We start from the raw sequence: 144,179 nt of genomic DNA on the forward strand, positions 1-144,179 counted from the left end.
CGTATTGTTGATTGTAATCTTCTTTACTCTCCTAACAACAACAATACTTAGTTATCTCATGTGGACATGTCCAAACCACCTTAATTTTCAATCCCCCCCCCTAATTGTGTCGATAATTGGCGCCACACCAAATAAATTCAAATTGCCATGTTTGTTATCATGTCTAACGTCTTACCACATATCCACAACATTCTCATTTATACAACCTATATTTTCCTCTCATGTTCCTTCTTAATAAACCAACATTCAAATTCATATAACAAAGTTGGTCTCTTATTGTTCCTTTTAGTTTTAATGGCACCTTCTATCACATAGAACTCATGTTGCTAACCTCTATGTTAGTCATTCAACTTTTATGTAGTGTGTAACGTCTTCCTTAACACCCTCATCATTATGGATGATAGACCCAGTTACTTGAAGGTATTTGGACTATCATGTGAGAGATAAAATGACAAAACACCAACAATTATTAAAGTGTAAAAAGAAGATATTGTTCAATTCGGTGTCAATGATTTTGCCCATGTGTACTGTCATATCGAATGTTACTGTCCGATGCACCAAACCGTCATTCAGAAAATAAAAGATATTTATAGAAAAAATAAATAGGTAAAATAAAAATTCAGTACAAGTCATCTATAAATTGCTATCTACTAAATTCATATTTTCTCCACACGTAACTGCAGCCAAAGAGTAAAATAGATTGGGAAGAAAGCGTCTGCAGTTGGGTTGGACGACATACATCTTGGTTGGTCCCACCACCACTAGGGATGTTAAGAGATTTATCTAAAAGAGTTACAATATAACTAGGAAGACGTTTCAAATATCACACATGTATTACCGGATATGCGAGTTTGATATTAACTAAATTAACTAATTATGTGATAAAATAATTTTTTTATTTATCTTCCTTGATAAAAACCCTAAAAAATGTATATTCTTCTTTTATGGGTCGGATTTATCTTGATAAGTAGTGATATTGCAAGAAAGTGGTTGCATAGTTTATTGAATTAAAGATTACATCTATCCATCGTTAATCGGTTGTACTTTGGTAGATTTATAGTTTGGCATTTAAACACTTGGGACCAAAATGTTGGTTGAAAGATAATCCGGAAATTAACTTTTAATTTGTTTTTTTTTTTTTATCTAAAATGATTGCAAAAAAGGTCATACGTTAACCCACAATTAATACGTCAAGTCGTTGCACTCCTAGTTTTATAAGAAGACCTCTAAAGATTTGGCATATGCTATTAAATTGTGGCCGGTTAGATACTATTACTTTAAATAGTAATGGTGTTTTTAGTTCATTAAGTTCATTAAGACCATTATTTTCAATTATTAGCTACAATCTCATTTTTCTCTATCTACGATAATGTAGTATAAAGAAGTTTGTAAGCTCATCATACAAAAACCAATAAAATGATGTTTAGAAATTTTTTGATTTTATTTACAAATAGTATGATAAACATTCAAATGAGTATAATTAGTTAAAGATGATATTTACATATATATAAAATGTTTGTTAAAATTATAAATTTCCACCAAATTGCTCACATGAACAATGTTAGTTTTAAGTATTGATCCTATAGAGAACACTGACAATTATTTCCATCTTGAAATGAAATAAACATGTATTCATACACCTTATTTACTATATATACATCTTCATATACGAGTGGATGAATGTCATTGTGTTTGATTTTTATATTTTTTGTAATGACAAATCTAATTTAATCCCAAAGTACTCCTATGTTTGATTTTTATGTGAGTGTAAATATGTATGAATAGTAGAACCATTAATGTTTTGTTTTTAACCGATTAAATAGAGATAAAGTAAGGGACTAAGTTGTTAAAGTTATTTAAATTTAGAGCCAAGATGTACATACAAAAAGTTGGAAGTACAAAAGAAAAAGAAGGGGCAATGTTGTTATTTAGCATCTTAGTTTGGGGTGTAAAAGTCAAGAGACAAAAATCAGAGGTGCATTAAAATCCATGAGCTGCCTTTTCCGCAATTTGTGGTACAATTCTTTCGATACTCATTCCTCACACGCCTCGCACGTGACTCCCGACCCCTTTTTTTTGTTTGCTCTAAAATACCATAAACATCTCTTTTTTCCATTATATAAATAAGGGTAAATTACACCAATCATCCCTCGTGCACATGTTAGAAAACGTGTTTAGTCCTTATTTTCAAAAATTAACTCCGACCGTCCCTCGTTTGCTTAAAACTTGCTAACTTCGTCCCTTATATGTGTTTTTGTTGCGAATTTAGTCCACTCCACATTTGAAATGACCATTATGCCCTTGGATATTTATTGTTAGTTAATTTTAATGATATTTATTATTAATAATTAAAAAAACAACTCTCTAATATTTATCTCTCTCATACGCATGAAAATACCACCACCACCTTCGATGTAGTCTCTCTCTCTCTCTCTCTCTCTCTCTCTCTCCATTCTTCTTTAATACAAAACACACACACACAAGAAGCCATCACATTGACTTGAAGAACCTCGATTCACCTTCACGTTGACTTGAAGAAGCCATCAGACAACAAATTGAATCCTCGATGAAGCTATAACCTACATCACAAGGTAAATTAGCCCCCGCCGACTTACACCGTCTATGAGGAAGATGAAGTGGTGGTGGACGGAATCCTCCTTGATCTGGTGACGGTGGACATCACGTTTCTCGATCTGATTCCGTCAACCGAAATCCTTTTTCTTCTCCTGCAACTCGTTAGTTCCAATTTGCAGGTTTAGGGTTTAGTTAGGGTTGATTTGCAGATTTAGGGTTTGATCTTTGAGGTTTGATTTTTCCAATTTGTAGCTTTGGGGTCTCGTCGGATCTGTGTGGAGGAAAGGGTGGGATGGTTCTAGAAATTGAAGTCGAAATCTAAGTCATACATTGGTGGCCTTCGTTGTTCTTGAGCAATCGACGAGTTCAGACCATGGATGGCGACTGGAGAGTCCAGATCGGGCGATTTATGTGACATTTATAAAATCACATATTGCAGGGGTAGAAATGGCTCTTGGGATTCACCGGTGGCAATTTTTTGTTAGTTTGAGATACGAATGATCACCGATGATGTATTAATTTTTTGAGAGATTATTTTGGTTGTGGATGTATCGATTTCTTGGTGTAAGGTCTTGAAGAGGATTTGGAGTCGTGGAGTAATGGATTTGATTTCTTGAGAGATTATTTTGTTTTTTTTTAATTTAAAACTGATAAATAAATAAAATAAATAAAAAAAGAAATTATTAAGGGTAAAATGGTCATTTCATGTCAAGTAAGAAAAAAACAAATCAGGGACGGTCGGAGTTAAGTTTTGAAAATAGGGACTAAACACACTTTTTGACATGTACACGAGGGACGATTGGTGTAATTTACCCTATAAATAAATTACATAATATAAAAAAAGTTATATTACTAATTAAATACTAGGTTGTCAAGATCTTAATCGATATGAATTATAAAACCCTATCAAAATCATTTTAAAATATAAACAAATAATTAATCATTCAGTTAATAATAAATAATTTAAACATAAAAAATACATATCAAATACATCATTTAATAATAAACAAGTCAAAATTTGTATTCCACATAGAAATTCCAATAAATAAAAGTATCAGTTTTGTAAATAGCAACGATCCTATTATGATCTTATTGAAAAAAGATCTAACTAAAATCAGAATCAATTTACTTAAGTGAGATCGTATGACCTAACAAACATGATCGTAATTTTAACAACTTTGTTTCAAATATTTTATAATATTTTGAAACTAAAAGACACTTATCAAACATAAGTAATCTCTTATCTCATTAACATTTTGTGATAGTTGTTAATCGACATACATTTTAACATATTAAAAATTTAATGAATTTTTTTAGATAATTCTAAATGAAAATTGTTTCATTTTTTTCAACGGGGAACATTTCTTTTAGGAAGAAAAATGAAGTGTACTCTAGATGATGTGTGATTTACTGATAGATTGATGAGGGTTTTAAACTTGTGTGTATGACGAGATGAACTGTTTCTGTAACATACCGATCTTCTTTTATATCTTATGATCGATAGGGTTGTAAACTAATAAACAATTGAGACAAAAGATTGTTATGATTTCATTATTAATTGAGTAAAAATATGAATATAAAGAAGTGAAAATATAATTATAAATAAGAATCTATTGTTGGATTAGATATCTAAACTCATAACTATAATTGGTATGTACTTGACCCAATACTAGCATAGTCCTTTTGTGCTGTCTTCACCATAGCAACTTGACTGGAAGAATAATGGAGAAAGAGGTTAATTGTGATTTATTAATATATTATAAGAATAATATATTAATTGAGAAATCATATTATTTAATTAGTATTGATCAGAAATTAATTTGGTGATTAAAAGAGACTAACTGAATTAAGGGGACTTGTATTGCAATTATCTGATAGTTGTAAAGTTGGGTTTATGGATCTCTAAGAAGGGATGGACGAAATCTATGTGTAGCCCACGTAGAATTCGTCCATAAGAGGCCTTCTGGAAGGATCTATTGGGTTTCTTAAGCCCTAAACAGAGAATTAGGGTTTCAGTCAAATACCTAATTGCTCAGTTTTATAAGGAACCCCTAGGGCTCCCAAAATCGGCAACTTGTTTCCAAGAGAATACCCTAGCCGAATTTTGAGCCTCCAACCTCTCTCATATTCTTCCAACTTGTTATTTGGTGTTTATGACTAACTAGAGGTGCAACATTTGAGGCACTAGGCTCTTGAAGGTCAAAATCTACAAACCACAAGCTAAAAGGTATTCTTCTAACCTTTATTTATGTTATGATTTCCGAAAATTGCACGCTAGTTAGGGTTCATGCTTTGGAGAATTTGATTTGCATGTATAACTTGAGAAAAACATAGATCTGAAGCATTAGGGTTGCATGTACATCATAAGAATGTTGTAGTGCTCAAAACCCATCAGTGGTATTAGAGCTTAGGTTGTTTTTCTGTTGTATTTGATGCCACAGTTGATTATTCAAAGCTGAAAGAAATCGATTTCTGCCCTCTGACAGATGAAGTCAACGAGTCCATATTGGGACTCTACGAGTTGATGCAACTCGACGAGTCCAAAGCGTAACTCGACAAGTTGACTCATCTGACGACAAGATTTTTGGAATTTAAGCCTAAATAAGATTTGGATAATTACCATAAACTATTTTTCTGTCAATATCCAAATTTTCTATTGTGGTAATGGATATCCTAATCTAATTGGAAGATAATTGTCAAAATTTAAGATAATTACTAGATTATATGATAAACTAATTATTTATAAAATTTGAATTGTAATTATCTTGCAAAATAAAATTGCATTAGGTCAAATTTAGATAATGGTAAAATTATATGATTATTTTAATTGTTTTAAATTTGATCTAGTAAGTTTTGAAAAGTTTCATAACTTGCCCTCAAGTTTTGGAATTTAAAATTTGATTAAAAAGTTTTTAATTTTGAAATATTAAATTCTAAACAGTATTTTTTTAAAGTTTAAAATACAACCCTAATACTATTATAATATTAAAAACTTAATTTATATATATATATATATATATATATATATATATATATATATATAAGATGAGTCAGTCTTACCGTTAGTATGTCTCATTCATGAAGTTGGTCTATAAGGGGTGTTTAAGGAAACGACCTATAAAATGTCTGTCATTGGGTATCCACTCTTACCCACCGCACTCTTGACTAGTGGAGGGTCGTTAGCCGAACGGGTAGGATAGGACAACTAATTCCTCATTAATAAGTAAAATGATTATTATGATGTAACTAAATGTTTTCATAAATTCACAATCTTGGTTACTTTAGGCAAAATGTGAAAATGATGTTATTCCATGAAATTGCACTTTTCACCTTGCCAAGTGGTTAGTGGAGCATGCGTGGTTAACCGACAAACTAAATTGGACTAACAAGGGTGGCAAAGGGTAGCTCGATGTTTATCATAGATCAATGGAGCGTGTGTGGTTAACCGACACATTGATTAGGTGATAAATGACATCGAGAGTATTGAGCACATTTGCATGGTTATTCACACCTTATTGCGATCATCGATATCCCAGTCACAAACTTGAAGAGCATAATCGAGATTAAACATATCATTGAAAAGTCCAATGAATATCAAAGAATCTAGGAATTTCAATTCATTTAAAACTTAATGTTCATTTTTGTTTTTCATGGTGAAAATTGGTAAATCGTCCTTTACCTACCTTCAAATATTTTGTAATTGGATTACAACATCCCTCTTCTGAATTGTAGAATATTGTGTTGGGTCCTAGCCTTAATATTTCATTTGGGTGTTATATTAAGGATTCTTATCGAATGTAAACTTTGTCTCTTTTCTTTTTCAGATGTCAGGCTCGAACTCCTCCAACACCAACTCCTCGAACCCACTTTCTCTTTCGGGCATTTGTGGGTGGGTCATATTTGATGGATCCAACTTTAACGATTGGATTCGCAACATCCGCATGGCCCTAAGGTATGAGGACAAGGAAGAGATTCTTGACAAAGAACTCATCGAGATCAACGAAACTACTGCTACTCCTAAATAAATCACCGAGTATATGGCTCGATGCAAAGAGGCGAAAAAGGTGTCGTGCATCATGGTAGCCACTATGACTCCTGAGCTTCAAAAGTTCTACAATGACTATTGGCCTTATGACATGCACCAAGATTTGACGGAAAAGTACCATCAAAGTGCATGCCAAGAGAGGTATGAGATAGTTGCCTCGTCTAAAACAACCAAGATGAAGGATGGAGAGTCCATCACGACCCATTTGCACAGAATGCAAAGATACGTGGATCATTTGCTCAAGTTGAATGTCAACTTCGATGAAGAGCTGGCCATTGATATTATCCTCCACTATTTACCTCCTTGTTATGAACAATTCAAGATGACTTATCATATGAACAAGGATGAGGTGACCTTGAGAAAACTTCAAGGGTTGTTAAGAACTGCTGATACCGACTTGAAAGGCAAAGTTGTCACATCAACTCCTACTGCTGTTGCACTTGTCTTGGCAATTGGACAAGGGAAAGGGAAGAAGAGGAAAGCTCCTTCTAAGAGCCATAAGGGTAAGTCTCATGATGGTTCTTCTTCAAGTGGAACCAAAGGTGGTTATGCTGCTCCTTCGTCTAATCCAAAAGATACAAAGTGCTTCCATTATCATGAAAAGGGGCATTGGAAACGAAGTTGCTCGAAGTATCTACAAGACATCAAGGATGGGAAGATAAAGCCCACCTTCGCAGGTATTTACACTATTCAATCTAATAACTCATCACCTGCTAGTTCTTGGGTCCTTGACACAGGGTGTGGTTTTCACATTTGTTCTGATTTGCAGGGTCTAAGAAGAAGTAGGGATGTGGAGCATGGGAAGATGAACTTGATCACGGGGAATAGGAAAAGTGTCGCTTGTCACCAAGATTGGAGTTTATTCTTTAGTGCTTAGTAGTGGGTTAGGTTTAGAGTTGAATAATTGTTGCTACTCGTCAGAGATGACGAGGAATATTATTTCATTTCATGGTTTGTATAAACATGGTTTTAGATTTTCATTTAATAATGAAATTGGTTCTATTAATGCTTTCTAAAATGGTACTTTCTATTTTGAAGCATTGCCTTGTAATGGTATATATGAAACTGTGATAGTTGTAGACAACTTAGAAAATAATGTGTTGCATATTGATACATCCAATGGTTTGGATAAGGCATGCTTGTGGCATTGTCGTCTTGGACATGTCAACAAGAAGCGCATAGCCCAACTCCAAAAGGATGGAGTATTGGAGTTATTTGACCTAAAGTCGGATGACACGTGCGAATCTTGTCTGTTTGGAAAGATGGCTAAGTCACCCTTCAGTGGTACTTGTGAAAGAGGTGAAGGATTATTAGATCTCATACACACCGATGTGTGTGGGCCCTTTAGATCCACCACAAGGGATGCAAACCGCTTCTATGTGACTTTTACCGACGGTTATAGTAGATATGGGTATATCTACTTAATCAAGCACAAATCAGAAACCTTTGAAAAGTCCAAAGAGTTTAAGCAAGCAGTAGAGAATCAATTGGGCAGGAAGATAAAGATGTTCTGATCTGATCAAGGTGGTGAGTATCTTAGTATCGAGTTCCACGACTATCTTAAGGAATGTGGAACTGTTTCACAATTAATGTCGCCTAGGACACCGCAGTTGAATGGTGTGGCTGAGAGGCGTAATCGAACCTTGTTGGACATGGTTTGCTCCGTGATGAGTCGAGCTTCATTACCTATCTCATTCTGGGGGTATGCCTTAGAGACAACCGCCCATATCCTTAATCTAGTCCCAACTAAGAAGGTTGCCAAAACACCTCACGAGATGTGAACATGGAAGGTTCCCTCGTTGGCACATATCAAGGTTTGGGGTTGCTAGGCTTTCGTAAGATGAGAGACTCACGACAAGCTTGAACCTCGTAGTGAGCGGTTTATTTTCATCGCCTATCCGTAGAAATCCTTTGGATATCTCTTTTACATACCGAGTACCAATGTTGTCTTTGTTGCGAAGACATGGGTTTTCCGAGAAAGAAAGCTCATATGCCAAGAGGACAGTGGGAGGCAAATTTGATGGGTTTTAAGCACTATAACATCCCTATGGTGCAAATTTAACCCTAATGCTTTGGATCTAAGTTTTCTCTAGTTATACATGCAATAAACAATTTTCCAAAGCATGAAGCCTAACTAGCATACAACTTGATATATGAATCATAAAAAACTAGTTAGAAGATTACCTTTTGTTGTAGCTTGTTGTATTTGGCCTGTAAGAACTTAGCACCTCAAGTGTGATGCCTCAAATGGTTTACAAAACACCACCAAAAATTAGAGAACTTGATAGAGAGGTTAGAGGCACTCAAGAATCGACTATAGTATCTCTAAGATGACTAGTGTCCTCATTCTAGCCAAGGGGTTACATATATATATATATATATATATATATATATATATATATATATATATATATATATATATATATAGTGTAGAATTCCAAGGGTTATGTGTAAAACCTAATTATTACATAAGCTTAGCGCATCACTAATCAATCATAGATTATTATCCCAACCTACATATATCATTGATTTACACAGTCAGCCCCTGTAAATTTAATTAGTCTCTTTTGATCACTAAATTAATTCCAAATTAATTATTCATTAATACTAATTAAATAATATGATTCCTCAGTTAATATATTATACTTATAATATATTAATAAATCATAAATAACCTCTTTCTCAAATATCCATCCTATCATATTGTTCTGGTGAATACAACCCAAAATGGACCATGCTACTCTCGGGTCAAGTACATATCAATTATAGTTATGGGCTTAGACATCTGAAAAGAAAGACAAAGTTTAGATTAGATAAGAATCCTTGTATAACACCCAAATGAAATATTAAGGCTAGTACCCAACACAATATTTTAAAATTCGGAAGAGGGATGTCGTAATACAATTGCAAAATATTTGAATGTAGGTAAATGGAGATTTACCAATTTCCACCATGAAAAACGAATTTGAATATTAAGCTTTATTTGGATTGAAATTCCTAGATTCTTTTGAGATTCATTGAACTTTTCAATGGCATGTTTAAATCTCGATTATAACCTTCAAGTTTGTGATTGGGATACCGAGGATCACAAACAATGTGTGAATAACCATGCAAATGTGCTTGGTACACTTGATGTCTTTTATCACCTAATCAATGTGCCGGTTAACCACATACGCTCCATTGATCTATGACAAACATCAAGCCACCCTTTGCCACCCTTGTTAGTCTAAGTTAGTGTGTCAGTTAACCACACACACTCCACGAATGACTTGGCAAGGTGTAAAGTGCAATTTCATGGAATAACATCATTTTCACATTTTTCCTAAAGTAACTAAGATTGGGAATTTAATAAAACATTTAGTTACTTTATAATTATCATTATAACTTTAATGAGAATTAATGTCCTATCCTACCCGTTCGGCTAACGACCCTCCACCAATCAAGGAAGCGGTGGGTGACAGTGGACACCCATTAAAGCACCATTTTATAGACAGTATCCTTATACCCCCTTATAGATTGGCTTCGTGAATGAGGCCTACTAACGATAAGACTGACTTGTCTTATACATACATATATATATATATATATATATATATATATATATATATATATATATAATTATAATTATTAAACGTATAATATTATAAAAGTATAAGGGTTGAATTTTTAAACTTTTAAAATTCTAAGGTTTGGAATTAAATGTTTCATAAGTGAGACTTTACAAAGTCCAAAACTTGAGGGCAAGTTTTGAAACTCTTCAAAACTTTTGGGTTCCATAACTTATGAGTTAATGCATTTTAATGAGTGAGACTCTAGAAGTTCCATAACTTGAAGACAATTTATGGAGTTCTTTAAAAAACATTAGGTCAATTTTAATTAATAAAATTATCATATAATTTATCATTGATCTAATCTAACTCATAAGGCAAGACAATTCAAATCAAATAATACAAATAATCAACTTATTATCTTAAAATTTGATAATTGCCCATTAATTGGATGAGGATAATCACTACCATATCAAAAAATGAATTTTATTATACAAAACATTTTGTGGAAATGATCCTAATCCAGTTCTGGCAAAAAAGCTCAAAAATCTGCTAACATAAGATTCTACTCGTTGAGTGCATGAACTGGACTCGTCGACTTGCCATTTTGTGAGTGAACTCGTCGAGTTAGATCATTGGACTCGTCGAGTTTATTTGTCAGAGGCCAGAAATGTTATTTTTTCAGCTTTGAAAATCAACCAAGCATCAATATAGCATAAAACAATCCTAGGTTCAGATACCACTGATGGGTTTTAAGCACTATAACATCCTTATGGTGCATATACAACCCTAATGCTTTGGATCTAAGTTTTCTCTAGTTATACATGCAATAAAAAAATTTCCAAAGCATGAAGCCTAACTAGCATACAACTTGATATATGAATCATAAAAAAACTAGTTAGAAGATTACCTTTTGTTGTAGCTTGTTGTATTTGGCCTTTAAGACCTTAGCACCTCAAGTGTGATGCCTCAAATGGTTCACAAAACACCACCAACAATTGGAGAAATTGAGAGAGAGGTTAGAGGCACTCAAGAATCGACTATAGTATCTCTAAGATGGCTAGTGTCCTCATTCTAGCCAAGGGGTTACATGTATATAGTGTAGAATTCCAAGGGTTATGTGTAAACCCTAATACTTACACTTGGGCTTGTAATAAACTAACATTATATGGATACTTACATAAGCTTAGTCCATCACTAATCAATCATGGATTATTAGCCCAACCTATATATATCATTAATTTACACAATTAGCCCCTGTAAATTTAATTAGTTTCTTTTGATCAATAAATTAATTCTTGATCAATACTAATCAAATAATATGACTTCTCAATTAATATATTATACTTATAATATATTAATAAATCATAAATAACCTCTTTCTCAATTATCCATCCTATCATATTGTTCTGGTGAATGGAACCCAAAATGGACCACGTTACTCTCGGGTCAAGTACATACCAATTATAGTTATGGGCTTGAAGAGCTTCAAGAATCAAGTGATGAAGGAACCTCAAACACTAGCGCTCAACCCGAGGATGAAACTCTTGTTGAACCAATTGACAAGTCCTTACCTCTTAGACGTTCCAGTAGATTTAGTGTTCCACCCGTGTTATATGGCTTCCATATAACTGCTGAGGGCGATACGTTTATTAGTGATAGTACAATAACAAATATGGATGAACCTAACAACTACAAGGAAGCCATGGCAGGGCCAGAGTCTGCAAAATAGAAAGAGGCAATGGACAGTGAGATTTAGTCCATGTATGCCAATCGAGTTTGGAACTTGGTTGACAATGTACCAGGTCGTAAGACTATCGGGTAACAAGTGGGTCTTCAAGAAGAAGACCGACATGGATGGGAAAGTGCATACGTTCAGGGCATGATTGGTTGCGAAGGGCTTTACTCAAACCCCTGGGGTTGACTATGATGAGACCTTCTCACCAGTGGCCAAGATCAAGTCTATAACGGTTATGCTAGCCATAACTGCGTTTCATAATTATGAAATATGGCAGATGGACATCAAAACTGCTTTCCTTAATGGAAAGTTGGCTGAGGATGTTTACATGAATCAGCTAGAGGGTTTTGTGGATGAAAAGTACCCGAATAGAGTGTGCAAGCTTGAGAAATCCATCTATGGATTGAAACAAGCATCTCGCAGATGAAATCTTTGTTTCGATGAGAAAGTCAAAGAGTTTGGTTTTTCGAGAAGTGAGGATGAGTCCTACTTATATTTCAAAGCTATTAAGAGTATATTTAGCTTCTTGGTAATGTATGTGGATGACATACTACTCATAGGAAACGACGTTCCAACCTTGCAAGAGGTTAAAACCTGTCTTGGGAAGTGTTTCACATGAAGGACCTCGGAGACGGTGCTTATATTCTAGGGATAAGGATATTGAGAAATAGGAGTAAGAGACTAATAGGAATAGTCAAAATACTTACTTGGATAAAGTGTTGAAACGTTTTAGCATGGAGAATTCCAAAAAAAGGGAGTTGCCGATCCAAAGCAATACCAAATTGATTAAGACTCAAAGCCTGAGTACTGATGTTGAGATAACGGAAATGAGTCGAGTGCCATATGCTTTTGCCGTTGGCTCGATCATGTACACTATGACATGTACTTGCCCTGATATGGCTTTTGCTTTAAGCATGGTTAGTCGATATCAAGGGAATCCTGGTAGAGCTCACTGGATAGTAGTAAAGAACATTCTTAAGTATCTACGAAGGACTGGGTCCTTGTACTTGGTGGAAGTGAAGACTTGAGAGTGACAGGGTATAGTGATGCTAGTTTTCAGACCAACAGAGATAACTTCCGCTCTCAGTCAGGCTGGGTATTTACCCTGAATGGAGGATCAGTGACTTGGAAAAGTTCCAAGTAGGAGACTGTAGCTGATTCAACGTACGAATTAGAGTACATAGCAGCGAGCAAAGCATTGAAGGAGGCGATATGGTTGAAGAAGTTCATCGGAGACCTTGGAGTTGTACCAGGCATAAAGGAGCCTACGGAGATTTTCTGTGATAACGAATGAGCGTTTGCCTTGACCAAGGAACCAAGGGATCATGGGAGATCTAGGAACATCAACAGAAAATACCACTTCATCAGACATCGGGTAGAAGAGGGACTCCTCGTAGTAAAGAGGGTATCGTCATAGGAGAACCCAACAGATCCCCTCACAAAGGGTCTGGGCAGGGTTAAACACTTACAACATGCGAGGAGCATTGGTCTGAAGGACAATATTAGTTTTAGTGATTAGATAGTTATTTAGAAACTTGTAATAGATAAAATGTAATTGACATTTGATGATTGAATAAAGGAGTTTTATTTATGAGTAAAGTTACTATCTTGTGTCAATTTTTCACTATTGTTTCATTTTTGCATGTTTTGACTTCCAGAATAATAGGATTATTCAAATCATCCGCAGTCGATCATACTTTTGAAGTAGGCTATGAGGTTAGACTGTCATGAATTGGTTTGTAGATTGTCTAAGCGTTTAGACATAGCAAAAGTTTGTTGCAACATTCATGAGTGCTCTTGAAATATGATTTGAGTATTGGATTAAACCCACACTCATATGAATCACTTCATGGAATTTATCATGAGTGATTGTGAGACGATAATATTGTATAGTCTTTAAACTGAGATATATAAGTTTTTGTTTACAAGTTGGTTGTGCATTGATAGTGCGTAAACACATCAGTAACTTGATGTAATAAAACGTATTGTTGTGTACGATTTGATAAATATATAGTACAAGCATATAAGTCAAAGTTTATCTGTTCCTTTTATCCTAAGAGGATTAAAAGCGATATCTTGGGCCCCTCTATGATTTTGTGTTGACTTATATGTCGGGCCTATTCAAGACTAAATTGATGTGTTCAATTAAGTTCTATGTCAAAAAAATCAGAAATCGGGAAACAAATTGTTGGACAATGAGTATGACTTTATTCCATGTCATTGTCCACACGATATTTCGAGAATGGAGAAATACATGATCCCTTAAAGGACACGTTATTGACTAGGTCAGAGTTCAATAGCGGCTTTTGAGAGCTACGATTGCTAATCGGATTTTGAAGTCATAATTGCAGTTATAGTTATTAGACTTATCCAAGTGGGACACTTTTGGATTATGTGTCTAAGCCCATAACTATAATTGGTATGTACTTGACCCGATAGTAGAATGGTCCTTCTAGGTTGCCTTCACCATAGCAACTTGACTGAATGAATAATGGAGAAAGAGGTTAATTGTGATTTATTAATATATTATAAGAATAATATATAAATTGAGAAATCATATTATTTAATTATTATTGATAAAAAATTAATTTGGAATTAATTTGGTGATTAAAATAGACTAATTGAATTAAGGGGACTGGTATTGCAATTATGTGATAGTTGTAAAGTTGGGCTTGTGGATCCCTAAGAAGGGATGGACGAAATATATGTGTAGCCCACATAGAATTTGTCCATAAGAGGCCTTCTGGAAGGATCTATTGGATTGCTTAAGCCCTAAGCAGAGAATTAGGGTTTTAGTCAAATACCTAATTGCTTAATTATATAAGGAACCCTTAGGGCTCCTAAAACCGGCCACTTGTGTAACACCCGCAGCTTCGGGTTAGTCAATTTAGAGACGATAAACATCAAAAATGAATTTTTAATAGAATATTATGTAGAATAAATAATCTTAACCAAGTTATAGAATATGTCACAAGGGTTCCGTACATATAAAGAACGTCGAAATCCGAGTTATAACGTAGAAGTTATGACTGGTCGAAGTTTTACGGCAAAATAGGCACGACACCGGGAATCGTAAAAAGTGATTTTTTGATAAACTACTTTTTAGCCTTAGAGATCTAAATTAAAGTTGTAGTATACGTTAAACCGAGAACATACAAAAAAATAACGCCCAAATCTGACTTCGTATGAGGAAGTTATGATTTTTCTAAGATTTGGCATAACAGTGCACAACCCAAAATTCGAATTTTAGATCGAGCGGTTTTTGGCCAACACGATCTAAATGAGAATTGAAGATCTCATTAATATAAGCTCAACGATAAGAAGACAGATGAAAACGGAGTCCGTATGTAGAAGTTATGAATTTTACGCGGTCATTTAACATCATAATCTTTTCTTACTGTTAAATTTAAAATTGGTCGAGAATTAGCCGACAGAGTCAAAATGAAAGTTGTAGATCTTGTCTTTACCTACGCGTGGATATAAATAATGTCAAAAACGAAGCTCGTATGCAAGATTTATGATTTTCTAAGTCGGGAATGAGTTGTGCGAAATCGAGTGACATGGCGAAATCCTGGCCGTTGCTTTATTCCCAAGGCTAGCCACCAGATGGTGACATGTGACATTGACTCGACGAGTAGGTCCTCCAACTCGACGAGTTGGACTGTTTTCCAGCCTATAAATAGAGGTGTTGGGTGAAGCTTCAAACTCAAACCTTCAACCTTCACTTTCTCTCTCTCTAAGCTCTCTCTCTCTAACCCCCCCCCCCCCCCAAAAGCCTAGGGTAACTCCCTAGCACAAGGAGGAAGCCCCGGAGCTCCCAACTGCTCCAAAACGAAGATCTTTTGCCTCGAAAATGCTGCTCGAGCGAAGCCCGATTTTTAATAAAAACCCGCTGTAAGTGAGATATGCCTACCATACTTTAAACATAGCTTATATATAAATATAATATCATTATTATGAACCTATAAATAAGATTTATCAGTGATTCTAAGTTGTTATACTGATTGATCTACTTACGTGGATGATGTCTAGGCTGTGATTTAGTGAGGTGTTTAAAGTAGGATTTCCAAATAGTATACTTCGTATACCAAACGGACCCTACCTCCCATATGATCATACCTGGTTGTTCCTTACTTGATAGATCATGAAGTAGACTTTGAGTTAATGATGAATCTAGACTAATAATTAGTCGGAATAAAGATTAGACTAAACTTTAGCAATAATAATGATAGGTTTCGTCGAAGGAAATAGAATCGTTAGAAGCGAAGCGCTACCCGAGTTTGGAATCATCACTTTAACAAGTGAGTGCATAGTTACTTTCATCTTACACAAAGATATGAAGTATTTTATATAAATTACGTGCTATGTGTGCATATTATCTTTATACTTGCTATCTATGTTGGATGAACGATTTTATACATGTTTTAAATTATTTAAACTATATATGTATTTCATATCTACAAAATATGTTGGGTAAAACATGGGTAGATGAAATATGAGTTGGATGATGAGATGAGAGGTGATATAGACCATGAGATAAGGGTGAGAGGCAAAAAATGAGAGAATCCTTTTACCTAAGCGTTGGCCTCGTCATCTAGTAGAGTATGGATGACAACCACAGACTATTCTAGACAGTCCAGTGGAATACTAGCAGACTCACAACCTGTAGGTGTTGTGAATGATGTGTTCACCGGTGTACTCTAAAAACCCATTGACATGTATTACGAGTGGAATCTCGAAAATGATACTGTCAATAAATGAGATAAACCCTGGAGACTATGCAGACTTAGTGCCTAAACCCTGGCAGCTACGCCTAGAGGACAATATCGGCAGCTGCGCCTAAATAGAGAATGTCGTAATTGTGGCAGCTGCGCCTAAATGACAATATTAGTAGTTGTGCTTGACAGCTATGTCATTGACAACGACGGACTTCGTACCTATTCCTTAGGATAATCCTTAGGAATAAATGAACGAGAAATAGTTGATTCTTAGGGTAGATCCTTAAGAGTAAAGAAGATAATGAGGATGGGTAATTGGGTTGATTGTTTGATGTTTAAACATAATAATCATATTATTGTGGGTTGAAAACCCTACGTACTCACCAGGTTTCCCAACCTGACCCACTCAAGCTTATTTGTATCACAGATGTCGATATGAAGCTACTTTACACTGAAAATTTAAAAGAGATGTAGATCACTAGTGTAAATGAATGTAAGTTCTGTTTATGCTTATGTTTCTGTATTGATGATGACATCCCAAATGTTTTAAAATGAATAAAAATACATTTCTTCGAAAATGATTTGATAATATATTTATCATGTTTTTCTGGGAACAAATTCCGCAACATTTTTATTAAAACAGATACTTTGATTTTTATAAAGCATAATCAAAATCGGTTTTTTCGAGCCGTGAAAATGGGGATGTCACAACTTGTTTCCAAGAGAATACCCTTGCCGAATTTTGAGCCTCCAACCTCTCTCATATTCTTCCAACTTGCTATTTGGTGTTTGTGACTCACTAGAGGTGCAACATTTGAGGCACTAAGCTCTTGAAGGTCAAGATCTACAAAACACAAGCTAAAATGTATTCTTCTAACCTTTGTTTATGTTATGATTTCCGAAAATTGCATGCTAGTTAGGATTCATGCTTTGGAGAATTTGATTTGTATGTATAACTTGAGAAAAACATAGATCTGAAGCATTAGGGTTGCATGTACACCATAGGAATGTTGTAGTGCTCAAAACCCATCATCTATCTAGGGTTAACCTAGCTAAATGGATAAGAAAAATCTCAAAACAAAATAAGCCCAATAAGTTTATTAGACTAGCATCCATCTTCATATAAAAACGAGAAACAAACAATACCTTTGTAAACATATCTTCAATGTGCAAGGCTGATGGAAAATGTGGTAGAAAGATAGTCACATGTTGAAGGTGATGACGAGTGAAATGACAATCAATCTCAATATGTTTTTTTCGCTCATGTAAATCAAATTATTAGCAATCAATATTGTGTTGTTGCCATAATTCAAGGGGTAGTCTGAGAAAATTCAACACATATATCTACAAGAAGCCAAAGTAGACACATAATCTCATAAATGGAAACAACCACAACTCGGTATTCAACCTTTGTTAAAGATCATCATACAACAACTTGTTTATTAATCTTCCATGACATCAATAAATCTCTAAGAAATATACAAAACCAGTGATGGATTTGCAAACATTATCCCAATCAGCATCATTATAAGTATGCAACTTAAGAGAGGACGTCGAAGGAAACACAAGGTTTGCGAAACTGAGTAACCTGAAAATATATGAAAATATGAAGAACATCTCCCTAATGAACAATATAAAGAGAGGTGAAAACTATCTAAACACGTCATTTGTGTGTGCTATGTTCAACCGAGTGATACTAAGATAAAAAAAGACTCCCTGCAATGGTTCAACATAGACTCGAATCTGATAAGGTGGCACCATCAGTTGTAAATATCGATCATTAGTCACCAGAAGGTGTCATATCATAAAGAGACATGCAAGTTCAAATAAATCAAAAATATACTTTGTTTGAGACAAAAGATAAGCCTTTGTAGATTGAGAAACTTTAATCCCAAAGAAATAACGTAGTAAGTCCAAGTCTTTCATAGCAAAGCGATAAGCCAAATGATGCTTTAGAGACTATATCATCAGGACCATCACTAGTAATAATCATATCATCAACATGTAAGGAAAGAAGAATCCAACCTACATTCGTACATCTGAAAAGTAATGTTCAATCATAATTACGAGTAAAACCAAGTTATATAAGAATCACAAAAAAAATTCTCAAACCAAGCATTTTTGGGATATGGTTCCCATATTCACAACTATTGGCAATATTGAAATTAATAGTAGGGTCCTTTTGGGTTTCACGCAAGGACAGAAATAAGCAACTAATAACATGAGAAAATTATAAGGACTTGATTTGTTGATTAATTAAGTCTTTAACTACTTAAACGAAATTTCGTAATCTAGAAGGTTCTATATTAATGAAATTAATAGTCAGATACTTACTAAAGATATGGATAATTAACTTGTAACTTGATATTTATCCTTTAAGGGTTTAAATGATTCCCTATAATGAAAGGGTCCTAGGCCAAAATAAAGTGAGAGTTTCTCATAAACCCTAGCCTAAAGTTCTTCGGCCTCCTCTCATTCTTGAAACCCTAAAAATCTTGATTATCGTGGCGTGGTCATCGGAATGGGGCGGTGCATGCTAGGATGAGGCTAGGGATACTTTCAGGAATCACATGATAGATTGGCCTGATATGTGATGCATTATAGCCTAGGGAGCATTGGATGCTATGCTAGATTGGAAATATGTATGGGATTAATAATTTTTAAGTGTATGATTTAAAAATTGTATACGGTTAGGATCATATAGCCTAGAATAATTGATTTGGCCTTATTTCGTATTCCTCGTTTGGTTGTGGTCCTAGGGTAGATTCTTTTATTCGACAATCTATTTTATCTTGTATTGTGTATAATTTGCATGTATAAGACAAACGCAAGTAATAGTGGAAGTTCCTAGAATGACTTGTAGTATGTGAGTTCGAATGTTCTTTGGTTATTCTATGGATTGGAGTGTTACTGCATGGATGTTTCTTGCTTTGTGCTTTCAGTAGTATGATCCCAATACTACCTTCCACAACTATCCATACTTTCCTCAGCAATCCTCCCGAATCCTCCAAGTCACTTCCTCACACTAATGTACCCATGTCTCGCTAAACTTCACTACTAACCCATTGATACATATCCTAGGGTTTCCTAGGTTCCCGAACCCACCCAATCCTCAGCTGCTGAAAGATTCCCAGTAATGTCAACTAGCTACCTTATGAATATATCCACATGCAATAGAGATCAGATAACACTTCGAGTAAAAGACTCATCCCTAGAACGGTTAGAATCAAACGAGAGTTGTGCTATAGGGTCAAGTCCATCATTCTGAGATTATTCGTCTTGTGGCCCATGTGACTTAGCATATTCACTTAGTAGCTAACTCACGTCACTAAGAGTCCCACAAAACACAAAGCAAGAAACATTCATACAATGGAAAATCTAACCAACATACTCCAATCAAACCATTATATCCTCTAATCAGGAATTTGTACTTGCGTAAGATTCTAAAGCTCATACAATCAGGCATAACCTAAATAGGCCATCCTATCATTGAATAATCAGTACTAGCATGCAGGTCTACAAAAACATATAATAGGCATATAAGGCATCCTTCCTAGATCCTTAGCCTAATCTAGCATGTAGTTCACATAGTCTCAATTCATATCATAACATACCATACCATACCATACCATACCATACCATACCATACCATACCATACCATACCATAACATAACATAACATAACATAACATAACATAACATAACATAACATAACATAACATTGATGGTTTTAGCCATATGAACATTCCTATGTGCACATGCAAACCCTAATGCTTGGATCTAGGTTTCTCTAATTGAACATGCATTGAATCCAAGACTTCTAATGGCTAATAGAGTATAATAACAACAAGAAATCAGTATTAGAAGATTACCTTGAATCACTTGTTTGATCTTCTTGTCCTTGGAGCTTTAGAGTCACAATTGTCACTCCTCTAATGGCTTACAAACACCAACTAGCAAGAGGATGATTTGAGAGAGAGGAGATAGGATCAAGAATCGGCCAGGGTTTCTTCTTAGATCATAGGTGCCGATTCCCTTGACCCTTAGGGTCTATTTATACTAGTGAGGCTCCTATGGTTTAACCCTTAAACCCTAATTGGATAACTTAGGCCCTAAGTAATCCAATACCCTAATTGATAAGCCTTTGGACGATTTCAAGGCCTATCCATAGTCCTTAAAACCGTCCCCCTTTATCCATAAGGGATTTATAGCCCAAAGTACAACTATCAAACACTTGACAGTTTATGCCCCTTTATTCAATTAATCTCTTTAAGTCACCAAATTAATTCCTAATTAATTTATGAATTATATTAATCAAATAATAATATTATTATTCCTTATATTTTTCTCATAATATATTAATAATATTTCTTTTCTCACAATAAATCATCCTGTCAAGTTGCTATGGTGAAGGCAACCCAAAAGGACCATGCACAACCGGGTCAAATACTTGCCTAATATAGTTGCAGCCTTAGACACTATTCCAACAGTCTCCCACTTGGATAAGTCTAGTAACTATATACACAAGTATAATCTGATTAGCAATCGTAGCTCTCAAAGATGCTGTTAAACTCTGATCTTATCAATCTGTCCTTTAGATAAGGGACCGTACAGTCCTCTGTTTAGATATCATGCTGACAATTCTATGGAACCAATTTGTCTAGCATTTGGTTTCTCGATCTCAGATTTATTCGACATAGAACTTAATCGAACACATCAACTTAGTTCTAACCGGGCCCGACACATAAGTCAAATCAAATCATCGAGCAGCCGAGATATCGCTTTTACCCTCTTAGGATAAAAGCAACAGATAAACTTCGACTTATATGCATTTACTTATTCATTAATCAACTATACACAATAATGCGTTTTATAACATCAAGTTACTAATGTGGTTTCGCATTATCAATGTACAACCAATTAACAAATAACAAACCATATATCTTGGTTTTAAGACCATATGATATTATCGTCTTGCGATCATCCTTTTTATCATATTCCATAAGATGATTCCAGCAAGCGTGGGTTTGTTCCAATGCTCAAAACCAGTTCATGAGCACTCATGAACGTTGCAGCAAACTTTTGCTATGTCTAATACCATTTAGACAATCTACACACCAATTCATGACAATCTTCATTCATATCTACTTCCAATATATATGAACGATTGTGGAAAATTTGAATAATTCGATTATTCTTAATAAACTCAATTATTCTGGAAGTCAAAACATGCAAAGTGAAACAATAGTTAAACAATTAACATAAGACAGTAACATTACTCATAAATAATACTCTTTTATTTAATCATCAAATGTTAATTACATTTATCTATTACACGTTTCTACTACTATCTAATCTATACTAATATCATCCTTCAGCCCAATACTCTTAGCATGCTACAAGTGCTTGACCCTGCTTAGTCCCTTCGTAAGCGGATCTGCTGGGTTATCTTCTGATGATATCCTCTTCACCACGAGTTGTCCTTCTTCTTCACGATGTCTAATAAAGTGATATTTTCTGTCGATATGTTGAGATCTACCATGATCTCTCGGTTCCTTGGTCAAGGCAACCACTCCTTCATTATCACAGAAAATCTCCAAAGGCTCCTTTATGGTAGGTACAACTCCAAGATCACCGATGAAGTTCTTCAACCATATTGCCTCCTTCGACGCTTCGCTCGCTGCAATGTACTCTGATTCACACATTGAATCAGCTACGGTTTCCTGCTTGGAACTTTTCCAAGTTACTGCTCCTCCATTCAGGGTAAAGACCCAGCCCGACTGCGAATGGTAGTTGTCCCTGTCGGTCTGAAAGTTGGCGTCACTATACCCTCGCACCTTCAAGTCATCACTCCCTCCGAGGATTAAAAACCATTCCTTCGTCCTCTGAAGGTACTTAAGGATATTCTTGACCGCAATCCAATGGGCTCTGCTAGGGTTCCCTTGATATCTACTAACCATGCTCAAAGCAAAGGCTACATCAGGGTGAGTACAAGTCATAGCATACATGATTGAGCCAACTGCGGAAGCGTATGGTACTCAGCTCATTTCTGCTATTTCAGCTTCGGTACTCGGACTTTGAGTCTTACTCAACTTGGCATTACTTTGTATCGGTAATTCTCCCTTCTTCGAGTTTTCCATACTAAAACATTTCAGTACTTTATCTAAGTGTTTTGACTAAGTCCTATTAGTCTCTTACTTCGTTCTATCACTATCCTTATTCCCAAAATATAGGAAGCCTCTCCGAGGTCCTTCATAGCGAAGCACTTCCCGAGCCAGGATTTAACCTCCTGCAGAGTCGGGACGTCGTTTCCTATGAGTAGTATGTCATCGACATACAGAACGAGGAAGCTTACTATACTCCCACTGGCTTTGACATATACACATGACTGATCTTCGCTTCGTACAAATCCAAACTCTTTGACTTTCTCATCGATGCAAAGATTCCATCTGCGAGACGCTTGCTTAAGTCCATAAATGGACTTCTCAAGCTTACACACTTTATTTGGATGCTTTGGATCGACAAAACCCTCTGGTTAAGCCATGTAAACATCCTCAACCAACTTCCCATTAAGGAAAGCGGTCTTGACATCCATTTGCCAAATCTCATAATCATGAAATGTGGTAATCGCTAGCATCACTATAATGGATTTTATCTTCGCAACTGGTGAGAAGGTCTCATCATAGTCAACTCTGGGAGTTTGAGTAAAGCCCTTCGCAACTAATCGCGCCTTATATGTGTGCACGTTTCCATCCACGCCGGTCTTCTTCTTGAAGGTCCACTTGCACCCAACGGTCTTACGTCTGGGCACATTATCAACCAAGTTCCAAACTTGGTTGTCATACATGGACTGGATCTCGCTGTCCATCACCTCTTTCCATTTCGCAGACTCCGCGCCTGCCATGGCTTCCTTATAGCTATTAGGTTCATCTAAATTTATTAGTGTACTATCACTAATATACGTGTCCCCTTCGGTAGTAATATGAAAACCATATAACTGGGGTTGAACTCTAACTCTTTCGGAACGTCTAAGAGGTAATGACACGTCAATCGGTTCAACCGGAGTTTCCTCCTCGGGTTGAGTGCCAGCGGTAGAGGTTCCTTCATCAATCGACTCTTGAATCTCTTCAAGCTCGATTTGCCTCCCACTGTCTTCTTGGCTTATGAGTTCTCGCTCTCGGAAAACTCCTCTCCTCACAACGAAGACAACATTGTCCTTCGGTCTATAGAAGAGATATCCAAAGGATTTCTGTGGGTAGCCGATGAAAATACATCGCTCACTACGAGGTTTGAGCTTGTCGTGAGTATCTCGTCTTACGAAAGCCTCACAACCACAAACCTTGATATGTGCCAACGAGGGAGCTTTCCCTGTCCACATCTCGTGAGGTGTTTTGGCAACCTTCTTAGTAGGGACTCGGTTAAGGATATGGGCGGCAGTCTCTAAGGCATACCCCCAGAATGAGATAGGTAGTGAAGCACGACTCATCATAGAGCAGACCATGTCTAACAAGGTTCGATTACGCCTTTCTGCCAAACCATTCAACTGTGGTGTCCTAGGTGGCGTCAATTGTGAAACTATTCCACACTCCTTGAGATAGTCGTGGAATTCTAGACTTAGGTACTCTCCTCCTCGATCGGATCGAAGCATCTTGATTTTCCTGCCCAATTGATTCTCCACTTCATTTTTGAACTCTTTGAACTTTTCAAATGTTTCTGACTTTTCCTTGATTAAGTAAATATACTCATATCTACTATAGTCATCGGTAAAAGTCACATAGAAGCGGTTCCCATCCTTTGTGGTTGATCTAAACGGTCCACATACATAGGTATGTATGAGGTCCAATAGACCCTCACCCCTTTCACACGTACTAGTGAAGGGTAACTTAGTTATCTTTCCAAGCAAACAAGACTCGCATGTGTCATCTTCCCTAAGGTCGAATGACTCCAACACTCCATCCTTTTGGAGTTGGGCTATGCGTTTCTTGTTGACATGTCCAAGACGACAATGCCACAAGGATGCTCTATCCATACCATTGGAAGAATCCATGCATAAAACATCATTTCCTAAGTTATCTAAAATCATAACAGTTTCATAAATTCCATTACATGGTATTGCTTCAAAATATAAGACACCATTTAGATAAGCACAAATAGAACCATTCTCATTATTAAAAGAAAATCTAAATCCTTGTCTAAACAAACCATGAAATGAAATGATGTTTCTTGCCATTTCTGGCGAATAGCAACAATTGTTCAAATCTAACCACAAACCATTCCTAAGCACTAAAGAATACACTCCAATCTTGGTCACAGGCAACGATCTTCTATTCCCCATGATTAGATTTATTCTTCCATGCTCCACATCCCTATTTCTTCTTAGTCCCTGCAATTCAGAACAAATGTGGTAACCACAACCGGTATCAAGGACCCAAGAAATAGTATGAGATGAATCGTTAGATTTAATTGTATATATACCTGCGAAAGACGGCTTGATCTTTCCTTCCCTTATGGCTTGCAGGTAGTCTGGGCAGCTTCTCTTCCAATGCCCTATTTTATGGCAATGATGGCACTCTGCCTACTTCGGGTTAGGGTTAGGCTTAGCGGGATCAACTTTGGTCCCACTAGAAGAGGAACCATCTCGGGACTTGCCCTTTCGGTGACTCTTAGACGGAGCTTTCCTCTTCTTGCCTCTTCCTTGCCCAATGGCCAACACAGGAGCAGCGGGTGGATTGTGAGTGGGTGCAACAGACTTGTCCTTGAGGTTGCTTTCAGCAACCCTAAGGAGACCTTGGAGCTTACTTAGGGTGACCTCTTCTTTGTTCATGTGGTAGGTCATCCTAAATTGATTGTAACACGGAGGCAAAGAGTGAAGCACCATGTCGATCGCCAAGTCTTCCCCAAAGTCAACATTCAACTTGCGAAGACGATCAACATACCTTTGCATCTTTTGCAGGTGCACGGTTAGAGATTCTCCATGACCCATTTTGGCGGATATCATGTTAGTGAAAATATCGTAACGCTCCTGCCTCGCGTTTTGGTGGTATCTCTCCAACAAGTCTTGGTGCATTTCGTACGAATACATGTCCTCATAGGACTTTTGGAACTCGACGTTCATTGTGGCTATCATGATGCAATGGACCTTCGTTGCATCACGTTCATGATTCTCAAAAGCAGTCATTTCAGCCGGAGTAGCGATTTATGGGTTAATTTTCTCGAGCTTCTCATCGAGGACATACTCCTTGTCCTCGTAGTGAGCAATTATGCGAATGTATCTTATCCATTCGCTAAAGTTCGTCCCATCGAAAGTCACCTTTTAGCAAAGGCTCATCAATGTGAACGAGCTAGCAGCAGCGCTGTTCGCGTTCGACATCTACAAATAGAACGGACAAAGATAGATTAGAATTTGAATCCCTAATTATCACCCAATAAGAAAAATTAGGGCTAGGATCCAACAACAATATTTACATATTAGAAAAGGGATGCCGTAATCTAACATGCAAACAATTTGAAGGTAAGTGAATGACGATTCACTAATTCTCCACCATGAAAACATAACTTTAAGTTCTAAATGTATTGAGAATTCCTAGGTTTGGATGAGATTCATTGAAACTTTTCAATGGCATGTTTAAATCTCGATATGCCCCTATCGTTTGTAACTGGGATACCGAGGATCACAAAGTGGGTGTGAATTACCATGCAAATTCACATGGTGCCTTCGTTGTAACAATCACCTATTCGATGTGCCGGTAAACCACACACGCTCTATCGAACTATGATAAACAATGAATCACCCTTTGTCACCTTTGCTTAGAACCAATTAGTGTGTCGGTAAACCACACACGCTCCACTAACTTCTTAGCAAGGGTGAAAAGTGTAATTTCATGGGATTGCATCAATTCACTTTTCATAAAGTAACTAAGATTGGGAATTTTGAAAAACATGTAGTTACTTTGTATTTCATATTATACTTTTAATGAGAAGATAAGGTTGTCCTATCCTACCCGTTCGGCTAACGACCCTCCACCGATCAAGCAAGCGGTGGGTGTGAGTGTACACCCATTAAGCGCTATTTTATAGGCAACAACCTTATACCTACCTTATAGACCGGCTTCGTGAATGAGGCCTACTAACGGTAAGACTAGCATTTTAATTATATATATATATATATATATATATATATATATATATATATATATATATATATATATATATATATATATATATATATTGGTCTTGTAATATTATATTAGTATAGGGTTGAATTTTAAACTTGTAAAATTCTAGGGTTTGAAATTTAAATTGTCTAAATTAAACTTTTAATCACAAAACATAAATTTAAAAACTTGAGGGCAAGTTTTAAACTTTTCAAAACATAGGGGATCAAATAACAAATAATCTAAATTAACATGTAATCACATAATTATCCATATTTGATTTATTTAATAATTTCTTGCAAAACAATTTACCAATTTAATCAAAATAATTAATCAATTATCACATAAGGAAATAAATATTTTATTAATTGATAAATATCTTCAATTAGATCAAGAATATACTCATGTATATCATAAAATCAGATTTATATTGATCTAATATGATAAAGGCAAGTATCTCAAAGATAAACAACAAGAAATCCCGATATTTGCTCTTTCTAACGCTTGGACTCGCCGAGTACCCCAATGGACTCGCCGAGTCGAGCCTACTCGCCGAGTCCATCAGACAGAAACATAAAATTCGAATTTAGCAAGCATCAAACAAGCAACCAATGCATCAATTCAATAGAAACCAATCTAGGCTCTGATACCACTGATAGGTTTTAGCCATATGAACATTCCTATGTGCACATGCAAACCTTAATGCTTGGATCTAGGTTTCTCTAATTGAACATGCATTGAATCCAAGACTTCTAATGGCTAATAGAGTATAATAATAACAAGAAATCAGTATTAGAAGATTACCTTGAATCACTTGTTTGATCTTCTTGTTCTTGGAGCTTTAAAGTCACAATTGTCACTCCTCTAATGGCTTACAAACACCAACTAGCAAGAGGATGATTTGAGAGAGAGGAGAGAGGATCAAGAATCGACCAGGGTTTCTTCTTAGAGCATAGGTGTCGATTCCCTTGACCCTTAGGGTCTATTTATACTAGTGAGGCTCCTAGGGTTTCACCCTTAAACCCTAATTGGATAACTTAGGCCCTAAGTAATCCAATACCCTAATTGATAAGCCTTTGGACGATTTCTAGGCCTATCCATAGCCCTTAAAACCGTCCCCCTTTATCCATAAGGGATTTATAGCCCAAAGTACAACTATCAAACACTTGACAGTTTATGCCCCTTTATTCAATTAATCTCTTTAAGTCACCAAATTAATTCCTAATTAATTTATGACTTATATTAATCAAATAATAATATTATTATTCCTTATATTATTCTCATAATATATTAATAATATTTCTTCTCTCACAATAAATCATCCTGTCAAGTTGCTATGGTGAAGGCAACCCAAAAGGACCATGCACAACCGGGTCAAATACTTGCCTAATATAGTTGCAGCCTTAGACACTATTCCAACAAACATAACATAACATATATGAGTATTTTGAAGAAAACTTACTTGAGCTCGGCTGATTGCACGCATCACACTCCTTGTTCTTTATCAAAACTCTTCATTTTAAATATTTAGAAAAATTATTTTCTTGTAAAAATCTTTCAAACCCCAGATTTGAGTCCAGACACACGTGAGAGTACGTCTGAAATTCTGAATCCCTCAAACCAGGGCTCTGATACCAACTTGTAACATCCCAAAATTCAAGACCAAAAATTTCATTTTTAATTAAGTTATTATAAAACCAACCGTGGTATAAGGAATACATCCATAATAACATTTCATGTCAATACCAAAGTGTCAATAATCAAAACATGTTATTAGAAAACAATATCATAGTGTAATCCCAAAAATCTCATGTACGGAAAACATAGTGTGATGAGCTGCGATCGAGCTGACTCATTCCTTTAAAAACGAAGTACCTGAAAACAAAACTGAAAACCGTAAGCATGAAGGTTAGTGAGTTCCCCCATCATACCACATACCAAATAATAATATATTATCAGACATACCGCGGTGCACGGCCAACCCCTGTCAGGCATATCTGGGTGCCCGACCTACCTTGCTGAGCATACCGGGGTGCTCAACCTACCCTGTCAGGTATACTTGGGTGCCTAACCTACTCTTGTCAGACATACCAGGGTGTCCAACCTACCCCTGTCAGGCATAGATGTGACAACCTGAAGTTTGCTCCATCGCCGTAACCCGTTTACGTCCATAAAATTCGTCTTTTTCGAATCATTTCCGTTTACATCTTTAAATTAAGTCATTTATTTCGAGACTTCTATTATGACTTAATTGGTATCCAAACCCGTTAGAAACACATGAAAACGCCCCAAATTATTATTTGGAAAAATTTTAGTTTTATTCCGTCGGGTTATAAACAATTAAATCAGGGTACGACCAAAAGCCCCGTTTAACGTCGGTATCGGGTAGAATTCCACCGTGTCTCAAATCCAAACCATATATAAAGTTGATTAAGCATCATTTTAAGCCTTTTCATTCTCTCTCTAACCTCTCTCCTCAAATCCAAGTTCTTGATCCAAAATCACTCATTTCAAGCTCCAAATCATCAAGGTAACTATCCTAGCTCCTAGTATAACATCTTTAGCCTTCAATTTCGTGTTCAAATCATGGAATAGGACTATAAACATGTGTTTACAGCCCTGAAACAGCCTTAGGCCGTGAACACATGCAAATGGGGTTTTTGAGCCTTAAAACCCTTCCAAACCACACTTGGAGCTTAGATATGGCTTAAGGACTTATTTGTATGGACTTGGAACACCTTAAACTCATCATTTAGGGATTAAACATGATTTTACTGCCCAAGAACATGCTTGGGCCGTAAACACCAATTCATGGGGAGTAAACTCATTGTAAAGTGTTAAGATGCCACTTAAACACATTAAAAGCCTTGGAATAAAGTCTAGAAGCAACCACAATCAAGTTAAGGGCCTTAAACATGCTAAAAACGCCTCCCTTAGGAGTCCACGGCCGTAAACCCCCCAAGAATGGGTTCCTGGGCCGTAAACTCCTATAAATGGGTCAAATGGTGCCCTAAATTCACCCCATGGCTTGTAAAATGACTTAGAATCACTTGTGATTAATCTAGGACCACCAAAACACAATAAGAATGGGTACTTAAGAGTTTATGGCCATAAACTCCTAGTTTACTGCCGTAAACTCCTCAAATGGTCCTTAGATTGTCCAAATTACTTTCCAATGCCCCAGAACCAAACCTAGCATCACCCCTCAAATGTTATAAGGCCATTTAGCACCCTAGAACACCCCACCATGAGTTTACGGCCGTAAACTCATGGGGAGTGGGTCATTAGGTCCGTAAAATCTCTTGGGAGTTTACTCTTGAAGAGTAAACTCCATATTCGAGCCATATACGTCCATAGATGTCACCCGGGTCACTCCAAACCCTTGAAATGAAGTGTTTTCGCAACTAGAAGTGTATATCCTCAACTAATTAGTAGTTCAAAGCCTAATTAGATACAGATGTGTATCTTTTCATATTACATAGGAACCTCGCATGTTTTCAAGCCTCGAACCGGCGTTTAGCATCCTAGTCGACACATTCCTCGTCCGGTGAGTTCATAACCCTACCCTTTTTCAATGTTTTTCAATGTTTTCAGGGGGAATACAAGCAAAAGTACAAGAATATCTTGTACTTAAATTCTTTATTTCATTTGAATGGTTTCATAATCCGTATACTTTTAACAATCGAAAACATATTAACAAATTGTTTAACTTGCAAAGTTAGCTTTCAAACCGATTTCAGTTCTTATTACTTAGTGTTATACTTTATTTTTCGCAGTTGATTGTTCACACCGTTACTGTTGAATTCATAGAACATTTGTATTGTCCTTGATAAAACACCCCTAGATACGAGTGTAAAGGACAGGTGTCATTAGAACTTTTATCAGGTCCTTGATAATACTCCCCCTAGATTCGAGAGTAAAGGACTAATAAATTAGAAAGTTTTGTATTAATATTATAATTAATTTCATTAAACCTAAGATTTGAGTTATGTCCTTGATAATAGCCCCTAGATACGAGAGTAAAGGACCAATAACATTAATCTTAGAACTTTTGATTTGTCCTTGGTACGCTCCCCTTAGTTACGAGAGCGAAGGACTAATAGATTAGAATGTTCTATTTTATTATTTTAATTTCATTAATCTTAAGATTGGAGTAACGTCCTTGATAATACTCCCCCTAGATTCGAGAGTGAAGGACTATCCCTGTAACCAAAATCTCCTGGAGGGAGAGCGTGACTTGAGTGTATAGATCTATACGGGACTGACTATAGCGCACCTGGCTGCTAGCTACAGCCGAACCGAAAGTTTCAAGGGTGACAAAAGTCATAAAAAGATACTGGCCCCGTTCCGAGCCTTATCTAGTCTGTAGTATGGTTATGGAACTCGCAATCAGGATTATGAAAACTTTATACTTATTTATTAGTTTTATATACGTGTTAAAACTAATGTACTTTTAAGGGTAACCAGACTTTCAGGAAACTTCACGCACACACTTTAAGTATGGTAGAAACTTGTACATTATTTTCAGATTCGATAACCAATCACAAACTTTTTAAGGAAAATAAGGGTTTTTCCTGGGATAACTGAACTTGTTCTTAACCAGGTTGTGTAATAATCAGATAACTAAATGTTCTTAACCAAACTGTGTAACAAACGGATAACTAAACTTTACTTTTAAGAAAATATGAGATTTTCTTGGATTCATAACTTTTTCATAAAACCGAAAGGAAACTCATTCATTTTCAGAAAAACAAACCGTTTATGAACTCACCAGCTTTATGCTGATTTTCAAACTGCTTGTATTCTCATATCCGCATTATAATGGTACCCCGCGATCTTTTGGAGAAGACGGAACGTATAGAAGACTCGTCTCAACTTTTGTTCATATGTTATATATGTATAACACTTGTAACACTTTAACTTCAAACAATTGTAATAATTCTATGTAATGTAAAGTTTTGTGTTTACTATGCTTACTATGTACATTGGTTGCGAGACTTCATGACGTCCTCCGCCCCGGAACGTTTCCGCCTTCGGTTTCGGGGTGTGACAGATTTGTATCAAAGCCCTTGTTTATAGTGAACTAGTATACCAAACCTTACATGGTATAAGACTATAAACATAAAGGGACCTAAGTGCTCTGAACTAAAAGTATACTTCAAAATATAAGTATTTTAAAAAAGATACAAGTATACCTAACCGTCGAGATCCGTAACTACAAGTAGAACAAAACATAAGTAAATGGGTGTTGTACGCTGCAGTTAAACCTGGGCAGTTATGTAGTCGTGTCTAGGGTCAATATAGCCTTATCAACTATATTCATTCGAGACACGGCCAACATGTGCTTGGGAGTGACTGTGGTGTTCAGCAAGCCTAAAACTTACCCAATACCCAAACAACGAGCCATTGTCATAACAAAGCGTGAAATACTATGGGAGTATTTGTAGATCCAACTTCATTGTAGAAAATCCTCATTCAAGTGTTGCCCCTTGATCATTCTTTTAGCGATAATTTATCCGTCTTGATAATTCATTCCTGCTTTATCGCTTAATAGAATTCTATGTCTGTCATAAAGAGATATCCCTAGTTTCATATCTCTTGATTCAATACAGAGGACTTATCATCCTCTATTTCCTGATCTTTTTAGATCAAGATGTCTCCAAAGAAAGGACCTAGCCCAAGGAACAATAACTCTCCGCCACCATACTCTCCTCCGTTTGACCTCGTCTTATTTCAAACAGCTGTTACTGCTGCTGTGACAGCTGTAATGACGCTTTTGAACCCTAGCAAGTCCAGTGGACCAGGAAGTAGCACCTACCCCCAAAACCATGATGACGATCAGAAACAACCGAATGAGAGTAGTAAGAGTAAGAGAGTTTTCTGGAAAAAGCGAAAGGGTCAGAGTTCACAAGGACCCTCCAAGAAGCATAAAACTATGGCAATCCAAGCTGCTACTAATCCTACCGCTGTTCCTACAACTCGAGCACCTACCAGTAGATATGCTGGTACCCTTCCTCGGTGTGACAGGTGTAAATACCACCATAACCCCGACCAATGCCGTGATTTGTCATGCTCTAACTGTGGTAAAAAGGGGCATACGATTCGATTCTGCAAGGCGCCAGCCCAACCAACCAATCAAGCTTCCGGAGCACGTGTCAATCAGACCTGCTACAGGTGCGGTGAAATCAAGCATTTCAAGCGAAACTGCCCAAAGGCAACAACCACCAACAACGCCAATAACACTGGGATAGCTCTGGCAATAAAGCCGGAAGAGGCAGTTGCCGATCCCACCATCATCGCAGGTACATTTCTTCTCGACAATTCTTATGCTCGCATCCTTTTCGAACCTAGTGTCAAGGAATTTTTATTAGTCATTCATTCAAATATCTTCGTAAACATAGTCCTCGTCTAGTAACCGAAACATCTACCGTCGAGATGGCTAGCGGCGAGAATGAGTGCACTAACGATTTATTCCGAAGCTGTACCCTTACCTTGAGTGAACATTCTTTCCTCATTAACCTAATGTCAGTTTCACTAAAGAGCTTTGATGTTATCCTTGGCATGTATCGATTGAGTCCCGATCGTGTTGATATGCTTTGTTATGAAAAAGCTATTCTTCTCAATCTTCTCTCTGACCAGACTCTCATGACCCATGGCAATAAGCTTAACTCTAATCTTCGTATCATTTCCTGCATCAAAGCTCAAAAGTTTCCCCGAAAGGAATGTCATGTACTCCTAGCCCATGTAATCAGTGAGAAACAAGAAGTTAAAAACCTCGAGTGCATCTCCGAAGTGTGTAATTTTCTTGATGTCTTTCCCGAAGAGCTCCCGAGAATTCCTTTTGAATGTCAAGTCGAGTCTCGTATCAACTTAATCCCTGGAACTACCCCCGTAACCAAATCTCCATATCGCTTTGCTCCAGCAGAAATGCAGGAGTTATCCAGTCGGCTTAAAGAATTGACCGTCAAGACCGATATCCTCTTTCCCGAATAGATGACTCTTCGATAAATTTCAGGGAGCCAGCTACTCCTCGAAGATAAACCTTAGGTCAAGATACCATCAGCTACGAGCTCACAAGGATAATGTTTCCAAGATAGTGTTCAGGACTCGATATGGTCACTATAAGTTCGTAGTGGTACCCTTCGGTCAAACCATTTTCCCCTGGTCATGTAGTAAGCGATGAAGACATACCCGTGGACCTTTACAAAAATCAAGGCGATAGAGAATTAGTCGGCACCGAAGATACCCACAGAAACCCGTCAATTCTTGGGTCCAGCCGGCTATTATCATAGACCCACCCAGAAATTTCTTCCAAAATCATCAAATCCTTAACTACTCTGACACATGAAGATGTACCCTCTTGTTGGAGATTGTGTTCTGTTCAAGGTCTTATCCCAGAAAGGCACGATACACTTTGGAAAAACGCGTAAAACTTAACCGAGGTACATAGGACTTTTCGAAATCCTCGTTAGGATCGGTTCCATAGCCTACAAACTCCGACCACCTTCAAAACTTAGCAGCATCCATTCGGTATTTCACGTCTCCATTCTTAAGTAGTGCCTATCCGATGAAACCCGAGTAATCCCTTTGATGAGACCGAAATCAACGAAAGTCGGAACCTCATGAGAGAACCAATCGAAATCATAGATCGAGGGATCAAACATACGAAACAAAGTCATATCCCAACAGCGAGGGTTCGCTGGAAAGCCACACTAGGACCCGAATTCACTTGAGAGCGCGGAAATCCAACAAAGTAGAAGTATCCGTACTTTTTTCCGAATCCATGAATTGTATCTAAAGTTTGAATTTCGGGATGAAATTCCCTCTAACGGGGGGATAATGTGACAACCCGAAGTTTGCTCCATCGCCATAACCCGTTTACGTCCATAAAATTCGTCTTTTTCGAATCATTTCCATTTACATCTTTAAATTAAGTCATTTATTTTGAGACTTCTATTATGACTTAATTGGTATCCAAACCCGTTAGAAACACATGAAAACGCCCCAAATTATTATTTGGAAAAATTTTAGTTGTATTCCGTCGGGTTATAAACAATTAAATCAGGGTACGACCAAAAGCCCCGTTTAACGTCGGTATCGGGTAGAATTCCACCGTGTCTCAAATCCAAACCATATATAAAGTTGATTAAGCATCATTTTAAGCCTTTTCATTCTCTCTCTAACCTCTCTCCTCAAATCCAAGTTCTTGATCCAAAATCACTCATTTCAAGCTCCAAATCATCAAGGTAACTATCCTAGCTCCTAGTATAACATCTTTAGCCTTCAATTTCGTGTTCAAATCATGGAATAGGACTATAAACATGTGTTTACAGCCCTGAAACAGCCTTAGGCCGTGAACACATGCAAATGGGGTTTTTGAGCCTTAAAACCCTTCCAAACCACACTTGGAGCTTAGATATGGCTTAAGGACTTATTTGTATGGACTTGGAACACCTTAAACTCATCATTTAGGGATTAAACATGATTTTACTGCCCAAGAACATGCTTGGGCCGTAAACACCAATTCATGGGGAGTAAACTCATTGTAAAGTGTTAAGATGCCACTTAAACACATTAAAAGCCTTGGAATAAAGTCTAGAAGCAACCACAATCAAGTTAAGGGCCTTAAACATGCTAAAAACGCCTCCCTTAGGAGTCCACGGCCGTAAACCCCCCAAGAATGGGTTCCTGGGCCGTAAACTCCTATAAATGGGTCAAATGGTGCCCTAAATTCACCCCATGGCTTGTAAAATGACTTAGAATCACTTGTGATTAATCTAGGACCACCAAAACACAATAAGAATGGGCACTTAAGAGTTTACGGACGTAAACTCCTAGTTTACTGCTATAAACTCCTCAAATGGTCCTTATAATGTCCAAATTACTTTCTAATGCCCTAGAACCAAACCTAGCATCACCCCTCAAATGTTATAAGGCCATTTAGCACCCTAGAACACCCCACCATCAGTTTACGGCCGTAAAATCATGGGGAGTGGGTCATTAGGGCCGTAAACTCTCTTGGGAGTTTACTCTTTAAGAGTAAACTCCATATTCAAGCCATATGCGTCCATAGATGTCACCCGGGTCACTCCAAACACTTGAACTGAAGTGTTTTCGCAACTAGAAGTGTATATCCTCAACTAATTAGTAGTTCAAAGCCTAATTAGATACAAATGTGTATCTTTTCATATTACATAGGAACCTCGCACGTTTTCAAGCCTCGAACCGGCGTTTAGCATCCTAGTCGACACATTCCTCGTCCGGTGAGTTCATAACCCTACCCTTTTTCAATGTTTTTCACTGTTTTCAGGGGGAATACAAGCAAAAGTACAAGAATATCTTGTACTTAAATTCTTTATTTCATTTGAATGGTTTCATAATCCGTATACTTTTAACAATCGAAAACGTATTAACAAACTGTTTAACTTGCAAAGTTAGCTTTCAAACCGATTTCAGTTCTTATTACTTAGTGTTATACTTTATTTTTCGCAGTTGATTGTTCACACCGTTACTGTTGAATTCATAGAACATTTGTATTGTCCTTGATAAAACACCCCTAGATACGAGTGTAAAGGACAGGTGTCATTAGAACTTTTATCAGGTCCTTGATAATACTCCCCCTAGATTCGAGAGTAAAGGACTAATAAATTAGAAAGTTTTGTATTAATATTATAATTAATTTCATTAAACCTAAGATTTGAGTTATGTCCTTGATAATACCCCCTAGATACGAGAGTAAAGGACCAATAACATTAATCTTAGAACTTTTGATTTGTCCTTGGTACGCTCCCCCTAGTTACGAGAGCGAAGGACTAATAGATTAGAATGTTCTGTTTTATTATTTTAATTTCATTAATCTTAAGATTGGGGTAACGTCCTTGATAATACTCCCCCTAGATTCGAGAGTTAAGGACTATCCCTGTAACCAAAATCTCCTGGAGGGAGAGCGTGACTTGAGTGTATAGACCTATACGGGACTGACTATACTGCACCTGGCTGCTAGCTACAGCCGAACCGAAAGGTTCAAGGGTGACAAAAGTCATAAAAAGATACTGGCCCCATTCCAAGCCTTATCTAGTCTGTAGTATGGTTATGGAACTCGCAATTAGGATTATGAAAACTTTATACTTATTTATTAGTTTTATATACGTGTTAAAACTAATGTACTTTTAAGGGTAACCAAACTTTCAGGAAACTTCACGCACACACTTTAAGTATGGTAGAAACTTGTACATTATTTTCAGATTCGATAACCAATCACAAAATTTTTAAGGAAAATAAGGGTTTTTCCTGGGATAACTGAACTTGTTCTTAACCAGGTTGTGTAATAATCAGATAACAAACTGTTCTTAAACAAACTGTGTAACAATCGAATAACTAAACTTTACTTTTAAGAAAATATGGGATTTTCTTGGATTCATAACTTTTTCAGAAAACCGAAAGGAAACTCGTTCATTTTCAGAAAAACAAACCGCTTATGAACTCACCAGCTTTATGCTGATTTTCAAATTGCTTGTATTCTCAGGTCCGCATTAGACAGGTACCCCGCGATCTTTTGGATAAGACGGAACGTATAGAAGATTCGTCTCAACTTTTTTTCATATGTTATATATGTATAACACTTGTAACACTTTAACTTCAAACAAATGTAATAATTCTATGTAATGTAAAGTTTTGTGTTTACTATGCTTACTATGTACATTGGTTGCGATACTTCATGACGTCCTCCGCTCCGGAACGTTTCCGCCTTCGGTTTCGGGGTGTGACAATATATGGGTGCCCGACCTCCATCTGGTTTATCTCAACCGGTTCCGAGGACTATTTCACCCCTACTACTACCACATAATAACATATCATGAACATACTGCTAGGCATGCATAGGTACTGTCTACCTCTTCGGTATCTTTCAACCGGTATACGGGGACTATTTCACCCCTACTACTACTAACACATATATCATAGCATCCTATCACATAAAGCATATCAGCTACTGGCAAACCAGACAATTATCAAAAAGACAATCACCTACTGATGGGTCGACATTGGTGCCTTAGACCCACCTCTGCTGGAAGGTAGCTCGCCTTACACTGCTGAAGTCCCGCGGACAAAACTCAAGCTGCTAGATGACAAATTCCCGAACTGTCAACATCAAAATAACACCCAATTAATAATTGGGTTCCAATTCATAACCATCAGTCCATGTTTGGGATAAAATACTACTTTACCCCCAACTTAGCTTGATTCAAGCCCAAGGACCAATCCAAAGGCCCCAAAGTCAAACAATGAACCAAAGCCCAACATGTGGCCCAATCTTCCAAATTGGGCCCAAACCTCTACATGGTCTTACCCTAAGGTCCAACCAGTTATTCCAGTCCAAACATTTGGCATTCCAATGGTCCAACATCTCATAATCATCAAGGCCCAGTTATGGCCCATGTATGGCCTCATTTTCCAAATTGGGCCCAAACCCCTCACATAGGCCTTACCCTAAAGCCCATCCAAATATTCTAGTTCATATGATTGTTCTTGGATGGCCCATCAATAGTGTAATCACCAAAGCCTAATAAAAAGACCCAACTTAAGGCCCAAGCAAAATTAGGGTTTTCATATAAAATGACGATTAGGGTTAAGTGTTTCTTACTTAACCCATTAAGTCCATCATCCAACTAGATAAATCATACAGTGTGTTCGGGTGTCATTCATGATTCAATTCCAATGGCCCAATATGCGGATCCCGATAAGTCCAACCAACAAATCCAAAATTAGGGTTTTCTAAACCCTAATTAGGGTTTCCAACCCAATTGCGTGCCCATTAGTCCAATAATTAGGTTTTTAGGTCAATTAGGGTTAAATAAGTCGGGCACCACCCACTACCACCTCGGGTAGTGGTGGTCAACGACGGCTCATAGCGGCTACCACCACTTCGTGGTGCTGGTTATGATTTTTGCTAAAAAAATGTCCAAGCATCCCTAAATAACAATCACACACACAAAAGCACACAACCACCCAAGGTGCGGCAGAATGGCGGCGTGAGGTGGCAACCACCACCTCACGGCGGTGACGGGTTATTTTTCTTGAATAATCTAGCCATACAATACATTTTACAACACAATATCTAAATAAACAAACACACACAAAATAACACACACATCCACCCTTGTGGTGGCCGGCGGTGGTACAAGGTGACAGCCACCACCTCACGGTGGTGGTGGTGGCTTTTCCTAGTTTTTCGGCCGAATAAAACACACATACACGCCTTTGCTCGGAGGATGAAACCAACCACCCACCTGGTGGCGTGCAACGGTCGGAGGGTGTCAGTCACAACGAAATTGCCGCAAGGCGGCGACGGCGGACAACTATAGTGGCACAAACGGTGGCAATAGTAATGACTTACATCAGTGGCAGCGTACACGCTTAGCGGCACCGGTGGTGTTGCTGATGACGGTAACTGCGTGATTCTGGCGACGTGAATAATGGCAGAACAGAAGAAGGGACGAGGTGCTTCCAGGAATGGCAGCAACACTTGCCACGACGTTGGTCTTTAGCTATCTCGGCTTCACTGGTGGCAACCGTGGTGGCATTGGACCGGTGTTTGATCTCAACAGTAGGAGTAGCGGTGGTGCTAGATGGCGGCTCCTAACGACGCCACTGCTCCTCGGATTCTCCAACCGGTGCAGCTTCACTCTCATTTCTTGTCGGTCTTCGATGTTGCTGGTGACAAGGGTTGCTCGATGGTGCTAAGTGGTCGGAGAACGAACGAGGTGAATGGTGGCGGTGGTCGGAGGGGGTGGGAGGTATAAGGAGGGTGGCGGCTGGAGATAGTTTATGAGGGTTTGGGTTGGACGGGTGGTGACGGGTTATATACCCTAATCCCCTATAAACTTTATCCCATAATAATAGAAATGGTCCATCCTTCCCCCTTTTCTTTCAAAACGAATCCATAATTTACCCTTTTACCCCTCAACATTCTAAATTCATTTCAATTTAGGTCCAATGATCAAACTTCAGCCATGCTAACATTTTAGTACCTCCTCCTCTCATTCTTTTCAACTTAAGTCCCAATAATTACCATGGAGCCCCTGTCTTCATAAATATTTACAAAATGAATCCAAATTTTACCTTTTAACCCCTAACTTCTAAAATGATGACAGTTAACTCCTCGAAACCAACACCTTGCTAAATTATTATTTATTTTAAGGCTACTATTCATTCATTAATTTGTTTGTCTATTTATTTAATAAACGGAGTGTTACATCCTTTAACCTTTTTTCTTTGTATCTCTAAACAGATAGTTGTAAAAGAATTAACTTTAACATGGAAATAAATTAATTGTTGAAGTTTTTGATTGATTATGTTTCTTGATTAAACTGCAGGGGTAGTGGGCAGATAATTAGGAGGAATTGATGGAAAATCAAGCATTTAAAGGGATCTAACCGGTTGTACATGTTTTGTTTTTCTATAATAAATATTGTGCAATATTAGCAATGTATTACATTTACTTACTATTTGAATGATTATTTGTATTCGATATATTAGTGCAATGAATTATCTTTCTTGTTTATTGTATTTTATTTTGTATTATGAGACTTCTAATGTGTTATTTAATTTGAAAATTACTACATCTATAAAAATATATAATTTTTAAAACATTTAAAATCATGACACGTAAAAATGTGTGTCGTCTTTCTTTATGAAGGGGGTTTTAATGATACGCAATGCGAGTCGTAAATGTGCATCGTAAGGTTACGACACGCAAATGTGTGTTGTCTTCTTTACGACAGGGCCTTCGTTGACACACATTGTGTATCGTAAGAGCGCGTCGTAAGCTTACGACAAACAAATATGTGTCGTCTTCCTTTATGACAGGGCCTTCCTTGACACGCAGTTGCGTGTCATCTGTGGCTTTTATGACACGCAATGCGTGTCATTAAAGGGTGTTTTTGTAGTAGTGAGCTATTTAAATTGATGATTTTGTTCATGATTATTTCATATCGTGATCTTTGATTATGAATTATTGTTGAGTAAAAGGAGTTTGATTTGTCCTCTATGAATGAATTTGATGAAATCAATGGTACGATCGATAATTTTGAAAATTTTGAATCGATATATTTGTCACACCCCCAAACCAGAATGACAGAATCGTTCGAGGGCGGATAACTTCATGTAGTATCATAACAGTTGAGTAAATAGTAAAGAAAGTAAACACAACCATCATAAATATAATTTAAAAAGTTACATAGTTGATTGTAATACATGTTTCAAAAGAAATTACATTATGATGATATAATAAGTTTGAAATTTGACGCCTTAGCGTTCCTTCCCCAAAAGCTGCGATTTACCTGTATTACTGAATTCATGAGAAATAAAAGTAGTTTTGAAAAAAGTGTCAATAATTAAGTTGGTGGGTTCATATGCATTTTGTATAAGAATTATATGCCTTTTTGTATAAAGTAACCGGGTTTGTTTCTAGAATATCCAATATTTTCTATAAATGAATGGAAGTTTTAAAAAGTTCCAAAAACCGGAATGCATAAGTATTTTCCATACCTAAAATAGTGCAAGTAGATTTATATATGTATATATAATCACTAAGGCATTTGATAGCCCCGTAAATCAAATGTTTTAATACTTCATGTGACTTTTATAACCGTACTATTGACCCAGACTGCCTGTCACCATGTTCTTCAGGTGTTGGAATGATATGACGTTTGTCACCCCAGACCCGCCGGTCCAACTGTAGCTAACAGTTTAGGTGTGGGATTGTCAATCCCGTATAGATCTATACGCAAGTATCACGCTCTCCCTATAGGAGATTATGGTTTATAACACGGGACTTGAAATGCATACTTGAAAGTACGTGAAGTTAAATGTCTCACAAAAGTTTGTATCAAATAGATATACGTATGAAAAGTCCATTTTTCTTGTAAATGTAAGTATTTTCTCTCTATAGTGTTCATAGAGTGTAAAATATCATGAATATCTCATAACAATATCTATTATAGTTTTTCAAAAGTGTGTTTCATTTGAATGATAAACATTAGTGTGTTACCAACTTTGCATGTAAAGTAAAACATTTGTAATAACGTTATTTTACTTATTTAACTTTTATACATAAAATGTAGATAAAGCATTTGAAACTGTATGTAACGATTTGCATTTTAACATAAGTTTTTCTTGCGTTTCACTTGTATTTTCCCCCTAAAATATAGTAAAAACGTGAAAATATAGGGGTATGAACTCACCAGGTAAATTTGATGATTTGAAGAAAACGAGACTTTTCTCGGGCATCACTTCGACCGGAAAGATGTCGATTTCTCCGAAATCTTGGGGCTTCGAACTTCCGTCAGGGTTTGGATATGAAACCGGGATCTCGGGATAGTCTCGAGAGGGTAGAAGTATGAAATTTGAGGAGAAATGTGGTAAATTAGCAATTAAAATCCGGAGCCTTCACACTCTTTTTATAGTGTTGGACACAGCCTTGAACGCGGGGCATTCCCTCGCACGTCATGGGTTACGAACTTCGGACTTGACAGGCGGATGGGACTAGCTCTGGGCTCCGAACGCGAGGCGTTCCCTTCGGACCAGCCTCGAAGTTTGCGCCCCAATCTTTGAAGTTTCGTAACTTTTGCGTACGAGCTCCGTTTTTGACGTTCTTTATATGCACATGAAGGTGAGAATATACTATACAACTCTTGTTTAGACTTTGTCGGCTAATTTTGAATATATTTTTAATGTTATATTTTTAATAGGCCGGGACTGGAAAAATCCGTTAAAAATCTGTAACTTCTTCATCCGACGTCTGTTTACGTCTGTCTTTTCACCGTTGTACTACTATTGTTAAGATCCTCAATTCTCGTTTAGGTTGCGTCGGCTAAAATTCACTCGATCTTTATTTGGAGTTTTTAGCTGTCTACCGCTATATCCGAAACTTCGAAAAATCATAACTTCCTCATACGAAGTCAGTTTTGGACGTTCTTTTTGTGTATGTTTACGGCTTAATGATATCTACAACTTTCATTTAGATACCTAAGGCTAAAAAGAATTTTATTGGAATTTCGCATTTTATGCTTAACGGTGTTTTCCTGGTTTTGACACGGATCTTTGATTGGTCATAACTTCTTTTTTATAACTCGGATTTGAGTGTTCTTTATATTTTTGAAAACCTTGACACGATAACTATCATTTTATGTATCCCAACTGAGACTTTTGAACATTTCATTTCTGACACTATTTTATATATTTATTAATTCAAAATAGATTACAATACATGACTTAGGTCATTACATGGACTTGAAATATTGGGTTGTCACAATATCAATGGTTGATATTGATGAAATGATTCGTGAATTGGGTTGTGTATTGGAGAATTCTTGACAAATTGGTGTTATTTGATTCTAATTTGTGCGTTATATCAAAATTACTCATTCGTGTGCTTGGTAAGACACATTGGTGAAGAACAATACAATTTTTATTTAGTGAATTTCAATCGGAAATCTTTGGCTATTATTCAATTTGATGTTTATATTTAGTGGTTTCTGGCAAAAATTGTGGTGGTGGAAGCGGTGGCTTCTGACAATGAGTCATTGAAAAAGTCGAAATTGTATATGAATTTGGAATTTACACATTTAAATTGACTTGGTGATTCAATTTAGTGCACTAAAATTAATTTCTAGCATAATAGTGATAAACAGATGAAGAACATAATGATTTTACGTTGATAATCATGTTTGATCACAAAAAATGTTTTTGGAAGTTGAAACTTTGGTGTTTGTGACGGTGGATTAAGTTTTGCATAAGTGGGTTTATAATTTTTATTTTGGGACTTAACATGAAAATTATCGCAAACCATAAGGACCATTCGTGTAATTTACTCTAAAAGGACACATATCCTGCTTTTAGGTTGTGGGGAGTGGTCACAGCCAAACCACCAGCCAACTCAGTGTCACATAGGTGTTTTATCATTCCACAACCAACCCACTAGGTTGTGGAAATGGTATTCACCGGTGAGTTGGTAGTGAAGAGGCAAAAAGGATGAGAGAGGAGAGAAAATGTGAGGGAAATATAAAAGAACCAATCAAAATGTGCGTCTTCTTCCATCTTCTCAAAAACTACATCCCACTCCATAGTCAAACCACTAGTCCATGGGGCGGTGTTCACCGGTGAGTTAGTGTGCCGCATGTATGCCACATAGGAAACTCACGTGTGGGTTGACACCTACTCTGGATAGCCTTATTGGATGTCATCAATTAACCCTAATTATATATTTTTTATTCATCTTTCCTCTTTCTCTCTCTTTCTCTCTCTCTCTCTCTCTCTCATATATATATATATATATATATATATATATATATATATATATATATATTAATAAAAGAACAGTTTTATTCTTCTTTTGACATGTGTCATCCTATTAAATATCCTAATTAATGCATATTTTATTCTCGTTTTACCATTTGTCATCTTATTAAATCTCCTAGTTAATGCATGTCACTTGTCAACCTATTGACTTCGTATTTCAAATTTTAAATTTTAAATTTCTCATCTAATTATATTAAATTAATAACAATAGAATAAAATTTAAAATAAAATTAATACAAATTATAAAATGATTACACGGCATATATATATATATATATATATATATATATATATATATATATATATATATATATATATATATATATATATATATATATATAGGTGTAACGTGTTCCCTGTATATTGTTTTGTACACTTAAATGATGACATGAATATACATGGATGATTCGCAAAGCAGCGTTTTAATATATTCTTCTATATTACTTACTGTAATAATAATTTCTTGAAACTTGTGGGTGATTTGTTATTATTAACCAAATATAAAAATTTTAAAATACCATTTTATTGTGTATAATATATGTATTTTAAGATTTTATATTCTATAACCATTTAGAACTTAATTGCAAAATGTTGACAAAAATGTTGGCTCCTGCCGGTTGGTGTCACCGTGTACGATGTGATGTGACCTTAATTATAAAAAGTAATTGAGATTGACTTATTAAGGTAATTAGCTTTTTGGTTTGTCCATATTTAGTTAACTATTTTTTTTGTATATATCTAGATAATTTTTTTTTTGGAAGTGTTTCTATATGACCATTATGAGTGGCTGTAGCAGATTATATCTGATCATAATGGTCATATGTGAACACTTCCAAAAAATTCGTTACCTAAATGTGTACAAAAAAATAATTATCTAAGATGTGTACAAATCGAAAAGTTAATTAGCTTGATAAGTCAATTTTTTTTCTTTTTTATTTTACCTTCTAATCTTGATTTGGTATAAAATTTAATCTAAACGGTAAATATTTTTAAAACCACACCATTTTGGTAAATATCTTTTTAAAATATGCTATTAAAAAAACTCTAGATTTGACATGGAAAAAAACATATCGTAGGTTTATAGAATTTTATTGTTTAAGATATTAAATTTAAAAATTTAAATTTATTAGAGACTAAAAGTATCAGAAATGGAGACCAATAATATATATATATATATATATATATATATATATATATATATATATATATATATATATATATATTATCGTTTGATGAGTTAAAACTTTGATTGTTGTTAATAGAATTTTCATGTTTTGATTTGCATTTCAAGTTATGGTTCTCTAATTTTTTTTTCTGGTATAAATTTTCTTATCCTGCATGGATTGTGATGCATTGGGTTGTGGTGGTGGAAAATTCGATGAAGAGACATTGGGTTGTGGTATTGGTTTACAAAGTTGAATGACCAAAAAAAGAAAGGATGATGAAGACGTCGATGTCACTAAAGATGGAAAAGAAATTGAAGTTGAGAAAAATGAGAGATGAGATGGTAACCGGTGGGACCTAAATTAAAATTTTCAAATATGGTTTCAGGTTTAGCGTAATGAGATATAGATATGTAAGGTCTATTAAAATTTTTAAATATACAAAAAATAAATACATAAATAAGAAAGTTAATTAAAAAATAAATTAACAAGACCAAACATACAACAAAAATATATAATATGGATCATCCGAGTTAAAAAATAAGTTAGGTACCAAATGCACAAATTACCCCAAACGACAGGGACCATTCGTGTAATTTATTGTTATCTTTTTGGTTTGTTCACATCTAGGTAACTATATTTTTTTTTACACATCTAGGTAACGAACTTTTTAAAAGTGTTCACATATTACCATTATAACCGGATGTAACCTGTTACAGTCGGTCATAATGATCATATGTGAACACCTAGGTAAAAATTCGTTACCTAAATATATACAAAAGAAAAATTATCCAGATATAAAAAACCGAAAAATTAATTACCTTAATAAATTAATTTCCTTAAAAAAACCACCATTGCAAATTATCCAGTAAAAAATTGTTGGCTCAATGGACTAATTTAATAGACTAGTATTACTAGTGTTTTTGTTTGGACTCTCCACTCCACTCTGAGCACTTTAGGCCCAAAGTTGTTACAGATGTTAGACCATATTATAAATGGTCTCTCGGTTTTATAAAACCTCTCACCGTCACACCGTGTACTAAATAATATTTGCACAGTAACAAGTTCAGTTTATTTTTTTTTCCTTTTTTTTGCATATATATATATATATATATATATATATATATATATATATATATATATATATATATATATATATATATATATATATATATATATATATATAACCCGTGGGAATCACTGTTATACAATTAATTAAACTTTTAAAATAAAAACTAAAAATTATTAATAAGTTATTTTAAATAAATTATTAATTAAGAGATTTTTTTAGTTATATAAATTTTAATCTTTGATTTAAATAAATATGTGAAATTATATCACTTTATAATTTGTATTAAGTTTATTTTAATCTTTATTCTAATATTATTAATTTAATGTAATTAGAGTGAAAATTTTAAATTTTGATATTTGAAATGAAGAATAAATAGGTTTACAAATGTCATGTATTAATTAGAAGATATAATATGATGACAAATATCAAAAGGAAAATAAAATATGCATTAATTAGAAGGCTTAATAAGATGACACATGTCAAGAGGAGAATAAAACTATTTTTTTATTAGAGAGGGACATATATATATATATATATATATATATATATATATATATATATATATATATATATATCCCTATTCTAATAAAAGAATAGTTTTAATCTTCTTTTGACATGTGTCATCATATTAGGCCTCCTAATTAATACACATTTTATTCTTTTTTTGCCATGTGTCACCCTATTAAATCTATTATTTAATGCATGCCACTTGTCAACCTATTAATTATCTATTTCAAATTTTAAAATTTTCACTTTAATTACAATAAATTAATAACAATGGAATAAAAATTAAAATAAAGTTACTACAAATTATAAGGTGATATAATTTCACATATTTATTTAAATTAACGATTATAATTGATTAATAATTTTGTGTTCTAACTATTATAGTTTAATTAATTTTGTAGCCGTGATTTCACGGGTTATAAAGTAGTATGTATATATATATATATATATATATATATATATATATATATATATATATATATATATATATATATATATATATATATATATATATTGTGAGGTTCAATAGAGAACCATAATTAACCAAGGAACCAAGGAACCAATCTTTTTTTCAACTTTTATAACTTATTTTTTATCAAAAAAAAAAAAACTAAAAATACAGAAATTCATAACTTTTTATCCTATTTCCAATGATATAAAATTCGATATTTTTTAAGTCAAATTCACAATTAATGTGAATCTTCGAAAATTCACAACGTGAGTCCGGATTCACACTGTGATTCCGAAAAATATTTTTCACATTCATAATGTTAATATATGAATTTAGATATTTTTAGATTTTTTTTTGATAAAGAATAAGCTCTAGAAATTAAAAAAAAGATTTGGTTTTTGAAGAACCCATAATTATGGTTCTCTATTGAACTTTTCCACACACACACACACACACACACACACACACACATATATATATATATATATATATATATATATATATATATATATATATATATATATATACAAAACATGTTTCCTTAAACTATGCTAAGCATTACGTTAATATATAAAAAAAAACATAGTTTTTTTTTTGTTTTTCTTTTTTTGTTTTTTTGTTTTTTTTTTTTTTAACTTTTAAGAAGCTATTTTTATCGAAAAATGATTTTAAATATACCAAAATTCATGATTTTTTATTCTCTACAAATAGACATCCATATTGATATAGTTTTAAGATAAAATAAAAAATTTATTTTCTTTTTATATTGTCAGCTATCGTTATTCATAAGTGAATAAAAATGAATCAGGTTTTACTACAGTAGATTCGTTATTCACTTATGAATAAAAACTATGATTAATTTTTTTTACAATTTAAGTATCATTCATATATGAATATAGCATATACTAAACATAGTATATTTATATTTAAATATTAGAATATTACATAGTATATTCACTTGTGAATGTTAGATGGTATTTTCATATGTGAATATTATCTAGTATTACATGGTATATCACATGAGAATAGTACATAGTATATTCACTTGTGAATATTAGATCGTATATTCACTTATGAATAATAGTTGGTATATTCATATGTGAATATTGCACAATATATTCATATATGAATATTAGAAGGTGTTTTCAGAAATATATATAATTTTTATATGTTATTCACATATGAATATCATACAGACTTGCATATTTGTTTTGTGTTTTAATAATCACATATTGATTCAGGTGAGAAAACATATTCATATATGAATATAACGTGGTAATTTAGTTTATGCATTTCATCAAACAGTTGGAGTGCATACAAGTTAACTTTTTTAAAAATACGATAAATATGATACTTTGACTATTTAAATCTTACAAAATAGTAGATTGGTAGAGAAATATCTGAAAATTTTCAAACAAAAAATGATTTGATCTTTTTCTAACCTTAATTTCGATGTTTTATTTGATGATCGATGTTGAATGAATGATACAAATTGAATTTTTTGTTGATTATCGATGATGTTGATCTAATGATGCTGGAAGTATAATTAATCATAGATGTTGAAGATATGCTCGTATTCAAGGAGAATTGAAGGTTGGATTGAAAGAGCAAAAAACGAATTTTTGTTGTCAACTGTTGAATGATGTTGATAAACGTGTTATAGACGAAGATCGATGATTGATTAACACAGGATGACGTTGATCGATGATTTAATTGAAGAAATCTGGATGATTGTTGAAGGTTGGAGGAGAAATTTGGATGATAACGATCGATTAGAATGAATTTCAACTGTTATCTAATTTTCTACACTTACGTATTTGTGATTGAAGGCTATTATATCATATTTACAAGTTTGCCACCGTGTCTTTTTATGCTTAGATTAAATGAGTGGCTGAGAATGATTCCCCCATTCTTAATCTTTTTTATTTTCTCAATTGAACCCACCTATATATATATATATATATATATATATATATATATATATATATATATATATATATATATATATATATATATAAAAGGTTTCCATATTTTATGAGATTGGTCTGTAAATATGACTGCATACCTTTCTTTAGTTTATTTTATCTGTTTTGTTTAGTTACAATTTAGAATTGTTAGCCGACACTTAGTTATTTTTTAACTTATTGGTGTTGTATTATATTTGTGTGTTAAAGCTCACATGTATAGCTCCTTGTGGGTAGTTTTATAATTCGGCCCATGGCCATGTATGTTGCATTAAATTATTCCTATGTGTAATGCTAATTTGGTTTATAGGAAAATATGATCGACACATGGTATCATAGCACATGCTATAATCCTAGCCCTAACCATCGACCTTTTGACTCCTTCAACACCTTCTGCTTGATACCCTTCCCTTCTTCCTTCCTTCTTCTTCTTCTTCTTCTTCTTCTTCTTCTTCTTCTTCTTCTTCTTTATCCTCTTCCATTCTAACCTCATTCAAAGGCTACTCCAGCTGAAAAGCCATACAACATTAAGAATATCAAATCGGTCGTTCCATTAACTCTTGATCTCAGCTGTATGAACTATGCTGATTGGAGGGAATTGCTTCTCACACATTGCATCAAGTACGGGATATTCGATCATCTTGTTGACTCCAACGATAAACCTAATGATAACGAATGGAATATAACCAATTCAATTATGAAGTCATGGCTTTATGGAACCTTGTCCCCCTGGAATTCAAATTTGGAAGAGTCTTGAAGATATCTTTCTTGACAACCAAAGATGCAAACGTGATTCAGCACGACAACGAGCTCCGAAATCCGTCATAGAATATTTTACTTGAATAAAGTCCATCACTGATCTTCTTGATAACCGGAGGAAGACATAGTGACCTATTTACTCAGCGGTCTCTCTACAAAGTTCGACTACGTTACAATTATGATTTGTCATAAGTGTCATCTTGTAACCTTCGTGGAAACGAGGTCTTTCTTCCTCGAAGTGCAACAGATGGAACACATAAATCGTTGTCTCGATATAAAGCTCTTTTTCCGACGTTGGAGATCCTCCTCAAGACTTCAGTAATGCTGGAGGTTAGGTTTGGTGCCCTTGGCCAATAGCCTCGATATAAGTGAAAGTACTTGTGATTTGTACCCCGTAATCATCCCCACACCTAAAGCCTTTGCATCCATCAGCTCATCCACGTGGCATCATAGACTCGGCCACCTCTGGAAGATATTTTTCAACATTTAATTTGTAGTTCTATTCATTTAATAATAAAAAACATTCCATGTTATGATCATCATTTGCTCTGCCTAAAAGATTGTTTTGTCTCATTTTGAAATTGTTCATTTAGACATTTTGTTCTCACCTTTGTAAAGTTATAGTGGAATAAAATATTATATTATTTTTTTTATTAATTTTTGCATTGTTGTGTGGATGTATCCTCTTAGACAAAAATCTAATTTTTTCCCCCAAATTTCTTCACTTAATTAAATGCGCATATTAAAACTCAATTCCAAACCACCACTAAAACTTTCCAATATGACAATGGGGGCGTATTACAATACCGAAATTCATCATTTTTGTGACTCAAATGATATTCATATGCATATTTCATGTCCTTATACCTCTCAACAAAACGAAAAATTCAAAAGAATTCTTTGTACGATCAATAACACCATTCATAATCTTTTATTTTAAGCCATCTTCCACCAACATATTGGGTAAAAGCCCTTCATATGGTGACACATATTCTAAGCATTCTATCATCCATCACCCTTCAAAACAACACTATGTTTCCCCAAATCTTTAATAGTTACCTATCATACTCTTATTTTTGAGGCTTTAGATGTCTTATCTACCACCACCTTAATAATACTAACAAACCTTCCTTGCGATCAACTCAATGCATCTTTCTTGGTTACCGATCAAACCACATTTTTTTTTTCGCTTCCTTGATCTCCCTACCAAAACGATCATCATTTCTCGTGATGTTACTTTTGACGAATCCATTTTCCCCTTTTGTTCCACGACACGAAACCCATTCCCTAACTATGAATTCCTTGATGTTGATGATCACAATATCTTCAATGATCCTTTTCGATCATTTCCAAACCCATTCGATCACACCCATCTTCCTTTTATTCCTGATATCTTTTATCATTTGTCTTCGGTTCATGAGCCTCCGATCTCCCCATCCACTCCGACAACCCCTACTTTCAAGACGGTTACCACCTGTACGACTTCAAGAACCTCTATGGTTGTTCTTCCTACTTTCGCTCCAATCCGCATTCACCCCATGGATACTTATCTCTAAACACATTCAAAAACTAAATCTTCACACTAACACCACTTCTTTAGTTCGTCGAAAATACTCTCATGACTTTCGAGATCCTAACTGGTTTAAAACTATGCAGGATGAATATAATGCACTTATTTCTAACGGTACTTAGGTTTTTGTACCTTGGCCCCCAAATATTAATATTGTTAAATGTAATTGGTTGTTTAAGAAGAAACTTAATGCATATGGATCCTTAGCTCGATATAACGCTCGTCTTGTTGCTAACGGTCATAACCAACGACTAGTTGTTGATTGTGATGAGACTTTCAATCCAATTATCAAACCAACCACCATACAAATTTCTCTTAGACTTGTCATATCTCATCCTTAGGAGTTTATCAGTTAGATGTAAAGAACGCTTTCCTTCATATTCATCTTTAGGAGACTGTTTACATGCATTAACAAACCAAATTTTGAGACTATCATCACCCATATCACGTATCTTCTTTATAAGTCTCTCTATGGTTTAAAGCAGTCACCTCAAGCATGGTTTCACCAATTTTCTCTGTATGTTACGCATTATGGTTTCTCTCACACTCAACCAAATTCTTTTATGTCCATATATCACCAAGGTACTCATAAAAATTATCTCATTCTCTTTGTTGATGAAATTGTGTTAAGTGCCTCATCTACTATTCTACTTCATCAACTTATGACTATTCTTAGTTAAGAGTTTTCAATGTTTGACTTGGGATCTTTGAATTAATTTCATGGCATAATTTTTACTCATTATTGACATGGCATGTAAAGACCCAAAATTTTGTCATCTAATTATCTAGGGATTTTCAGAGTTTTATAAACAAATGTGAAATTCTATAACTCAAAAACACTTTACATCCCAGGCTATTACGAGTTTACAATAAAGTCATAAACATAATTTAAACAAACAAGGTACACCAAATATAAAAACTACTTCTAGTCCAAATCCTTATGCTCTTAAGTCCTACATCCTCTTGTACAATGACTGTCACCTACACCTGCAACACATGAAATAATCTATAAAATCAGACCACAGGTCTGGTGAGTTATACTTTAATTTGTTTTCATGTATTCATACTCTACTACTCTTGTTATTTCTTTGATTTCTCTTAATATATCTCACATCACGCATTCTCATTTCTTTTGATACTCATCGCAAACTCTATTCGTACTCTATCTCAGCCTCTTCCCGGCTACTCTTATTCCTTCTTCACACCTCATATCTTTCCTCTTGTTTTACTCTATCTATATATCTTCTTATGCCCTTCTCTCTCACATATTACTCTCTTCTCAATCTAGGTCATTCTTTCTCCTCACTCTTCGTCCCATCTAGGGGTGCAAATGAGCCAAGCTACTCGCGAGTTACTCGGGATCGGATCGTTAAAAGCTCGACTCGAAATCGATTTTAAACAAGCCCGAGCCGAGCTCGAGCTTAATATTAAGCTCTTTATTAAACAATCTCGAGCTCAAGCCTATGTCATTAAGCTTGATTAGGCCTGCAAGCCTAAACGAGCCTGTATATAATATAATTTATTATTTTATATATACATTAAAATAAAAATATATTTGGAGAATTATGGATTTAGGGTATTAGTAAACAAGCTTCTTAACGAGCTCGAGCCGAGATTAAGCTTACTTAGGCACGTCAGATAAAAAACAAGTCGAGCCCGAGCTCGAACCAAGCTTGTATAACTCTTTACGAGCTTGAGCTGAGGTCAGTACGACAAAGCTCGAATTGAGCCATGCTCGAGCTCGAGCCTCATATAACTTAAACGAGCCTGACCCGAGCCTAGACAGGCTCGGGCTCGGCTCGGCTCGTTTTCACCCCTAGTCCCATCTCATATTTTCTCCCATCTTGTAACGCCCTGTCACGAATCATTTCCTAATTGGGTGTGGGTGACGTGATATGTTCAGGTTGAAATATACCCCGGGGCAGGGCCCATACTTTCTTTTTGGGTTGGAATGAACCCTAGGGCTAGGCCCATTTGTATGATTATTATGTGGTATTTTGGGGACTCACTAAGCTTTGTGCTTACAGTTTTTAGTTTGTGTTCCAGGTACTTCTATTTCCAAAAGGAAGAGCTCGGGATGATTGTAGAGCACACACCACCCTGTTCTGCATTTTCTTAACTTACTTTGATATGATGTGATGTTTGACACATTTGTTTTATCTGGATTCTTATGATAACGTTTTTGGAATATTGGTTTTATTAATATAAAATGAAATTTTTTGGTCTTATTTTTGGGACATTACACATCTCTTCTTGCCTTCTTCCTATCTATTCTCATTCAGACCCAACTGGTATAATTGTCTATGATAGCTTCATCTATCATATAGGAGAACATCATAAATCTAATCTACTGTAGTACAACCATTCGGACTAAGTTTCATCACTTTGATCCCACACGAATCCTTTTACAACTTCACTCTTATTAAATCCCTTGCAGATTACAATGATCCCTTACAGATCCTCTACACTTAATCCCTCATGGATTATATCAAGTTTCTATAAAGAAACTTCTTACTTTATTCCGCTCACAAAACGTTTCTCAATCTTATCTAACAACACAAATATATGTCCTGCAGGAATCAACTATCTGTATTCCCGAATGAATTGTCATCTCATTCCCGAAGAAATGATCTATTTTTATTCCCGAAGGAATCATCTATCTCATTCTCGAAGGAATCCTAATCTTATTCTTAACATCTTACCATACTTCCATACTGTCACACCCCCAAACCTGAACGGCGGAATCGTTCGGGGGCGGAGGACATCATATTCAGTATCATAACAGTTCATAGAAAGGAAAGTACACACCACCATAATATAAATATGTTTGAAAAGTTTACATGATTGTAGGTTACATGTTTGCAAAAGAAATCAAATATAAAATGGTGATCCAAAATATGTTACTAACGCCAATGCGTTAGTCTTCAGAAGTAGTTGCTACCTGGCTAGCGGTTTCCTGTGAATACAAGTTATTTCAAAGAAAAAGTGTCAACATTTAAGTTGGTGAGTTCATAAGTAGTGTTTTGAGAAGATGTATGCCATTCGAAAGTGTTTGCATGTTTTCCAGAAAAACCCTTATTTTCTTATAAAAGTATGCAATGCATATGAATGTTCGAGATGTAAATTGCAACTAATTGTACCGAGAAAATCCCTTATTTTCCTATTAGTTGTTTGGTTTGTATACAGGAAAAACCCTTATTTCCCTGACATAACTGGCAGTCTCTAAGACCGAAAATCGCAAGCAAGCTACGTGCTCGAAAGGTGTGGCATAGTTTTACATAGTAAAGCTATACGAAGATCGCACTTATTAGATGAAGAATAGTTTTAATGACCTACTCGTTCATAAAAGCATAATACCATAATAATTGTATATCCGATGAGTTTTATAACCATACTAAACATAATATGCCTGTAGCGACGTTCTTCAGGCGTCGTAGCGTTATGACAACTGTCACCCCAAAAGACGGACTGTAGCTAACAGTCAGGGCGCGGGATCATGACTTCCCGTATAGATCTATACACATTTGACACGTTCTCCGAACGGGAGACTCTGGTTATAGACAGGACTTGCAGCATTATTTTCTAATAAAGAAAGTAACGTTTGAAGATATACACGACTCATGGATTCTCAACTAAGTCTGTATTAAAGTAGTAGTTTGTATGCAAAGTTTAACTTCTTTCACAATGTTTGACAAAGCATAAATCATAAATTCTTTGAATGCATAAAATGATTTAGTAAAGAATGTTACCCTTGATATGATGTATTTGTATGTAATAGTATAGATAAAACATATTTCTATATATAAACATATTGTATCCCAAGAGGGTAAAGCTGTGTTGTGAGGTGTTTTGCATCATAATAACTTCATAAGATAGTTAAAACAACAGTATGAAAAGTATAGCAAAAGATCGGTGTTTCACACGATTTTAGTCGTGTGTTTACTTGTATTCCTCCCCAAAAAGAGTATAAAACATTTAAAATGTATTTAAAGAGTGTTCGAAGGGGATATGAACTCACTTGATAGTTTGAAGATTGTGAGGTGGAAAACCGAGCAGAGTTTCGTCTCGGGAAACTGATTTTTCTTGGGATTCTCGGGAATCTCGGGAGTAGAATCGGCCTTCGGGACTTGAGCCAAAAAGACCAGAGCTTCGGGTTTGAACGGACACGGAAAACGAGGAAATGCTGAGAGAGAGAGAAGAGAAATGAACCCTTTCTTTGGAAACCCTCGCATTCTATTTATAGGAAGGCAAGTCTGCCTCGGTACGCGGGGCGTACGCTCGTACGCGCTGCGTACGCGTACGTCATGCATGACCGAAGCCTCGACTGCCTCGGTTCGGATGGGACGGGTTCTTGGGTTATCGGGTCGGATGGGACGGGTTGCTGGGGAGGTGGGTCGGATGGGACGCCGGGTCGGATGGGACGTCGGGTCGGACGGGTCGGACGGGTCGGACGGGTCGGCTTCCTCGGATATGGCGACGTGGACGATCCGAGGCCAATCCTCTCGGTTACGCGGGGCGTACAGGAGTACGCAGCGCGTACTTCGGAGAAGGACGCTGACTCCTCTTCGGATAATATCCGAATTTTGAATTAAATAATTAATTAATTTATTTAATAAACTTCCAAAATCCATATCTTCTTCATACGAACTCCGTTTTCGATGGTCTTTATATCCACGCGTAGGTGAGACTACGATCTACAACTTTCGTTTAGACTCCGATGGCAAATTCCAAAATTATTTTTATTATTTATTTTTATAACTAATCGTTTTTAAGGAATTTCTTTGAAAAATCATAACTTCCTTATGCGAAGTCAGATTTGGACGTTCTTTTTGTGTACGCTCACGGTTTAATGTTACCTATGACTTTCATCTAGATACCTAAGGCTAAATGTTATCGTATTGAAACTTTGCGTTTTTCGTTTGATCGGTGTTGTCGGTTTTGACAGAAATCTTAGAATGGTCATAGCTTCTTCGCCATAACTCAGATTTTAGTGTTCTTTATTTATTTGGAACCTTTAAGACGATATCTACTACATAGCGTACTCCAAATCAGAGCTTTTGAACAATTCATTTATCGATGATATTCCCATTATATTCAAAAAGGGTTACAAGACTCGGTTTATAATGCCCGGGATAACGGGTTGTTACACATACTCTATCTTCATCTAATTTATGATGGTTATCTAACACAATACCATCAATATCTAATCACACATACATACTCTATCTTAACCATACGAACATACTCTATCTTCAACCACACATACATACTCTAAAACAATCATACATGCTTATTTACATGATTATAAACATATAATCATAATTTATGTCCATCTAACATCTTATGGGTAGTCAACATAATACCATTTAAATCTAGTCAATCACATTCTATCTACATTAATATATATTAGGTATATAACACAACACCACTAACATCTACCCATACATACATATTTATTCATATGATTATAACACATATAATCATACTCTATCTTCATTTTTTAGTATATAGGTATTCAATAAGATACCTTTAATATCCAATCATGCATACATAATCACTTACAAGATTACAATTCATGTATCACATTCTTGTTAGAAATGATGTTCAAGGTCATTAACTATTTTGGTAACATTTCTAATAATAGTAGGGTCCTTTTGGATTCGCCTTGTGACCCAAATAGCATAAGGAAATGAAGATTAATAATGTATTAAGTTTTTAAGAAATTAATAAATTAATTAGAAATTATTTGATAAATTAATTAAATGGATTTAGTTAATTAAGGAATTTGAATATTAATTAGTCCAATGCGTTAACTGGAATATTCTAGAACCCCCCGTAAAGAGGGTATTGACGATTTTGGCATATACCTATGATAGGGATATGGCAAGTTTGAAATAAAGAAAGGATTAGGATAGAACCTTAGAGTTTGTATCCTTTTCGAATACTCATTGTCTGCCTATAAATAGACTGTTAGGGTTAATCCCTAGAAGCTAATCAATCCCTCTAGAAATCGTTTCCCCCTTCTCTCACTTCCCTTGGACAAAAATCACACACTCTCCCTTAGCATTTTGGAGATTTCGATTAAACCTTAGATTTCTTTAATTCCTTTTTGCTTTTGGTGTTATGGGTCAGATTCCATTAAAGGGATTCTCCTTTGGATCCTTCATCTTACAACTAATCTAATACATATGGGTTCATAATGAATTCATAAAGAGGTTGGTAAACATCACTCTGTGTCGTTTTTTCAAAGTAGGGTGCTATAATAATAAAACATAGATCCTTAGGTTGCATGTGCACTTTGGTATATCAATTTTAATTTTTTCGCTACCTATGTAATGTTTACTTGATGTCAACCATCCCTATTATTAGTGTTATGAGAGACTAATTGTTTTAGTTATGGTACAAAACTTTGTGAAAAACAAAAAAAATGAAAGAAACCTGTAATCACTGGGGGTGGCACACTTTCTGTAAAGCGCGACGCACCTACCCGAATTTCAGGATTTTTGACTAATTTCGAGAATGTATGGATCACATTCTATTTTAAGACATTATCTTAATTGTTTAAATCTTAATATTCAAATTTGGTAATTAATTTGGAATATTTTTTAATTGTAGTTAATTTGAATATTAAGTAATTAAATTTGAATATTACTTAAACTACAATTAAAATTTGAATGTTTATCTTCAACTTTATTTAATAAGAGAATTAAATTAGAAAATTCAAGAACATAATTTTTTTAAGCTTATATTTATTATATGGTATTATTTATTATATGTAAAACATTAATACCACATGTTTCCTCACATGTTAATAATAAAAGACATTATCTTTGAATCAAGACTAGGCTCATCCACTCTAATACTCGGTTTAAGGAGGTGTTTTTATTCCTAATGACGCCGGGTTTAATTATGCTTCGCGCTTTCCTCCTTCACCGTCTATATTATTTTGAGAGTGGAGTTATTAAAAGGGTTTATATTGGATTTTGTCTTTCAAAAAAGTATTAATCAAGTAATAAAACAAAATATTCCCCTTTTATATAATTAAAAAATGTGACTCGTGTGCTTCCTATGAAAATGCACATTTTGGTTATATTCTAATGATGGGGTGTGTGTGGTTAACCGAAAAATCATTTTTAATAATATAATTTTAAATGATATGTTGATCGTGGAATTATTTTGTTGATGGTGCATGTGTGGCTAACCGACATGTCAATATGAGAATAACTTTGTGTCAAGGTTCAAGTGGTTTTGCATGGTTGATTCACCATTTATTTAATAATCTACGACATCCCCACATTAAATTTGAGATGAATGAAAATCGACATTAACATGTCATTCAATGTCAATGAATCTCAATTGAGCTTGGAGTTTCAAACGTTTGAAACTAGCAAGTTACTTTGCCTACCTAAATAACCTTGTTGTGTGTTTACGACATCCCTTTCCACATTTCAAAGTGAAATATGGGTCCTAGCCTTGTTAATAATTTATTTAGGGATGAAAATTATTTTAAGCATAAACTTGAACTAACTAACTTCACTTCATATTCTAGATGTCGACTGACACCAATCTTCTTCTTTCTCATCCTCCTCCCCCACACCTAACTCAAACTTTTTGTTTATCTCGATCTAACATAAAGAGAAACCCACTCGTCAAAATTATTTGGAACGGATTAATGATCTACAGATTTCCTTGAGGTACGAGGGTAAAGAGTATGTCCTTGATATGGATCTCCCTTTTGTGGATGATAACACTTCACAGGAAGATCTAGCTGCTAACAACAAACATGATGAAGAATCTACTAAATTTGATTGCATCATGTTTGCTTCCATGTCACCAGAGCTTTGAGAACTATAGGGTTTTTGAAATTAGTGAGCATCTCATGGAATGTTCAAATAGAAATATCGATAAGAAAGATTCAAAATCGTCAAATCCTTGATGGCATGAAAATATCAAGATGGGAATTATGTATGTGGACACGTTCAAAACCTGAAGTCGTACATTAACCAACTATGGAACTTGGGTGTCGAATTTCCAAAGGTGTTGGCCATTGACATGGTCTTGAACCCGCTTTCTAGTTCATATCATCAGTTTTTCATGAACTATTAATATGAAAAATCTCAAAAAGACCCTCATGGAGATTCATCGGATTGTAAAAACAATCGAAGCAAGTATTATGAAGAACAAAACTCCAACCCAACTGCTCCTATATTGGCCATTAGGTATAACACTGCGAACAAAAAGAATAACTTTTCTCATGGAAAAGGTAAGGCCAATGTTGGTACTCCCAATCAAGGTACTAAAAGAAAAGCTGATTATGAGATTGCACCTAATACCGACCAAAAGGAGGCCATTTGTTTCTATTTCCAAGAGAAAGGAAATGGAGGTGTAGTTGCCCAAAATACCTTGAGGACGTGAAGAAGAACAAAGCTAAAGGAGCTACCATGTTATGTATTTTTATGATTGAAATTCATAGTATGTCTACTTCTAATTCTTAGATTCTTGATACGAGATATGGTACTCACATTTGCTTGGATTTGTAGGGACTAAAGGAAAGTAGAACAGTAAAGACTGGAGAGTTGAACCTGATCATGGATAACCGAGGGACTACACCTAATGATGAATTGAGCTAGTCCTCCAATAATTTTACGGGGGTTACACTTTTGAGACAACCACTAATATCTTAAATCTCATGCTAAATAAGAAAGTCATTACAACACCTTCCAAAATGTGGAATAGGAAACCTACTAGTCTTTTCACATTTAAAAAATATGGGGTTACAAAGTTTGTGTTCTTCGCGAGGAGATTGATAAACTAGAACCAAGATCAGAAAAGTGTTACTTCGTTTGGTAACCATAAATGTCTTTTCAATATCTTTTCTATAATGCCTCTGAGAAAAAAGATTTCTCATGTCTAACTCTTGATGAAATTCAAGAGTTAAACAAAGAAGGACCAATAGTTGAAACTGGAACTCATCAAGAGGTTGAATCAATCTTTTGAGCAAAATCACATAATTCAAACTCCTCTAATTTGTAGAACTGATAGGGTTTTACTCCCTCTTGAGTTTTATGCTTTGCAAATAGAAAATGAAAGATAGGTTCTGATTATTGATCGTACACTAGTCAACCTAGATGAACTATCTTGCTATAAGGAAGCGATGACATGCATTGATGATGCTAAATAGAAAGAGAGTATAGAAATTGGAATTTAATCCATGTATGATAACCAAGTATGGAATTTTGTTGATCCTACACCTAGTATCAAAACTGTTGGATGCAAGTGAATCTTTAAGAAAAAGACTGACATGGATGAGAATGTGCATAGTTATAAAGCTAGATTAGTTGTAATGGGTTATACTAAAACTCATTGAATTTATTATGAGGAAACCTTCTCACAAGAGACCAAGATTAAATCTATTAGAATATTGCTTGCTATATCTGCTTTCTATGATTATGAAATATGACAAATGGATGTGAAGACTGATATCCTTATTAGGAAATTGGCAGAAGATGTTCACATGGAATAACCTGAGGGCTTCATTGATACGAAATATCATAATAGAGTGTGCTAGCTTGAAAGGTCTATTTATGGACTCAAAGAAGAATCTTATAGACGGAATACTTACTTTCATGAAAGGTCCAAGAATTTGGATTTTCTAGAAGTGAGGATGAGCTCTTTGTATAAGTCAAATTCAGTGGGAGTAAAGTGGTCTTCCTAGTGTTGTATTTTTATGACACACTCCTTATAGGAAACGATGTTCCAACCTTACAAAGTGTTAAAAGTTAGCTTGGAAAATCTATCACTATGAAGGATCTAAGAGAGACACATTATATATTAGGCATTAGAATCTATAGAGATAGAACTAAACGTTTAATTGGTTGAAGCTAAAGCATGTACTTAGATAAGGTTTTGAAAAGGTTCAAAATTCAAGATGCCAAGAAAGAGCATCTACCCATTCAACATGGAAGGAAGTTTTACGCTCCTGAGATTCCCGAGAATATTGAGAAATCAACTTTCACAAGTCGAAGTTCTGCTCGATTTTTGTCTCACGTTCTTCAAACTACCTAGTGAGTTCATACCCCCATTTATACGCTTTTAAATACTTTTTAAATGCTTTTAACACCTTACGGGGGAGAATACAAGTAAACACACGGTTAATCTTGTGTGAAAACATCTATTTTTCGTTATACATTTCAGATTGTTTTTAATAACTATCATATGGATCTGTTAACATGTATAACATCTTACCTTACTTTACCCTCTCGGAATAAAACATGATTATAAATACTATAAGCTTATTTATACATTTGCATCATATTAAGGGTAACTATTTTTCAGTATACCACTTTTATACATACAAGAACATCCACTTTTATTATGCCTTTGTTAACATTGTGAAAAAGGATAATCATTTCAGAAACAACATTATTCATTTTAATACGGGACTTAATTGAGAATCTATGAGACATTCATCTTCATTATACTTAGTAAGGTATTGCTAGATGTCCTGTTTATACGGGACTACTGATCCCGCACCCTGACTGCTAGCTACAGTCCCCGGGGTGACAAATGTCATCTCATTTCGATGCCTGAAGAACGTCGCTACAGGCAAACTATGATAGTACGGTTATAAAAACTCACTGGATAGACAATTATTATTGTATTATGTTTTCACGGGGAAAGTGACTATTACAGTCACTTTTCATTTACAAATACGATTTTCTTATAGTTTTGTTTTATAATAAGATTATACATCATTCTTTTAAGCATGGCATAGTTGCTTACAACTTACAGTCTTGGTCATTTGAGACTACATTTCACTTTTAGGAAAATAAGGGATTTTCCTGTTTCAAATACATACAGTTTATACAACGATCTTTCATACTCATCTCATACATTTAATAGAAAATAAGGGATTTTCTGGAAAACATACACAAACTTTCGAATGGCATTCATTTTTTCAAACCACTACTTATGAGCTCACCAACTTTATTGTTGACACCTTTTCTTTGAAATAACTTGTATTCTCAGGAAATCGCTAAACCAGGTAGCAACTACTTTTGAAGACTGACGCGCTGGCGTTAGTAACATATTTTGGATCACCATATTGTATTTCATATCTTTTTCAAACATGTAACGCATACAATCATGTAAACTTTCCAAATATATTTATTTTATCGTGGTGTGTACTTTCTTTACTATTCATTGTTATGGTACTTGACATGATGTCCTCCGCCCCCGAACATTTCCACCGTTCTGGTTTGGGGGTGTGACATATTCAAAGGAAGTTTAATTATATCCAACGTCGTGTAGAAGATGGTGAAATCATCATGAGGCAGTTATCATCTATGGAGAATCATGTTGATCCATTCACAAAACCATTATCAAGAGAAAAACATGATGGTCATGCTTGGACCATTGGCATGAGACTAGATAGTGCTTTGATGCAATAATTTAGTTGTTAGTTTGAGGTTTTATGAAGCATTTTACATTATGAATTGTAACAATTTTTGATTTATTTTTAAGAGTCTTAATAAAGAGTTTTTAATCAAAATCTTGTTAATTCAAAATATCGTGTTTCAATTTTGCATGTTTGGAATCAACTTCCAGAATACTTAATTATGTTCAAAGTTTCAAGATTTGTATTAGTTTATATGATTAGCTAATTTCTTGAAAATTATTGATGTGAATTATCTTTACTTATGAGTTTGATCTAGATCATATAAAAATTATTTGATTATTCTGTTAGTTGGAATAATTGATCTTAATGGTTTTTATGAGCTCCATAACTTGTCCTCAAGTTATGGAAAATGAAGAGTTTTTAAAAAAAAGATGCATTTAAAGTTCATAGGTTATGAAAAATGAAAGGTCTTGTTTTTAAATGTCATCATAAAATAGTTTTATGTCTTCCATAACTTGTCTTTAAGTTATGGAACTTGAAAAGTCTTCCATAAAACCATATTAAACTCATAAGTTATGGAAACCAAAAGTTTTTGAATTGTTCAAAACTTTCCCTCAAGTTTTGGAATTTGTAAATTTACCCCCATGTATACTTTAATTCCAACCCTTAGAATTTTAAAAGTTAAAATTCAACCCAAATAATGGATAATTGTCAAAGTTTCAAGATTTGTATTAGTTTATATGATTAGTTAATTTCTTGAAAATTGTTGATGTGAATTATCTTCACTTATGAGTTTGATCTAGATCATAGAAAAATTATTTGATTATTGTGTTAATTGGAATAATTGATTTTAATGGTTTTTATGAACTCCATAACTTGTCCTCAAGTTATGGAAAATGAAGAGTTTTTTTTTAAAAAAGATTCATTTAAAGTTCATGGGGTATGAAAAATGAAAGGTCTTGTTTTTAAATGTCATCATAAAATAGTTTTATGTCTTCCATAACTTGTCCTCAAGTTATGGAACTTGGAAAGTGTTCCATAAAACCATATTAAACTCATAAGTTATGGAAACCAAAAGTTTTTTGAATTTTTCAAAACTTTCCCTCAAGTTTTGGAATTTGTAAAGTTACCCCCATATATACTTTAATTTCAACCCTTATAATTTTAAAAGTTAAAATTCAACCCTTATACTATTATAATATTAAAATTTATATATATATATATATATATATATATATATATATATATATATATGTATAAGAACAAAGTCAGTCTTACCATTAGTAGGCCTCATTCACGAAGCCAGTCTGTAAGGGGAAGTATAAGGTTACTGCCTATAAAATGGCTGTTTAATGGGTGTCCACTCTCACCCACCGCTTCCTTGACTGGTGGAGGGTCGTTAGCCGAACGGGTAGGACATGACATTAATTCTCCCTTCAGTAAAAGTATAATGATAAATATAAAGTAACTAAACTTTATTAAAATCCCAATCTTAATTACTTTAGGAAAATGTGAATTTGGTGCTTACCCATGAAATTGAACTTTGCACCTTGTTAATTCGTTAGTGGAGCATGTGTTGTTAACCGACACACTAATCTGGGACTGACAATGTGTGGCAAAGGATAGCTTGATGTTAATCATAGATCAATGGAGCGTGTGTGGTTAACCGACACATTGATTACGTAGTTGTAACATTAAGTGTACCAAGCTAATTTGCGTGGTTATTCACTCCTTATTTGTGATCCTTGACATCCCAGTCACAAACTTGAAGGGAATAATCGAGATTTAAACATGCCATTGAATAGTTCAATGAATCTCAAAGGATCTAGGAATTTCAATTCATTTAAAACCTAAAGTTTATTTTCGTTTTTCATGGTGGAAATTGATAACTCGTCATTTACCTACCTTCAAATATTTTGTAGCTTGGATTACGGCATCCCTCTTCCAAGTTATAAAATATTGTGTTGGGTCCTAGCCTTAATATTTTATATTGGGTGTTATATTAAGGACTTAAATCATCTTTCTTTAATTTCTCCCTCATAAATGTTTAGTTATGACAACTATGGTCTTCCTTATCCTTTTGGATAAATCTTTCCTAATGAAGATGATATCCCACATGGCGATCAAGGTGAATGATTAATCCCTTTACCGTGCATTAATGGGACCGGAAATCATACTTCACTTCCTCCACCTCCTCCAATTATTCTCCCTAACCCACAAGTTCTTGAAAAGTTCAAGGTCACTCAATCCCTATTGGTAAGCAATGTCTATATGTGCTCACATTTTGAAGATGAAGTCACATATTGACAAGATGAGAGAGTTGGGTGTCGAAGTCTCGAGGAAGTTGGTTGTTGACGGGGTTCTTTAGTCACTCCTTGATGGCAGATCATGACATGATCTTTATTGATCTTACTTATTTGCTTGTTGCTATCGAATCAACAATGATTTGAAGCACTGGTAAAGAAAATTTGATTGGAAGATCTACGTCCCAAACTTCCATGGACATTAACAATGGTAAAATTAGAAGTCCAGAAAAGCTTTATCTTCCTAATGGAAAGGAATCGGCCATGGTCAAGTCATTTGACCCAATGGTAAAGAGAAAGGCTAAGTCTGAGATACTCCCGTGTACCATTACCAAAGAGTCCATATGTTTCTATTGCCAAAAGAAGGAGCATTGGTTGCGGAAGCTGCCCTATTTATCTGAAAGTTCACTAGGAAGGTAAAAGTAAAAGAATTTGACTATGCTTCAGGTAAAGTCCACTATCTAACTCTATTAAGTTCCTATTTGGAGATTCTTATTACATGATGTGACTAGGTCGCATTTTGATGTTTTGTAGAATCGAAGAAAAGAAAGGAAGCTTAAAAGAAGAGTAAGTTGATTCTGATCGCGAAGAGATGGATTTCGATCGCATGGTTTGATGAGCAGTTGCTTAAGAGTCATGATAGATTGTTGAGGAATAGATAACAACATGTTTTTCATTTATAATTGCATTGTAAGGAAAAGTTTTCCACAAATTTTTAAACAAAAGAAAAGTTTTTTTTATTTTTAGTTTTCTTACAATGGCGTTTGTGAAAAATTGTTGTTTATATGATTCCATTGATAGCAATATTGGAAAATGGATTTGATTCTTTCGTTTGTGGTAGTGTCATGATTTACAAAATAAGGAAAGATTCTCATCACCCAAGTTTTAGTTTGATAGAAACTTGGAATCATGCAACTTGTATTGTGTGATGAATGATAAATTTCATCTTTGAGAATTAAGACTAATTCCTTGTTCACATGTATGTGTAAATCAAGTGAAGGACTAGGAGATCGGGTACACTTGGTTGTGCACTAATCAGGCCCACCAAAAAGAACGATAAGGCTAGTCGTCATGATTTACTAAAGTTTAGTAAATATGGTTGTGCTTACAACTTTAAGTATAATTCGGAAACATTGGAAAAGTTTCAATGTATGGCAGGACGAATGAGAAGGATCAAATTAGGCAGAAAGATAAAAGTTTCTCCAATCTGAAAAGATAGGAGAGTACTTCAGTATCATGTTTTATGATCATCTTAATGATTATGAAAAACCATATCACAATTGATCCTCTAAGGACATCTTAATCCTTAGTGCATTTGTTTGACTAAGAAGAGGAATCGTGAATTGTTGAAATGGTTAAATCAAAAGATGAATCATATTTCGTTCCAAAATTGAGTCTTAGAGTAACACTCCAAGATCCAGCCTTGAGTGACATAATGTTAAGAAGGTTTAAAACACTTATCAAATGTATAGTAAAATGTTTTCTACTCATGTACATTTGAAATTGGTGGGTTGTGATGTTTTGGATAAAACAAAGACCAACTAAGGCCAATTGTGTGAAGTGTTTGTCTTGATAAGAATCCACACTAACTCTTAAATATTTGCTTTGTCAAGGAATGGTTCTTGACAAGAGAATATTATATAAAGAAGTTAGTGGGAGTCTTAAAGATCTTGAAAAGTTTCAAGAACTAATCAAGGGTATTGTTTATCACTAGCATACGACTTAAGGTTCGTAACCTATTGTGTTGAAATATTCTTGTTTATGTGCCCATTCCAGTTAAAGTTGACTATACATGTGAGTTCTATGAGTTCTCAGTTGTTTGCGTAACTACTTGGAAGAAATGGTAGGCCCTTGTGCTGCTAGGTAGCAAGAAGTTAAGATTGAACAAGTTCAGCCCATATGAGTTTGGATTTGTCACTAGCCTCCTCTTGTGGTTATGTTTTTGACAAATTCACATGGATAGGAACACATACACCATAAAATCTAAGTGTCATGAGGTTTCTCTTCGATTCATGAAAATGATGGTGAGGAAACGCTTTCACTAATTAGATTTTAAGGAGATAGAAATTGTGATATTTTCATTCTCAAATTCAGTTATGATTACGACATCCCTTTTCATAATTCAAATTGTGAGCAAAGGAAAAGGTCTAAAATTTTGAGACTATGATTACGGTATCCCTTTTCATAGTTCTAAAATTGTATAGACACACATGTGAGCTATCTAAGGAAAGGTGTATAAAGTCTTATCGAAGCGTCTCGTATCAGTTTGGTAAGAAAGTCAATAAGTATTGATTTCTAGAAGTTCAACTGATTTCTGGATACATGTCAAAGCTAGTGGGAGCATAAGTCTTATGCTAGTAAAGTAATTATAGAAAACAAAGGTTTCAATTCACCAAGTTTCATGGTTTGAAAAGTTGTTTTTGCTATAATTAAGGGAGAGGAATTCATACTTCATTTTAATTCTAAAATCTTAGATTGAGACTTTAGTCAAATTTAGTCAAGTATATATATGAATGTTATGTTAGAATGGTTCAACATAAGGAAATTCCATATATGGAAATATTATTTACGTTCTAAAATTCGACTATGATTACGGCATACCTTTTCATAGTTAGAATTATGAGAACATGGTAAATAGAAATAGAAATATTATAACTAAAGACTAGTCTAGTATCATATCTTTATGTAAGACATTATGAATTTTGTCCCATATGCTTCGGATTTAGGATCGATTATATGTGCTATAATATTCATCCTTTCTAAATTTCCCAAATGCCTAGGTCATTAAGAGGGAAAAAGGAATAGAGCCGAATAAGACTAAAATGATTAAGCAATTGTCGAGGACAATTTGAGATTTACCAAAGATTGGTTGCTCATGGACAACTGGAAGTATGGTGTAAATTTTTGGTAGGACCATATTGACATATTTTGAAAATAGGCAACTCTTGTTCAGAAGTGATAGTCAAAATGAGAATATGGAAATGTTTCCATAGGTGGAATTTATTAAATCAGTGTAAGATTAGAAAACTTAATGCAAGAAGGATGTTCAAAGGAATGTACTTTGATTGTGAGACTTCATTTCCATGGAATTTCTCTCTATTAGAATACTTTGTAATGTCTGTTGCCAAGTCTTTGTGACTTTTGTGCATAGTCATTACAAGAGGATCACTGCATATAGGTTTAGAATCTAATAGATTTCAGTAAATGACAAAGAATATTGTATTCTTACATATGTGGTAAAGATTTGGAATTGTGAAATGAGTTTCATTGAAATTGTGTTCAATTGATCTATTTCACAAAGAAAGGACCATACAAACATAGTGTGCATGCTTGTAGCATGGGATAAGTATTGTTTTACTTCAAGTATTAAGTTGATTATTTGAAACATTATACAATGAATAATGAGTAATCAATATGACTCAAAAGTTTTGGGGCGATATAGGATTAGTATTATTCTTGTGTTTCACTTTGCATGTTTTGATTTCCCAAATAACTAGGTTATTCAAACCATCCATAGTCAATCATACTTTGGAAGTAGGTATTGAGGCAAGACTGTCATGAATGGGTCTGTAGTGTGTCTAGGTGTTTTAGACATAGCTGCAGTATTCATGAGTGCTCCTGGAATAAGATTTGAGTATTGGACTAAACCCAAGCTCATTTGAATCACTTCATGGATTTTATCACGAGTGATCATCAGACAATAATATCTTATATTCTTGAAACGAAGAGATATGAGTTGCATTCTACGAGTCGGTTGCACATTGATAATGTGAAAACGCACCAGTAACTTGGTGTTATAAAACATATTGTTGTGTGCGATATGATAAGTAAATAGAGCAAGCATATAAGTCAAAGTTTATCCATTACTTTTACCCTTGGAAGGATAAAAGCGATATCTATGGGCCCCTCGATGATTTAGTGATGATAACCCCAAGTGCTCGGACGAGCCTGATTGATTTGATTTGTTCAATTAGTCGGTCGTCATAAATCGGAAATCGGGAAACAACATATGGACAGAGAGAATGATTATAATCCATGTCTCATTCCATATGATATCTAGAATGGAGGAATATATGATACCTTATCTAATGGACATGTCATTGACTAGGTCAGAGTTCGACAATGACTTTAAGAGTTACGATTGCTAGTTGGGTTTTGAAGTCGTACTTGCAATAATAGTTTTAGACTTATCCAAGTGGGAGACTATTGGATTAGATGTCTAAACTCATAACTATTATTGGTTTGTACTCGAACCGAGAGTAGCATGGTCCATTTGGGTTGCATAACACCAGGACAATTTGTTAGGATGGACTCTTGAGAAAAGGTTATATATGATTTATAAATATATTATAAGTTCTAATATATTAATATGAAATCATATGTTTTAATTAGTATTGATCAAGAGTTAATTTGGAATTAATTTAGTGATCAAAAGAGACTAATTAAATCTATGGGGACTAATTATGGTAATTAGTTATATTTATATGTGTTGGGATTATGATCTATGTTGGACCAAGTTTATGTATGGACACATAAAGAGTTGGGCTACATGAACCATGGATCATAGAACCATGGGTATTGATTTGGGTTATATCCATGACCCTTGGAACCCTACATATAAATATGTTCTCCATAGCCTAAAAACGCCACTTGTAACACTTGTAGTTCTTGGAGTTCTTGGAGGTGTTTTTGGTGCATGGAGATTCTCTATCAAGAGCCACCTTTGTCCTAGGTGAGTTGTGAGTCATTTAAGGCATTCATACTTTTGGTGCTAAGCTCTTAAGGCCAAATACAACAAGGATTCAAGCTACATAAAATGTATGTCATCCTAACTAGTATTTCATATTGTTAATGTCATTTGAATGCTAGTTATAGGCTTATTGCTTTGGAAACACCATTACATGTATAATTAGAGAAAACATAGATCCAAGGCATTTAGGGTTGTATGTGTACTATAGGATGTTGTAGTATACAAAACCCAACATAAATATGAGGCTTCCACTCTTGAAGTTCTTGCCTCATTCTCTCTTGATATGGCCGAGAGTTTCTCCTTCCCTCTCCATATCTTCTCTTGTATTGCACTTTGAAGATTTGATGCTTGCATTTTGCTCTCTTTGAACCATACTTGGGTTTGGTTCAAAGCTTAAGAGTTTTGTACAAAGAACTAGCATTCTACATCAAGTTGATTCATTGTTGGTGTCTCAAAAGGTTCCACATTCTTCATCAACTTCCAAGCATCCCAAGAGGACCCAAAGAACTACAAAGGTTGTTATTTCTTCACCTCTTCTTTAGTTGGTGTTTTAATCTTTATAAAACTTGCAAGAAGATCCTTGGTGGGTATAAAAGGTTTATGTTATTTCAAAAATCAAAGTCTTCCGTTGCCATATTTTTCTTGTTTATGAAACTACTTTTTGAACTAAAACCCAACAATGACTTTTAGCCTATTAGTCTTATTGGTGTTTAGTTGTAAGTATTGAGAATTCAAGATTTGTTAAGGAGAGACAGATTCTTGATGGTCCAATGATGCTTAATGAAATTGTGGGATGGTATAAGAAACGAAAAAATAAGTTGATGCTCTTGAAGATTGATTTTATAAAAGGCATATGACGTATTATCTTGGGATTTGTTGGATCAAATGATGGAATTTATGAACGTTGGTGAAAATATTGGTCATGAATCCAAGCATATGTGATCCCAGCTTGGTCTTCTATTCTGGTTAATGGGTCTCCTACACCTAAATTTGAGTTACAAAGAGGTTTAAGGCAGGGATATCCTTTACCGCCTTTTCTCTTTATCATAGTAATGGAAGGGGTCCATGTGGATAAAGAAGATCCTATTGCTGTAAATCTGTAATAGGGGCGGATAACATTTCAGTCTCTTACATATTCTATATAGATGATGCTATAATTTTGTGCCAGTGGATGCAAAATATATTGTTAATATGGTGAGCATCCTACAATGTTGTTAATTGGTGTCAAACCTTAAAATAATCTTCACAAGTATAATGTTTATGGTGTGGGGGTGACGTTTGAGGAGATCAAGGATTATGCTTTTGTTATTGGGTATAAACTTGATAATTTGGCTTCTATTTATTTAGGTTTACCAGTGGGACAAAACATGACAAGGGTTGTAGAATGGAATAACATGATGGATAGAGTTAGATGAAAATTATCTTTTTGGAAGGTTATAACTTTATCTATAAGTGGTAGATCGATGTTACTTAAGTCGGTGCTAGCCTCGCTAGGAATTTATTATATGTCGATTTTTCTTATGCCTGTAGGAGTGGCTAAGAAGCTTGAAGCCACTTGTGCTAATTTTTTTGGGTAGTGATGATTTTAATAGAAAAACTCATTTAGATATAATGGGAGTTTGTTCTAAATTATAGACAAATAGGGGTATTGATATAGGAAGTATGATGGCATTTAAATTTGCTTTTTGCAGAAATGGTGCCGAAAATTTCTTAATGATGAAGGTTTGTTATGCGTGAAGGTCATAAAAGCTTTGTATGGTGAGTATGAAGGGGTTTTTGGAGGTGTTGTGGTAAATAGTGGATCAAGTCCTTGGCATCGGTTTTTGGCTTCGTACAAAAGATTAGAAGACCAATGTGTGATGTCGAAGATGGTTCCTAAAAAACATGTTGGAAATGGGGCTAGAATGAGATTCTAAAAGGATTGTTGGGTGGGTAATCAAGATTTTTTTCTTAGTTTTACTACGCCTTTTGAGTTACAAATCGATATAGATTCTACTATTGCTAATAGACTGCTTGAAGGTATTTGGAATTGGCATTGTAAAGGCCTATATGAGGAGGTGTAGAGCTTACTCAATTAACAACTTTGATTTATGTACTTATAGATGTAAACCTATTAGTTTAGGAGGATAAATGGTCGTGAGATATTGATAATTCATGTTCTTTTACAGTTAGCAAGACTAGAAGATGGATTAATGAGGATGTATTACCTATTTTAGATCATCATATTAGGTGGAATAAAATGGTCCCAAGGAAAGTAGATATCTTGATTTGGAGAATTTTACTTGAAAAAATCCCTACTAGGCTTAATTATGAATATCAGGGGATTAACAATCTGTATATTTTATGTCTGATTTGTACTGTGGCTATAGAACACTTGGATCATTTGTTTATAATGTGTGAGCTGGCAGAAAGAACTCGGAATTTGATCTTTAAATGATTGGAAATTCAACTCCCTTTGTTTGACATAGTTCATGAATTGTTCTATGCGATTAATAATATGATTTGTAGTGCTAGAAAAAGGAAGTGATAGATGTAATCGCTTGCACAACACTATTGTTTCTATTGAGGTTCCAAAAGGATATGTTATTCTCTACTACAAAGAGAAGAAGATATGAAATATTTGACTACATTAGAGAATTGTCGTTTTTGTGGTTTTGTAATCGTAATAGAAAACTCTTTTTTAATCGGGTTTGTTCAATGTAACAACCTCTAAACTTTTTGTAATTGGTTTTTGTTCCTAGCTCTTTGCTAGTGTTCTTTTTAATATGTAGTTTTTTCAAAAAAAAAAAAATAAGACAAAACGACAAATATGTTCCACGTGGTATGCATTTTCTCCCGGATTTGTTCCTAATCATAATTTTTTTGTATTGGTGTTTATTTTGACCATGTTTGTATGTGGAAAAGGTCTCTTCCTTAATTGAAAAAAACTATTATACGCTTTTTTTTTTTTAATATTTAATAAATATTAAAAATAAATGGGTCTCTTTCTCACACACATACTCTCTCTTTCTCTCTCTCTCTCTCTCTCTCTCTCTCTCTCACTCTCACTCACTCACACACACACACACACACCAAAAAAACACGAGACCCATTTGGCCATTTCTCACATTCTCTTCCTCCCTCACCTATAGTCACACCATGAAATACTCCACTTCCCCCAAAATACCACCACCATCTCCGTCGGATACAAACATTAACACAATCACATGTATTTCAGTTAACCAAGCCTTCATGATCAAGACACGAAAAGTTGATTTGAATATTGATGATGAAAACCAATTGAAATCATTGACAAACTAGGTGAAATCAAACATAGTAATTGAAATATCAGAGCCATCTTGGCAAAAATCCATAGCTTCTACAATTTGCTAGAGGCGGTGGTGAGATTGATGCTGACTACAGGGGTCCATTTGCCCGTAAATTACCAGTAGAAAATAGGGAGAAAGCCCTTTGTTATGAACATTTTTGTTGCCTAGAAATAAAAACAAATTGATTTCTCTTTCTTCTTTCTTGAATCCGAATTTCATGTTCCCTTAAAAAATTGATACATATGGTCTGGTAAAGATGATGAATCCATGTTTCTTTCGTACGACATCTTGGGTGCTTATAGGAAGAAGATATATATGTTGGAACTGATTTACATGAGTGATATGCTAATCACAATATCGTCTTCTTTGATGCGCGTTTCTTACTTTTATAGAATTCAAACTTACAATTTTCAAAGTGGTCTTTGGATTTGTAGGAGGGAAGCATGCTTGTGTAGATCTTACTGGGGTCTCCCTCTCGCTAGTTTGAGGAGTGGGGGTTTCACAACAAATCATGTCGCTTTGAAAGTTGTTTTGTGCAAAGTAGCAGAGCATGCATAGAAAATCAACATGTGTTTATACCTTTTGCCTTTGATACCTTTAGTTTTCTCGCACCAGAGGTGGTGGACCTTCTCAACAGAGTCCAATGGGTCATGCATTCTAATTTTATATCTCCTAGAGCCACATATATTGTTTTCAAAAGAATTAGTTTTGCCATTTAGGAAGGGCTAGTGACACATCTTGTTGCCTATTTGCCTTCCGTCGATATGTATTAAATTTTTTTTATCATCTTATAAATTATATTTACTTTTCAAATTCAAATTCCGATATTGTTAAGATTTAAAAATAAAATTTTGACATTTATATTTTGTGTAGATTAACTTGAAAGGGCTAGATGGGATTCAGGGACCGGTTTATGTGGGGAATGGTTGTTATTTCAATCGACGAGCTCTATATGGATACCACCTCGTTTTAACAGAGCCTAATTTAGAAGCAAATATCATTGTGAAAAGATGTTGTGGCTCACAAAAGAAGTCAAGAGACGTTAACAAAATGTAGATGGATAAAAAAGTAGTGATGAAAAGACCGATATCTAACACTTCGATTTTAAACATGGATGATTTGACGAGGGTGTTGAAGGTTTGACTCTGAGTCTTTCACATTCAACTTTTTGACTGCAACTTGTTTGTCTTGTTCCATTGATGTTAACTAAATTCTTTGTTTTTGAAAGGTTATGCTGAAGATAGATCGTTACTAATGTAACAAAAGAACTTAGACAAGTGATTTGGTCAATCACCTGTATTTGTTGTGGCAACGTTCATGGAAATAGGGGAATTCCCTCCACTACCAATCCCACTACCCTTTTGAAGGTACATGTTGTTACCTGTGGATATAAAGATAAAACTGAGTGGGGGTAAAGAGGTAATTTCACCCTTCTAGCTTCTAAAATATTGTTGTACATTGTCACCGGAAAAGCACTAATTTTGTTGTTAGTTATTTGTCTATAAGCAGATTGGATGGATTTACGGGTCTATGACAAAATATATTTTATTTGTATTCAAGATGTCATAGCACGTTTCTTAAAACATCGATGCACATGGCTTGGTTGACTGAAATACATACGATTGTGTCAATGTTTGTCTTCGACCGAGATGGTGGCGATGATTTTGGGTGTGGTGGAGTATCTGATGGCATAATGGTGGGTAAGGGAGGAGGAGAATGTGAGAAATGGCCAAAAAGATCTTGCGTTTTTTAGCTCAGATATATATATATATATATATATATATATATATATATATATATATATATATATATATATATATATATATATATATATATATATATATATATATATATATATATATGGGTCCATTTATTTTTAATATTTAGAGTAAATTACATGCATGGTCCATATAATTTGGAGTAATTTGCATGCTTGGTTCCCGAAACTTTTTTTTAAACTCGAACGGTCCCTAAGTTGTATTTTTGTTCCGCGTTGGGTCCCTGATAGACCTAAAATGATTACCCTTATTTATTTTCTTTTATTTTTCAGATTTATTATTATATAAAAAATCATAAACCTCCTCATCTCTGCCTCCTCCCTCTTTGATTAGAGTTCTCTATCCCATTCGATTATATCCCCTCCTCCCTATCTTCGTCATCATCATCTCCGGCAAGCATCATGGCCACCATTGTGTCCCGTAGCCATCATCGTCTCCGACATCTTCCAACAATGGTGTTTGCTTCTATAATTTTCATAGGATAAAGCTAATGAATATCAAACTAAATCAAAACCCAAACAAACTCAAATCAAAATTAAACTTTTTACCTTGTAATCAAAACTAAACAAAATCAAAATCAAAATCCTGAAAAGCGAAACTTGATGAAAATCCTAAATGCAAGAAACAAGCGAGGGTTCCAGATTCATCATCTTCTTCGCTTGAACCACCATCTGCAATCATCGATGAAATCCACCATGATTAAACCTATAACCTCTTTCTCTTATATGCTTCCCCTTTTGACCCTACCCGATTTGGTTATCTTCTCCGACCACACCATCATATGAATCATGTTTTGATAACTACTGAAACTCAGAAATGGAAAAGTGCCACCACCCTTTCGGAGAAATCAAATTTCTCTTTTGTGGTTCCTATGGAAAATTAAAATTTTGAAAACATCTACTCAGAGATGCAACAAATCAAACCAATATGAAGCAAGCCCATTATTCTGGTTCGACTTTTTCCCGATGAATTGCAACTTCGTGTTTTTCCGGTAAGTAAAGGATGAAGAACTCTAATCGGAGAGGGGGAGAGGCAAAGATGAGGAGGCTTAGTGGGTCGAGTTTTTATAGAATGAAAAGAAAGAATACAGAGAGGGGGCACCGAAAATGGAGTTTCGTTATCTCTAGCAATAGCCCTATGGATTCGATGGCAAGATCGGGGAAAGGGATGGGCATGAAGGAATGAATAAAGGGAAATCAACTTTTCTTTTACTAGGGTGTACGATTAGATTGAAGGTTTAAGATTTTTTAATTTTTGTTTTTATATTTATTTTATATAATAATAAATTAGACAAATAAAAGAAAATATATAAATAATTATAATATAGTCATTTTAAGCTAATTGGGGACCTAACATGCAACAAAATACATATTAGGGATCGTACAAGTTAAAATGTTTTAAGAACCAAGCATACAAATTACCAAACCACAGAGACTATTCGTATAATTTGCTCTAATATGTATTAAGTACAAAGAAAATTATTAAAAAGGGAAGAATGGTATAATAGTCTTTTCAAATTAGGAGGAGACCTTTCTCACATACAAACATGGTCAAAAGGACCAGCAATAAAAAACAATTATGGTTTGGACTAGATCCCGAAAAAAATGCATACCACATGAACCATTTTTACAGTTTTGTCAAAAAGTAATATAAATAAATAAATAAAAGAAAAGAAAAAATATTAAAAATGATAAAATATACTTTTTACATTGATTATATACCACTCGTACAAAAATTTCATGCGATTTAAACTATCGTTATATTTATGAAAAACATTTCGCTATTTTAAACAAACAACTATATTTTATATACCAATCATTCAAAAATTTCATACAATATAAACTATCGTTATATTTCTGCAAAAACATTTCTCTATTTTAAACAAACAATCAAAATATAGGAATATGTATGATATAATTTGGTTCGGCTATTAGTCAAAACCAAACTATAACCAGTATAAATGACTAATACATTTTTGTAGTTATTGAGTATTGATTAATATTGTTTTTCTTCCAACAATTTCATTCGATTAATGATTATTATCAATGGTTAATATCATTTAACCATAAGGGTCCAAAATAACATAAAAAGCAAAAAAAAAAATACTTTGCTATAAAAAGTGTAAAAACATAAAATACATTGCTATGAAAAAAATGAATGATTGAATGTACAACAATATTAATTTGATTCAAGATTAACTATCTCATAAAATTCTAAATAAATTCTCTTTTAGATTTCAATTCATATTATAATTACACATTATATATATATATATATATATATATATATATATATATATACACACACACACACACAGAGGAGAAGGATCAGTTCATGAGAACCCGATAACTAAACAAGGGTTGTTAGATTAAAATAATAGAAGGTCATGATGTTTTGTGGCATTTTTGTAAATACTTTAAAAACATAATATACATGCGTATCTTCCTAAAATTAATCAAAGGGCATTTTAGGTATAATATCCCATATCAAATCTATTGTTCGCGTCAAACTCATTCTGTATTCTCTCTCTCTCTCTCTCTCTCTCTCTCTCTCCCCCCCGCTTCATATATCCTCCTTGACGACGGACGATTCACGATTTGTCTTCCTCCTCCAAACGACCTTCTTCTCTGATCCGAGATTTAATCATCATTCCATATCTCGTCTCGTTACAGCTTCTAAATCCAGATCCTAGTCGATCTAGCTATCATCATCGATGATCATAAATCTATATGAAAAACGAAATTGCCACAACAGCCCAAGTTTCATTGTTGCAGATCATGAACAAAATGAAGGTGCGATGTGGCATTCAAGGTGTCAAAGGCGATCAATTGAGATGGAATGACCCTAGATAGTCGTCACTGACGAAGTCAATTCCACTCTTCGGACCGAATTCTATCAGGTGTGAAATAGTTTATTGTATCTCGTTGTTTATGTGACTATGTGTATCAATTACAAGCAAGATCCGAATCGTAGTCTCTCGTAAGTAATTATAAGTTGAATAGTTTTTTTAGTAATGTTGTAATCAGATTGTTAATACTAAATACAGATCATGGATATTATTCTGTGGAGACTTTGTCACTCTTGGTGGCTTTAAAAGTTTGTTATAGAGACAAACTTACGATTCTTAGAGGAAATCATGAGAGTTGGCAGATCACTCAAGTGTAAGACTAAAAGAATCATTGCATAATCATATTGTTTACTTTATGACTGGTTGATTACTCATATAGTCATATACATCTTTGGTAAAGACTCATATATGGATTCTATAATGAATGTTTGAGAAAGCATGGAAATAGAAATGTATGGAACCATTTACCTTCCACTTATAACACTTATCGAGAGCTAGGTTTGAATAATTACAAATGTTTTTCATCCTTATTCCTTCATCTTATCTCATATCTAACGTATATGTTTTGTTGCAACATATTTGTTTATAGGTGTTCTTCTTGCATGGAGGACTTTCACCATCTCTTGATACTCTAGACAATATCCAAACATTAGAACGGATACAAAAGGTACAATATAATTCACAAATAAACAAAAACGTGTATAATTGGTAATCTTGTTATTGATTTTGGTGAGTTTGGTTGTATCTATAGGTTCCACATGAAGTATCGATGTGTGATCTATTATGGTCCGATCCAGATGATAGATGTGGATGGGGTGTTGGCTTAGGTGTCTAAGCCCATAACTATAATTGATATATACTTAAATTGATAGTAGCACAATTCTTTTGGGTTGCCCTCAAAACTAGCGATTAGACAGATGATTTTGGAGAAAGAGGTTGATTTTTTATTTGATAATAAATTGAAATAAATAATTTGTTAATAGATTATGAGACTAATATATTAATTTGAAATAGTAATATTTAATTAATATTTAATTAGAAATTAATTGGAATTAATTCCAGGATTAAAAGAAATAATTAAAAGTGTGCGGACTGAATTGTAATTGTTCAATAGTTGGGAAAGACGCAATCTAGAACCATCCATAAAGTCGGTACAATTTTGTTGGAGCCTAAGCGTTTCTAGAATAATCCCTGGTGGATAAACAGGAGAGTGGATAATTACCCGGTGTAAGATAATCTTGGATTTGGGTTTATCTAGGGTTTCGTGACTTCACCATAAATAGGGTATAACCCTATGATTTTCGGACAACCCTATTTAGAAGAGATCCGGGTGAAAATTTGATCCTCTCTCCTCCTTCTCAATCATTCTTCATTGCTAGTGTTGGGTGTGAACCATTAGAGGCGTGCAATTTGTGACTCTTGCTCTCAAGGCTTCAACAACACAAGGATTTGGATTGTTATTACAATATAACAATCAAGGTATGAATCTTCTAACCATAATTGTGTATCTTGATTATATACTAGAGTTCTAGGGTTTTTCTATTTAGTTGTTCAAGTTGTATGTTCAATTACAAAACATAGATCAATTTATTTAGGGTTGCATGTACACATAGGATTTATAGGTTTTGTATAATATCCACCAGTGGTATCAGAGCGTAGCTTTAGTTTTCTATTGAATTGATACAATTGGAGAACTTAAACAAGGAGGAGAAAACAGAATCGTCATTATGATCATCAAACAGTATGTGATGTTCTTCTAACACGACATGTTGGCCTGCAAAATCGGCCCAACACGACATGGTGATCGTCTTCCATGGTGTGTGAGCTGTTAGATCCAAAATTTTGTGCCTTATCTGCCTAATTTGTTTTTATATGATAATTAGTTGCTATTCTTATTCTCCAAATCTGATTTTGATGTATCTATGATAATAAATTAAAAGCTTAGAAGTTAGGAGATAAGTATTTGACTTAATTAGAAGTTTTTTTTTATTAATATGATTATTTTTTAAGTGTATAAATAAATCTAGATATTAATTGCGATAAATAATTAACGTTAAATAATATTTGGTATTTTGAAAAGTTTAAAAATACATCCTTATGGATCTTATTATTAATTTAATTAAGTGATTAATTAAAAGATAATTAATAAATCCATAAAATGGTTTAAATTTAATTAAATTAAAAGTTTAATTTATTAAAAGATTAAACCCTTGGAATTTTAAAATGTTTTAAAATACACCTTATACTATATGTAAAATCAAAAGTTTAATATTTACTATATGTATATGACTAAGTCAGTTGAACCGCTAGTATGCCTCATTCATGAAGCCGATCTATAAGGGGACTTTAAGGAAGCGACCTACAAAATGACTGCCATTAGGTATCCACTGTTACCCACCGCTCCCTTAATTGGCGGAGGGTCGTTAGCTGAACGGGTTTGATAGGACATAACCTCATTAAAAGTATAATGATGAAAACTAAATAAAACTAATTTTCTAAAATCTCACTCTTAGTTACTTTAGGAAAAATGTGAATTTGATGCTAATCTATGAAATTGCACATTACAAATTATAAGTCATTAGTGGAGTGTGTGTGGCTAACTGGCACACTAATATCGGACTAATAAAGGGTGGTAATGGGTATCTCGATAATTATTGTTGATTAATGGAGCGCATGTGGTTAACCGACACATTAAAATGAGATGATAAATTACATCAAGAGTACCAAGCTAATTTGCATGGTTATTCACATCTCGTTTGTGATCCTCAGTATCCCAGTCATAAAAGTGAGAGCATAATCAAGATTAAACATGCCATTAATTAGATTAAGTGAATCTCAAAATATCTACGAGCTTCATAATATTGAAATTGGTAAATGCATTACCTTCCTAAAATCAACTTACTTGAATTCTTTTCTATTATAGATGTCAAGTCAAGACAACAATGGTCTTCCTCGTTCTTTGGGAAGTGGTTTTCCTCTTCCTTCTTAAGATGATATTCCACATGTTAATCAAGGTGAAAGAATGTCCCCTTCTTTAAGCAACGGTGGAATTGGAAGTCATGCTTCTTCAACTCTTCCTCCTCCACCTCCCGTGACTCTTCCTAAGTCATGTTGTCTTCAAGCTGAAAAATAAGAAGTTACTCAAGCCCTGTTGGCATGTAAACATCAAGATGGAAAGTCTGTGTGTGCGCATGTTCTGAAAATGAAATTGTACATTGACAGATTGGGTATGTTGGGTGTCGTTTTCCCAAGGGAGCTAGCCATTGACTTGGTTCTACTTTCGATTCTTGAATAATATAGTCAGTTCATTAAAGACTACTATATGAGTGACCACAATGTGACCATAATTGATCTGACACATATGTTGATTGTTGCTGAAGCAGAAATGCTTAAGAGCACAAGTCAAGCAAAAGTGTTTGAAGGACCTGTCTCCCAAATTTCCATGGACATTGATGATGGCAACAATGGTAGTCCAGAAAAGGTTTCTCTTGACAATGGAAAGGGATCGGCCAATGTCAAACCCTTTGAACATATGGTAAAGAGAAATCCTAGTTCTGAGATAGTTCCATGCGCTAATCCAAAAAGCTCCATATGTTTCTATTGCCAATTGGAGGGGAATTGGTTGTGAAGCTTCCCTGACTACCTGAAAGATCCTAGAGATGGTAATGTCAAATTATGTGAGTCCACTACAGGTACATCCATTATCTAACTCCATTATTTTAAATAACTTCCTATTCATTGATTCTTAATACAAGATGCGATGATCACATTTTGATGTTTTGAAGGATCTAAGAGAAAGAATGAATCTTGAGAAGAGTAAGTTTCATCTGATCGTGAAAGATAGATTTATGTCGCATGGTTCGATGATCATATTTGTGAGCTACTGCTTAGGAGTTATGATAGATTTCTCAGGAAATGTCTAGAAAGATTGTTTTTCATTTCTGCCTTGTAAGGACAAGTTCAAAAATTTTCGTTTATTATTAATAAAAGTGAAATTTTGGTTGGTTTACTTTATATTTCCTTGTAATGGCATTTATGAAAGTGTTGGTTACATTTCTATTGTTAGCAATATTAATTGTGGATTTGATTCTTTTAATATCACTTGTGGTATTACCATAATTAACCAAGTGAAAAGGAATTCTCATCGCCCAAGTTTCAATTGGATAGAAACTTGGAGTCATGCAATTTGAATTGTATGATGTATGAGAATCTTGATCTTTGGAAGATTATGAATAGTTCATTGATTGCATGTTTATGTAAGTCACAGTGAAGGATTGATGGATCTAGTACACATTAATGTGAACTATTTAGATCCACCACAAAGGATGATAAATTTATTCGTTATGATTTACCAATATCTTCAGTAAATATGGTTATGTTTATAAGATTCAACACAATTCGGATACTTTGAAATATTCAAAGAGTAGCAAGACGAATATGATGAATCTGTTAGGCATAAAAGATAATAGTTTCTCCAATCTGAAAGGAAATGAGAGTACTTTGGTATCATGTTTTATGATCATCTTAATGATTGTGGAGCTATATAACAATTGATCCTCAAAAAACATTTTAGTGCAATTGTAAGAAGAGGAATCAGATATTGTTAAAATGGTTCAATCGAGAGATGAGTCATACGTCGTTTCCAATCATGTTTTAGAGCTATGCTCTAGTTACTACACATCGTATCATGAAACTTATATCTTACTAAGTAGGTTTATAACACCTCATGAAATGTGAAGTAATAATGTTTTCTTACTCTGGCACATTTGGAATTGGAAGTTATGATGTTTTGGTTAAAACAAAGGATAAACGAAGACCTTGTCGATATTCCACACTAACTTTTGAATATTTGCTTTTGCTCGTCAAAGAATGCTCCTTGAGAGAGAAACATATATGTCAAAAAGTCAGTGGGAGTCTTATTCATCTTGAAAAGTTTTAGGAGTCGATTGAGAATAAACCTTTTAGTTATCCCTAGCACACGACCTGAGGTTGATGACTTATCGTGTTAATTTGACACACTTTTGTTTCTGTGCACCTTCCAGTTGAGTTGGGCAATGCTTATGAGTTCTATGGTTCTCATTTGATTGCAAAAGATAGAGCACGTTGGTCAGTGATAGTACATTGGTCAATGGAGGTGAGTTTCTTAAACAACATGGAAGCGCTAGTAGGCCCTTATGCTACTAGAGGGAAAGAAATTAAGAAAATGTAAAGTTCAGTCCATGAAAGCTAAATTAAAATTTAAATTTTTCATAAATCTTGTAATATGATTGTAGGATGGAAATAATAGATTCACATGGATGGGAACACATACACCATAAAATCTAAGTGGCAAAAGGTTTCACTCTAATTCATGAAAATGATTCTGAGGAAACACTTTCTCTAATAGATTTTAAAGATTTGATAAATATCGTTATAGTTAGTGGTTGTGATAATTGCATTCTCAAATTCACAATATGATTACCACATCCCTCTTCATAGTTCGAATTGTGAGAAATGGCAAGGAAGTGTTTGAACTTTAAGGACATATGCTTATAAGTTCTGAAAGGGTTTAAACTCACACATATGCTATCTAATGAAAAGTGTATAAGCTTGCAAAGTCTGACTAAAGACTTGTAGAAGCATCACATACTAGAAATATGCAATTTAGTAGGAAAGTCAAGAGTATTGATTTCTAGAAGTCCATTTGATTTATAGGTACATGTCAGAGCTAGTGGGAGCATAATTGTTAAGCTAGTGGGAGCATAATTGTTATGCTAAGTGTTGCAAGTTGGCAATACTATTTGTAGGAAACAAATTCTACAAATTTGCAAGTTGCAAAGTTTGGAAATTGTTTCGCTATAAAAGGATTGGAGAGGGCACTCATACTTCTTTTCGAATCTAAAAGCTTTAGATTGCATAGTTTAATAAAACTTATTCATGGACATATATGAATATCGTTTTGATGTAGTTCAACATAGGAAATTCGATATATGAGAATATTATAGCTAGAGACTGAACATATATCAAGTCTTTATGTAAGACATTATGAATAATGTATCATATGCTTCAGATGTAGGATTGATTATATATGCTATAATATTCACTTATTTTGATTTTTCCAAATGCCTACGACATTAAGAGGGAAAAGGACTAGAATTGGGTGAGACTAAAGTTGTTGAACATGTGTCAAGAACATGATGAGGATATACCAAAGGATTGGTTTATTGTGGACAATTGGAAGTATAAAATTGGTTGGAATGACCATAGTGACATGCCTTAGATTGGGATGATTCATTATCAAAAAATTAATGGTAATATGGGAATATGGAAATGTTTCCATAATGGGAGTTGATTATTAATATCTATATGAGTTAGAACCTTAAATACAAGGAAGGTGTTTAAGGAGTGTATCTTGAATATGAGACTTCATTACCATGGAATTGTTTTAAGTAACAAAGTTTAAATGGAGCCTTGAAAAAAGGATATTGCATGTAAGGTTGAACTATAATACATTTAGTAGTAACATGAATTTGAATTTATAAAATGAGCATCATTGGAATAGTGTCTAATCATTCTGTTCACAAAGGAAGGACAATAGAGAGACATAGTATGCATGTTTATAACATGACATGACTGATGTTTAATTCAAGTGTTTAGTTGGTTACTCGAAACATTATATAATGAATAAAGTCTAATTAATATGGTGATTAAATAATAAGAGTTTTATTTATATTCACTAGTTTTGAGACCATAGTTAATTAGGTTATTATTGCGTTTCACTTTGCATGTTTTACTTCCAGAATAAGTTGATTATTTGAAAATCCACAGTGGCTCGTACTTTTGGAAGTAAGTAGCGAATGAAGACTATCATGAATTGAATTGTAGATTGTCTATGGGGATTAGACATAACAATAGTTTGCTGCAATATTCGTGACTACTTGGAAAATGAGGATTTTGAGTATTGGATTAACCAACGTTCAAGAATTACTTCATGGATTTTATCACGAGTAATTTTGAGATGATAATATCTTATATTCTTGAAACATAGATATGTGAGTTTTTGTTTACAAGTCGGTTGTACATTGATAATACATAAACACATCAGTAACTTGATGTTATAAAATGTGTTGTTGTGTGTGATTTGATGAGTGAATAGTACAATCATATAAGTCGAAGTTTATTCATTCCTTTTTCTCTAACGGGAAAAGCGATATCTGTGGACCCCTCGATGATTTGATTTCGACATCTAAAGTGCTTGGTTAAGCTTGGACTAAATTGATGTGTTCAATTAGTAGTCTGATTTCATTCGTCGTAAATCAGAAACCGGGAAAGAAATCTTGGACAATGAGATTGATCATAATCCATGTCTCATGTCTATACAATATATTGTAAAATGGAGGAATATTTGATCACTTATCTTAGCACACGTAACTTACTAGGTTAGAGTTCGACAACAGCTTGGAGAGCTACAATTCTCTAATCAGTGGTTGAAGAATATATTGGAAACTATAGTTATTAGACTTATCCAAGTGGGAGACTATTGGATCAGGTATCTAAGCCCATAACTATAATTGGTATTTGATAGTAGTACAGTCAATCGTTTTGGGTTGCCTTCAAAACTAGCAATTGGATAGATGATTTTGGAGAAAGACATTAATTTATTTTTTCATAATAAATTGAAATAAATAATCTCTTAATATATTAATTTGAAATATTAATATTTAATTAATATTTAATCAGAAATTATTTGGAATTAATTTCAGGATTAAAAGAATTAATTGAAAGTGTAGGGACTGAATTATCATTGTTCAATAGTTGAGCAAGAGGAAAATCTAGAACCATCCATAAAGTGGGGATGATTTCTTGGAGCCTAAGGGTTTCTAGAATAATACTTGGTGGATAAATAGGAAAATGGATAATTACCCGGTTTAAGATAATCTTGGATTTTGGGCTTTTCTAGGGTTTCCTAACTGCACCATAAATAAGGTATAACCTTATGATTTTCGTCTAACCCTCTTTAGCAGATATCTAGCTGGAAATTTGAGCCTCCCTCCTCCTTCTCAATCATTCTTCCTTGCCAGTGTTGGGTATGAACCATTAGAGGCATGACATTTGTGAAGCTTGCTCTCAAGGCTTCAACAATATAAGGATTTGAATTGTTATTACAATATAACAATCAAGGTATGAATCTTCTAACCCTAATTGTGTATTTTGATTATATAATTGAGTTCTAGGGTTTTTCTATTTTGTTGTTCAAGTTGTATGTCAGTTAGAGAAAATGTAGATCAAATTATTTAGGGTTGCATGTACACATAAGATTTATATCTTTTGCATAATACCCATTAGCGGGCTCTTACCATATAGTGTTGGGTATACATTTGGACAAGATATCACGTCTCAGTTTAATCATATGAATGGATTCTCTCTCATTTCAAGATCCCATCAGCTTTTCATGGAGGGTTTTAATTGGTGCCAGGTTCGTAATTCATACAAATCCTCATATTCATAAACAATGATAAAATGAAACAAGTTTGGATTGTTTTGTAATTTTTATATTTAAGAAAAGAATGTGTTAACTGTGTTCAATGCTCCAAATTACTGTTACAGCTGTGGAAATATAACTGCCATTCTTGAAATAGTAGGACATATAGACCAATTGGGAACTCAAAAAGGTGTTATGTTTCCTACGCATCCCAAAATCACATACATCAATATTCAAATAAACAAGACAATTAAAATGTTAAATGTGACGTCACTCATGGTCACGTGAAAAGGACAATAATATCATTCTAAAATTTTCAACTACATACAACAACACCAAATTAAATTGGAATTTTATTTGTTTGTGTATGCTATCATCCTATTTCTATTTCTTTCTATTACAACATTGTTTTTTCAATGTTTCTATTCTGAAAGCGTGTTTGAAAAATCTACCCAATAATACCATTATACTTTCACTTTTTGTAATCACAAGTCACATATTCCTAATCCAATTGGGGTTAGGGTTCACCTTATTTGTAATCCAAAAAAGTGAATTACATATGAATTACATATGAATCACATGTAATTCACATATGAATCACATGTAAATCACATATAAATTGCATGTTATTTACACAATAAATCACAAGTTATCACATATGAATGACATGTGATTCACATGTAAATCACAAGTGAACCATATATGAATTACATGTGTATCATAGGTAAATCACAAGTGAATCATATATGTATTACATGTGATTCATATGTAAATCACAAAGTGAATTATGAATTACGTCTATATGCACACATGCATTTTGTGTGAGTGTTCTTCGTTAATTTTTTTTTAATTTTTATTGTGAATTTTACATTTGAATTTTAAAAGATACAATCGCATGTGAATATCATATTATATTATCACATATGAATATTACATAATATATACATATGCATTTTTGTGAGTGTTTTTGCATTAAACAATTTTTTTTTTTAAATTTTCTTGTAGATTTAAATAAAGAGTTTGTGGAGAATATTAAAGAGGTGGAAATTGATGAATTAAAGAAAATATGGAAGTCTTGACATGAAGATATGAAAACTCTTTATAATGTCGTAGCATTTTTTTGTTTTTTATATTTTATTTTGTATCGAATAAAATACTTGTAATTTTTGGTATATAGATTAGTAAACAAAAAATAATGTTTTTTTAATAATCTAGTTATGGTTATTATAGTATAAGAAATATTCATATGCACTTGAAAAATTATGCGTATATATACCTAAAACGCTGATTTAAAAAAAAATCATTTTTTTTAAATTCATGTTTTCTAAAAAAAATTAAAAAATCTGAATTTTTTAAAAAATAAAAAATTATTATTTTTTATAAAAAAAATACAAAAATTTGATTTAACATGCTAATTTTTAGATATTTTTTATAATATTTCCAATAACACAAAAAATTAAACATTAAATAACATTGGTAAGATGATGATAATGTCCTTAATGAGTTAATACTAATCTAGCGTTCCATCTTAAGTTTTCGGGTTCTCGAAAAACTATGAGTTCTTAACGGATCTCACCTATATATATATATATATATATATATATATATATATATATATATATATATATATATATATATATATATATATATAACATTTATTAATATTATTGTTTCGATTTGATTTATAATGCTTTGGTTTTAGATGAAAAACAATAACCGAATCATATGTCCTTGAACAATCAAAATTAGAAACTACACCACCTCTTTTTATATTGATTCGGTTAAAATGATTTAATTATGTTTGTTAATTTGGTTTAGCTTTGATTTTTCGGTTAATATACGATATTAACCTACCCCTACTAAAACAAATGATACTAACGAACGAAACTACTATTTTGTCCTTGTGATAAAGAGACCATGAGTTTTGCTATTTTGGCGTGTTTAAAATTGCGTTCATAGACAAATTATTAATTTACCGTCACCATTAAAATGAATGTTTGGTGGCTTCAAGATATTTCAACGTACACTAACATACGAAAATGACTATTTTACTCTACAAATTAGATTAATGTATGTGCGTATGTCACCTTGATAGCGAACAATGATCATGGGAAAAATGAGAGGTAGGGGACCTAGTTGAAATCCAGAGTATGTGGTACACTCATATGGTTTAGGCATAAAGGAACCACACACACTTGTGAACTCAATCAAACAATGGTGTCACTTTCTTGAAAAAGGCTACCCTATTCCCACCTACTACTATTCTTTCATCTCTATTTCAATTTAAGAAATTTATCAACAACCCCACGCAAATATTCCATAACAATTAATATTTAAAGAAGAGTATCTTTTTTAGTGAATAAGAAATGTAAAACGGGCTTCTAATTCCAAATCTAGGATTAAGTGACCAAATTAGTAAGATTGATTGTAATCCATGAGATTTGTTTGTTTTAAAGATTTCGTAAGTATAATTTGAAGACGGACGTATGTGTGTTGAAAAACTCTACTCTACTACTATTATGGATAACTCACTGGTTTTAATTAACAATAGTAATTATTTTTTCATTAAGTTCAAAAAAAGTCAGGTAGGATGTAAGATGTACGATTGTTTCCCGTCATTTATGATATTTCTAACACCTTATTATTGTGACTATCGACATTTATAATGAATCATTCTCATTATACATATGCTAAATAAACTAATTTGGGCATTCCGTACCACTAACCATAAATATAATGAGTACCATGTCGCCTCATCACCATATAGAATCACATTAGATTGGTATACTCACTATTAGTATGTTATCATCTATGGTTTAGGCTCAATGTCCTTATGTTTAGGTCTGGCCAACGACCTCTTTCACTACTAGAAAAAAATTGTTCCTACAAAATTCTTCTAGTAATTTTTTTCCTCGGAAGTTCCTATGCATTCTCGAGGGGTTTCATAGAAATCATGTAAAATAGTTTTCCTCGAAAATTACTACACATTTTGTAGGGCATTCCTAGAAAAGTTGAAAATTTGACAGGTCATCGTAAATTTGTCGGAAGTTCCTATGCATTTATGAGGAAAACATATATTTTAGGCATTTCCTCACAAATTCCTAGCAAATGTTAGCTTTGATTAATTTTTTTTTTTTTGTGTTTAATAAAAAAAATTACATCCACCACCATTCAAAATCGGGTTCAACCTGTTATTATTTCTATCCATATAATTATATAGATTAGCTACTTAGACCATCCATTTCAGTCTTTCAAATGGTCTTGCAAATAGGTTATATGTTACCATGTAGGCTTTAGTCTTGCAAGTTTAGAAAGGCTTGCAATGTAGGACCCATTTTTTTTATTATATATTCTCATTATTTATAATATGTATAGAGACAAACATATATTTTAAAATAAATAAAATAGTTTTTTATTTTTTAGTGGGGACCAATTTAAAAAATATATCAATATTATATTAATGTGGATTAAGTTATAAATCTGATGCGTCAAGTTTTGCAAATACCACCGATGTGGATGCTCTTATCCTTAAAAATGCATAAATACATTTTATATAATATATATATATATATATATATATATATATATATATATATATATATATATATATATATATATATATATATATATATATATATATATAACGACTCATTAGTCAAAAACACTATTTTATTAATCTCTATACATAAGTGGATGTGTATGTGTATACAAAAAAACATATAATTATACAATAATAAACATACACATACATATAGATATAATTTGAATGAGAGAAACATATGTTGAGCAATTAGTTTCGATGGTGCATACATTATACATACATGTGTATATAACATATAATAAGTTGGTGAAATTAATGTAATTAATGTATAATTAAATTGTATAAAATATTGACTGAAAAAAGACGATGTTTGAACCTTGAAAAAGAAAAAAAAATTGTTTGTTCAAAATCCCTACGAAATATGTAGGAATTTCTGAGGGATTTCCTAGAGATTTTTTTCTTCGTTTTTCGGGGTTTAAACGTCGGCTTTTTGTTCCATATTATGTTTTACTTTGTTATATATTAAATACTTTTATCTAACTACCTTATACACACATAAACATACACATACACATAGACATATACATATACTTATATTATAATAATGTACCAACCCAAATTTTCCAAACAAAATTTTCATTTTTAATTAATCAAAATATTCCCATAAAATATGAAATCTCAGTGACAATTGTTTTCAGAATCCATAACATCAACATTTTATTTCAAATATTATAGTGTCTCCAAGTGAAATGTCAGAGAGTGCATGCCGCACCATCAAACCTTGCCCTTGCCCTTACGCTCTGAAGTACCTGAAACAAATAAACAAACTGTAAACTAATGCCTAGTGAGTTCCCCAGAGCACACCCGACACAAACCACATAATCACATAATCCATAATAGCTCTATAAGCTACACATAATACATAAGTCATGCATACAAACATATAAGGATGTCATGGAACCTTCCAAGGTCATATACCCAATGCTACTGGAAACCCCACATGGTCTTTACTATCTGCCATGGGAACCAACCCCCCATCCACCCTCATGGTCTTTACTAGCTACCACTAGAACCCTCACGTGGTCTTGGCTACCTGCCGTGGGAACATCCTCATGGTCTTCACTAACCATAGAAATAACATACAAGCTAAACATGTAAACATACTAGGAAGCCGTGGAAACCCTCCAAGGACTTATACCAAATAACATAGGAACCTCCTTATGGTCTTAATCTACTGCCACGAGAACCCCCCGGGGACTTCCATACGAATGTCATACCATCATGTTGCATAATCAACTAACAATACATATATCGTATAATGGGCCGGCCTTGGTTCCTTGGACCAATTGGTATGGTGAAAAGACTCAGCTCACAAGAAATATTGAACTGATAAGATAAGTCCCAACTTGCAGCTCCAACTCAACTGTCTACAACCACCATGTGATTAACTTATCAAAATCACAAAATACTAACAATACCCTCAAAGTCAAACTTGGTCAACCCTTGTCAAAGTTAAAGTCAACAGTCCATGTTGACCCCAACTCATCGAGTGCATCTAGCAACTCGTCAAGTTCCTTCAGAGTCCTTAAAAACGAAAACTCAAGTCAACTCGTCGAGTTACCTGAGTAACTCGTTGAGTTCTTTAGTGTCCAGAAGACCGAAAACTCAAGTCAAGAGACCAAAAACTCGAGCCAGGAGACCGAAATTACTCAGAATCCCACAACGAGTAAACGCTGCCTAACTCGTCAAGTTCCTTCAATCCATGGCTCTAAACTACAGATCCAGTCCCTTAGGACTAAAATACCACGTAAAGTTGCAAATTTTAAGTGCACGCAAGGCCTCAAAAGGCTAAAACACTAAAACTAAGGTTCATACAAGTTTTAGGGAATGGAAAAGGCCTATAATAGATAAAGTGGACAACTTTATGTCCATGGAAGCCTAGAGGTGTCCAGATCTGAAACCATATCCTCATGACAAGTTCAAACTTGAGAATGACATCATTATGTACCAAAAGCGACAATATACTTTCATAAGATGAGATCTAAGCGAATATTTGTCAAGGTAGCAACTTTATACCTCAAGATGGTTGCCAAAATAGAGTAGATGTCGAATCTACTACCTCTCCCTTTACTCCAACCTCTTCATGCTCCAAATTCCTTCACAACCACACCAAAATCACTTTCCAAAGCTCTCTCACACACTCAAGAAGGTATAAGGATCGATCTAGGTTTTCTCTGGGCTGTAAGGACGATGAGGGAGGCTACAAATGAGCCATAAGTTCTTTAAATACTGGTACAAATCCTTGAAAATTTGGGTTTTCCTTTACAGTGTGTACTCGTCGAGTTGGGGCCTTCCAACTCGTCAAATAGAGCATGAGTACCGTGTCCAAAATAATCTCTACTCGACGAGTTGGAGCTCCCCAACTCATCAAGTTCCAATCCAAAACCACAAAATCTTAAAAAATAAATGATACCTGAAACGAGCGTGACAAATCTCCTCCACTTGAACTAGACTTCGTCCTCGAAGTCTGCTGATGCGAAAAAATCCGAGTAGTGGTCTCGCATCTCCTCTTCTGGCTCCCATGTCCACTCGGAGCCTCTTCGGTGCTGCCATTGCACCTTCACTAACTTCACTTCCTTATTACAAAGGACCTTAGTCTTCCTATCTAGAACTGCAATGGGCCTCTGAATGTAGTTCAGCCTCGCATCCACTTGAAGGTTGTCCAGAGAAACAACCACGACCTCGTTTGGGACACACTTCCGAATATGAGACACATGGAAGGTGTTGTGGATCTGGCTGAACTCGTCCGACAGATCCAAGCGGCCGGCTACCTTGCCCACCCGGGCGGTAATCCTGAATGGACCAGTATATCGGGGCCCTAACTTGCCCCTCTTCCAGAACCTAATGACACTCTTCCATGGTGACACTTTCAACAACACGAAATCCCCCACCTAGAACTCAAGATCTAATCGGCGACGGTCCACATAGCTCTTTTGATGGCTCTATGCAACTCGCAGCCTATCGCACACCTGTTGAATCAACTCAATAGTCTTGAGAACCACATCGGTGCTCCCCATGACTCGATGCCCTACCTCACCCCAACAAACAGGGGTCCTATACCTCCAAACATACAACATCTCAAATGGGGGTCGGTCGATACAAGCATGATAACTGTTGTTATATGAAAACTCTGCTAGGGGAAGGTATGTATCCTAACTCCCTCCAAAATCCAATATGCATGCCCACATATCCTCGAGCGTTTGAATCGTCATCTCCCTTTGGTCATCTGTATGGGGGTGGTAAGTCGTGCTGAAATGTAACTGAGTGCCCAGTTCCTTGTGGAACTTCCTCCAAAATCTGGATGTAAATCGGACATCCCAGTTAGAGACTTCTGACATTGGCACCCCCGTGTCTAGTCACCACCTCTCGCACTTAAATATTTGCTAATTTCTCGGTAGAAATTTTCTCGGATATCGGAATAAATTAAGCACTCTTCATCAACCTATCCACAATAACCCATATGACATTCACACCCATCGCCGTCCTCGGTAAATTCATGATGAAGTCCATGGTGATATCTTCCCACTTCCACATAGGAATGGGTAGCGGATGAACCTTGCCATAAGGCCGCTGATGTTCGACCTTGACCTTCCTGTAGGTCAAGCACCGCTCCACAAACCAGGCGATCTCACGCTTCATGTAGGGCCACCAGTAGCTCAGCCTCAGATCTTTATACATCTTTGTAGCTCCCGGATGTATAGAGAACTTGGACTTATGTGCCTCCTCCAATATCTTTCGTCTTAATCCCCCAGTCACCGGTACCCACACTCGGCTACACTGTGTCAAGAGTCCCCGACCATCCCGTACAAATAAGGGAAATTGACCCCGAATCTGCTCTATCTTGCAATTCTCTTTCTTCAAACCCTCCACTTGAGCCCTCTTGATCATATCTAGCAGTGAAGAGACCACTGTCATCCTTAAACAAACGTTCTCAATCTGAGAACCCGCCGTCTTGCGACTCAAAGCATTAGACACCACATTAGCCTTCCCCGGATGGTATGAGATCTAAGTGAATCGTAGTTAAGGTAGCAACTTTATACCTCAATATGGTTGCCAAAATAGAGTAGAATGAAACCATTATGTACCAAAGGTGACAATATACTTTCACAAGATGAGATCTAAGCGAATCGTAGTTAAGGTAGCAAGTTTATACCTCAATATGGTTGCCAAAATAGAGTAGATGTCACATCTACTGCCTTTCTCTTTACTCCAACCTCTTCAATCTCCAAATTACTTCACAACCACACCAAAATCACTCTCCAAAGCTCTCTCACACACTCAAGATGGTATAAGGCTCGATCTAGGGTTTCTCTGGGCTGTAAGGACGATGAGCGAGGCTACAAATGAGCCATAAGTTCTTTAGATAGTGGTACAAATCCGTGAATATTAGGGCTTTCCTTTACAATGTATACTCGTCGAGTTGGGGCCTTTCAACTTGTCGAGTAGACCCTGAGTCCCATGTCCAAATCGATCTCTACTCGATGAGTTAGATTTCCCCAATTCATCGAGTTCCAGTCCAAGACCTTAAAATCTTGAAAAATAAATGATACCTGAAATGAGCGTTAGAAATAATAGGAACATGTTTTTAATAATGAGTTCTAGTATTGCATACACATGTTTGTATGCGTATATATGGTATAAGTTGGTGAAATTAGTGTAATTCTTGTATAATGAAAGTGGATACATTTTACTTGTTATATTATACATGGAAATACACTTTGTGACATCTAATTACATCTGCGTTAATGCAAACCAATGTACAACAAATTCATAAACTATGACTTATATATATATATATATATATATATATATTAAAAATAGAAGATATTATTATCTTAGAATTAGTTATGATAAAATCCATGAGGTAATCTCTAAGCGTGGGTTTAACCAATACTTATAATCCTCATTTTCTAAGTACTCGTGAATATTGCAACAACTTCTATGAAATGTTCCATCCCTATGAACAATCTACAAACAATTCATGACAGTCTTGAATCAGTACCAACTTCCCAGAAGTACAACCGACTTTGGTAATTTGAGTAACTTAATACTCAGGAAGTAAAACATGCAAAGTGAAACACAACAATAAACTAGTTGACAAATGGTATCAAACAACATGAATATAAATAAATCTCCATTTAATAATCAACATTCAATTACATTTATAAATGTAACATTGTATCAAATTTATCAACTAACTACTAAAATCTAACATCATCTCTCAGCACAATGCTCATGGCATGCTCTAAGTGCTTGATCTTGCTTAACTCCTTTGTGAGAGGATCAACTAGATTATCCTCTGATGATACTCGATTCACCATGATTTTTTCATCTACTCGATGTCGAATCTAATGGTATTTTCTATTGATGTGCCTTGATCCACCATGGTTCCTTGGTCAAAGCAACCACACCTTATTTGTCACAGGAAATGTATATTGGTTCTTGGAATAAAGGAACAACTCCAAGATCCACAATAAAGTTTGCTAACCATTTTGCTTCCTTTGGTACTTCACTTGCTGCAATGTACTCTTATTCACAAGTAGAATCAATCACTGCATGTTGTTTCGAACTTTTCCAAGTAACTGCTTCACCATTCAACATGAACACCTATCCAGATTGCAAATAACTATTATCTTGATCTGTTTGAAAAATAGCGTCACTATATCCACTCATTTCAACTTTATTTTTTCCACCAAATACAAAAATCATATTTTTTTTTGTCTTTTGTAAATAATTGAGTATATTCATCACCGCTATCTAATGAGTCGTACCCAGGTTTCCCTGATATTTGCTAACCATGCTCATAGAAAACGCTACATCATGTCGATTATAGGTCATAGCATGCATGATTGATCCTATAGCTGTGACAACCCGAAAGTTATTCCGTCAATGTAACCCATTTCCGTTAATAAAATTTATTTTTATTGAAATTTTCCTTTAACTTTTGGGTTAGGCAAATCAATTAAGATTTTTATTATGATTTCTTAAGTGTCGGAACGAAATAAAAACACATGAAACACCCTCGATATCCCTTGAAAAGTTTTTAGTTACGACCAAGTCGAGTTACGACCATTTAATCGGGTACGACCATAAACCCCGTTTAACGTCGGTATTGGGTAGATCCCTACCTGGCCACAGACTTAAACCCTATATAAGGGTTGAGTGGTCACCATTAGGAGCTTTTTCCCACCCTCATAGCTTTCTCTCTCTACTCTCTCTCTACAACTCGGGTTTTGATCGAAAACACCTCATTCAAGCTCCAAAATCGTAAGTAATCCTTCCTAGCTTGTTGTTTAGCTTGGTATGTATGCAAATTCGTGATTGAATCATCCAAAAGCCTCAAAACCATGTGTTTACATTTGAGGAACACCCTCCAAAACCGTAAACACCCATAAGTGGGTTTTCAAGCCCCAAAACCCTTCCAAAACACTCCTAATGCTTAGCTATGACTTAGGAACTTGCATGAGTGAGCTTAGAACCCCCAAAACATGTCTTTAAGTGTAACATCCAAGATTTCAGGTATATTAATTAATCTTTTTATTTTGAGTTTTGAGAAGAGACTCGGCGAGTTGGTGCGTAGACACGCCGAGTTGAGACGCGGGTTCTCATCCGGATTGATGCTCGGACTCGGCGAGTCGCCTTAGTGGACTCGACGAGTCTGCGTCGTTTAATGAAACCCTAATTTCTCGGGTTTGTGGCCTATTTAAAGGGCCTTATGGCCGTCATTTGCGCTCATTAGTCCCCAGAGTGAAACCCTAGAACATTTGAGTGATTCAAGTGAGGGAAGGAGCCATTGTTGATTCTTGGAGTTGTTGTCTAGCAAGGGAAGAGAAGATCTAGCCAAGAGGAAGCAAGAGAGGGGTGGATTCTTGAAGAACTAAGGTCCAGGACATCACATCGGAGGTACCATTCGAATCCTTCTTTGTTATTGTGATGTTCATATAGATTTAGGGTTTTTGAACCCATTTGTGGCTAGATCTAGCATCATCAAGGTCCCTTGGCGAGTTATGGCTCTGAATCTAGACCCATAGAGGTCCAGAGCACCTCCTTGCCCAAGCTTTATGTGCATCCATGGAGGTTTTAGATGGGGATCTATGTATTTAAGGCTAAACCTCCATTAATGAGCTATTTGATGCTTAATGAGCACCAAGACTCGGACTTTACGTGGTCAATAAGCTTAAGGGGACTGGATCTATGAGTTACTAGAGTGGATCTGACCTTAGAAGGTCGTTTGAGGTTGTGCATGGAGTTCACTCGCCGAGTCCAATCCCAGACTCGACGAGTTGGTGCGGGTTGTTCAGAGACTTCGGACCAGGGACTGAGTAACCGAGTCGGGTGAGTGACTCGGTGAGTTGGAAGAGATTCAGAGGGAATCGGGTTCCTGTAGGGACTCGGCGAGTCCACGCCAGACTCGGCGAGTTGGGTTGACCGTTGACCGTTGACCGTTGACCTTTGACTGCTGACTGGTTTGACTTCGTGGTATTAGTCAGCCAGAGTCAAGTAGTATTAAGTAAAAAATACACTTGTGTTGTAGGAGGACGATAGCTCGGGAGATCGAGCACTAGTGGTTGAGAGCTTTACGAGTTACCGAGACACGCGAGGTGAGTCTTCTCACTATACGTTACCTTGAGTGGTATTATGAGTTGACCAGAGGGTCTTATGTGCTATGTATGAGATTATGTGCTATTTATGAGATTGTATGATATGTGTTATTTGTATGCTGTATGACTATATAGACCGGACCGGAGGGTCCAACGATTCATATCGGGCCAGAGGGCCCAATGAGCTATGACTGGACCAGAGGGTCCGACGAGCTGCGGGACTGGAAGGTCCTGCTGAGACATCTTGACCAGAGGGTCGGGTTAGCCTCGAGTGGCGTATTTGTAGTATGTGGTATTTTGGGGAACTCACTAAGCATTTATGCTTACAGTTGTTATGTTTGATGTCTCAGGTACCAGCGAGGACCGTGGGAAGGCGACGGCTTGACACGTACACACACACTGATGGAGATTTTTATATGTAGAGATCTTGGGATTTGTTTTTGAAAACAGAATTGATTATGGATTTTGATTTCTGATGTGATACATTATGTGATTTTGAAAATGAAAAAATTATTTTGAAAATTTACGGTGTTATAAGTTGGTATCAGAGCCTTGGTTTGAGGAATTCGGATGCACCTTCGGGCGTATTTGAACTCAAACCGAGGATTTGAGAAATTTTCAAATAAAACTAAAATTTTCTAAAAAGAAAAAGAGGTTTTAGGAAACGAGCAGAGTGGAAGGTGTGTACGGTCAGCCAGCGCCCGAACGGTAAATCCCCAAAATACCTTTACATTATATGTTATGAGTTATGAGATATTATGTGGTGCATGTTAGAGAGGCTAGGTATTCCTATTAGGACTAGAGTGGGCCTGATTTGTGATGCCTTAGCTTAGGAGATCGCTGCTGCTAGGAGACACTTTGAGAGAGTGAGTAGATAGCAGTGAGGAGCTTAGGGGAGGGCTATTGAGATTAGCCAGTGCGTAGCGAGAGTAGAGTGTTTACGATTTGGGATCCTAGGAGGAGGAATTGGGTTGTATATCGATTCGGTGTGGACGATAGTATTGGGCCTGTACTATCGAAACACCGGATTGGTGCGCAGTCCAAGTAAGAATCCTTGGGGGTACCAGGAGAGAGGATGTTTGAGTTATCGAGTGTGAGTATACTCGAGAGTATTCCTGATATTTCTTATGTTGTATTTCAGAGGTTGATCATGGTTGGGACACGCCATAACCCCGAGAGCAGTGGGGTGAGCGATTAGGAGATCCGTCGAATCATCCATGAGGAGGTGGTCGTTGCCATCAGAGCCGAGATTCCGGAGATGTTTGGGTCTATTAAGACCACACTGATCGAGACGTTTGACGAGCGTTACGCTGCTTTGACTGATGCTGCTGTTGCTGCAACCACCGCAGCTGTTGCTGCTGCGAGACCCCAGGGTGGTGATTCGTTGCTGTACCGAGAGTTCAGCAACACGAAACCACCAGAGTTCGATGGTACACAGGATCCGATCGCCGCTATGAGGTGGATCTCAGACATGGAGGGGTGTTTCTATATGTGCTCGTGTCTGGAGCACTTGAGGGTGCGATTCGCACTCAACCAACTTCGCTTGGGGGCGAAGGACTGGTAGAAATTCGTGACCGCGAGCTATTCTACAGCTGAGCTGACTGCAGTGACCTGGGAGAGGTTTACTGCGATCTTTCGTGACGAGTATGTTCCCCAGGTGGAGAGGGAACGTTTAGCTCAGGAGTTTCTGACCCTCAAGCAGGGGACCGAGTCGGTGACAGTGGTTACGAGGATGTTTCATGAGCGGGCGCTGTTTTGCCCGGAGTTGGTGTCCAGTGAGTAGGCTCGCATGAGCCGTTATCTGAGCATCTTGAGGAGGGACATCCGTGAGTTCGTGGCGAACTCGACTTATTAGACATTTGCCGAGCTCCAGGCAAATGCCAGGAAGAGGGAGATTGAGCTTGAGACATAGGCGAGAGAGGAGACTGAGTTGCAGAGGGGTGATCGGCGACCGGCACAGTCGCAGCCGGCCGCCAAGCAGGCAAAGCCCGCTGATTTGAGGACAGGCAGTTCGAGGGGACGCACTTGTGGGAAGTGCGGCAAGAGCCATGACGGGCCGTGCAAGACTGGGGTATGCTACAAATGCGAGAAGGAAGGACATTTTCTGAGGGACTGTCCAAAGGGGTTCTCGGTTTGCTTCCATTGCAACCAGACCGGCCATCGGAAGGCCGAGTGCCCCCAACTTCAGAGATCAGCGCAGGGATCTGCACCTGTGGTTCGAGCTACCAAGACCCGGCTAGTGAAGGCCGAAGCACCGAAGGCTAGGGGGAGAGCCTTCCAGCTGACTGCGGAGGAGGTCCGCGCAGCACCTGACGTCGTGGCGGGTATGTAATCTTTATCTATTTTATGTTGAGTTTATGCTATTGTAATTGCTATATGTTATGCGTAGGTACTTTTCTTGTGAGTTCTGTACCTGCATTGGTTTTATTCGACTCGGGTGCGAGTCGGTCTTTCATATCTTTAGCTTTTAGTCGGCACATTAGTATTTTGAGAGAGGCGTTGAGTCGACCTCTGCGGGTTTCCATAGCAGATGAGCGTGAGGTATGTGCTACCAAGGTGATACGTGGATGCGTGCTGTAGATCTTCGGGGTGGAGTTCCTGATTGATTTGATTCCGATTGCTATGGGGGATGTTTGTGTCATAATATGCACGGATTGGTTGAGCCGTTTCGGGGCTGTCATAGATTGCGAGCGTCAGTTGGTGACGATCCGAGATCCTAGTGGGGGAGTGCTGACAGTTTATGGAGAGGGGACTCGTGGTGGTTCGGTATTCTGTTCGGCTGCCAGAGCGAGGCGGAGTTTGCAGCAGGGCTGCAAGGGATTCGTGGCCTATGTGACGGATGTACGAGAGGCCGTTGGGAGGCCAAGTTCAGTGGATGATGTGCCGATAGTGCGTGAGTTCCGGGATGTGTTCCCCGAGGAGTTGCCGGGCGTACCTCCTGAGAGGCAAGTGGAGTTTCGTATCAATTTGATTCCCGGGGCTGCACCTATCGCTAAGGCGCCATATCGGCTGGCACCGCCAGAGATGCAGGAGTTATCCTCACAGCTGCAAGAGCTATTGGGGAAAGGGTTCATCCGTCCCAGTAACTCTCCCTGGGGAGCGCCGATCCTTTTTGTCAAGAAAAAGGATGGTTCACACCGGATGTGCATTGATTACCGGGAGTTGAACAAGTTGACGGTCAAGAACCGTTATCCGTTGCCGAGGATCGACGATCTATTCGATCAGTTGCAGGGGGCGTCTTGGTTCTCCAAGATTGACTTGAGATCGGGATATCACCAGATGAGAGTTTGGGATGAGGATATCCAGAAGACGGCGTTTAGGACTCGTTACGGGCATTACGAGTTCATGGTGTTGCCATTCGGGCTCACCAATGCACCAGTGGTATTCATGGATCTCATGAACAGGGTGTGTAGGCCGATGTTGGATCGTTCAGTCATTGTATTCATTGATGACATCCTGGTGTATTCGAGGACCAGAGAGCAGCATGAGGAGCATTTGAGGGAGCTCCTCGGGGTTCTGAGGTCGGAGAGGCTATTCGCCAAATTCTCCAAGTGCGATTTTTGGTTACGGGAGGTCCATTTCTTAGGGCATCTCGTTAACCAGAATGGGATATTGGTTGACCCGGCCAAGATCGAGGCCGTGATGAATTGGGAAGTGCCGAGGTCACCCACGAAGATCCGGAGTTTCTTGGGGCTGGCAGGCTACTATCGGAGATTTATCAGGGACTTCTCCAAAATTGTTGTGCCACTTACCAAGTTAACCCGGAAGGGTGTTACTTTCTCATGAGGTCCGGAGCAGTAGACCTCATTTGAGACCCTTCGCCAGAGATTGTGCGAAGCTCCCGTGCTTGCATTGCCGGAAGGGATGGAGGATTTTGTGGTGTACTGTGACACATCGATATCGGGGTTGGGAGCGGTGTTGATGCAGAGAGGGCATGTGATCGCGTATGCATCGAGGCAGTTAAAGCCCCATGAGACGAGATATCCCACCCACGATCTGGAGTTGGGGGCTGTGGTGTTCGCCCTCAAGATCTGGCGTCACTATCTGTATGGGGTTCGGTGTACGATATACACGGACCACAAGAGTTTGAAGTACCTGATGGATCAGCCAAATCTGTATATGCGATAGAGGAGATGGTTGGATGTAGTAAAGGATTATGATTGCGAGATCCTGTACCACCCGGGCAAGGCTAATGTGGTAGCCAAAGCCCTGAGTCGTAGGGCAGAGAGTGCCCCATTGCGAGACATCTGTTTGAGGTTGACGGTGACGACTCCGATTTTGGACACCATCCGAGGGGCTCAGGTTGAGGCTGCGAGATCAGAAAATCAAAAGAGGGAGCGGGTGGTTGGTCAGGTATCGGAATTCGTTACCAATGGTCGGGGACTTATGACGTTTCTGGGTCGGATTTGGGTACCGTTTGTGGGCGGGACGCGTACCATTTTGATGGAAGAGGCACATCGATCAAAGTTCTCGATCCATCCTGGGGCTACCAAGATGTATTTGGACCTAAAGAAGGAGTATTGGTGGCCCTGTATGAAGAGGGATGTTGCTTGGTTCGTCGAGAGGTGCCTAACTTGTCGCCAAGTTAAGGCCGAGCACCAACGTCCGCATGGTAAGCTGCAACCGTTGGAGATTCCCGAGTGGAAGTGGGAACAGATTACCATGGATTTTATCACCAAATTGCCAAGGACTACGAGAGGAGTTGATGCGATTTGGGTGATCGTGGATAGATTGACGAAGAGCGCTCATTTTCTATCCATCAGCGAGAGCTCTTCTGCGGAGAAATTGGCGGAATTATATGTGAGAGAGGTGGTATCGCGGCATGGGGTTCCGATGTCGATTGTTTCAGACCAGGATGTGCGTTTTACTTCCAGGTTTTGGAAGAAGTTTCATGAGGAGTTGGGTACGAGATTGCATTTCAGTACCGCATACCACCCACAGACGGACGGACAGAGCGAGCGAACGATTTAGACGCTTGAGGATATGCTCCGAGCATGTGTTCTGGATTTTGGAGGGAGCTGGGACACCTACCTACCTTTAGAAGAGTTTTCGTATAACAACAACCATCATTCGAGCATTGGTATGCCACCCTTTGAGCTGTTGTATGGGCGGAGGTGTCGCACCCCCATCTGTTGGGGAGAGGTGGGGCAGCGGGTGATGGGTAGCACGGAGATTGTACTCCAGACGACCGAGCAGATTCAGCAGGCCAGGCAGAGGTTGTTGACCACGCAGAGTCGCCAGAAGAGTTATGCGGATAGGCGTCGGTCCGAGCTCGAGTTTCAGGTCGGTGATCTTGTGCTCCTAAAGGTCTCTCCTTGGAAAGGAGTGATACGATTCAGGAAGAGGGGCAAGTTGGGACCCCGGTACATTGGACCCATCAGGGTAATTGCTAGGGTAGGCAGGGTAGCCTACCGGTTGGACCTACCTGCTGAGCTGGGGCAGATCCATGATACCTTTCATGTCTCGCAGTTGAGGAAATGTATTGCCAACGAGTCGGCAGTGGTGCCGTTGGAGGATATTCAGGTGGATGCGAGCCTAAACTACGCAGAGAGACCAGTTGCGATTGTGGATCGAAAGATCAAGGTTCTGAGGAACAAGGAAGTGCCTCTGGTACAGGTTCAGTGGCAGCATCGGAAGGGATCCGAGTTGACCTGGGAACCGGAGCGGGAGATGCGGGAGCAACATCCAGAGTTATTTTAGGAATGAGACTTCGAGGGCGAAGTCAGATTCTAGTGGGGGAGAATTGTAACATCCGGGATTTCAGGTATATTAATTAATCTTTTTATTTTGAGTTTTGAGAAGGGACTCAGCGAGTTGGTGCGTAGACTCGCCGAGTTGAGACGCGGGTTCTCATCCGGATTGATGCTCGGACTCGGCGAGTCGCCTTAGTGGACTCGACGAGTCTGCGTCGTTTAATGAAACCCTAATTTCTCGAGTTTGTGGCCTATTTAAAGGGCCTTATGGCCGTCATTTGCGCTCATTAGTCCCCAGAGTGAAACCCTAGAACATTTGAGTGATTCAAGTGAGGGAAGGAGCCATTGTTGATTCTTGGAGTTGTTGTCTAGCAAGGGAAGAGAAGATCTAGCCAAGAGGAAGCAAGAGAGGAGTGGATTCTTGAAGAACTAAGGTCCAGGACATCACATCTGAGGTACCATTCGAATCCTTCTTTGTTATTGTGATGTTCATATAGATTTAGGGTTTTTGAACCCATTTGTGGCTAGATCTAGCATCATTAAGGTCCCTTGGCGAGTTATGGCTCTGAATCTAGACCCATAGAGGTCCAGAGCACCTCCTTGCCCAAGCTTTATGTGCATCCATGGAGGTTTTAGATTGGGATCTATGTATTTGAGGCTAAACCTCCATTAATGAGCTATTTGATGCTTAATGAGCACCAAGACTCGGACTTTACGTGGTCAATAAGCTTAAGGGGACTGGATCTATGAGTTACTAGAGTGGATCTGACCTTAGAAGGTCGTTTGAGGTTGTGCATGGAGTTCACTCGCCGAGTCCAATCCCAGACTCGGCGAGTTGGTGCGGGTTGTTCAGAGACTTCGGACCAGGGACTGAGTAACCGAGTCGGGTGAGTGACTCGGTGAGTTAAAAGAGATTCAGAGGGAATCGGGTTCCTGTAGGGACTCGGCGAGTCCACACCAGACTCGGTGAGTCGGGTTGACCGTTGACCAGTGTTGACTGGTTTGACTTCGTGGTATTAGTCAGCCAGAGTCAAGTAGTATTAAGTAAAAAATACACTTGTGTTGTAGGAGGACAATAGCTCGGGAGATCGAGCACTAGTGGTTGAGAGCTTTACGAGTTACCGAGACACGCGAGGTGAGTCTTCTCACTATACGTTACCTTGAGTGGTATTATGAGTTGACCAGAGGGTCTTATGTGCTATGTATGAGATTATGTGCTATTTATGAGATTGTATGCTATTTGTTATTTGTATGCTGTATGACTATATAGACCGGACCGGAGGGTCCAACGATTCAGATCGGGCCAGAGGGCCCAATGATCTAGGACTGGACCAGGGGTCCGACGAGCTGCGGGACTGGAAGGTCCCGCTGAGACATCTTGACCAGAGGGTCGGGTTAGCCTTGAGTGGCGTATTTGTAGTATGTGGTATTTTGGGGAACTCACTAAGCATTTATGCTTACAGTTGTTATGTTTGATGTCTCAGGTACCGGCGAGGACCGTGGGAAGGCGACGGCTTGACACGTACACACACACTGATGGAGATTTTTATATGTAGAGATCTTGGGATTTGTTTTTGAAAAAAGAATTGATTATGGATTTTGATTTGTGATGTGATACATTATGTGATTTTGAAAATAAAAAATTATTTTGAAAATTTACGGTATTACATTAAGGGGGTAAACATGAGTTTACGACCCATGAACATTCATGGACCGTAAAAACCTTTTCATGGTGTTAAATTGCCTTTAATCACCTCCTATAGCTTGGATTAATGTCTAGAACCTTGTATCCCTTCATGTGATGCACCAAATCATGCAAAAATGAGCCATACATGAGTTTACGGCTGTAAACCCATGTGTTTACGGCAGTAAACACACCAAGGGTCCTTCAAGAACCGTAAACCCCATTTCCAGGGTCATTTCAAGTCCCGAACACTTCCTAAGCCTTTGATTCAACCCTAGAACCTTCCCTTGTGCAATATAAGACCATTGAACACCCAAAAACACCCCACCCATGAGTTTACGGCCGCAAACTCATGGGGGATATGGTCTTTGGGCCGTAAACACCCCTAAGGGCTTACTCTTGAAGAGTAAACTCCTTATCGAGGCCATACACTCCTTAGATGCAACCCGTATCACTTCCAACACTTGAGATAAGGTGTTTTCGCGCATCAGAGTGTATTATCTTACTTAATTAGTGGGTCAATGTCTAATTAGATACAGTTGTGTATCAGTTCATGTTACATAGGATCCTCGCATGTGTCCAAGCCCCAAATTGACACCTAGATTCCTACCCGACACATCCTCGTCTGGTGAGTTCATACCCCTACACCTTTTCCGTGTTTTTCATGTTTTCAGGGGGGGGGGGATACAAGCAAAAGTACAAGGGTACTTGTACTCAAAATCCTTTTATTTCGTATGAGATGTTTACATCTTCAACATGCTTTTAACATAGGAAACCGTATTACCAACCGTTTAACTTGTAGAGTTTGTTTTCGAACTAAAACAAGGAAAACTTGTGAAATTCATTATAAAATGTTATATTTTCTATTACAAAGGATTCATGCCATTCATAAAACGAGATTTTCCATATTATTACTTGTAAATTCGTTATTCTTAAGATCGGAGACACGTCCTTGGTAACACTCCACGGAGATACGCGAGTGTAGGACGAACCCTGTAACCAGAATCTCCTGGAGGGAGAACGTGACTTGTGTGTATAGATCTATACGAGACTGAATATCCCGCACCTTGCTGCTAGCTACAGTGGGACCGGCAGGTCTACGGGTGAGAAAGTCATAAAATGATACTGGCCCCCGTTACGAGCCATATCTAGTTTATTGTATGGTTATAGAACTCGCAACTTAGATAATGGAGATTTACTTTTAAGTAATAATGAACCTAGTGAACTAACCTCAAAGTAATAACTGTTTTGATTACTAGAGGGTATCAACAATACTCTTAGGAATTAGTTCACTACCTACTTATTAGTTTTACATACGTGTTAAAGCTAATGTACTTTTCTAGGATAACCAAGCTTTCAGGGAAACTTCACTTAACAATGCAAGTATGGTAGATACTTGTACACTTCATTCCGGATCGATAACCAACCATCAAATTTTAAGGAAAATAAGGGTTTTTCCTGGGATAACTTTACTTTTCATGAACAGACTGTTTAACAAATGAATAACCAAACTACTTTTATAAGAAAATATGGGATTTTCTTCGGAAACAACTTTTCATAAAACTAAAGGAAACTTATTCTTTTACCATAAACAAACCGCTTATGAACTCACCAGCTTTATGCTGATATTTCTAAAACTGCTTGTATTCTCAGGTTCACGTTATATAGGTACCTCGCTTACTTTTGGAGAACACGGTGCATATAGAAGTCTCGTCTATACTTTTGTTATACTGATGTATATATAAAATATGTATTTCTCCACTTTCAAACAAATGTAAATATTCATATGTAATGTAATGGTTGTCTTTACTATGCTTGCTATGTACATTGGTTGTGATAATTTACATGACGTCCTGCGCCCCGGAACGTTTCCGCCATCGGTTTCGGGGTGTGACAGATTGGTAGCAGAGCCCTTGTTTATAGTGAACTAAGTATACCGAACCTTACATGGTATATAACTATAAACACTAAGGGGCCGAAGCGCTCTGAACTAAAAGTATACTTTAAAATACAAGTATTTTTCAAAAAGCATACAAGAATACCTAAACGCCAGAAACCTTAACCATGAGTAGAACAAAACATAAGTAATTGGGTGTTGGGCACTGCGGTTAAACCTGGGCAGTTATGTAGTCGTGTCTAGGGTCAATATAGCCTGATCAACTATATTCATTCGAGACACGGCCAACATGTGCTTGGGAGTGATCGTAGTGTACAATAGGCCTAAAAGTTACCAAATATCCAAGCAACTAGTCATCATCGCAACAAAACATAACATACTATAGGAGTATTTTAGTCAGAGCCGAATACATTGTAAAAATTCATTCCAAGTGTTGCTACTCATTCTTTCCTTAGCGATAGTTTACTTGCTTTAGTAACTTTTTCTTGTTCTATAGCTTAGTAGAACACCCTAACTGCCATAATGAGATATCTCTTGGTTCATATCTCTTAATTCTATCCAGAGGACTTACCATCCTCTCTTTCTTGATCATTTTAGATCAAGATGCCTCCAAAGAAAAGACCTAGCTCAAAGAACAACAATCCTCCTCCACCACCACCTCCCTCTCAATTTGATCCCGCTATGTTCCAAGCAGCCGTTAATGCTGCTGTGGCTGCTAATATGTCTCAAATGAACCCCGGCGGTCCTGGCGGGCTAGGAGGTGGTACTCAGCCCCAAAACCAGGAAGGTGGTCAAGGACACCAGAAGGAGTGTTCCTATAAAGACTTCATGAACGCAAAACCCACATCCTTCGACGACACTGGAGGTGTTATTGCCCTGACTCAACGGATTGAGAAAATTAAGTCCATTTTCGAAATCTGTTCCTGTTCCGAAGTCAAAAAAGTAAAATTCGCCGCTTGCACTTTCGCCAAACAGGGCATTGACTTGGTGGAATGGACGAGTCAAATCCTTAACCCTGCCAGTAGCAAATGCTATGGGTTGGGAGAGCATGAATGTGCTCCCACTTGCTGAGTACTGCCCTCGGGGCGAATTGCAGAAACTGGAGCACAAACTTTGGAACCTAAAGATGAAGGGTTTCGATGTTTCCGCCTACACTTCTAGGTTTGAAGACCTAGCGCCCCTCTGTCTGGGAATGGTCACCCCGGAAAGCAAAAAGATTGAAAGATTTATCTGGGGGCTGACCCAGCCAACTAAGGGAAATGTTTTGGCTGCGAAGCCAAACACCTTCGACATCGATAAATGCCTAGCGCAGACTCTGATAGATCATGGAGACAATCTCGATAAAGTGGCCACCGATCCTGAAACGGCAATAAAGAGTGGTGAGAAAAGAAAATTCTGGAAACAGAAGAGGGGTCACTCTTCGCAGGAGCCCTCGAAGAAGCAGCAAACAGTAGCAGTCCACGCTGCTACTACCCCTGCCGCTACTCCTGCCACTCAAGCACCTACCAGTAGATATGATGGTACCCTCCCTCGGTGCGACAAGTGCAACTACCATCATCTCACTTCCGGCCCATGCCATGAACTGTCATGCTCTAACTGTGGTAAAAAGGGGCATAAAAGTTTATTTTGCAAGACACCAGCCCAACCAACCAATCAAGCTTCTGGAGCAGGTGTCGGTCAGGCCTGCTACAGTTGTGATGAAGTCGAGCATTACAAGCGAAGCTGCCCCAAATCAACAACAACCAATAACACTGGGAGAGTTCTAACTATGGGACAAGAAGAGGCAGTCGCCGATCCCACCGTTGTCACGGGTACGTTCCTTCTCCACAACTCTTATGCATGTATCCTTTTTGATTCTGGTGCGGAACGAAGTTTTGTTAGCCATTCATTCAAACATCTTCTTAAACATAATCCTCGACCATTAACCGAAACGTTTACCGTCGAGATGGCTAACGGCGAGAAAGAGAACGCTAACGACATATTCATAGGCTGTACCCTTACCCTGAACGATCATTCCTTTCCCACCGACCTTATGCCAGTATCCATAAAGAGCTTTGATGTTATCATTGGCATGGATTGGTTGAGCCCCAATCATTCTAATATCCTTTGTTATGAAAAAGCTATCCGTCTCAATCTTCCTTCTGGTTAAATCCTCATGATCTACAGTGATAAACTTAGTTCCAATCATCGCATCATTTCATGCATCAAAGCCCAAAAGCTTCTGCAAAAGGAGTGCCATGCATTCCTAGCCCATGTGTTATACCAGAAACAAGAAGTTAAAGACCTAGAGATCATCCCCGAAGTCTGCAACTATCCTGATGTCTTTCCCTAAGAGCTCCAGGGAATTCCTCTTGAATGTCAAGTTGAGTTTCACATCGACCTAATTCCTGGAGCTAACCCCGTAGCCAAGTCTCCGTATCACTTAGCGCCAACAGAAATGCAGGAGTTATCCAGTCAGCTTAATGAGCTACTTAGTAAAGGGTTCATCAAACCGAGTTCCTCACCCTGGGGAGCCCCCGTATGGTTCGTAAAGAAGAAAGATGGATCCTTTCGGATATGTATAGACTACCGTGAATTGAATAAGCTGACCATCAAAAATTGTTATCCTCTTCCTCGAATAGACGACCTTCTCGATCAACTTCAGGGAGCCAGATATTTCTCGAAAATAGACCTTAGATCAGGGTATCATCAGCTTTGGGTTCATGAGAGTGATGTTTCCAAGACAGCATTCGGGACTCGATATGGTCACTATGAGTTCGTAGTGACGCCCTTCGGTCTAACCAATGCACTGGCAGTGTTCATGGATCTGATGAACCGGGTGTGTCGCCCCTTTCTGGACAAGTTTGTTATCGTGTTCATTGACGACATACTTGTCTATTCCAAATGTGCGGAAGATCACAAACAACACTTGAGGTTAGTCTTGGAAACTCTTAGATCAGAGAAGTTGTACGTGAAATTCTCCAAGTGTGAATTCTGGATTCAGAAGGTAACTTTCCTTGGTCACGTGGTAAGCGAGAAGGGTATATACGTGGACCCGTCCACAATCAAGGCGATAGAAAATTGGTCGCAACCGAAGACACCCATAGAAATCCGTCAATTCTTGGGTCTCACTGGCTATTATCGTAGATTCATTCAGAATTTTTCCAGAATCGCCAAACCCCTAACCACTTTGACACAGAAAGGTGTACCCTTTTGTTGGTGTGAAAAGCAAGACACTGCATTTCAAACGTTGAAGCAAGCCTTGTGCAGCGCACCTATCCTGTCCTTGCCCGAAGGGATAGAGGATTTCGTTGTCTATTGCGATGTGTCCAATCAGGGCTCAGGCTATGTGCTTATGCAGAGAGGAAAAGTTATCGCTTATGCCTCGAGACAGCTAAAAGCACATGAAGTCAACTATACAACTCACGACCTGGAGTTAGGAGCAGTGGTCTTCGCACTGAAGATTTGGAGACATTACGTTTACGAAACCAAGTGCACGATCTTCACTGACCATAAAAGCATGCAACACATCTTCGATAAGAAAGAATTAAACGTGAGACAACAACGATGGGTAGAGTTGCTCAGTGACTACGAGTGTGAAATCCGCTACCATCATGGCAAGGCCAATGTGGTGGCAGATGCCCCTAGCCGAAAGGAAAGCTCAGGCAACAAGGCGAAGACACTGACAATAACCATCCCTTCCCACTTATCCGCACAAATCCGAGAAGCCCAGTTAAAAGCCCTAAAACCAGAGAACGTGTCGAGCGAAGCTTTGAGGGGAATTGATAAGAATCTTGAGATCAGAGGAGACGGAGTTTATTGTTTCATGGACCGAATCTGGACCCCAAAGTTCGGTGGTTACAGGGAGGTTGTCATGAACGAAGCTCACAAGACCAGATACTCCGTTCACCCAGGTTCGGATAAGATGTACTTGGATCTCAAGAAGCTATACTGGTGGCCAAACATGAAGGCCAAAATCGCTACCTTCGTGGGCAAGTGTCTGACTTGCGCCAAGGTGAAGGTCGAATATTAGAAACCCTCGGGTCTGCTCCAGCAACCTGAGATACCTGAATGGAAATGGGAGATGATTACTATGGATTTCATCACTAAGTTACCCAAATCTCCAAGTGGGTACGATACCATTTGGGTAATTGTCGACCAACTGACAAAATCCGCTCACTTTCTTCCGATTAAAGAAACATTCAAGATGAAAAGACTCACGCGAATCTACATTCAAGAGATAGTCTGACTGCATGGTGTGCATGTGTCTATTATCTCCGATCGAGATAGCAGGTTTACCTCAAGATTTTGGCAGTCCCTTTAGAAAGCTCTTGGAACTAAGCTGGATATAAGTACAACTTATCATCCTTAGACTGAAGGACAGAGTGAGAGAATAATTCATACCTTGGAAGACATGTTGAGAGCATGTATCATCGATTTCGGAAAGTTGTGGGACACCCATTTACACTTGATCGAGTTCTCGTATAACAACAGTTACCACACCAGTATCAAGGCTGCCCCGTTCGAAGCCCTCTACGGTCGCAAGTGCAGATCCCCTCTATGCTGGGCCGAGGTAGGGGACATGCAGTTAGCTAAGGGTTGAGTCCCCAACAGTACTCTCACGGGTCCTGAAATCATCCGCGAAACAACCAAAAAGATCACCCAAATCCAAGAGCGACTGAAAGCCTCTAGAGACAGACAAAAGAGCTACGTTGATAAATGAAGAAAACCTTTGGAGTTCCAAGTTGGAGATCGTGTCCTGTTGAAGGTCACGACCTGGAAAGGCATGATACGCTTTGGAAAGCGTGAGAAATTGAACCCAAGGTACATAGGACCTTTTGAGATCCTCTCTAGGATCGGTCCCATAGCCTATAAACTCCGATTACCCCAAGAGCATAGCAACATCCATCCTGTATTCCACGTCTCTAATCTTAAAAAGTGTCTATCTGATGAAAACCTCGTGATCCCTCTTGACGAGATCGAGATCAACGAAAACCTGAACTTCGTGGAAGAACCAATCGAAATCATGGATCGAGAGATCAAACGTACGAAACAGAGCCGCATCCCGATAGTGAAGGATCGCTGCAATGCCAAGCGGGGACCCGAATTCACTTAGGAGCGCGAACACTCAATGAAACAGAAATATCCGCATCTCTTTCCAAATCCATGATTTGTATCTTCATTCTAAATTTCAGGATGAAATTTCCTCTAACGGGGGGATGATGTGACAACCCGAAAGTTATTCCGTCACTGTAACCCATTTCCGTTAATAAAATTTATTTTTATTGAAATTTTCCGTTAACTTTTGGGTTAGGCAAATCAATTAAGATTTTTATTATGATTTCTTAAGTGTCGGAACGAAATAAAGACAGGTGAAAACACCCTCGATATCCCTTGAAAAGTTTTTAGTTACGACCAAGTCGGGTTACAACCATTTAATCGGGTACGACCATAAACTCCGTTTAACGTCGGTATTGGGTAGATCCCCACTTGGCCACAAACTCAAACCCTATATAAGGGTTGAGTGGTCACCATTAGAAGCTTTTTCCCACCCTCATAGCTTTCTCTCTATACTCTCTCTCTCTACAACTTGGGTTTTGATCGAAAAACACCTCATTCAAGCTCCAAAATCGTAAGTAATCCTTCCTAGCTTGTTGTTTAGCTTGGTATGTATGCAAATTCGTGATTGAATCATCTAAAAGCCTCAAAACCATGTGTTTACGGTTAAGGAACACCCTCCAAAACCGTAAACACCCATAAGTGGGTTATGAAGCCCCAAAACCCTTCCAAAACACTCATAATGGTTAGCTATGACTTAGGAACTTGCATGAGTGAGATTAAAACCCCAAAAACATGTCTTTAAGGGGGGTAAACATGAGTTTACAGCCCATGAACATTCATGGACCGTAAACACCTTTTCATGGTGTTAAATTGCCTTTAAACACCTCCTATAGCTTGGATTAATGTCTAGAACCTTGTATCCCTTCATGTGATGCACCAAATCATGCAAAAATGAGCCATACGTGAGTTTACGGCCGTAAACCAATGTGTTTATGGTAGTAAACTCACCAAGGGTCCTTCAAGAACCGTAAAACCCATTTCTAGGGTCATTTCAAGTCCCGATCACTTCCTAAGCCTTTGATTCAACCCTAAAACCTTCCCTTGTGCAATATAAGACCATTGAAAACCCAAAAACATCCCACCCATGAGTTTACGACCGTAAAATCATGGGGGATATGGTCTTTGGGCCGTAAACACCGCTAATGGCTTACTCTTGAAGAGTAAACTCCTTATCGAGGCCATACACTCCTTAGATGCAACCCGTATCACTGCCAACACTTGAGATAAGATGTTTTCGCGCATCAGAGTGTATTATCTTGCTTAATTAGTGGGTCAATGTCTAATTAGATACAATTATGTATCACTTCATGTTACATAGGATCCTCGCGTGTGTCCAAACCCCAAATTGACACCTAGAGTCCTACCCGACACATCCTCGTCTGGTGAGTTCATACCCCTACACCTTTTTTGTGTTTTTCATGTTTTCAGGGGGGGATACAAGCAAAAGTACAAGGGTACTTGTACTCAAAATCCTTTTATTTTGTATGAAATGTTTACATGTTCATCATGCTTTTAACACAGGAAACCATATTACCAACCATTTAACTTGTAGAGTTTGTTTTCGAACTAAAACAAGGAAAACTTGTGAAATTCATTATAAAATGTTATATTTTATATTACACAGGATTCATGCCATTCATAAAACGGGATTTTCCATATTATTACTTGTAAATTCATTATTCTTAAGATCGGAGACACGTCCTTGGTAACACTCCACGGAGATACGCGAGTGTAGGACTAACCCTGTAACCAGAATCTCCTGGAGGGAGAACGTGACTTGTGTGTATAGATCTATACGGGACTGACTATCCCGCACCTTGCTGCTAGCTATAGTGGGACCGGCAGGTCTACGGGTGACAAAGTCATAAAATGATACTGGCCCCTGTTACGAGCCATATCTAGTTTATTGTATGGTTATAGAACTCGCAACTTAGATAATGGAGATTTACTTTTAAGTAATAATGAACCTAGTGAACTAACCTCAAAGTAATAACTGTTTTGATTACTAGAGGGTATCAGCAATACCTTTAGGAATTAGTTCACTACCTACTTATTAGTTTTATATACGTGTTAAAGCTAATGTACTTTTCTAGGATAACCAAGCTTTCAGGGAAACTTCACTTAACAATGCAAGTATGGTAGATACTTGTACACTTCATTCCAGATCGATAACCAACCATCAACTTTTAAGGAAAATAAGGGTTTTTCCTGGGATAACTTTACTTTTCATGAACAGACTGTTTAACAAATGAATAACCAAACTACTTTTATAAGAAAATATGGGATTTTCTTGGGAAACAACTTTTCATAAAACTAAATGAAACTTATTCTTTTGCCAGAAACAAACCGCTTATGAACTCACCAGCTTTATGCTGATATTTCTAAAACTGCTTGTATTCTCAGGTTCACGTTAGATAGGTACCTCGCTTACTTTTGGAGAAGACGGTGCATATAGAAGCCTCGTCTATACTTTTGTTATACTGATGTATATATAAACTATGTATTTCTCCACTTTCAAACAAATGTAAATATCCATATGTAATGTAATGGTTGTGTTTACTATGCTTGCTATGTACATTGTTTGTGATACTTTACATGACGTCCTCCGCCCCGGAACGTTTCCGCCATCGGTTTCGGGGTGTGACAATACCTGAAGAATATAGGACTTAAATCATTGTATCTATTTCCTTATGATTACTGGGACATTGAGCCTTGATCAACTCAAAAATATGATGCATGGGTAAATCCCCTTTCTTGGTGTTTTCCATATTAATCCTTTTTAATATTCTATCTATGTAAGTACTTTGTCTCATTCCAATCAATCATTTCTTCCTATCTTTGTAAATTCTTATCCAAAGTATATATATGTGGCCTCTCCTAGATCCTTCATAGCGAAACACTTTCCAAGCCAATACTTAACCTCTTGAAAAGTTGGAATTTCATTTCCTACAAAGAGTATGTCGTCAAAATACAAAACTAGAAAGGTTATAATACTCCAATTAGCTTTGACATATACACATGACTCTTCCTCAGTTCTTGAAAATCGAAACTCCTTGACCTTTTTATGGAAGCAAAGATTCGTGCTGCAAGATGCTTGTTTCAGTCCGTAGATGGAATTTACAATCTTGCACACCTTATTAGGGATTATAAAATGTTGAAAACCTTTTGGCTAGGCCATGTATACATCCTCATTCAGTTTCCCGTTAAAGAAAAAAGTTTTAACATCCAACTACCAGTAGAACATCTATAATTTAATATTCAATAAAAGATCTCATCATAGCCAACCCCTTGGGTTTCATTAAATCCTTTTGCAACCATCCTTGCCTTGAAGGTTTGTACATTGACATCCATGGCCGTCTGCTTCTTTAAGATCCATTTGCAACAAATTGTCTTTTGACCATGAGCCTGATCAACCAAAGTCCATAATTGGTTATCATTCATGGATTAGATCTTGCTATTCATTGCCTCTTTCCATTTAGCATCTTCAAAACCTACCATTACTTCCTTGTAAATAGCCGGCTCATCTAAATTTACCAGTTTACTATCATTGATAAACTTGTCCCTATTTGTCGTTATATAGAAACCATAAAACGAAGGTGGCATGCTAACTCTACCGGAACGATGAAGAGGTAATGAATTCTTAATAGGCTCAACAATGTCAGTCTTAGGTTGAGAGGCAGTGTTGTCAAAGGTACCTTCATTAGGTGATTAATTAATTTCTTCAAGATCAATAGTACTCCTACTGTCTCCTTTGGATATGATCTCTCTCTCTCTCTCTCTCTCTCTCTCTGTCTCTCACTCTCACTCTCAAAAGACTTATTTTCAAGCTATGAAGATCACATTCTCAGTTGGTCAGAACAAGTATCCAAATGACTTTTTTGGGAAACCAAGGTAAGTACACTTTTTGGCTATGGGTTCTAGTTTGTCTTAAGTTTAGTGTCTCATGAAAACCTCACAACCCTAGACCTTGATATGTGCGAGCAAGGGATGTTTCCCTGCCCACATCTCATGAGGTGTTTTAGTAACGTTCTTGGTTGGAACTGTTAGGTTTTCTATGCATCAAATACACTCTAAAATAGGTAGCGGAAAAATTAAAATTATTATATACCTAAGTTTACAAAAAACCTATGGATGTATGGTTTCATGCTAATTACATCTATCCTAGAAAACAAAATACAAAGAATAAAAACATACCTCTAATGTAGCTCCATAATCTCCATGCTTTAGATCTTGATCTCCATGCTTGAGATCTTGATCATGTCCTCCACAAAGTTGCTTGGATGTGAGGAACCAAACTAGAATCCCTCTAACAGTATCACACCCAATGACACCAAAGAGTGGAATAAAAATAACTAGGAGAAGGGTCAATTTCACAAACCCAAAGAAGGTTAGAAATCGTTCCTACGAGGGGGAGGAAGAAGGGTTTACGAAACTTCAAGCCAAGGTGCAAGGGAGAATGAAATCCCTAAGGCCCTATTTATAGCCTTGGACCCCTTCCTAGGTTTTGTACTCCTTCCCATGTGCGATAGGAGCTTAACCACGAAATTCACTCCTTTTCCCATGTAGTATGGAGTAATTTTCGTCCAACCCTAATTCCAAAAGTGTTCTGGAACATTCTTGATTAACCAACTATCGTTAATTAAACTATTATTTAATTACGAAAATGCTTTCCAATTAGTTTCTAACCAATTATTAACCATAATAATTAATAAACGAATTTCTCCTTTATTTATTCTACTTATTTTCGGTCTTGAGGGCAACCTAAAAGGACCCTGTTATTATTAGAAATATTACAAATAGTTAATGACCTTGGACACTCTTTCCAACAATCTCACACTTGGACAAGTCATCCCCTATCTGAGGACCAATACTTGGACAAGTCATCCCCTATCTGCATATTTTTCAAGTGGGCCATGATGGGTTCCCCATCCTTCATTTTGGTTGTGATCATCGAGGCAATGATCTCCTACCTCTCCTGTCGAGCACTTTGATGGTATCTTTCCATCAAACCTTGATACATTTCAAAAGGATAGTAGTCCTCATAGGACTTCTGCAGGTCAACAGTCATGGTAGCAATCATTAGACACGACACCTTTACCGCATCCCTCTCATGAGTAGTGTGTTCAACGATTTGTTCGGGAGTAGCAGTGGTGACATCAATCTCCATAAGCTCTTTATCTAGGACATATTCTTTGTCCTCATAACAAATAGCCATCCGGATGTTTCGAATCCAATCATTGAAGTTCGAGCCACCGAAAATGACCCTCCCACATAGGTTCATGAGGGAGAAAGAGCCTGAAGGGATTGGGTTTGAAGCATTGTTTGGGACAGACATCTGAAAAGAAGAAGAATAAAGTTTAGGTTAGATGATTATCCTTAATATTACATCCAAATGAAATATTAAGGCTAGGATCCAACACAATATTCTACAATTGCGAAAAGGGATGCCGTAATCTAATTGTAAAATATTTGAAGGTAGGTAAATGACGATTTACCAATTTCCACCATGAAAAATGAAGTAGATTATTAAGTTTTAATTGGATTGAAATTACGAGATCCTTTGAGATTCATTGAAATATTCAATTGCATTTAAATCTCGATTGTGCCCTTCAAGGTTGTGACTGGGATGCCGAGGATCACAAACAAGGTGTAAATAACCATGTAAACTAGATTAGTACACCTAATGTTACAAATCACCTAATCAATGTTTCGGTTAACCAAACACGCTTCATTGATCTATGATTAACATCAAGTTACCCTTTTCCACACATTGTCAGTCCGAGATTAGTGTGTCGGTCAACCACACACGCTCCACTAACGACTTAACAAGGTGCAAAGTGTAATTTAATGGATTAGCACCATTTTCATATTTTTCTAAAGTAACTAAGATTGGGAATTTAATAAAAGTTTAGTTACTTTATATTTATCATTATACTTTTAATGAGGGAGAATTAATGTCCTATCCTACCCGTTCAGCTAACCACCCTCCACCAGTCAAGGAAGCGATGGGTGAAAGTGGACACCCATTAAACCACCATTTTATAGGTAGTAACCTTATACCCCCTTATAGACCCTCTTCGTGAATGATGTCTACTAATGGTAAGACCGACTTATCTTTTATATATATATATATATATATATATATATATATATATTATTAAACTTATAATCTTATAAAGTATAAGGTTGAATCTTAACTTTTAAAACTCTAGGGTTTGGAATTAAAGTTTCATTAGTGAGACTCTACAAATTCCAAAACTTGAGGGCATGTTTTGAAACTTGTCAAAACTCTCCATATTCATAACTTATGAGTTTAACGCAATTTTAAAGATGCGACCTTTCATTTTCCATAACTTGAGGACAAATTACGGAGGTCATTAAAATTCATTTAGATCAATTTATCAACAATTAAAATTATCATATAATTCAAGAATGATCTAGCTAAACTCATAAACAAGATAATACAAGTCAAAAATTTGCAAGCAACTTTGTTTATAATATAAATCAACAATTTTTTCAAAACTTTGACAATTATCTTGTGGTTGGATAAGTACAAGCACTACCAAGTCAGAAAAAACATTTTTAATAATCCAAAACAGTTTGTGGTGGTGTTCCCAATCGAAACCTGGCCAAGAAATTCGAATTTCTGCAAACAGAGCCTGCAACTCGTCGAGTGCATGAACTGACTCGCCAAGTTGCTATGTTACTGAGTGGACTCGTCGAGTCACCCGGTGGACTCGGCGAGTTCATCAGTTAGAGGCCAAAAATTCGATTATTTCAACTTTGAAAAATAACAAGCATCAAGTATAATAGAAAACAATCATAGGCTCTGATACCATTGTTGGGTTTTGAGCACTATAACACTCCTATGGTGCACATGCAAACCTAAATGCTTTGGATCTGTGTTTTCTCTAATTATTAATGCATTTTTAATTTTTCCAAAGCATTGTCCTAACTAGCATACATTTGAGCAATTGAATTATACAACTAGTTAGATGACTTACCTCTTAGAAGGACTTGTAGTTCTTGACGCTTGAAAGCTTGAGCACCCCAAGTGTGATGCATCTAATGGTTCATAAACACCAATATGCAAGAGGAGGCTTGAGAGAATAGGTTACTTGCAAAAAATCAATATCACTCTCCAAGAATGTATGGTGTAACCGATTTTGGCTTCTTGGGTGTGCTTTTATAGTGTTGTTAAGCTAGGGTTACATTTATGTAAACCCTAATGCTCCATGACTTTCCACATTCTTATGCTCCATGGGTTTAACCTCCATGGACTATCCATGTATTAACTCATTGGTTTAGCCCATCTACATAATCATGGATCATTGGCCCACACTATAAGAATCATTGATTTACATAATCAATCCCCATATATTTAATTAGTCTCTTTTGACCAAAAAATTTAATTCCAAATTAATTCTTGATCAATACTAATTAAATAATATGATTTCATATTAATGTATTATACTTGTAATATATTAATAAATCATAAATAACCTTATTCTCAAAAGTCCATCCTATCAAGTTGCGCCGGTGAAGGCAACCCAAAAGGACAATGCTACAATCGGGTCAAGTACATCCCAGTTATAGTTAAGGGCTTAGACACCAAATCCAAAAATGTCATGCTAGGAGAAGTAGAGGGAGGTCTAAGAAAGTACATGTAATGATGTTCGGGGCTGTAAAATGGCAGAAGAGGGGTAACGGGGGGTGGGTAGCCGATGGTTCGGTTGCATTTTCACAACTATCTGACCATCGTCATGATTGTTCTATCTTCGAGCAGTTGTTGTGGTCGATAAGGGTGGAAAGGGGTTGTTATCATGGTCTTATAACATTGGAAAACGGGTTGTTGCTACCTCTTTGGCCAAAAAACACCCACTCTGATGGTGTTGTTCTTGGATGGAAATAAGGAAAAGGAGAGAGAATTGGTTGGAGAGGGAAGTTGGTGAGGAGAGAAAGCAATTTAAGAATATGGTTGATCACGTAAGTCTTTGCATGCATTATTGTACCCTTAAAGGTGATGTCACCTTATGACATCAAATGATATTACTCCTTATCTTCCTTGTTTCACATGTCATCAATCCCGACATTTAATAATTTTTTCAAAATTGACGAATAATAATCTCATGTGTGGTGATTTCAAAAACTCAAATGAATCTTAAATCAAAGATGTAGAAATTCGGGAAAGGATGTTTAATGTTTCGTGTCGAATTCATCCCGATTCAACTATTTCATGACTCTGATAAAAATAAGGGTTAAAAATATTGTGATGATGAAATTAAATATTAGACCTATGGTGAAATGTCAAGTCTAACAAGCAAATTACACGCTTTTGGTTGCAAATAAAAAGTAATATAATAGTAAAAAGTGGATCGATCCATGGGGAAATGGTTGTATTCAATCATCAATGCAATCTAATAGAACAAGTGTAATAGAACTAACTATTTATAATTAAACTAAAAGGGGAGTTTTGTGAATTGTTTGAAAACAAAAAGCAGTGAATAACTAAAATGCTTGAAATTAAGCATTATGGTGAGATGCTCACATATTGGAGAATATTAGTCAACTAAGGAAATTCAGTACAATGGATATTTGTTTGTCTATTATTAGAATTCATTATGTAAGCTTATCATTCAACACACAGTGGTTAAAACAATCATGAAACATGATATGCCAAAATTCCTAAAAGGTGGTATAGAAGTTAGGGAAGCCCACAACACACCTTCTTAATCATATTCAGGAACACAATTGAAGAAATTGAACTCAAGAGAATTAATTATCCTTAAGAATGAAGGAATTCCAAATTCCAGGAGGATGTCAATGCATACACATCCATAAAGGAGTCATCATCCATAAGCTAGAAATGATTTCTACCATGATAAAGCTCTTGTTCAAAGCAAATTCAATGATTCAATGCTAAACCAAATAAATAAACTAACAATTGTTCATCAAGTACCAAAATCACGATCAAAGTATTAAACAAGAATACAAATTATGAACTAGAGTAATAAACATGAGATAAATGATAACCAAAACATGAATCCTTCAAAACTCACAAATATCCAAGGGTTTTAGCCCAATTCAAGGAAAATAGAGGGATTCACTACTCTTGGCAACAAGACAATAATCACAAAAGTGTTTTAACATCACGAAACTAGCAATTTCTAGAAGAATGTAGCTATAGCTCTCAAAAATCACCTCTTAGGTGCTCCGATGGTGGACAAATCAAAGTATTGGCTGCAAGACGTGAATGATTATCCAAATGACCAAAACACCCCGAAAGTGCAGTTGCGCGGGTACCCTCATAAACTTGGGTGGGTACCCTTGCAAACATGCACGGGTGAGACCTCCCCCTCACAAATGGTGCTGAAATTTTATTGGCTCTTTTTCTTCACTACTCCACCCCACTACAAAAGATTCCTTTAGTCCCATCTACACCTCATGTGACTCAAAATGCACTAATCATCTTCACGCTTTAATATGTACAATACAATTACATCTTCAAGAGTCTATAATCCATCTCCATAACCCACTTCATCCATGTCTTCAACATGCCAAGCGTAATTCTTCCAAAATGGATCCATGAAGCCCCAAAACTCCTCAAAAGCCCACCAAGCCCAACAACTAGATAATCCACAACCACAATGAGACTCCAGTACCTTCCAAAACGCCTTCTATAAAATTGAAAGTACCCGATACAATCCAAGATAAAGAATGGGATAGAATATGCATTGCAATAATAACATAATGGTTTAAAACTCATAAAATAAACTATATAAAAAGGAAATAAAATAAACTATCAAATCACCCCAAGCTTAAACCTTACTTCTCCTCAAGTAAGAACAAGATTAAAATGAACTTGGGGCGAGCTAGGCTATAAAGGAAAAAGAAAGTTACCATATAACTTGGTTAAATTCACTAAACATGGTCATAATCAGTCTTTTATGGACCATACACAATTTCCAAATGTTCCCCATTTTAGTGCTATAAACCACATTCTCAAACAGCTTAAACGACGTATAGATCCCATCTAAAGGTGGCAGCCAGTAGAGTGTACAAGACAAAGGAAACAGGGGATGCACCATTGGGGGCACTATACAAAAATGTAGATCATAATGCACGAAGGAACACCACTTCTTCATAGACGATGATTATTACATTGGTCATGCTAAGTGTATCATAATGAAATAGGGTTTTTTTTTGAAAGGCAACTAAATAAACATGAGGAGCAAAACCCCAGCCAGGAGCTAGCATGCTCAAACAACGATTACATAGGGTTTCTAGCTAATCTAGGAGAAGTTAACCATAGACTCCTACCTTTCTCCATTTTTAAAACCTGACTATCGATCCAAAAAAAGACTCCCTTCGAACTTGGATCAAAATGTCCTATGCCTTCCTAGATCGATTATGAAAAGTTGCCTTGTTTCTATTCCTCAATAAAATACTTAGTGTAGCAATCCCTACAGTGTTCAAAGATTTCTTTTCCAAAATTCTTCACACTTCCTCCTCCAACTAGCCAAAGATTTCCTTTATAGTTTTTATCTCATGATTTCATAATGCCCACCATCGCTGCACTTTGTCCCACACCTCTTTGGCTGCATTATACTCTTTAAAAGTATGAATGATTGTTTCCACTTTCTATTTACATACTGCACAAAGAGTGGATTGTTGGTTCATCCCCATTGCCGCAAGTTTCTCCTTCAATGAATGACACCGTCGTAAGAGCTACAACGAACCAATCAAGATCTTCCCTGCTTCTTCCTTCTCTAGTATCCCCTCTGTAATCCTATGAACCCCCACTAGAATTCAACCTTTCCTCAACTGTACATTTCAGATTGGATTCCATATTGAACAGCCTTGGAAAATCCATCTTGAGAGGTCTCTCCTTTGTCCACCAATCGTCCTAAAAAAGGGTGGTCTTCCCATCTACAACTTGTTTTTGAATTAGCATCCAAGGATCTAAATCTCATTCCTTCAACAAGTTCCATTGTTCATCTATTGTCTTCCAAGTATGGCCATTTTTAATCCCACCTATCTCTTCCATACTATTATTTTTTCCATGAACAAAATTTATAATTAACATCCATAAAGCCCTTACTACTTTTTATATCTCCAACACCACTTAGCTAATAACACTTTATTCAACGTCTCTAACGATCTGATTCCTAAGCCCCCTTTATCCTTATCTATTAGAACTTTTTCCCATTTTACCCATGGGATTCTTTTCTCAGCTTGATTACCAACCCAAAAAAAATCACGTCTAAGACCTTCTAACTCTTTTATAATCCTTTGTGGAGCTTTGTGAAGAGAAAATATTAACGTACCCAAACTTCCCAAGATATTACAAACAAATGTGTGTCATCCTCCAATAGAAAAAGTTTTGATTTCCATTTGTTTAGCTTTTTATTGAATTTATCAATGAGTTTCTTCCATTGCCTTGTTGAACCCATATTAACACTAATGGGCATACTCAAAAAAGTAGTAGGTAGGTGATCGACCTTACACAAAATTATAGTCGCATGCCATCGAATCCACTATGATTATCTATCCACCGATCCCTATCAGGGAGCTTTTATCCTGGTTTACTTTATGACCCATTAATCTTTGAAAATAGAATAAGATTGTAAATAACATTAAGGGAATTCTCCACCGACCATTCCCTGAAAAACATCGAGTCATATGCATAAAAATATGGGTTAATAAAATTTTGTCTTCTCCTACTCCAATGTCTTTGTAACTTCCATTCTCCACCACTTTACAAATTGCTTGATTAATCCCCTCCATAACCAAAGTAAATAGAAAGGATGAAATGGGGCCTCCTTTTCTAAGGCCATGATTAACGGAAAACTCTGTTGTGGGACAGGCATTAACAATAACCGAAAAGACCTCGATCTCTGACATTCTCTCACCCAATTTCGCCATTTCACTTCAAAACCTTCTGTTCCATCACCGATTCAAAGTTATTCCAGAACACAATATCATAAGCTTTGGCAATATCAGATTTGAATATTAACATCGATTTATTCTTTGATTTCGCCCATTCAGCTACTTCATTAACTTTCAGTGGAATGTCCAAGATTTGTCGGTCTTTGATAAAGGTCGACTAAGTTTTATCTATAATTGAAGGAAGCAATTTTTTCAATCGATTTGGTATCATTTTGGAAAAAATTACAAACACTCTAGATCAAGCTAACAGGTCTGAAGTCTTTCACCAAAACAGGGTTGGTGATCTTTGGAATATGTGTTATAAAAGCAACATTCACACCTTTGGGTATATTTGGTCTCCTTGAAAAACCGTTATATGCATCCAATAATTCTCTTTTAAAAAACTCCCAATATCTTTTGAAAAACTCCACAGTGAAACCATCAGGATCTTTTGAAAAATCGTTATAAGCATCCAATAATTCTCACAATATTTTTACCGTTCTCATGACCTCCCTCATTTTTCTCCCCTCCTTTCACTTTAGAAAATGAATCACCTCCTTCTTCTACTTATTTTAACTTTTGTATAAAATGAGTATTTCTCAAAAGTAGAACTTTCATTATATCTATAATCCCATTCCATTCAAAAGGGGAATGCCATTATTCTCTTCAGTGGACTTTTTTGGGCCATTGATTGATAAATGGGTTCGTTGATTTGTTAGAAGATTTTGCATTGTCCACCTTTTCACTATCCAATATTAGGCTAGCTTGGGCCCGATTGGGTCCAAGTCCTCCAAAGTTGGTTCTATCACATTTTTCCATTGTGATATGTTATTAACTACATAAAAATTGACTTTTAAAACATTCATTAATATCCATTTTCACGTTCGAATTCTTCTCCGTCTTTTCCTTATGCATATCCATAATAAACGTCATCTCAGGAAATCATTCTTGGATTTTCGACTGTCCATACACCTCTTCATGTTCCTCTTCGAAAAATTCGACGAGAGCTTCTTTTTCTGAAGAAAATTACCAATCTTCCTCCTCCAACTCCTCTTCATCCTCCCTCTCCACACTACATTTCGACTCCATCTCCATTTTACCTAGTTCAAAAAACTTTCCTTCTTTCTCCGATACTTCAATTTTAAACATTTTAGGACCAATTGAGACCTCCACTGTTTCACAAATATTGTCAAAGATTGACATTTTGATGCATATAGTTCTGTAGGACTAGTCTTGACTCTCTGATTGACATGGATCTGGGACTACGACTTGCCCCCACAATCTTCCAATTCCAATGTAGATGTTAGATTTCCTTATTTGAATCAGAAGCCATTCAATCTTCTACTAGACAAACCATTCTTTAATTTCCACAGAACCCTCCCATTTCATCATAAACTTGAAGCTTGATTGGATCTCCCAACTAGATAAAATTTTACTTTCTTCCTCTTCATTCATAATGTCTAGTAATATTTTAAGGTCATATTTTATGGTATGATGAGTAAAACACTCTACACATCTGTCAGCGTGAGCATCTACTCTCTAATCAACACCAACGTATACAACTTATCAACATCAGCACTTAGCATAGTTATTATATGTAATCTTTTGTATATTAGTTAATGATATTGATAAGTAAAGAATAGATAGTAGAACCAGTATCTTTGTTATAAAGATCGGTTCTTAGTATAGATAAGATACAACCACTTAAATTATGGGATTCATATGTATAGATTAGTATATAATCTACATTAGGGTAAACCCTAATGTAGATTTAGAGAATTAGGATTTGTGTTAATCGTCTTTGTGACAACCCAGCTTCTTGGTGAAGACAAAACCCTTTATTTATGAAAGAAAAATTTAGAGAACTCTTTGTGTTATTTACTTTCTGTTCTTCGTTTTTTCTTTAATTACTTTATTTTATTTCTTTATACTTGAATTGTATTCGATCGATACTAACCTTTAATTGGTATCAGAGTATGTTTGTGATACACTCAAGTAAATCATGGGAACTCTCTTATTCCAAAATAATCTATATGTGACAACATTCCTCCGTTTGATAAGCACAACTTCTCTACTTGGAAATCAAAGGCCATGGAAGCTCTAGAATTTATGGACTTTGATATGCTTCATATCATCAACAAAGTTCCTATCGCCGCTATGCATAAATCATCCAATGATGAAGCATCAGGAAGTTAGCTGAAATGGAAATGTGTGATTAGGTATAACAAGCAAGAGAAAAGATGGTTGAATCTTGATGTAAAGGTGAGAACTACTATTGTAAACTGACTTCCTTATTTTGTCTATCGTTTGGTTCAAAACTATTCAACTGCTCTAGAGATGATGACTACACTATCATCTATTTTTGAAAAAGAAAACTCCTTAGATGATGAAGGTATGTGTCTCATGACTCATATCATCAAATCTCATTCTGAAACATCAATTGACAACGCTGGGACTCTTGACGCTGATTCTTCTCAAGCTGTTGCAGAGTCTAATATAGAATGGAACGCTACATCAGCATATTAGGTAGACAAATCGTGTTAACTAATCTCCTATAGAAAACATCAAAAAAGATGACATGATTGATCATTTACGTTTCAATTGATTGGTCTCAAATTAAAAAAAAATCTTCTCTCAAATTTAAGATAAAGAAAATAAAAGAAAAACATATTTGTGTTGAAAAATCACTTTTTGCATTAAAAATGGAAAATACATGCATCTCACTGGCTAATAGGTTTCTTGACACTGAAAAAGAAAAAGTTGTTGATCATGCTAAATGCATTCAACTCATTTTGCAAAATTGGGTCTCCTCTCACTTTAATGTAATAAGAATTATAAATGCTTGTATTCCAAATCAGTGTGAGAAAATTCATAGGGGTCACATAGAAGGTGTTGCATCTTTAACCAAAGTTGTTGAGACTAAAAAAAACCTTATATAAAACTGACTGTATAAAAGAATATTTTAAGAATAGATTTATGAGATCTTATTTTATAAATAATACCGATCAACACTCACTGCTCCAGTGATTCTATTAGTATCACCAAATGTGTTACTCGATTATCTACTCTTGATCCTTCTCATCAACCTCGTCCTCATGAGTATGTTCTTCCTTCCACTAACAATTTGCTAATGTTTCCTATATGTAATGGTGAAGTTTATTCTGTAAATGAAATTCATAACATGTTTCCTCAGTTCTCAATTAAAAATTCTGAACCTGAAGAACAATCAAACTCGTCTACCTCAAATGACTCTTCAATGCATCATGAGCCTTATGACAAGGTAGTATCTGAGTATACCATCAATGACATTCCTTGTTCTTGAACTAAAACATCAAATAATAAATCAAAAAATCAAAGTTTTTCGGATTCTGTAGTTTAAAAGAAATTAAAATCTAATGCTAAAGGAAAGAATATAGGAATCAAAGTTTTTTTTTATCGATGGTGTGATGCTTCTCACAAAGTTAGCGAGTGCACCTTTGAAAAGAATTCCATTCGCACTGACAACGTCATGAATCACAATGATAAGTGATTCAAAATGGGAAACTCATTGAACTGACTACCTAATGATTGTTGTAATATCTTTCCTTAAGTGACCCATTATAAGTGGGTCAGTGTATATAACATGTATATTTTTTGTTTCTTTTTATGTCAAGGCTTATTATATGTTTTAGTTTCAGGGTAAAGAGCATATTTGGTATTTAGACAGCTACAACTAAAGATATATGATTGGTTTCAAGTCTTTTCTAGAAGACTTCATAAAGAAGGATCATCTGACTGTTACGTATCGAGATAATGACATGAGAGTTACAAAGGGATATGGATCCATCAAGTGCAATTTTGTTGTTTTCAATAATATCTCTTATGTCAAAGGTCTTCAGCATAATCTTACTCCAATCAGTCAATTGTGTGATGTTGGGTATGAAGTTTTGTATAACAAGAGAGAAGGAAAGTTTGTTGATCAAATGAATGTAACTGTTCTCTTTGCAAAGTGACAGAATGAAAACTATGTTATGGATATGTTTTTGGCTGATAAATCTCTTCGTCGCTGCTTCTTCTCTTGTTCTTAGTATAATCTAAATTGGTTGTGGCATAAGAGGTTATCGCATCTAAATTTTTAGAACATATCAAAGATCTTTGGGAATTAGCTTGTAAGAGGAATTCCTAAGATACAGTTTGTCAAGCGCTAGCTATGCTTAGTGTGTGAAAAGGGAATGAAAACCATGTCTTCCTTCAAACCAAAGTCCTTCTCTACCATTATCAAACCTATTCATCTTTTTCACATATAACTTTTTGGACCAGTTCCGGTTAAGTGACGAGCTTTGAAGAAATACACTCTTGTCATTGTGGATCAATTTTCAAGGTTTACGTGGCTAGTCCTTTTAAGAAAAAAGAGTCATATCGTTGATGAAATTATTACTCTCATCAAGCAATGCGAAGTTCTCTATGATCGCAAAGTAAGGCAATTACGTAGTGATCATGGGACTGAATTTAGAAGCTCCTCTTTGGAAGAGTTTTGCTCAAATACAGGGATTTATCAGAATTTCTTTGTTGTTAGAACACCCCAACAAAATTGTATTACAGAGAGAAGAAATAGAACTTTCTATGAAGCTGGAAGAACTATGGTCGTTGAAACTAGTCTTCCTCTGTCCTTTTGGGTTGAAGCTGTCAATACGGTGTGTTATACCTAAAACTGATATATCATTGCTAAATGTCACGGTAAAACTGGTTATAAGCTACCGAAATGGAGGAAACCGGACATCTCCTATTTTCATGTGTTTGGATGTGTTTGTTACATCTTGAATCAAAGAGATCAGCGTTCGAAGTTTGAAATTGAAGCTAATGACGGAGTATTTCTAGGTTACTTCAGTATATCCAAGGCCTTTAAGCTATTCAATCTTTCAAGGCAAACTGTTAAGGAAACATCTCATGTCACTTTTAATGAAGACACGTTCATTCATGATCTAGTTGATCACCCCTCATGAATTTTGAATGAACTTACTTACAATCCTTCATGCCCTGTTCTTGAGTTCTTGCCAAGTGAGGTTGAGCGTATTGTACCAAATGTTGATCTATTAATCATCTCACAACCTATCTCTAAAGATGAGGCTGCCATCCTTGAAGAAGCTGAACCATCTAATCCAAGAATTATTCAAGATCATCCTGAATCTCAAATCATTGGACATGTAACTTATGGGATTCTCACCTTCAGCAGAGTCAGTGGCAACTTCTACATGCTTCTCAACTCTGTCTCAATGATTGAACCAAATAATGTCACTTATGCATTTAAAAGAGCTGACTGAATCAAGGCTATGTAGGATGAGCTAAATGAATTTGAACATCATCGTTTGTCGAATCTTGTTCTAAAACTTAAAACGGACACTACCATTGGAACGTGTCACACCCCCAAACCGGAACGGCGGAAACGTTCGGCGGCGGAGGACGTCATGCCTAGTTAAGTTTGACCGGTTTGACTTGTTGACTTTAATTTGACGGTTGCTACATTATCCCCCGTTAGAAGGAATTTCGTCCTGAAATTTGCATTTTTATTACGACCTCAAGGGGCGACGAATAGATGTGGGTACCTTTGTTTCATTTGTTCCTCACGTTCCCAAGTAAATTCGAGTCCTTGCTTAGCGTTTCAGCGGAAATTTACGATGGGAATGCAGCTTTGATTCGTCGCTTTGACCTCTCGATCCATGATTTCAATAGGTTCATCTATGAAGTGGAGGTTCTCATTGATCTCAATCTCTTCCAAAGGAATGAAAAGGGGAATGAGAAGGGTTTCATTGGACAAGAATTTCTTCAAATTAGACACATGAAAGTTAGGACGAATGTTGTTAAGTTCCTATGGTAATTGAAGATCGTATGCTATTGGACCAATCCTGGCAAGGATTTCGAACGGCCCGATATACCTTCGATTTAAGTTTCCCACATTTTCCAAAATGTATCACTCCTTTCCAGGGCGAGACTTTCAATGGTACTCGATTCCTAACTTAGAATTTCCAAGGGCTTCCTTCTTTTATCGTATAATTCTTTTATCGGTATGAGAAATTTCCAGGTGTTCTCGAGTTTGGACGATTCTTTCTGTCGTTTACCATATGATCTCAAGGCCAGTGAGAGTGATGGTAGGAGTTGGCCTCTCAACTAGTTGCGTATCGCCCACCTCAGCCCAGTACGGAGGTGATCTGCACTTACGGCTGTAGAGGGATTCAAACGGATCAACATTGCTGCTAGTTTGATAACTATTATTATGCGAGAACTCGATAAAGGGGGGGGGGGTAAATAAGCATCCCAAGCTTTACCAAAGTCTATCACACAAGATCTCAACATGTCTTCCTATGTTTTAATGGTCCTTGGTCTTTGTCCGTCGGTCTGTGGGTGGTAGGTTGTACACATATCCAAATCTAGTCCCAACAGGTTCGTGTAGCGACTGCCGAAACTGTGATGTAAATCTACTAACCCTATCGGAGATGGTGGATATCGGCACTCCGGGTAGTCGTACAATTTTTCCTTAATGTATGTCCTTGTCAGTTTCTCCATTTCGTTTGCCTCTTTTACTCGTAGGAGGCGTGCGGTTTTGGTTAATCTATCAATGATTACCTTAATGGTGTCGAGTCTATCCGTACTCCTGGCGGCTGCGTCTTGAAGTCATGGTAGGTTTTTATACCTGGTTCCTCTATCATCACTTAGCGTATTCAAGTCGTATATAGTTAGGACCGGCTAGATTGTCAACTAGGTGATTCTACCCCAAGTCCACAACCAAAGAAGGAACAAGAGATAGGGCGGAATCACACATCCAAAATCCGTAGGATCTTAATTTTATACCACCCTGATACATCCCACAAGTGGTGATAGGTTAACCGTATGGACCACCTGTTGCAACCCTCGAAGTTGACTTGCTATACGTGTGGTACACTTGGACGGTTTGTTGAGAAAAACTAGGAAAAGTGTGGTACTCCACACACGAGTACTTCGAAGGTTTGAGGCAGGCGATGATTATGGGGTTTGCATCGGGTTCATTGCTATGGATGACGAGGGCTTTGTTAGTTGGCTAGTTAAGGCGAATATTAATTCCATAGAACACACAATTGGTATGGTGAGGACCAAGCCAATTGTTTTTTGAATGATGACATCGGGATCTCTTAGTTATTAACTCGATCTGGAAGGAGTGTTTGTTAGACGGTAATGCCTCCCTGGTATATTTTCTTGGTGTTTTCAGTTTTTCCTTTTGTTATTACTACTGCGAACATTTGTGTATTGCCTCTTAGTGAGTATTGTGAGTTTTGAGAAGTTGAAAATGATGCCCTTTTAGAATAGAATCCCTATCGGGTGTATTTATTATTACTTGGGGTATACCAGTCACACATAATTAAGATTTGAAACACCGTCGACTGAGCGATGCTGCCCTAATTCCATAACCAGACAAAGAACATGAAATAAGGCGGAATCACTCACTCTAAGTCTACAAAACTTACTTATAGATGACTCTGAGGTATACGCGAAGCCGTACTAGCTTACATGCGAGGGTCCTTATCTTTCATATAGACGATTGGGTTTATTTGGGTGAGAGAATAATTTATGAGTTTTTGTCTTAAATGCCGGAATTTTTAGAGTAAAATTTGATGTTAAATCATCGTTGCTAGGATACGTACCAAAAGTTCTAGTAGAGTTCCTTGTTGTTTTGCCATGTTCTGTTGCTAGACACCTCCTACTCCCCTATCATTCTTCTCTGTTGGACAATCTCTCTTGAAATGCCCTATTTCACCACACGCATGACATATCTGACTTGTATTAGCCTTGGTGGTTGAAGTGAAGTGTTGGGATGGGTTTTTACAAAAAGGGAAGGTATGCCCAATTCTATTGCACCTGATGCAACGTAGCACTCGGCAGGCTCCAATATGATGGTAGTTGCACTTGTTGCAGTTTGGAAGCTTTCCATCATATTAACGCACTGGCGTTGGTGCTGGGGTAGTAGATGTTGTGGTTGCAGGGGTTGCCGCAATTTGTTGCCTCTTGGAAAATTTTGGGGATACTCCGCTCTTCTTTTCGTTCCAGAACATTTGTTTATTGACCTTAGGTTTGTGAGTTGAAGGATTCTTAAAGGTAGGTACTTGTCGATTTCCTTGGTTGTTACTACGGTTTGAATTGCATACACCACTCCCATTTTCACTAGTGTTACTTGTATTGAGATGGGCCATAACGGCGGATACGATGGCTGAAACCGCAACTTGAAAGGTATCAGAGTCTATATGCAGGAATGGTGTTTCGTTGGTTGGCTGGTTATTTCCATGCGGAGGCATGTTTTTGTTGCAATGTATGAAAGAAACTGGTAAGTAACAATAGTTATTTCTTGGTGTCACTCATTTATTTATACACGCGCATAAATGTCTTGTTTCGATATACGATCTTTTAATATCTCATTCTACTTTCCCATGATGTACTTGTGGTAGAGAAAAGAAATAGGTATTTTATCTAGAATTTAGTTTGACCAAAATCGAGTATCGATACTGATTTTTCAAGAGGGTCGATTTTTATGGTTCTAGAAGGGATTATTTCCTTTCTTTCGATTCTTTCTCAGAATCCTCCTTGTGAACCTTTTTTCTAGTTCTGTCTCGACTCTTCCGTTGACTGCTTGCTCTATCTAGGCGTGTTGGTTGCACCAGAATGAAAATGTCTAATGAATCTATGAGATTAGTTAAAATATTAAGATTTTTATGGTGATCCTCACTGGGTCCTTCTATAATTATGTAGTGTATACTGATTATACATAACCAAGATTAAATAGACCTTCGAATAAGTGATCCTACTCTAAGTCCACAAGCAAACAAGGAACAAGATCACAAATTCTAAGTCTATAAAATCTCAATTATATATAACTTTGAGAGTATACACTCCGAAATCATAGACCACCCAGTCAGGGTCTTTTTAGTTTTCATATAAGTTAGTTATAGTACCTCAAATACTCCCATAGTATTTTAGTTGTATGATGGATTCTTGAGCTTCTTGATATACGAAGCTGATGCGATTTTTTTTTTTTTTTTTTTTTTTAGATTTGTTTCTTATTGCATGGTTTCATAAAATACTCTTATAGTATTTTAAATATTTATGTTCGGTTTTAGTATTCCTTTATGTGGTATTGGTAAGTTTTAGTTTTGTTGACACACCACTCACTCCTAAACACATGTTGGTCATATCTTGAATAAATATAGTTGATCAGGCTATATTTATCCCAGATACGATTACATAACTGTCTAGGTTTGACTGTAGTGTCCAATCTCTAAATACTTTTGTTTTGTTCTTCTTGTGATACTTGCTCTAGTATGTAGATATATAAATACATATATGCGTGTATGTATACTTACGTAAAAATATTGTTATATTTTAAAAGTATAATTTTAGTCAGAGCACTTCGACCCCATTGAATTTATAGTTGTATAATTTTTATAGGTTGATATAATTAGTTCACTATAAACAATGCTCTGATACCAATCTGTTACACCCCAAAACCGGAATGGCGGAAATGTTCGGGGGCGGAGGACGTCATGCCCAGTATCACAACAATTGTACAATAGTAATCAAAGCAACAACAACCATTTCATTGATAACATATAGTTTACATTGTAATTGTTTTACATAAGTTGAACTTTCAAAAGCAAACAACAAAACTAAGACTTGGCACTATGATGCTCCATCTTCTCGAAACTTGTATGCATACTTGACTTACTAATTTCCTGAGAATACAAGTAGTTTGAAAGAGTATCAACATTAAAGTTGGTGAGTGCATAAGTATTTTTGTTGTAAAAGAGATACGTCCTTTTGTTCTTTGAAAAAATGAAATGTTGCCTTAGATTCTTAAGAACAAGTTATATTCGTGTTTCTCATGTTATTAAAGAACGTTTCAAAATTCGAAAGAATAGTAAGCAAAATACGTTCCTGGTGCGATTTCTCGGTGTGTACCTGTTAGTAAAGTTTTTAGATCGAACGGATCCACTACGTGTTTACTAAGACGCTATTTTTGTAAGTAAATCTCCATACTTAAAATAGTATATGTAGTTTTGTACGTGCATAAAACCCCTTTTTGTGTGCTTCTTAACTCTCTAATGTTTCAAGAAAATCCTATATTTTCCATAAAGTGTGTTATAGCATTTATTGAACCAAGGCCGAAATAGGTAAGTATAAGCACCATACTTAGTTTACAACTGTGTAGTTTTGCTATTAATAAAACTAGTTTGAAGATGTCCTCAATTTGCCAGCGATGACGCTTAACTTGGTAGATTCTGTATTTTCAAAAAGATAGTTTGTAGCCTTTAATATATTAAGAATCCACTTTTGTAAGTAAATTCCCGTACTTAAAATAGTATACATGGTTTTAAATGTGCATAAAACTCCTTTTGGTGTGTGTGTGTATGTGTGTGTGTGTGTGTGTGGTTCTTAAGTCTCCGTAAACTTTATGTGTTGTTAATACCCCATGTGAGTTGTTATAACCATGCTAAAACTCGAAGACCTCGTACTCGACGTTCTTCAAGCGTCAGAATTGTTATGACATTTGTCACCACAGACCTGCCGGTCTAGCTGTTGCAACCATCTTAGGTGTGGGTTTGTCAGACCCAATATAGATCTATACACAACTATCACGCTCTCCCTACAAGAGATTCTGATTATAACTACAAGACTTTTCTGTGGCACTTAGGAGTACCCCGAAGGAGGATACCTCACAAATTTATTCATTAACAAGTTTACGTATTAAGCAACCAAATCCCTTTTTGTTTGTAAAAGTATGTGTTTTCCTTTTTGTGTAGGTGAATGTGACTAACAAACTATACCTATTATAGTTTAACATGAATGTTTTGTTATGATGTAAAACCTTTATAATTATGATTTTTATTCCTTAGAAAAATAAAATGGCAACAAAATACTAAGTATAATTAACCATAGTATTACATACTTTGCTCGACATGTTACAAAGTGTGAATAACTCTTAAACTTGTTTTTGGTAATTTTTACTCTCTATTATCCCTATTTTAGAATATTTATAAAAAAAATCATCGTAAGTTGAAAACTGAGTCTGTAAACTCTGAGAGTTTGGAAAGAGAGTCTACTATGTTCATAAATATTCTTATAATTTTTGCTGGTCTCTAACCAGTGTGAACACGTTCATTTCCACCTGGTCCGAATACGTTGCTGCAGTGAGAGGCAGTTTTGTAAAAATTACTATAAATCGTAGAAAAATCTTATGAAGATGTTCAAGTAGTCATTTTAAAGGTATAAACCTGAACTATTTTCATATTAAATAGTATTGAAAAATATTAAGTTTAATTTGGGTAAAACAGTTTGTGAACAGGTCACACCTTTTCTGTTGTAAGCTGTCATGTTAAGTTTTAATTATGTTTTGGTGTTTTAACTTGTATTCCCCCGTGAAAACTAAAGAAAACTGGAAAATGTAGGGGTATGAGCTCACCTTGAGTGGTTTCTTGAAGAACGGAAGGTCGAAGACGAGGAGTATCAAGTCAAGAACACTTGATGAACACGTGAAAGCTTGGATGGTCCTAAGAACAATTATTTGGTGTTAAAATGTGTGAAGATGATTCAAGGAGGTTATGAAAACATGGAATAAAACTTGAGTTTAGATGCAATACTTACCAAAAGTGAAGTAGTAGCTCAAGAACACTAGCACAATGTGACAACCCGAAATTTATCCCGTTGCTGTAACCCATTTCCGTTAATAGAACATTTTATTTTATTATTGTTATTAAGATTTCCGTTAACAATTGGGTTAGACAAATTAAATAATGATTTATTTTATTTTACTGTCTAGATGAAATAAATAAAAACACGTGTAATACCCTCAAATTTATTTGGGAAAAAATTTAGTTTGCAACTAAGCCGGGTTACAACCATTTAATCAGTTAAAAATTTAAATTTCGTTTAACGTCGGTATGGGGTGGATCCCCACCTGGCCACTAACCCAAGCACTATATAAGGGATGAATGGCCTTCCCCATGAACTTTTTCTAACTCTAGAAGCTTTCTCTCTCTACAAGTGGGTCTAGCCAAGAAACACCTCATTTAAGCTCCAAATCCGTAAGTAATCATTCATAGCTTGTTGTTTTGCTTTGTATTCATGAAAATTAGGGATTTAATCACCCAAATACCCCCAAAAACTAGAGTTTACGGTTGGGGAACACCTCCCAAAACCGTAAACTCCCATAAAGGGGTTTTAAGGCCCCAAAATCCCACCAAAACCCTTCTAATGCTTGTCTATGACTTGGATCTTGCATGCATGAAATTAGAAAGCCAAGATCGTGCCTTTAAGGGGGGGGGGGTAAATATGAGTTTACGGTCCATGAACATTCATGAACTGTAAACACCCAACAAAGGGGTTTTGATGCCCCAAAACGCCCCAATACTTTGATATGGACTTAGAAACTTGCATAAATGACCTAAGGACCCCAAATCACGAAATGGATGGAGTAGCCATGAGTTTAATGGGTTTACGGTAGTAAACTCCCAAGAACCATTCAAGAACCGTAAACACCCCAAAAGGGTGTTTTGATGAACCAACTCCCTATCTAGCATGACTTATGGACTAGGAACTTGCTTGGATGATCTAGGAACCCCAAAATTCGAAGTGGATGGATAAACCATGAGTTTACTACCGTAAACTCATGGGTTTACGGTATTAAACTCCCCAAAAAGGGTCCAAGGACCGTAAACTCCAAAAAGTGGGCAATTCATGCCCTAACCACCTCCTAAACCCTTGAAATCAACCCTAGAACCTTCCTTGGTGAGGCATGAAGCTTAAAACATCCCTCCCATGAGTTTATGGCCGTAAACTCATGGGGGAATTGGTCCCTCAACCACAAACTCACCTAAGGTGAGTATTTGAGGAGTAAAGTCCATAGTGAGGCCTTATACTCTTTCTTTGCAACCCAATAGCCTCCTAGTACTTGACCAAAGAGATTTTCTTCGCATCAGGATGTCTATATGTGTTTAAGTCTTCACTTGACACCTAGCATCCTACCCGACATTCCATCCACTCCACTCGCTGCAAGTGAGTTCATACCCCTTAATTAACCTTTCTAATGTTTCTTTTAAATGTTTTAGGGGGGAGGGGAATACAAGTTAAATACAACACGTTATAGTATCAAATCGTATGTGATTTATAACTTGAAATCAAAAAGGATTTTCTATACTTTTAGCTACTTGTCAACAAAACTATTTTAAATAATTATCAACGCATTTTCTATGTTAAATTGATATTAAACTATTTTCAAATTGTTTTTAAACTACTTTTCTTTTAAACTATATCTACACCAATATGCTTATATAAGTAAGACTTGAAGGACTTAGGACCGATAGCTCGCCTTACTTCCTGTTCTTGTTTGATTGGGGTCTTAGGGTATACTGTTATCCATCTGACTGTCGTTGAATTCTTAGTTATATATCATATATATTTGTGTTAGATATGAAGGTCTTCATCTTATTCATTACCTTTGTAAATCAAAGGCATGCAATCCCACACTCTATTTAACTATAATAGGTATAGTTAAGACGATTGTTCATTTCGTCTATCACTATGATACTCACTATAATTACTACTATTACGAGTAATGCATGTTAAAGAGAACACTCTATATACTATACTAAAAAGTTCATTATACTATGATACAAGAGAATACAATAATCCAGAATGTGACACAATATCCCTCTATATGGCACTCTACTGTGCAAACACCGTGTAGTCAGAGCTTCCCGAAGGGAAAGCAACCACTACATGTACAGATCTATACATGACAGACACTATTACATCCCGAATGCTAACTACAGTCCAAGCCGACTAGGACCAGGGGTGACAAAACATCGCTACACTACGTATGACCGAGAAGGTCATCGGTCTCTCTATTATCACTCAGTTTGGTTACATGAGAAATCATATCCTTATCCAAATTAACACACTAAGGATTAAAGGTTAAGCTAATTTCCCGAAGTAAATAAATATATCTTACAAATTGAAGTTTACAACCCTACTACAGCCGGCCAACAATATCTTTCCTTATCTACTTTACTTGAATGAAATCTATTACCTTATTTTTATAACTAAAAGTTCGAATGGGAATACTTTTACACACTCAAAGGATCAAACTTACAAATGTTCAAATCTGGAAAATATAGGATTTTCTAGGAATTTTTACTATTCTCAAATATTAACTACAACTTTTATATCACATGATTGTAAACACTTTTATACAAGCAACGACACTAAATTCTTATGAACTCACCAGCTTTATGCTCATACTCGTTTTCAAAATAACTTGTATTCTCAGGTCAAAAATAGACAGGTACAGGTGCAACTTTTGAGAAGATGGAGCATATAAAAGACCATCTTTTATTTTTATTTATACTTTTGGTGTCTATCAAACTGTACAGAACACGCTTGTATTTACAATTACTATATTAATGCAGTGGTTGTTGTCGCTTGTTTTTACTATTATGCAATTGTTATGATACTATACATGACGTCCTCCACCCCAGAACGTATGCCGCCGTTCTCGGTTTTGGGGTGTGACACACAAAGTGGTGGGAAGTAGAGAGAAAAGAGATTTCTTGAGGTGGTTTGAGAAGTGTGTAACTGAAGGATTGATCAAAGTGAACAAAGAAATCCTCCAGGGATTTCTTTATATAGATGTTGCTGGAGCAAGTGGCAAGGTTGAAATGATGTTTACCTTGGTTTGTGTGATGTGGATAACGTTAGGCGAGTGAGAGGATGACACATGGAGGCAAGTGGGCACACTTGACCCACTTGTGGGGTAGAATACTCCTCTTAATATAAAATAATGATTTTAATTAATAAATCCTTGAGAAATAAATAAAATATGAGTTTTGGGGGTTTAAAATGGTAAAAATATGAATTTGCTGAAAAAAATTCCATCAGAAACGTCAAAAACGGGCTTAGGAAGCGAAAGTAGTCGAAAACGGGCATTATGGACCGAACCTGCGAGGTTCGGCTCTTAGAAAGCGAGAACCAAGAGTAGGAGAAGGAGGAACCGAAGGTGCGAAGGTTCTGGCCCGAAGGTGACAAAAGCGAAGGTGGGTCTCGGACCCGAAAGGAGGTTTTCGGTCCTGCATGGTTTCGGTCTACTGTGTTTCGGTTCGGATGTTCGGTTCTGACAGGTTCGTTTCTGACAAGTTCGGTTTTGAGAGGCTTCGGCTCTCAGTGGTTCCCTCTAAGAGGGTTTGGTTCGTAAGAAGGGTTTCGAACCTATTTAGCTAATTTTCAAGTTAACTTCCCGTTTCAAGCGGTTTTTGGCCAAGTTAAGGGTCGGAATGACCCGGATGACTATAAAAATTTTGAGAGAGATTTTAGGAGAGATTTGGGAGAGATTTCACATACTTGGAGACATTTGGGGGAGATTTCACATACTTGGAGAGATTTGGGAGAGATTTCACATACTTGGAGAGATTTCACATACTTGCAGAGATTTGGGAGAGATTTCACATACTTGGAGAGATTTAATCTTAGCCATTATTATTTTATAATCTCGTAATGCAAGGTTCGTGAACCTCGTTATGCTTCGTTTATGATTGTTTTAAGTTCTCAAAAGGGTCCATAGTCGTGTTTTGATGTGTTTTACTCTCTTTTTAGGGTTTTTACCTTGCTAAACAAATAAATTCTTCGAGACACTTGAATTCTTGATATACAAATGCACTTTTTTTTATACATAGAATAACTTTTAACATACAAGTTCTAGTTAAGTTTGACCAGTTTGACTTGTTGAATTTGACTTTGAATTGTTGACTTTGACTTTGATTTGCTGACTTTAATTTGACGGTTGTCATAAAACTCGGTGGGTTTTCAAGAACAAAACGGACGAGGATGGGATTATGATATGAATAAAATCTAGACTTGTATCTAAAGGTTTCTGTCAGCTTGAAGGGTTAGATTATGATGAAACATTTGCTCCTTTTGCTAGATTGGAACAAATTCGTTTGTTTCTTGCCTTTACTTCTTTCAAGAACTTCAAAGTCTATCAAATGGACATCAAGACTGCCTTTCTACATAAAGATCCTCAAGAAGACGTTTTTCTAAAGAAACCTCCAGGGTTTGAAAGTGAAGAGTTTCCAAGTCATGTGTATCATTTAGATAAAGATGTTTATGGTTTAAAGCAGGATCACAGAGCATGGTATGACACATTGGTGAGCTATCTTCTTTCAAGTGGATACAGACGAGGAAAAATTGACTCATAATGTTACTACAAGTTCTAATTAATGTTATCTAATAATCTGGGGAATACTATTACATGCTGCTGAAATTAAACAATCTTTCGACCGCATGAATTCTCCCTGTTACGGTTGGACTCAGACGAGAGTTTCATAGTAGAGCTAAATCGCATTTTCTAAAACTATTTAATTCTAGAATCATGTAACCTATGTATCCTCCTAATAATTAATGATATGTGTTTCATATCTTTCATTAGTTTTATGTTTTAACGAGTTTTTAAATCTAGTGTTCACAAAACTATATCATCATTTTAGTTTGTACGCAGTAGTGTATTTGTTCCAATGAAAAATGTTCTTCCCCAAACATTACTCACTTGATTTTCCAATCTTTGGCAGTCTCTTTTGAAGTGGCCGATTTCTCCACATTCATAACAGTTGTGATTATGAGTTCTCAGGTTTGTGGCACGTTTCGGGCTCCTACAGGACATATCGGTGTGGCCTCTATTACTAAAATTATTGCAGATTAGCTCTCTGCATGCACCTTCATGGTCCTAGTTTCACTCCTTACTTAGCAGAAGATCTCCTGTATGCTGTCTTAATGGAGTGGATGATTGGATGGTTACTACATAAATTTTCCCTGCGCCTTTTTTCTCCTTAGTGGGTTTTTTGAGTCATGATCAGACTTCTTTTTGTTGTTTCTAGACTTTGGAAGGTAAGCTTTCTGGCCCACAGTGACCTTGTGGATTTCCTGACTGTTGAGGTTAAAGGCCAGCCTCTTGGCGCTATCATACGTATTTGGTCTAGATGCAGTGACCAACCCTTGAATAGGTTGAACTAATCCCCATATGTACCTTTCTACCTTTTTGTGCTCTGGTGTAACAAGGCTGGGGCAGAACATAATGAGATCATTGAAGCGGTTGGTATAAGTTGTAATGTATGCGTCTTCTATAGAAAGGTTCCAGAGCTCTTGCTCTAACTTTTGCATCTCTTCTCTAGGATAGTACTCATCAATCATCAGCCGCATTAGTTCATCCCAGGAGATGGCATTATTTGTGCTAATTCCCATGGTTTTGACATGGTTGTGCCACCATGACAATGCTATGTCCTCGAAGGTACATGCATCTAATTTTACTTTGCAATTTTCAGCATATAAGTTGATCTCAAATAGTGACTCCATCTTCTTGATCCAGTGAGTCATTCCTACTACTCCTTCATTTTCATAGAAGGTTTTGGGCTTACAGTTCATGAATTCCTCATAATTACATATCCTTGGGTGACCTCTGTTAACACACTGAGTACTATCTCCTTCGCATCCTCCTCCTTGTCCGGATCCAATATTTCTATTGTTTTTAAGGTTAGCTAGGGCTCATCAACTTGTTGGGCGATCATTTCCTCGATTGTTGTTGCCTCCATGGTTATTAGGTCAAGGTTTTGTTGTCCCCTAGGGTTCCTTCTGGTGACTTTTCTCTAAGGTACATTTGGATCTTATTATAGTTTATTGAAAGAGGAGTGTTAGTTGATAGTGAATGATATTGTTTTTCTCAAAATTCTTATCTCGAGGAGTACTACGATTCTTTTTTTAGTAAATTTAGTTAAAAGTCAACCACTCTCTTTATAGCTTTTTGACATTGAAAATTTGTGTATGCGGTTGATTTTTACGTCTTCTAAAACTTATAACTAATTCATACAAAGTTAGATTTCTATGAAATTTATCTTTTCGGGATCACGTTTGTAACACCCTAAATTTTCAAATAAAGTTTTCATTTAAAATTGCATAATTCTCATAACACATTTCACAAAAATCTCATTTATTTAAATTACAAATCGCAACTCCATAATTGTTTGATTTAAAATCCAGGATTCTTCAAAACATAACTCTTTCACTATTGTGTACAATCAAGCTGGTGCCTTCCCGCGATCCTGAGAAAACCTGAAACACATAACACATAACATGGTAAGCACGAAGCTTATTGAGTTCCCCCAAATACCACACATATCTTCTTAGCCTCTCGAGGCTATAACACAATAAGACCCTCCGGTCAAGGTGTCTCAGTGGGACCCTCTGGTCCCATAACTCAAGTGGACCGTCAGGTCCTAACTCAATAAGCACAGAATAATACTCGACATAAATCACATAGACATAATGTAGGATGTCATAGTACTCAAATAAACACATAAGACATCTCAGTCACACAAAGATACCACTCATTGTAACTATAGTGAGAAGACTCACCTTGCAAGCCAGCAAGCAATAATCCTCGAACTCGAATCTTGAACTAGCCACCGCCTAACACATAGGGTAAATATATCTAATTAATACTTGATTCTTGACTCAAATTAACCAAATGTTATTCTTCTCTCTCTAACTCTTGAATTGAGTAAAAGACCATTTTACCCCTCCATGGTCTCCATTACTCATGTTGACCAAACCCTAAAGTCAACATAATTCAAACTCGAGTCAACAATCCATGTTTGACCCGACTCGTTGAGTGCACTCTTGTGACTCATCGAGTCCCTTCGTTTCCTCAGAAGTCTCAAGAAATTCCAGCTCAACTCGTCGAGTTGACCCCTAACTCGACGAGTTATCGCACGATCAAGCTCATCGGGACAAACCCTCACCGAATCGTCAAGTCAGGCCATGGACTCGGCGAGTCCCTTCGATCTGATTTCTCATTCAGACTATTTAAGGTAGATCTACCACTCCAAACACTAGATCTACCATTCTAAGGCTCGATTGGCACGTAAAGCTTCTATCTTTACACTCATGCATGGTGTTTTTGCTCCAAACTACCAATACATGTTCTCATAAGGTGTTTAACACCATACTCCTCATATGGATGAATAAAGTTAGGACTTTTGGGCTCTAGGGACCTCACAAGGTCCAGATCTGAGGTTTAAAACATTAGATAACTTAGTATTCTTGAAGTCCCAAATAATATGTGAAGAAAACCCTAGCTTCTCAACTCATGTGATCTAACCAAATAAAGGGAAAGGTTCAAGCTTTTTAACTTCCTCTTGAAGATCTGGACAAAATGGCCTTAACCCCAAAAACTCCTTCATGTTCCTTGCTGAATAGACTCCTCTTCATCCTCAAAGATGCACTAAAATCCTTCAAGGCTAGCTTGGAGACTCTCTTAACTCACTACACTCGCTTAGGGTTTCACACAGAAGGGTTAGGCAGCTGGTGAGGCAGAAATGGGGCATAAGTTACCTTAAATAGGCCCCAACCCTGAGAAATTAGGGTTTCTCTACCAAGCACCTACTCGGCGAGTCGGCTCTCTGAATCGTCGAGTCCATTCATTAATCCTACGCGGACAACTAGACTCTACTCGACGAGTTGGACTCACAACTCATCGAGTCACTCCATAAATATCAAAAAAATTAAACACAATAATAAACCTGAAAGTCTGGATGTTACAATTCTACCCCACTTGAATTTGATTTCGCCCTAGAAATTGTTTCTCAACGTCACATAGATCGAACCCAAAAACCAAAAAAGTACCACCGAAAGGATATCATACCACACAACTAACTTCCTCCATAGACACCTGAAACCAAACAGGAACTCCCAAACCCGGAAGAGGATACCCTTCTGCAGCTACGATACCCCTTCTGACCCTCCAGGATCTGGAAACTCTAGTGGCCTGTCTAACTGCCAGACCGCCCTCTCAATCTATCACCATGTTATTCGCTCCTTGAATAACAACCATGATAACTCACAATCCCTCTGATTCTCGTGTTGCGACTGATATAAACAAGTCAATGCCCATAAATTAGCTACCGATCACACATACCAGACATACTAAATGATCGATATCATACTCCAAGGAACAAAAGGGTCAAATTACACCAGAGACCCATCCACTGTACTGCAATCGAAACCCATCTAAACAAAGAAATCTCAACATCCTATCCTTAGACACAAGAAAATGACCATGCTTGCTCAGAAGTATCCTCTATCATCTAACAATCATAAGCCCAACTCCCTTTC

The 144,179-nt window shown here is 36.3% G+C and overlaps 1 pseudogene; it reads left to right on the top strand.

Annotated features, from left to right (window-relative positions):
* The first annotated feature begins 39,403 nt into the window (after window positions 1–39,403).
* LOC128133476 (serine/threonine-protein phosphatase PP2A-5 catalytic subunit-like) lies at window positions 39,404–87,546 on the top strand (annotated as a pseudogene).
* The last annotated feature ends 56,633 nt before the right edge of the window (window positions 87,547–144,179 follow it).

This window comes from Lactuca sativa, chromosome 4 (genome assembly GCF_002870075.4).
Source record: "Lactuca sativa cultivar Salinas chromosome 4, Lsat_Salinas_v11, whole genome shotgun sequence".
In the NCBI taxonomy this organism is placed as follows: Eukaryota; Viridiplantae; Streptophyta; class Magnoliopsida; order Asterales; family Asteraceae; genus Lactuca; species Lactuca sativa.